This window comes from Diceros bicornis, chromosome 2, assembly GCF_020826845.1.
Source record: "Diceros bicornis minor isolate mBicDic1 chromosome 2, mDicBic1.mat.cur, whole genome shotgun sequence".
Lineage (NCBI taxonomy): Eukaryota > Metazoa > Chordata > Mammalia > Perissodactyla > Rhinocerotidae > Diceros > Diceros bicornis.
The window spans coordinates 12204230-12315757 of NC_080741.1; the positions used below are offsets into that span (position 1 = coordinate 12204230).

The window sequence follows — 111528 nt, forward strand, 5'->3', positions numbered from 1 at the left end:
GACAAAGTGAGGTGAAAACACTCTGTCAAAATAAGCTCACTTTTTAATGTGTGTGGGTCAGGGGATGAGGCATCCTTTACAGATCCCTACCCAAATCACACACTTCACGTTGCCACGTCGTCTCACTCACAGATACATGGGAAATGCTGCTGTTGGGCAAGGCCTGAGCGCAGCTCTAAGCCAGGCAGACCTTTCCATAACTGGCTGGATACACCTATAATGGGAGATTCTGGGCTAGAAAGCTGGACAGCAAAGTCCAAGCCATCAAGACAGGTCTCCAGAGTCATGCTGATGCAGAGTTACTGACTTAGCAGCTCTTGTCCCCGTGAGACCACATGGTGGGCACTTGAGGGCCTCTCTCAGCCTGCCCCACTCTCTCTAATTATTACGTTTGCCCTCAGGGTGGGGCCTCTGCAGCTATCTTCTAATAGGACTCTGCCCCTTTAACCAGAGCTAACTGACCAAGGGGAACCAATCCCTTCAACAGGGGGTGGGGGAGGGTGGCAATCAGATATCCTTTTCCAGAAACTGGCAATTAGGATGCAGGGACAACAGTCAGGCTCTGATGGACACTGTGCCTGTGAGGTCCTGCCGGGCGGGCCAGCATCTTCCACTACAGTCAGGGAGAGCAGAGAAGGCTGGTCAGCACAGAGAGAACTGAATAAAGGTGACACGAGGGGGACGCAGAGATGAGGTGATAAAGAGAGAAGGTTTCTGCTTCCTGGTTCAAATTTTCATCCATCCTCCCTTAGGTTCTGTCTTACGCTCCTGTTTCCTTCCCATGTCCCATTTTGTTTAAACAACAAAAGACCCCGAAGACAGATGCACTTCTGTTTAGTTTGCATTTAATACAGAGAAAAATAACTCTGAAAACTTTTGCTTGAGAGCTCAAAATTTGAATTATGGTGATCCAAACTATCAGGAACCCTCAGAATAGAGTGAGGCGTGTGTTAATTGGATTTTCTGGATAAATGAGAGTTAAGCAGAAATTTCCATCTTTGTTATAAAAATCTGTCTAAAATGCATGAATAAAGAAAAAATTGGAAACAACTTAAATGTCTATCAGTAGAACACTGGTTAGAGATTCATATGATGGAGTACTATGCAGGCATTAAAAGAATAAGACAGAGCCATATGCCCCACCACAGAAGGTTCTCCATGACATATTGTTAAATAAAGTATCTGAATGCTTTCATTTGTGTAAAAAAAAATAATAAGAAGGAAATAAAAATATTTAGGTTCATAGATACACACACATATATGCTTGGATATGCATAAGATATCATCTGTGGAGGGATACTCAAGATCTGGGACAGTGCAGGCCTCTAGGGAGAAACCCAGGGGCAGAATGAGAGGGAAACTTATTTCTATCTGTGTATCCTTTTGTATATTGGAAAAAAATGTTTTTTTTTTAACCATGTACAGGTATTAGCTCTTTAAATGTATACATAATACATTATCACATTCAGATGCATTAGCCTACTTTCCACTTTTATTAAGTACAGAGCACTCATTTCCCTTAACCATGAGAGATCCTGGAAATCGGAGTAGAAAGATCTTCAGAAACGTGCACATTGCTGGGGTCACCTATTCAAATGTGTTTGCTTTCGTCTGTAGAAGTCGTTGAGTGATCAGGTAAAGGCTGTGAGAAGTGAAGGCTGGGGGTTGCTTGAGCAGACAAAGCGTGGGGAGAAGGGAGATGAGAAGGGGTCTGGTCTGAGCCCCTGTGAGTCCACGCCCAGGTGGAGGCACTGCTAGCACACGGGGTTCTCATTTCCTATGTGGATTCTCACCACTCAGAGTGGTGAAGCCCTTGGACTTGGGCCTTTCTGCATCCATTAAACGGTGAAAAAAATACTTTCTTTCCAGGTTCTTCCGAGGAATAAATATTATAGCATCTGGCACAGTGCTTGGCTCAGTTAGTTTTAGCTGAGTGCTGTGTGTTTGTGGTCATTTTGGTTGACTTTTCTTCAACGTGTACTAGAAGGAGGTACATAACCTATATTAGCAGAGAATTATTATGAGTGTCAACAATGATGTTGGATGTCCTGGGTTTGAATTCAGACTCTGATGTTTAGAGGAGGTTAGTACCAGAAGTTTCTCTGCTCTCTTTGAAGACTTTTTTTGAGGGGAGGAAACTTATTTCATTCAGCATGGACATCTTTGCCATCAGTTGGAGAGAACCAGCCTGAGACTGAAGCCAGCACAGAGGACAGTAGAGCAGAGAGAAAAGGGAGAGAGAGAAGGAGAGAGAGAGAGAGAATATAATTTTGCTACAGCCGTTGGATCCAGCTTTGCTTAAAGCCAACTATTCTGTCCATGGCAATTGAGAAGATGCTGACTCAGTTCCTTGTTCTTGTGTTGAGATGTAGAAACAGAGTGTACTAGAATTAGGAATTCCCAGTCTCTTTGGTGTTCTGGGCTGGAGTGAGACCGTATGAGAAGTGTCAGGCCCAGGTCTTCCTCTCATCCCTTCCCACCCACAACCCTGCTCCGTCCCACACTGCTGGGGACCTCGTGGACACACATGAGGACCTGAAACTGCATCACAAACGCTGTCCACTTCCCCTGCAAAGAGCTGCCCCTTGCTTGTCCCTGGGACTGAGGGGAGTGACGCTGGCAGGGAAGAGGCCTAGGCAGGCCCTAGAAGTGGGCAGGGAATTCTCAGGTTCTGGATACTCAGAGTGTGGCCTGGGGGATGGCACAGACTCTGGGTTGGCACATCCCTGTTGGCCCTGTAGACTGTTTGCCCCATGGAGTGGGGGACCTTTGGACGAGGGCAGGGCGGGGCCTTTTGGCCTGGGTGTAAGAATGATACTGAGTGGGGAGGAGTTCCCAGTGGTTGGAATGTTGTCTATTCAGAATGAGCAATAGCAGAGGAGGCTAGTTCTCATCATGAGGAGAGATGACAAAAACAGTGGCCCGGAATTCTTACCTTTTGTCTTTAGGATGAGAAACATCAGAAATGATGGGGTCTGATTTGGAAAGCCTGTCGCTCTCCCCACTCACCGCATTTACACAGAAGCTGTCCAAGTCAATGAGTGGTACTTGGCCTTTCAGTCCAGCAAAACTGAGAAGCTAGATGTTAACAGAACCTAAGACACACACTATCTCGGGTTGTCAGAGTTCAGGAGAGAAACTGGCCACTTGGGAGTGAGTCAGCTTCTCTCTGGCATTACCTCATCGCTCATGTGAAGTGAGTTTACCTTTCTAAAGCAGAGATGTCATTTCCCACTCCTTCCATTAGAGGGGCCGGATGTGTATAAAGTAAGCGCTGACCCGGACTTTCTGGGCTCTGACATTATACAGCAGGGGGCGCTGAAGGAGCTCGAAGATCCTTCCTGAGGCTGCTCTACACCTCAGATTCTAACTTCCTGGTCCCAGCCACAGGCTCCCCCCATATCTGACCCTTTTGAGTAGCTGACTAAAAGTTTCAGATTTCAATTACTTATAAGAGAAACAATACACACACACACACACACTTCTATTCTTTCCTCACTAGAGACAAGCAAAAGTATGAAGTTTTCCATTTGCCTTGGGCCACACAAGACCATATTTTCACTCCAACATAAAAAAAGCCTTGTTTAGACAGTCCGTGATGTTTGACCCAATTTGTACCCTCCTCATTTCTTTTCATTCTTAGTATTTTTAGAATTTCTTCCTCTCTCCCAAATCTCTGAGAGAGAACTCCAGGAACTCTCTGCTTCCACCAAGAATAATGCTATGCTCTTAACCACCACGGCTTTGCTGTGACAAGTTGTGCCGTGCTCCGGGGCTCCAGTCCCTTCTGCCTCTCCTAGAAGGCTCGGGAACTCAGCTGCCTAGGGTTAACTTGCTCCACATACCAGCTGTGTGACCTTGGGTAAGTTATTTAACTTCTCCGTGCCTTGGTTTTCTCACTGGGAATTATCCCTTGTAGCAGCTTGTCTCTAAAGATGTCTGCCATCCATTCCTTCCCTCCCTGTACGTGCCTGCCCCTTCCCCACTGAGAAGTAGCACCCACTCCTCCACTCTCTTGACCCTGGCTGGGCTGTGACTGCTTTGATGCCCAGAGTGGTCAAGCTTTTAGACGACTCCGTCCCCACTGCTGTCTGACTGCAAATGCATGAGGGGCCTGCTCAGCTGATCCCAGTCAAACCTCAGACCCATGTGAAATCATAATAAGTGGTTGTTTTAAGCCACTAAGTTCTGTGCAGCAAAAGATGACCACACTAAACTTTGATGGAGATGATGATGATAATGTCTACTTCACAGAACTGATATGAGGATTAAATGAGTTAATATTCATTGGATGCTTAGAACAGTGCCTAGTAATACTAATTGCCATATAAAAGCATGTTGAACCAAAAAATGAGTGGCCTAGGACTCTGAGGGTATTAGAGTCTCCAGCTAACAAAAACTCATTCTGAGGAAAGCACAGTGTTTGCCACTGTCCAGTCCCCAGTCTTCCGAAAAATAACTCAGTCAATGTGGAGTCAGCTGGTGGCGGTGAAAACAGTGTCCTGAAAACCAAAAGGTGTTGGTCCCATCTCTCTGAGCCTGGGCAAGCCCCTTAACTTCCCTAGGCCTCCGTGTCCCCAGCTTTCAAGTGAAGACCATAATCACTGCCACCAAAACAGGACTGTTGTGAGGGACAAATATGAAAATAGTTGTGAAAGAGCTTTGAAGAACATAGATTCTTTAGCCTTTGCTGAGACATTTCATTTCTGACCCCTCCATGTGTGTCAGTCTGTCAGACATTGAGGTCTGTACTTCCTTACATTAAACCCTGGCTCCATGCTTCTTGGCTACAACCAGTCTCTCGCCAATACCCCCAACTCCCTTTTCTCCTCATCCTTTTTTCTGCATGGTGGAATCCTGGTCTCCAAACCTGGGTTCCACTTGTAGCTACCTTTCTCTGTCTGTCTTCTCCCCTTCACAGCTCAGCTTCTTGACACCGAGTCTTCACTCACTGTCTCCACCTCTACGCAGCTTCTGCCTTCCCCGCCACCCAGAGCTGCTCTGCCAAGATCACCAGCGGAATTGCTAGAGAAGGCTCATACCAGCTCTCACGACTAGGTGCCTCTCTTCCCAACTCCACGTTCAGTGATATCATGTTGGTAGCTTAAAATCATCCATGGTGGGAGTATTTACGCAGTATTGCCACAGAATTGGCAAACACTATAAATCAGGCTTTCTGCTTCCCCCAGGAGCTGGTTGTTAACCTTTACCAGCACACCACTGGCAGTGACCTTCTAGTTGCTGAATGCAAAAGGGCACTTTCCAGACTTTCCTTACTTGGCTTTATCTTCACTGGACACAATTCACCAGTCTGTCCTTTCTGAGATGTTCTCCGTCTCTGGCTTCCTAGCTGCCACTCCCCCAACTTTCTTCCTACTTCTCTGGCCTCCTCTCTGTCTCAGCCTCTTATATAGGATTTATTTAACTCATCTTTCAAATATTGGTGTTTTCCAGGATTCTGTCTTCCCTATACAAGCTTCATAGGGCACATCTTGCATTCCCATAGTTTTAACAATTCTAAAACTAAAAGGTTATCTTTGATCCCTCCCCAGCCCTCACTTGCCGTATCAGTTCCATAAGCCCTGCTGATTTGATCTCCTAAACAGCTCCCAAATCTTCCCCCTTCTCTCCATCTTCACTTCCCATATGTAATCCAAGCCACTATTATCTCCAGCCTGGACCACTGCAATAGTTTCCTAACTGCTCTACTTTTGGCTGCTACTGTCCTCTGAGCCATTCTCTACATTTCAGCCACAGCGATTTTTTCACAACACAAAACTGATTAAAATACCTCTTCTTGTCCCAACCAGCTTTAAACAATTCAGTGGCTTTCCATTGCTCTTAGTGACCTGGGAGGCCCTGCGTGGTATGGCTCCTGTCCTCCAGTCTGATCACAAATCCATCTTTGTTGCACTCTGGCCACCATTTGCTTCCAATGCATGATGTTCCCTCTAAAAGCAGACTTTTGTACCTGCTATTCCCTCTACCTGGAAACTCTCTCTCCTTTCAACTCCTACTCATCTTTCAGACCTCACCTCAAAAGTTCCTTCCTCGAGGGCGACTTCCCTTGACCTTCCAGAGGAGGTTAGACCCCCCATTAGACATCCTCACGGTACTCATTGCAGCTGTGATCATTCAGCTTTTTGCGGTCCCCACTGGATTCCCACTGAGCTCCAGGGACTCTCTGTTTTGCCCACTCTTGGATTCCCAGTGCCTAGCTCAAACATGTTTTGAATGAATGAAACATGATGTTCAGATTCATACCTGGAGTCAGTCCCCTCTTCTGAATTTCTGCTCCACGTATCTAGTGGTCTGCTGGTGACTCCATCCTTCCAATTGCTCAGGCCCAGACCTTGGAGTCATCCTTCACTCCTCTGTTTTCCTCATCCCATGGGACCTAAACCACCCGCAAACCCTATCAGATTGATCTTCAAAGGATGTCCAATATCTCAGCCAGATAGTATGTGCCTCCTGATGAAACAACATAACCCAACCTAGGAAGCTGTCTTGCTGCTTCCCAGATGGTGAGAAACCACCTCATTTCTTCACAAATAAATTGCAAAGAGGAAAAAAAGAGATAGAAGGGGGAACCTATAGATTAAAAAATACTTAGCTACATCAACCAATTGTAGTGTGGGACCTTATGTGGGTTCTGATTCAAATTGTAAACAAAATTATGACAACTTTAAGATAACCAAATTTTAACTGATGGATTTGATGATATTAAGGAACTATTAATTTTTAAGGTGTGATGATATGGTTATATTAAAAATGTTTATTTTTTTAGAGATGCAAGCTGAAATATTTACAGATGAAATGGTATGATGTCCGGGATCTGCTTCAAAATAACACAGTAGAGAGGGCAAGTAGGTGAGGGCATAGATAAAATTGGTGATGAATTGTTGATTGCTGAAGTTGGGTGATGAGTACACTGGGGTTCACCATACTATTCTTTTTCATGTTTGAAATTTTTCCTATTAAAAATATCTATTCAGAATGTGATCTATTCTTCCTATTTTCACTACTCCTACCCTTGTCCTAGCCACTGTCATCTCTCACCTGTTCAGCCTCCCATCTGATCTCCCCACCCCCACCCTCGCCCCGTCCTGCTATGTAGTCACTACCCTGCAGTGAGAGAGATCCTTAACACATCAGATCGGTTCCTCTCTGCTTAAGTCCTGCAACCGCTTCTCATCTTGCTTGGACCTTGTGGTACACCTCTCTGAGCTCATCTCCTACCACCCAGCCCCTCATCCGCTCCCCTACCACCCTTCTGCTGTCAGGATAGAACTTCAGACTCTCTGGCAAGGCCCACGAGGCCCTGGTGTGTGTCCTCTGCGTGCCTCTCCTGGCTCACCACCCCAAACTCCAGGCTTCGGGGATAATCCACACTCACCCCAGGCTCCTTTGCTTAGTCGCTCCTACCTGGACTTGCCCCTGCTGGGAAGCCCAGGCTCCGTCAGCAGCAACTCAGTGCTCTCTGTTTGGTTCTGAGCCCCTTGGAGCTCAGTTTCGTTTAATAATCATCGATTGCCTCGTCAGTCTCCTTCCCTGGAACTTAAGTTCGTTGAAGGCTTAGGCTACTTCTTACATCTCTGTAGCCCTGGCCTTGACAAAACGCCTAACACTCAAAATTAAGCATATTTTGAATAAATGAATTAAATTTCTACATAAGTTAGCACTGTTACATCTTTTAAATCTCTGTATGCCAAAGTTTCTTATAACAGGAATAAAATTACATAGAAGTCATAACTTTTAAAATTATTGCTAAAAGTGCTCTTGACTTCTCAGCCAAACACTGTAAATAAATAGATTTGATGCCTTAGATGTCAAGAATGAAATAATAAAAATGTAATCACATTCCCCTTATAACCAGTTCTTCCATTGGTTGTCTAAATTTGGAGTGTTTCGTTTTAAAAATTGTACACCAAGCCAACTTGCCTGCTCACTGACCGTCTTGCTTGAACAATCAGGGTCAAGGGGTGCAAACTGGGGAGGGATGGAGGGAGGGACCAAAGGGGGCTGCTCTCTCCAGAAAGGCGATTAATAGATGCCAGGACTTGGGGAGGGGAAAGGGGAAGAGTTGTCAGACTCAGAGGAAATTGAAGCGGAAGACTCATTGCCTCTGCCAAGAACTGATGGAGACAGAGGGAATGGAACCAAATCAACCAACAGGTGATGAGAAGAGAGGAAGGCGAGCAACAGGAATGACAAGACCTGAAGTAATGGAAAGAATACTGCTTTCTAAACAGGATTGCTTTGCGTGGTTTGTTTTTATCCTTTTAATCCGGTTACTATCTCAATTGTTGCAAATTATTTCCATATTAAATCTGTTTTGCTAGATAATGAAGTTGATTTTAGCAGAGAGCAGTTATTAAATTTTTGGAGAATCTGGTTTGGATTGCCCTTCAGATAAAAAATTACCACTACTCGCCAGCCATTAGGATGGAAATTTGAGTTATTTCCCTGTGTAGGTGATGGATTGTGCCACCGGAGCCCCTGGCACTTCCTTTCACATTAGCCATTGGGCCTAACTGCATGCATTTGAAGATAATTAGCAAAGGTTAGGAGTACAGTCTGCGAGGATGGAACAGATATTTTTAACGTGAAAAATTACTAGCTTATAATAGCATTAAATTATAATTTCACTCCATATTCTAAAAAAAGTATACAAACTCTTAAAAACTGATTTTATAGAATATCCAAAGATATAAGAGAAGCCAAATGCCTCAAGTACTGAGGCCTCAGTAAGATAGCAGTGAGTGCGGGGAAGCTGCGCCTCATGGGGCCTCCTAGAGGCCGTCAATACAACAATCACCACCCTAAGGCTGCATTACTTTGTCACGTCTCTTTTCTCCATTCTCTGTTCAGTTTACAGTAAGCATTTTTCTCTAAGGTGTTGAGAAGGAACAAAAACACGGGCTTTGGAGTCAGGCAGCCCTGGGTTGGAATCCTGGCTCTGTCTGGCTGTGGGATCTTCTCAAAGTCACTATAAAATGTGGATAATGAGGTCTACTTCCCAGGGTTCTTGGGGAAGGACTGAATGAAACAGCCGATGTAAAGAATGTTGCCCAACACCTGGCACTCGATAGTGTAATTTGTTTCCTGTGGATGAGCAGAGCAGAATGCTTCCAACACTCAGTGATTTTCATAAGATCAGGCCTATCCAAAGCACTAAATTACCAGCAGACTTCAATCTCTCTTATTCCGCTTTTTTTTTTTTAATGTCATATTCCATTTGAGTCCCAAGCATGTAAGTAGGTACTATGGAATGTAAACAAGTAAGGAAACAGAAATATATTGAATGAATAATATGTGAAACAATGCTCTGACTCACACAGATGAAATAGCTGCTTGGCTGCACAAAAGAATTAACATTAAAACATTTAAAAGGAGACTTAACATAGGAATAAGCTATTTTAATCAAGCAAAAACAAATTTATATTCATTATTTCTAAAAATAAAATTAGACTTTTCCAACCCTTAACATCTGCATTTAATAATATCTTCTAACCAAAATACAGATGCTAAAACAGCAAATTACAATATATCTTGTACAGCATACAGTATGCTCACTGTTTACACTTACTTTAATTCTAGTTGGTCGGTATGTACTCAATGCATACTTAAACATCACTCATAATAAAGTTTTCACAATTAACAAAAAATGTGACAAGGCTGTCTTAAAACGGCTCTGCTATAAATTGTATAGAATATACAGAATTACAAAGTCAAGTATTTTTTATCAAAATATACACCCCTCCCTGAAACTAACACAAGCTATCAACATTTTAAACGAATAATACAATTATAGAAAATATTTGCAAAATTATTTTTTCATGTATAAATATTCTGCCATATTTACTTTGGTCTAGAATTATCAGCATACAAGTCCACTTAAAAAATATCCACATGTAAGGGCTGAGAGACATCACTACATGTAATAATTTTATATTTGGAGTTACCTCAAATCAAAATGACTAAAATACACAGTAATTCTCCTCGATTCATAATCCTAATTGAGATAAAACAAATTAATGGATCATAGGATTGCTTATTCAATATTCTAATTATCAATTCAAAAATGATTTTCATAAGCCCTTTGTGACTATCTCTTTAACAAAACCCAAATGAATAGTGCAGGTGTACATATATACAATGTATAAAATAGACTTGAGTCCGCTTGCATTTTCCCATTTGTCTCTATTACATAATACTGTATGTAAGTGAAAGCAGAACAAAAGATAAATGCAGGTACAACATTGGGCTTACTTAACAGCAAAGTACTATAGTATAAAAAGGTCAGCTTTGATCATGTCCTTCTCTGGGTGTTTAAATGCTTTCTTGCCCACCCAAATCCATATTAAGTCTTCTTCATGGAGACACCACAACACTCGGAGAGAGAGAAACCGGAGTCCTTTGAGCTACTTCTTCATAATGGTAACCTTGCAACCTTGGATAAACTTGGGTTTCCATCTATCAAATCCCATGAATATGAATGGCTGCAGGTTACCCTTAAATCGGGTTCTGGATTCTGCTCACACTGGTGATCAAAGGGTAGGAATGTTTTCTCTCTCCCTCCTATTCTGGCAGTTTAAAAAGTAAGAATCACGAGTTCCAGCTTCCCAGGAACCTAGTCCACATGATGGAATAAATAGCCTAGAGGGCAATTAGACTTTGAGGGCAATGTTGATGGTGTGGGTCAGTGGAAAAGAACATTAGAAAACTTAAGTGGATTTTTAGGCAAGGGGGTTAGATGTCTGCAAACATGAAGGCAAGGCATCTGGTTTTGTGGATATATTTCTAAGTCATGTCAGTAAGTGATGGAACCTTGTCATTCCACATTCTCTCTCCCCACCCCTCAAAAACAAAGCTACTGCTTGAGGCAAGGAAGGTCATCACTTCCTCTTGCCCAATCAAATCATTAATGGGTGGGGTAGAGGGGGGTGTTTCTGTTGTCCTTTTGTTTTATACTAGTATATACTTGTGGGCTGCATAGTCTCCAAGAAGGCTAATAATTGTAGGGATTAGGCTTTCTGTCACTTTCAAGTGCTTGGAAATTCATCACTGTATGTGTGCCTTGTGCTAACCTTCCTGGACACTCCTTCAGTGGAATGGGAGGTGTCAGGTTTTACTTGACCCCTTGAGGCTGGTTAAGTCTATCTGGACTAGACCTCCACATCCACGGCCTTGTGATGGGTGGAAGACTGCAGGGAGTTTCAGAAGAATTTGACGCTTCTTCATTTTCTGAGGTGAGGCCACAGCAAAGTAATATACAGCACAGGTAATCACAGGTAAATTCTGGGAAGGCTCTTCCCCATAGATAAGGCATGACCCATGTTTTCAGTGACTCGAGTAGACCAATTCTAATAATAGCTCAGCCATACTTCAAGAGAACAGCATTCCATCTAAAAGCATACACATGCTCTTAAGTCATATCCAAAATGCTTTCTACTGATTTTTACATCAGTCCTCATTATTTGCAGATCTATTGCTCATCATTATAATTCTCTACAGGGGAGATGGACAGTTAAAAGTTATAGTGATTTATATACGTATCTTACAAGGTTTGTGTTGCAGAAAAGTAGTTCTAGATAATGTATGAATGTTCTACTTAGGTTACTTATTTCACACATATTTTCAGCTATATTATTAAGTATTTCATATGTATCCATTAATTTAAACAATTTTTAATAGTGCAGAAGCTGTGTGGGAATAATGACTGTCATAGCTCATTCACCTTTTAACGTATTTATGAAGATGACATTTTCATGATATCTGACCCTTATCTTCTCCAGTGACTAAAGACAGTTCAGCAGCCAGTTCCTATTAGCAATTACTAGAAAGTTTTATATTAGGCTAAAATTAAACTCTTTGTTTTCACTGGCAGAAATACCACAGCTAAGAACTTCATAAACTTTCACAAGATACTTGGGATAGGAGGATCAGCTGTTTTGTTTTTGTGCACTTTGTATGAAGTTAATGCTAAAACCCAAAGTAGATATTAGGATCCTTTTTCTGGAATTTTCACAAATGAGATTTTCTTTTTTACATTTCACTCCTTCATGACTGTTACGTGAACAAAACAAAACTAAACTGAAAAAAAAAAAACAAAAACAAAAAGAAAACAGCTAACTAAAAAAACTCCTCAAAACACAAACCCACCAACTTAGATTTTTGAAGATTTTTCTAAGTATCGCCATTCAAAGGACATTTTCAACAATGGTTTGTACGTTATCCTTTTGGCCATTGTCTTCTGAATCAATGAAATGTGGATTCTCCAGGGGATTTGAGTTTTCGTGGCACACGTCACCTTCCGTGTTCTCCCGCTGACTTGGGCTTTTAAATAAGTGTTTCTTCTGGTGCATCCCCAGGGCAGCAGCTGTTTTGCAAATTTTGGGGCACTGGAAGCAGGCATAGCCCTTCCCGTTGTGCTCCCGAATATGCCTCTGCTCGTGATTCCTTTTTGTGGAGAGATACAAAAAACTCTGAAAGCAGAACTGACAGTGGTAGCGCTTTTCGCCAGTGTGGATTCTTTCGTGGATTTTGAGGGTCTCGTTCAACGTGAACGCCTTGTTGCAATACTGACAGACGAACTCCTTCACGCCCAGGTGGATGCGTTCGTGTTTCTGCAAGTTTCCTTGCATGGAAAAGCGCCGGCCGCAGGTCTTGCATGGGTACGGCTTCTCTCCGGTGTGACACCGCATGTGCATCTTGAGTGTGGACGGGCTCTGGAACTGCTTGGCGCAGAGCTCGCAGGTATAGGGCCTGGCAGTGAGATGTCGGTGGGGCCGTCCTTGGTTTCCAGCCCCCGAGGCCTTGTCTCCGTCACAGAGTTCACACTGCAACTTAGGCATCTCTTTATTTTCTTCTTCCTCGAAGGCCTTCTCCGGAGGAGCCTTCCCCACAGCACAGTCCAGTTCTGCTGGGTATTTACACTTATTGCTTGGGCTCCTGTTTTCATGCTCTTTCCTCCAGGTGACTTTCCTCATTTTTCTCAACTGTCTGGATTTCTTTTTGGGTTTGTAGTTGTAGTAAGGGCGCCATGGTTTGTCCGTGGAATCCTGGTCACTTGCATCGTCGAACATTTCGCTCATCTCCACACACTCGGATTGGCAAAGCCCAAGTGGGCTGTCTCTATTGGTCTCCGGGTCACTCTCTCGTGGCAGAGTCTCCTCTTGCATTTGATACTTGGGTCTTCTTCCTCTTTTATAGAACAATTTAGATCCTAGGATATGCCTTTTCACAATGGCTTCATTCCCAATTTTCACTGTTATTTGGCAAAGGGGCGCGACGTTGCTATTTGTGGAGGTTCCAGGGAGAGCAGGCTTTGCAATGTAGGTTTCAATTTTACTGGTTTCTTTAATGATATTTGTGGTTTTGCTCAACGACCCTCCAGGATCAGCAATGTATTTTGACTCCTCTGGTAGTTCTCCTCTGTTACATGGTACAGTTTTCTTTTTCTCCTTAATGCTTTTGGGTCTGCTGGCAACTCTACTCACTTTGTCTGGCTCAGCTTTGCCGTCATCTTTCAGGGACTGACTGATGGCTGGGTCTGAAGCGGCTCTGTGGTTGCTGCTGGTCATGGCAGCAACAGCGTTGCTGTGCATTATCACCGAGGAAAACTGGCTACTGTGCACAATGACTGAGGGTGCCGAGCCACTGTAGCTGATCACTGAGGCGGAGTTCTCGCTGCCATTACTCACACACAACGCAGGAACCTCCCCTGCCGGGACGTCAGACCTGACAGCATTTTCAGTGGAAGAAACTGACACCTCAGTTGAATAAAAGTTATTGTCAAGATGCACTTTCAAGGTCTCCTCTCCCCATTTGGTGCCCTCTGCATTTTGCACACTGGCAGAAGTGGGTATGTCCTGACATGCAGGTGTTTCCAATGGGATGGCTGGACTCTTGGTCAAGGTGTTCACACCATCTTGGAAATTCAGTGAAGGTAATTCAGAGCTGTGTGGATTCTGAATAACGTAGGGACCAGGTGCAGACTCACTCATCTGACTGCTTTCTCGAGCATTTTCATAGGAAGAATTTCGGTAGCTCTTATAAGGAGCCCTCTTGCATTTCATAGGCAGGAGTCTATAAAGTTTATATGGATAGACACTAGGCTTCAAGCCTCCATTTGCCGTTTTTTTACTGATGGACAGTCTATGATCTATGGCATGGAAAGACTTCTGATGGTTTTTGAGTATATAGTAGGTCATGAAAGTTTCAAGGCAGAAAATGCACTGATATCGCCTTTCTCCTGTGTGCCAAATTTCATGTCTTGTCCTGTACTCAGCCAATGCAAAAACTTTGTTGCAGTAATGGCAAGGATATGTTCTTCTCCATGAGTGAACATTTGCATGTCTGCGGAGGCTGGACAAAGTCACGTAACTACGTTTGCATACAACACAACTGTAGAGCATCTGCCCATTAACAAATTTAACCATGTGGTCTGTTTCTGGCAAGGTATTTCCGGTACTGGAAAAGTCACCAATCCTATTATCAGATAATAAAGGTTCTGGACCCGTGAACGAACTTCCATTTTGTCCAATGGTAGGATAGTTTTCTAAAAAGCGCTGATTTCCTCCCGGAACGGGCATGTGGCTGGGCCGCATACAGATCTGCTCGTGCCGGTCCAATCTGCTCAGGGAGCTGAACTGCTTGTTGCAGTGCTTGCACACCAAAGGCTCCTGGGTTGGCTTGTGCAGCTGCATGTGGGCACTGAGCAGAGTGCTGCTGTCAAAGGATTTGGAACAACAGCTACAATTGTAAACGAGAGGCGGAACCTCTGCTGCCGGCGGCCCAGGAACGTCAGAGGATTTATTTTCATCTTCCCTGGAAAAACGGACATCTCCTTCATTGTTGGGAGACTTTGAATGAGAAAGAACTGCAGCTGGCTGTGGACTTCTTTCTTGATTAACCTCTGCGTTGGTTACTGGAGGAGGTGGTATACTTTCTGCAGCTGAATCAGAATCCTGGGGTAGGGAGAGTGTCTTTGGCTTTCGGCATGTTTTTGGCTTTGCTGTAAGAGCTTCGCCATTTTCTTTACCTGCTTTACCAGGTGAAGTGCTATCACGTTCACGTACAGGCTGACTCCTGTAAGCCTCAGCCACGGAAGAAACGGCATACGAGTGCTCGGCCAGGGTCCGGACGGGCTCCGCCTCGTGGCAGACATCAGTCCTCTCCAGGCAGAGACCAGCGGTTCTCATGGAGTCAGAGACCTTCTTGAAACTTGCCCTCAAGTCCAGCGGAGAAAACATGTTATTACTATTTTCTGTCTCAATGATGGAAAATGCATTTGTGATCCTTGGCCCATTAGTGATGGCCGGTTCTTCATGCCTTTTTTCATTTTTTTCTTCTTTAACCACTCCCTTCTCAGTAATGCAGAATACATAGGGACCCGGGGAATTGGAAAAGCTGCGATCGGTAAGATCTTCCAAGAAGGATATTCCCAGCTTTTTCCCTGCGGCTGCAAGGTCAGTGACTGTCTCCTGCCTCTTGACGACAACTGTGGAGCTGTAGATATAATTAAGGATTTCTGTAAACACTTCAGCTTTGAGATCATCCAGCTCCAGGACATGGCTGGAAATACAGATTGTATGGCTCCAAAAGATATTTTTGAAATAAAGGCTCGAAGCAGCCAGGACATTGCTGTGGGCTTTAAATTTGGTGTCTTCCACAATGATCGTGACATCACATAAAATGCCTCGAATACGCTGCTCATTTAAGATGGAGAGCACTGTGTCACTGTGAAAGTCGTCCTTGAGGTCCCTGGAAAGGGACATGACTGTCATCTGAAACAAGAGGAGAGAACTGGTCAGAGGCCCTTCCACAAGTAGCTTCTTTATTTCTAGAATATTTCAACCTCTTTGAAAAACTTTTGTTTTGTATGAAAATACAGGTTTTTATCTCATTCTGTTTTGCTTCCAAGACTTGGAGTCAACATTAGAAGCTAAATCTTTATCTCGCCTCAGCCTGTTTCTCATACCATTGCTAACAGTTGTTATGGTTGGAAATCCTCCCAGAACTCTTTCTCCTTCTTCCTTCAAAGTTGTAGCCATATACACATGTCCAAATTTGGGAGGCGGAGGTTTCTTCCCCTCCAGTGTTAAGGGTCTCATCATCACTCAAGGCTGCTGTACTGAACCCTGGAGCTGGGCAAAGCCATGGTCCTGCCACAAGCCTCTGATTTATTTTCAAAGATAGCCCTGATGATCTGACCCAAACAAATTCACGAAGCAGGAAAATGATTTTAAAACAGTTTTCCCTCAGGAAGCAGTACCTGTATGTAAAGGCATTGCCTGCTCAGAGAAGAAAGATCTGGAAGAGCCAGTCCTCATTCGTGGCTCTGGAGCAGCTCTCCAAGTCTCAGCCTGCGTGACCGAGTGTGACCACCAGGGGCACCCCGCCTCTGCTCTACCGGCCCTTGGGCGGACCCATCCCATTCCTTCTCCGATTTCTCTTTCATTACAGCCAAAGTAGACTGGGGTTTTCAAAAGAACTCTGTGAGGTACCGAAGGCAAACCAAAAGGAAACAAAACACGACACCACGAAAGTGTGTTTCTGAGTTTACAATACCAAGTCTAGTCATAGGTTCCTGAATTATCACGATTTAAAGGCACAGTGGCCCTTGTTCTGGTCCGAGGATCTTATCTCTGTTCTTCCCGGAGCCTCGTTCTTGTTATTCTCTATATATGTTCTATACCATGAGCCTGGGATGGCCCGAGCCTACCAACCAATATTCTAGTGAGTGATAGTCAAAAGCAGCAGCTTCCGCACTTCCCCAGAGTAAGAAATACATGGTACACAGTGACCCAAGACAGAAGTGAAGTTAAAACTTAACCTCACGATGTGCGTGCGATGCATTCTGTTCTGTTCCATTATCTTTCATTTAAAAAATGCTAGCAGCAACTCACTAAACTAATTTCACTATACACTAATAGATCATCCCTGCAGTTAAAATTTAAAAACCCCCTCTAGTCTGAAGGATATACTAACCAGCTATTCATCCAGTCTCTATCCCTTATCAGATGACATCCAGAGAGCCATATAGCTTGATGATCTTTAACTCGCAGAGGTAATGCCTCCTAGCACTAGAGGATAACGTGTAGCTCACAGCATTTATTCATTTGGAAAGACCAGATGCCCACAGAAAGAATCCCTTTTTACTTTTTGCAGAGCTTTTATAAGTTGTGCCCGTTATGTTATTTAGTGTCCTTTATACAAGGATCCATTTGCTAAATTCTTTTATTTCATTTGGCCATTGGAAAAAGTGCATTTCTACTGATAAATTCTTCAAATCAGATAATGAGAACAATATACTCACCATTTTTCTCTTTTAATTCTTGAGACAAGGAAGCTTAGAACTCACTTTTACCATTAACTGTTATAGCCATTGTTAGCCTGGGTTTCTGGTGTGACTATTGTCTCACTTTCTTTATTTAACATTAGTTCTTCTACTCTTGTTTACCCTGCCTTTAATTATAATCTTCCATGAATCTTTTCTGGAAGTGTGGGGGATTGATCTATAAATAAAATGGAATTAAATGAAATGGGATCTTGATGGCTTCCTCTGTGCCCCTGAAGGGAGAAAAGGTCACCCCTGAACACATTGCAGGACTCCGTCCTTCACTGGTTATAGATCAATAACATACTTTGCTCATGTTTCCTTTGCCTTTCTTGAGGTCTCTCTGTTCTGAGCCCCTGCAGAATCCACTTTCTCTCCTGACTCATTTATTCTTACCCTGTTTGGCTTCACTGAAGCCCATACAGTACTTCAACTCTTTATTTGGCCTGACTGGATAGTCTCAGATCTGGCAAAACCCATGCCATATGATTAAAAAAGTTGGCTTCCATCTTGGCTTAGTTCTATGCTGATGTCATCTATGTTGTCCTTCCATCTCAAAACTACTGCTTCTTCCAAAACACTCCAATTCACAGCACACTGAACCTCCCACTGGGCTCCACCTCCAGTTGGGGGAATACAGTACTTCACATCAAGCTAATAAATACTCTAGGGTGTCAGATTATAAACCCCACTCACTTCTGTGGGATTCTCTGATTCTTCTCTTAGATTATTCAGTTAGGATGGCTAGTAAAAGGCCAACTGTTAACATTTAATAATATCTCAGTCATACTTACAGTTAGAAAAACATATATAATAGGAACTATCATTTTATGTCATTAAAACATCCTTATAACTTTGGAAAATCCAAGTATGACATCTTTCAGGGGAATATCTACAACTGTGTGGCAGAAATCCTTTTAAAATCATAGTTACTAACTAGCACCTTGATTTGCCTTTTTGGCACACACAAAAAAACTTCATTCTTGTATCAATTTTATCCAGCAAATATGTTAATGCCTCACAGGGTCAGACAGTGCTTGGAGCTGGAGATAATGAGGAGAGTAAGCCATCACTTCCCTTGAGGAGCTCAGAGTCTAGGGGAATAAAGAGAACGGTCAACTAAAAATTGGAATCCATGATGGTAGGCCTTATATAAAGGCATGCACAAAGTGTTAGAAGATGACGTGACAACTTATTGTTCACAGGGGCCCTGGAAAGCTTGGCATCAATGAATAAAACAGGGGTGTGGGAAGGGCATTCTAAGCAGAAGGAACACCACAGGCAAAACAAACAAAAAGTGATAAGAGGGTATCATGTACTCAGGGACTGGTGGCAGGAGAGGGCGTGCACTGCCCTGTCCCGTGTCCTCAGCAGTGCTGGCACATGGCAGGCCTTGGCACCTAACTGTTGAATGAGACAGGCTAGGAAAAGAAGGGCCAGACCAGATCATAAAGGCTCTAAAGGACTCCCCACAGTAAATTTTATACTGCAGGTAAGAGGGAACCACTGAAAGGCAGAATCTGATTTGAACTGAAAAAAAAATCACTCGGGCTGCAGAGTGCTGAAAGGATCAGAGGGAGGGAAGCTGGCTGTAGGAGAGCAGCTAGTTAGGCCATCCCAGTGGTCCAGGTGGGAAGCAGCCTATCCACCCAGACAGAGTGAGAGCCTTGGGGGAGTAGATGGCCCCACCCCAGCTAAGAAAGTGGGATGGGGGGATGGTATCTGAGCTCACAATTTATTTTAATTCCCTCGACCAATATTTACTGAAGAACTGCTAAGGACAAGGCATCAGGCTAAATGTTATAGGAGGACAAGTGTCCACTCGTCCTCTGAACAGATGCTCACTGAATACCTACTATATGCTTTGGGACAGTAGTTCCCAAACCTGCCTATGCATCAAAATCACCCGGGAAGCTTTAAAACAGTACAGATTTACAGATTCCCCCTCCCCTGCTCCCACAGAGATTCTGGTTCAGAACAGCTGGGGCGAGACCCTGGAATCCATGTTTTTTTTTGGTGAGGAAGACTGCCCTGAGCTAACATCTGTTGCCAATCCTCCTCTTTTTGCTTGAGGAAGAGTGTCACTGAGGTAACATCTGTGCCAGTCTTCCTCTACTTTATATATGGGATGCCGCCACAGCATGGCTTGATGAACAGTGCGTAGGTCCGAGCCCGGGATCAGAACTTGTGAACCCCAGGTCGCCGAAGCGGAGTATGCAAACTTAACCACTACACCACCGGGCCAGCCCCTCCATATGTATTTTTGTACTTATACTTATTTAGTGAATAAGGAATATACTCATAGGATACTAAATTCAAAAGACGCAACAAGTAAATATTGAAAAGTCTCCTTCCCACCTTGTCTCAAAGGCTCTTCAGGTAGTTTTTATCAACCAGCCAGAACCAGGCCTGGCAGCTGATACTAAAACCCTGTGCCACAAGGGAAATGAAAATTCTGCTCCCAAAGGCTTGTAGTGTAGCAGGCGAAATAAGATGTGTTCATGAAATACTGTAAAACAAAGATACCCAATGACTGTGCGGGATCAGGCAGGCTGGAGAAGGTCATGGGAGTTCCGGGGAGAGTGGCTTGGGAACAGGAGTGAGGGAAGGCAGAGGGGGAGGCTCGGCAGAGCCCTGCAGGAGGAAGTGACATTCAGTGGACCTTGGTGGGTAGAATTCAGCTCTGCAGATAGGGACAGAGGGGAGAAAGGGAATTTCAGTCAGAAAGAGGCACCGAGTCAGAGTTTAATGCCCTCAGGAAGCTTATAATCTGAAGAGTCAACATAACAGTTTAAAACAAAGAATCCAAATCTGCAAATACAAATTGAAAAAGCAGTGAAAGTTGCTGAAGGTGCCCTTTAACGTCTTTAAGACTCTAGCACCCACCTTTCCAATCTTAACGGTGCCCCTTATCGAAACCACCTAGTTTTGTCAAAAATAGCCTCCAGACCATAGTTATCCGATGATCTCAGAAGGTGCCACCAGCTAGAAGCCATATTCTACACATTCAAAGTGCAACAAGGAAATGAGTTCAAAGTCTGTAGATCACAGGAGATCCACTGTAGGCCACGGGCAAATCTGGTCCCCACAGGTTTTGTTTGACCCACATGGTTTTTGGAACCATGTTTTTGAAAAACTGAGCTGATGTTGAAAAAGAGTAAGATTTAACATAAAAATCAACATACCTTTCCTTGAAAAATAGGAAGACTGGGCAACAATGGGGTGTGTTGCCTGCCTGGCAGGCACCTAGTAGCTGTGTCCTCGTCACGGGCACCTGCACGCACACACTGCCTGTCCAAGCACTTACCACCAAGTGGCTTCTCTCAGTAACATGACCAGCCTGGCCCCTTTAGCCAGTTCTATTTGTGTGACTGATAAAAACGTTAAGTGAAATAACATTTAGATCCACAGATCTTATCAGACATACTTTAGGGATATCCCCAAATTTAAATTAAGACTTATAAATGAGCTTGTGGGGGGGGGCAGCGGGGAGGGCAGTCATTCTCACCAAAAATAGTATTCTTTGACTTAAAAAAGTGAAAGTGACCTCCTCCACTATATTTCTTCATGGAGAGCAACTTACAACAGAAGTCTTAGGAGTTCCTGCCAATGGAAAGCCCACTGTAGACTTCAGAAAAAGAAATATAAAGTGGAAAGAAGATGAGATTTAATTTACATGTAACTTGCTAAAATGTTTTCTAGAAAGCAAGTTTCATGTAATAAATTTACTATTCTCAGTGGTATTACCAAGACAGAATAGATAATCATGAAAAAGGCTAACAAAAATGTTACAGACGCAAAAATTTTGGTGAGCCAATATTTTTAAAAAATAAACTAATTTGTAATTAGATAACTGTGTTCATCTGACTTATGTTACCATTTTCCTGAGTTTGTATTTTAGCCGTAATAGTCTTTAACATATATCTTCTAAATATATAAATACATTTATGTATATATCCACATGTATATACAAATAAATGTATGACTATATAAATATATGAATTATGCTATATGTTCATATATTTTATAAGCACATACAAGTAGGATGAACATATAATTCAGCATCCAAAACAGGACCCTTGAGAGAGAAAAGGGGGTACAACTAATAGCTGTGCCAGGGAGACAGGTATACATTGGGGCTGCACCCTGGGAAATGAGGTTGAATGGTCATCCCGTATTTATATGTATACATATGTAAACAAAATATAAACCTCTCTATAAATTAATTATAAAATTCTATATTATAGTTATAAGTACATACATGTATATTTAATAAAGTATACTTTATAAGTATGTAAAATGCTTTTAAGAATTTTAAAAATATATAATAAACATACTTTATAATTATACTTTTTATAAATGCCATTGGGAAATTCTAGTTAAATAGCATATTTAGAATCTTCTGCTGCTTTTGTCTCCTGCCATACTCCAACCTTATATAATAAATACATATACCTATACTGCAAAGATGGGCACGTAAATAATATACTTTTGGTGATTAAAATGACTTTTTTTCACCTGCTTTTAGAATTAACTAGCTTTAAAAAAATAAAATAAATCTATGCTCATGGTAAAACATTCCAACAGTACAGAAGTGCATTAAGGTACAAAGCAGAAGGCCCCTTCTCCATCCCAGCCTCCCCACCCCCACATCAATACACCCACAACACACACACTCCCTAGCCATGGGTGACTTTTTTCATAATTTGAAAGATTTCTATATTCCATTTGTATAAAGCTTTAGAAGAAAAATTGTATTTCCTTTCTCGAGGTTCTTCTGTCCTAGCCCCTAGCTCCTCTGCCTGGCAAGTCCTTACACCCACCCCTCTCAGGTGACATCCCATCTGGGCAGCCTCCTTCCTCTGGAATTTCTAGTTTTTAGGTCTTACCTTTATTGTAACATGTAGTAGTATGCATTTGTTCACATTTATCTTTCCCTCTTTGCTTCTTGAGCGCAGGGACAATCTCATTAATCTTTGTACCCTCTGCACCTGTATGGTACAATGCATGTTGACGATCCTGACAGTGAGCAGAGGGAAACTGGCTCTTCAGACCCTCAGCAGCAAATGGCTTAAATTATACATTGTGCTTAGAAAGTCTCCTGACTTAAAGCTTTAAAAATTAGACCTAGATGAACCCAAATTCTACTCTATGGAGATGAAAATTACTAGGAAAATAAAAATTGATTCCTGTCCATTTTTTTTTTCTAGTTTCCTTCTAATCTAGTGGTTCTCACAGTGTTTCATGGACCTCTGGGTCTCCCAAGACCCTTTCAGCAGGTTTGTGAGGTCAAAACTGTTTTTATAACAACACTAAGATGTCTTTTGCCTTTTTTTTTTTTTTTTTTAACTATGCTGACATGTGCAGTAATGGCAATGCTGGGTGAAACGGCTGGCCCCTCAGCAGGCATCAAGCCAGTAACACTCAGATGGAGGAGTAAAAATGATTAATTTTCTTAAATCTTGATCCTTGAATATATATCTTTTTACTATTCTGTGTGATAAAATGGGAGGTACACATACAACACTTCTGGTGCACATTGAAAAAACCATGACTGCCTTCAAGAAAAAGCACTTCGGTGGTTCTTCAAATTGTGAGCTGAACTAGCTGATTTTTTTCATGGAACATCATTTTTACTTGAAAGAATGACTGATAGACAAACTATGGTTATTCAGATGTGGGTATCTGGGCAAACATTTCCTTGAACTAAGTGAGCCTGTCATTTCAAGAAAATAGCCTTTTTCTTGCCAGTAATAATATTCGACTTTCAAGTGAAAATTAGAATTTTGGAAAACTTGTATCCACCACCATAGCTTGATACGTACATAATGATTTTTCTAACGAGGCTGGTGGTGATGTTAAGGAGTATGATTTTTGGATATTATGTAATGAATCTGGAAGATATGCATAGCTCAGTGAACCAATATTTTCCAAATGACCAATGCATATTATAAAAAATCATGCATGGGCTAAAAGGTGTAAGAGAGACTAGTGGATTTAAATGTAACAAGTACGGAAAGTTCGTTGATAGGGTTTCAGATTCCATGTTGCAGCTAATCTTTAAGAAACGACCACCTGTCAAGTTTTGGTGTAGCATCAAAGAACATCCACAATTAACTGAAAAAGCTATTTAAAAAATTTCTCCCTTTTCCAACTACCTATTTGTGTGAGGCTGGATTTTCTTTATCTACTTCAACTAAAACAACACATTGCAAGTGAATTCAGGAGCAGATATGAAAATCCAGCTGCCTTTCTGTTAAGCCAGACATTAAAGATATTTGCAAAAATGTAAAACAATACCACTCTTCTCACTATATTTTCTACTTAGAGAGTAGAAAATTTTTTTTAATAACATGTTATTTTTTAAATAACATGTTATTTTATCATGCAACTGGGTTTATCAGTCATTTTTCATGAGAATAGTTTTTTAAATTCTCATTTTTACTTTTGAATATGGTAAATATTGACAGATATAACTCATATAAACAAAAGCTCTTTGGGTCCTAAATGATTTACAAGAGTTTAACGGGGTCCTGGGACCAAAAAGTTTGAGAACTGCTGCTCTAACCTATAAGAAAATGTTCAAAATTGTTTTTAAAAAAATTATTTAAAAATTATTCCACTCAAAATAAATCATACATAGGCCTAAAAGAACTAAAGTTAGAGTGAATGCAAGTGTTAAGTGTGTAAAATGCAAAGCAGAAATCTCCAGGAGACAGAAGGAGAGACCAAGAGATAGAGAAACACAGACACACACACCCACAGTCACAAAGACAGGTACTCTATAGCTGTCTTGAACTTTCCAAGCTTGCAGTGATTGCCATCTCGAGTCTGAGCATGGCTGAAAAACCAGGTGGACCCACAGTCCCTCCACGCCACACTCAGGTGAAAACTGTTCCCTGATTGGCAGGGCTGCTGTCTATAGTCTGTTGCACGTCTATCATTGCTTCCATCCTTGCCTTCCAAGTCTCAAAGGTTAGCTTGGTCACGGTGTTCTGTTTGCCCATATAATTCTACCCATGCATCTATTAAATTAGCCCCCTCTCTACTGTATCCTGGAAACTGCTTTTAGGCCCTGGTTCACTCATTCTGGGACTGAACTTGAAAAAAGGGAAATAATTCTTGGCAATGATCTGATCAACTAATTCCCAGTACTTCCAGCTTATTTAAATCTTCTCTCCCCCAATTAGTCAAGGCAACTTTACTGAAATACACATAAATCCAAAAACTTAAAATGATGGCTGCCATATAAACTCTAACTCTCACAAGGCAAAAAAATAATCTTGAAAAATCTCTTTAAGTTGTTAACCCACATATTTATTATGTAGAACTTTATAGGGCTTGTTAATAAAATTTGGTGTGCTTTTATTAATAAATCTTTAAGTACAGGTGAATCTTCAAGACATGACAGATAGAGAGTGAAGTAACCGTACCAGTTTACACTCTTTGTGAGAACTAGAAGTCACTCACTCAAGCCCACTCTCCAGGGCCAGAATGAACTCCATTTTTCTACGTCTGCTCAGGAAAAGGCCAAGAGCCCTCCAGCAGCACCTCGGAGGCTCGATTCCTAACACACACAATAACAAAACTGCGTCGACAGAGCAACCTTCTCCTCCCTCTACTGCAAGTCTTCTTCTATAAAAAGAAACTTAGAACCCAACTAAAAAAAGAACGCACTGTATTAGGAGACTGACCTGGAATCCTGCAAAAGTCAAACTCACAGTCCATTTTGGGCCAGTGGGGGGCCCATATCGAGGTGGAATCTACTGCACGGGGCTGCTCTTCCCTGTGGAAAGTGTTCTGACAAAGGAGCTGCTTCAGTGACTCGGCTCCACCATCCCACACACATCCCTGCAGTACATTTTCTCCTAGTTGTGTTGGGTGACTACGTCAGACCTCCTCACGTGACGGGGTGTTAGAAACACACGCATCAGATCTCGAAAACAGATTACAAAACAGAAGCCTTTTATAGAGTTCAGCTGTGTCTAGGAAAGGGCAAATCCTCTTGATTTGCCTTCTAAATGAAGCCCAAAAGGGGAAAGAAGAGCAGCCTTTATCAGACTTTAATGCATTTAAGCTATCAGATTCAAGAAGGTGTAGTGTGGCAAGGGAAGTTTTCTTTTTTAACTGAAATTTGGGCTGTGTGCAAGGCTAACATCAGGAAGCTGCTAGTGCATTCAGCAGAGAGTGAGGGTGGCCTGAACAACCTCATCTGAATATATTATTTTGGAACGGTAAACATTCGGTCCCTACATTTGTAGTTGCATGCATATAGATCGTGAGAATGAGTATTATCAGGTTCACGAATGAAGCAACGTGCTCAGTTAACGACTTCAGGCTGCTTGTTTGGGAAGATGAAAGGAGGAAAAAGTCCTTGGTTTCTTTCTTTCTTTTTGAAACAAAATAGTATTTCAGGGTAGCCCAGGTACTTTGGGTTCATCTCAAGATCAAGCTTGCCCAGACACCTGCTTGCTTAAGAAACCTGGCAAACAGGCTTAGAGCATTTCTCTCTGAAGCCCTCGAGTGCTGTGTCCATTTCTTGTCTCAACCGAATTCTACTGGCACTCAGAGTCTCTACTGAGTGTCATTTTTAATTTGAAAAGCATTTTTAATTTGAATGCTGTGGGGACCAAGTGATGAAAATGACCAGGACAGGATTCCTGTCCCCCGGAACTTCTCATTTGAGAGGCGAACTTATCATCAAGAGCTGATGTCAAAAGCCAACTACCATTTTCTTGTGAACCTAAAGGGCCAGCTGATTTCATGGCCCTGTTCCTCTCAGCTGATGGCTACCTCTCCGGGAGGGCGGAGGGAAGAACTGTTCTACATTTTGGCTTCTGAATAAGAATGAACCTAGCTAGTTGCAAGGATGGGCTATCCTACAATGGACAGAGCACCAACGGCTGCTTTGGTGTTAAACTACCTAAATCTCCCCATTGCACCCTCACTCTCCACCCCCAGCTCCCTCTGCAGCCCGGCTTTCTGGGGATGACTGCAAGACAATGAATCACAGTTTACACTGGTTCTTTCTGGATGGACCAGAAACTGGGGCAGAGAGGAGTGGACGAGATAACACACATGAAAACCACCACGCGCAGTGCTTGGCACACAGCAGGGGTTCAATGACTGTTGGCTGGAATCAGCTTGAGAAGCGACTGTGTCCTGCTCACCTGGTGGCCATGGAGGGACCTGCTTATGCAGTCCACTCTTCACGCAGCACACAGGATGATCTTTTAAAGACACAAATGAGATCAAGTCAAGGCCTGCTTAAAACCCTTCAGTGTCTTTCTCCTGGTGTTTGGATAAAATCCAGACCCTTCACTGTGATCTGAGAGGCCATGCACCATCCACGAGTCCTGTCCACTCTCCCCAGACTCACTGGCTCCTTTCTGCCCAGCCCTCTGTATTCACCACATGGGCCTCCCTTTGCTTACTCCACCTGCCAAGACTCTTCCAGCCCTGGGCCTTTAAACGCATTGGTTTCAGCACTGCCCCGGGCTGGTTCACTTTCATGCTTCAGGCCCAGCTCAAATGTCACTCAGAGGGACCACCGATCTCTCTATTTGCTCCCGCCTCTACCTGCCTTCATGTCGCCCGGTTTATTTCCTTCATACTCCTTACCTCAACCTGCAAGTATCCCAAGTATTTGCCTGCTTGTTCACTGTCCACTCTGCCCAACAGAATGTACGCTCCAGGGGGAAAGGAGCTTATGCAGCCTGTTCATGCAACAGCTCCGGGCCCCAGCACGTGGTGGGCACTCAGGAAACATTCGTTGAATGACTAAGTGAATCGACTATGCAGATAAAACATGAACGACGCTCACCTTGATTAAAAAGCGCTCAGCCCCTCTGCCCTGCAGTCCCCACCCTCGTGCCCTGCTCTGCTTTCTTCTTTCCCACAGCACTCAGAACATCCGCTATGCTACACAATTTCCTCCTCAATCTTCATTGTCCATCTGCCTGCTGGAATTTAAGGACCCCCAGAGTAGCAATCCTTGATCTTCTTCACTGATGTATTTTAAGCACCTGGAATAGTACCTGACACCTAGCAGGCCCTCAATATTTACATTTACTAAATGAACAATCCGTAAACAGATACGTTTATAAATCAGCATTAGATATGGATAGGCACCATAAATATTGCCAATTACAATTTTCATCTGTTTGAATTTCCCCAATCAATTTTAAATAAAATTGCTTTTATCTGATTTATTTCAGATTGTGAAGCACTTCACTTAATTCATTTACTCTCCTTCACAATCCTGCAAGGTGGGCACGTAAAAGAGAGACACCACTATATCCTTGCAGCGTTAAATGAATTAACAGGGTCAGTGCTCAATGTTTGGAAGCTGATATCATCATGCCCACGGCACAGCTGTGGAAACTGAGTCCAGAGAAGCGCCCTGCTCACCACAGAGCTGTGATGTCTGACGGCGGCCGGCGCATGCTCAGTCCCTTCCCTCAGCCGCCTCCCTGCGGCACACACAGCAGGAGGGGAGTCACAGCGCCTGCCCTGCTCTATCCAGCACAAATTGGTGCCGCACCCAGTCCACACTGCAGAAGCCCACAGCACAAACAGAGCCACGCTGAGACTCAAGAGCTAGGGCCATTGGGAGCAGCCAGCCTGGGTCACATGCCAAGAAGTCACCAAGAAATGCTGCCTGTAGTGAAGCAGAATGTGCCAGAGAGGTCCCCAAGAAGGGCAGCTAAGGATCGAAGTGAAGGCAAGCAGATACCTGACCAGGGGCCGCAGTTACCAGGGCAACCTGAGCACTGTTAGATGATGGGCTTGGGCCTGGTCCCCTTCACAGCTGGCCAGGTGTACGGTAGCATGGCACAGTGGGCATTTTCACGGTGCCACCTGAACCCATGGTCAGTCGGAGTGTCTGCCCCGCAGCCCAGAATTTGCTCAACACCCAATACCAAAGCCTTGAGACTACACCCACATGTTGCCAACTTAAAACTTTTAGTGTTAAAAAAATTGATTTTTAAAATTTTCCTGCCAATTCAGTCCAAGCAATCAGGAGATGAAGGCTGAGGATTTGCACAGCCAGGATTTGCTAATCTGAAGCGAATGCATCAGGAAGATGAGTTTTCATTTGTCTCCCCTCCCCCTGCACGAGTATTTAGGTTTATCCTCTCATTACAGGCCTGGGGATGGTGCAGTCTCAGGGATCAGGAGGCTCATACTGCAACAGTGGGTATGAAGCCTCGGGGGAGCGCTAGGGGAAGAGAATCTCCAGGGTGGGGCCAACTCTGGGTACGAGCCTTCTCAACAACAGAGAGAAGAGTCTCCCACCAATGCTGAGCTGAGACATGGTCAGCAAGGCTCGTTAAAACCCTAAGTCCGAATTCCAGTATCTTTACCAAGGCTTATAAAGTCCTCTGTGATTTGTCCTCATTTCCTGCCACTCTAACCCACACCAGCCTTCTTTCTGTTTCTTGACTATGCCTAGAATCTTCCCATCTCAGGGCCTTTGCACATGCTGCTTCTGCAGCCTAAAATGCCCTTCTAGCCCAGGCAGCAGCCTACCCTGATCTCCATCCAACAATCCCCTCCCCCTCAATTAGGTTCATCTGTTATGTATCCTCAGCATACTTTTCTTTCATAGTGCTTATTATGATTATAACTAAGTATTATCTGACAAATGTGTGCCTTTACCACAGAGTATAAATTCTGTGAGGGCTTAGCCTGTTTACCACAGTCTCCCTAGCTGCCAGCACTGCACTTAGCACAACATAACAGGTGCTAAAAAACCTTTATTAAATAAATGCAAAAACAAAAGCACCCGAACACTAAGCTTTCAAGAGCCCACCACACCTGGCACTGTTACCAAGCTTTCTGGATCCAGCATTAGGTCAATGCAAACTGCCCTGCTACTTGTCACCTCTGCTAAAAGAGGGAAATACATTTATTGAACATAAAAAAGTCAAGAAGGCTGTTCTGATACAGTAAAAGGAAGAAAAAAAAAACAAAAAAAACCCCAGCAAATCAACACCACTGGCCTAAAGCTGAGCTGGATAAGACAAGCCAGGGCCGTCCACTGCCCTCAAAGTTGATATTGCTCAGACAAGTTAAAACACAGGAACACAGCTTTGAAACACTGAAAGATCACTTACTCGAAAAATCACTTGGCTCTAAGGAAGGAAAACAGCAATATTTCAAGCTCTACTGCTATGCTTTGTTGTGTTAAAGACAACAGGCCTAGAATGGAGTTGCTTATGCTAAAGCCCCGCAGCACAAAACCGAAACTTAGTTCCAGCTTTGGCGTTCCCAGAAACCGAATCTTAAACCAGTCAATCAGGAAACAACTGATCACCACTAGGCAGGTAGACCCCTGCCCTCCCCTATAAGGAAAGGCACATTGCAATACCCAACCGGCCTTTTTGCCTGATATAACCTCCTTCTTCTGCTCCCCCGCCTCTAAAATCCCCTGCCTCGTACAGCTCTTTGGAGCTCCTTTCTATCTGCTCAACAGGATGCTGCCCGATTCACACACCACTGAATAAAGCCAATAAGATCTTTAAAACGGACCCAGTTGAATCTTCTTGTTTAGCAGTTTAAATCCCAGGCATCTGGCCTTTGTCTCCTGAGTGCTTGCACTGAACTGGCCACAAACTTTTAAAAATTAACTTTTTAAAAAAAATACTAAAAATTGAAAGCTGTGAACACGTGGGTGTAGCACAGGCCCTGGTGCTGGGTGTTTGTAAAGGGCTTCGTTTCTGCATGCTGTCTCCCTCAAGCTCTCAGAGGTCTCCACTCTCTGTAATCACTTTTCATTTCCTCCCGATGTCTGCTCCCTCACTCAGTCCCCTCTCAAGAGGAGCTAATCTGGAGAAGGTTCTGGGCTGAGAGAAGCACGGCCGGGCCTGTGGCCTTCTTCTGGGTCACAGAGCTGTGGACACTTGTGCTTCCTGGTGCACGGATATGTGACCCACTTCAGGAGCACACGCAGTCCTCTTCCCCCATCAGGCAGCCAACAGTAAGATGAAAAGTGCACTGTAATGTGTGTTCATAAGGGGGGTTCTCAGCAGAGCTGCACATCGGACTCACCTGTGCAACCTCAAAAAGAACATGAACCAGGGGACACCACTGACACTGAGTCAGTCTTGGGAACTGAGTCTGGGCAGGCATGCTTTTTGCATCCTGCTGAAAATTACTGAGTTCTGTAGTGCACACGAACTGACCCGTGACTTCTGACCACACTATGAAGAGCAGGTCACTGTGTCTCCTGCTTGTGTCCGAGCCCCTCTGGGCAGCCTTCCGGAGGGTTGCTTTAGGGTGACATTAACATCCCACCACAATTGCGTCAATGTCCCCAATGTGACTTATTCATTTGGCAGGAGGATGTTCACCTAAATATGCCAGCCACGTGCTGTGTCCCTAACACCGAACAAGCACGTCCGTGTGCCCAGCACCATTCTACACACTCCATATACACCCTCCTGATTAAGCCTCACAGCAACTTCATTTTGCAAATGAGAAAACTGAGACTCAGAGAGGCTCATTGAGCTAGGCTAACTCGACCCAAGTCATTTAGCCAGAGCATGGCAGAGCTGGGATTCAGACCCAGGGAGTATGACCCAAAACCACACCCACCATTTCAGGTTCAGGAGCACCAAGAAATAAAGAACTTAGCCTTTCCACATTTCTTGGTATGAAAGGCTCATATGCTCATGACCCCAACCTACCCACCAGTGTGTGTGGGTGCTTGGCAAACAGAGCCTGGACTTGAGCAGGTGGACAGGTCACGCCCTGTGGTATGCTGTGGGGGTAAGACAGGTCATGCCATGCTCTGCTTTGCCAGGTACATACCCTGGAGAAGGCTGCATCCCCCTGCCAGAAGGGGGCCATTTCTCTCATATGCACAAAGATGCCATATGGACCATCAGGTGGCCCTGGAGTGAACATTTAAGGGAAATTCAAAATTTTCCATAACATTCTACTTGTAATTATTTTTGTAAAAAAATGTAAACTTCAAAGTAATATACGGCACTCATAAATATTATCATTTTGATTTTGATCCACTTCCATTTCAAGGTAATATTTATCTAATGCCTACCACCCACCAGTTACTGAGTGTCACACAGGGGCTACCACAAGAAGGGGGCATAGTGGGGAGATTAAGCTGCTGAGCTAGGAGAGCTGCGAGACCCCAAAGCACTGTATTCGTCCATTGACGAAACAGGGCTCTAACTAAGGGTAACTTAGGATAAGGCAGACCACGTCCAGTCTGGCCCAGTGGCTAAGAGCCTGAACTTTGGTGTCAGTGGACCTAGCTCTGTCACATTCTGGCTGTGACCTTGGGCAAGTTGCTTAAACTCTTTGCACCTCAGCTTCTTCATAAGCAAAACGGAGTTAATACTAGAATCTACCAGGGTTAACCTGAGGATTAAATGATAACACCTATAAAGTGCCTGGTATAGTTGTCTGGCACAAAACCAAGCTTAATAAACATTAGCTATTATTAGTATTACTATTACCAATTAATTATTATTAGTCACAACTGTCAGTAGGAGCAAGTATTACCAAGCCTTGGCCCCAGGCCCCAAATACAGGGAATGTGAATTCCTCTGTGGCAGAGACAAATGTTTCAAGGTTTCACCGTGTGCCCAGGGCTCACAGCGCGTACACCCCACAGGCCTCATTAACTAACCCTTCTCCCCTAAGGCAGACAGTAGCTACATCTGAGCCTCCGCTCACATGTGGGCATTTAGTTATAAGTATCATCTAAATGATTTTCTTTTCTTTCTTTAGTTGCACCTTCTTTTGTTAGCATTTCTTCTAGGCACACGGAAAAAGGCACTAAGAATTTAAATAGAAATCATTCAAGTTGGCTATTTATGCGCAATTCTGGTAAAAAGCTTCATAGGAAGGAGACCAAAATAATGTTTAAGACAAATACTTAAACAAACCACTTACACATTTCCATTATGTGTACTTGCGCCCCAAGTCAGAAGGTCACTCATATTTGGCTATATAAAACACAGTGAGGGTACTGTCCATTTACTGGGTTACGCGCCTGTTTCTGACAGTGACATTCTGTGACCTTCATAAGAAAGCCTCCCCTGTGCCCTGCTTCATAACCTCTCCGATCTGTTCACACACTCCTGGCCGCCCAGATTTGCTCCTTCCCCTCACATCAAGGGGAACTCTGGAGGAAATGCTTGGGACCTCCTCTCTCTTACTTTAAACCAGGAACCTAATAACATGTCAGTGTGGCTATGATTTATTTTAGAGAATACTTTGATGTTTTGGTTTTTTGATTTTAGAATTTTTTTTATTTTATGTCTCAGTTTAATGAATTCATTAGGTTGTGGTTTGTTCAGTAAAAAATAAATATTAAAAATTTGGGTTCAGTTTGGGGTTTAGCACGTTTATGTGTTTATTTTGGATTTTGGTTCAAGCTTCCATTGAAGTCTTCGGTTAACATTTTTGACAACTGTCAGATGTGGTCAATAGTTCCAAGCTTTCCTTGTCCTGTTCTGCTGGGCCATCCTCTCTCCTCCTGTATAGTTACCTTTATCCTCAGAGGGGATAGGCCTTCGCTTACACGCCCCGGGGTTCAAATTCCAGTGCTGCTACTCACTAGCTGTATGAACTTGGACAAGTTAGTTAACATCTCTAGATCTTTCTTTTTTAATCTATAAAATGGATATAACAGTGCAACTTAGTTCTTAATAGGATTAGATGAGACAATGCAGATAAAATGTAGTGTCTCATTCTACTGCTCTTTTTCACTCTAATTTTCCAAGAAAATTCCAGAAAACAAAATAATACCTACAACTCTTTTCTTTAGCCCATCTCATTATGATAATAGCAACCAATTTAATGCTCGTTGGTTGAAAGGGTGTTGGAAGCAGGGGTCATGTTGTGAGTGGGGATTTCCCTGAAGCTGAAGTGGGGAGATGAGTGGACTGGAGAGTCTCAGGCTTTCAGGGCTTCCAGGGAGCCTGGGCAAGATGAGCTCTGACAGCTGGACAGTTGGGAGCCAGGCTGAACCCACAGGAAGGTAAGTACACTAAAAAATACTCAGGGAAGGTAAGTGCAAAAGCAAATATTAGCAAAATAAGGGACTGTGGTAATACAGTAAGAATTCATATAGTAGGGGCTTGGAAGAATATGTTAATATAGGTATGGTAATATGATTGAAAGAACAAACATTTACTTTTAAAGAACAGGTACATGCATCAAAATGTAATATGATAAAGCCAATAACTGTGTATTAACAGACACAAAATTAGGGACTCTATTGTTTTGGGGAGCCCTGTATGCCCATTAAAGATATGGCCCCCCGCAGCCCTACTGTGAAGAATGAACGAGAAGAGGCTGGGGTTCTGAACAACCAGAGAGAGCGTCTAACCCTCGAGTGGCTTCTCTAGGTCCACAGGTTGCTCTTTCCAGGCTGGGTAAACTGAGCACTGAGCAAGACTGCCCTCTGACTGTCATCTTAGCCCCAGATTAGATTATTACCCAGTTTCTTCACACACACAAACAGAAAAAACATCGAGGTGGCCAGCCTCCCCAGTGTTAGGTGACAGGGTAGGAGAAGGCAGAGCATTTACAACCCGAGTGCTCTGTTCCCTTCACACTTCATTCCTTTTCATCCTTACCTCGCTGGGAAGGGGGCCTTTGAGCACAATAAGGCAAGTTATGCTCTGAGTGGCAATCAATACCAGCAATAAGGAGAGGAGGCAGGGCAGCGGGGTGTCCTGGACCAGGAGAGGTGGGCCTGATGCAGGATACAGGGCGAGGGCGGCCAGAGGGGAGGAGACTGGGGATCCCTCCCTAGAAGACAGAACCTGGGTGCTTCACCACCACCCCTGGGAAGGGCTGGCTCTTACTGTGTCACTGAGCTGCTCACTCCGCTCTTCTGCTCTTCCAGGTGTCACAGGCTTCATAAGAGGGCTGGAGTCACAAAGGGAAATTCCCCAAGGCAATTCCTAGCTCTGGGAGTAGGGAGCCCCTCTTAAAAACGTGACCCCTTAGACAGAGCCTTTCTCTGGCAGCAGCTTTTTCAGGGATGTGTTTTGATTTTACACTTGATGACCACAACCCATTCCCAGCCCACGGTGCCATGTCCACAAGATGGTGCTGAGTCCACACACAGAAACGCTCTTGACTAGTTGGGAATCCAGTCTCCCAAACCTTTCTCAAAACGGGCAGATGAGGAAGTGTCGCTCCACAATAAACAGACACTGGGTGTTTTACATAACAAAAAGCAAAGAGAGCATTACTCTCACTCATTGTTAATTTGCCAAAAACGGATTCAAGAGATTCTTCAAATCGGGTGGGGACCATTCCACCCAGTGCGGGAATTTCCTCTGTAGAGGCGCAGTCGAGGGCCCCCAACTGTAACCCTGCCTCATGACGGGCCTTTGAAGGTTTACTCTGCATATGCCTTTCCTGGGCTCAATCTCTCCAATTCCTCAGCTATTTCCCTGCAAAGAGAGTTTTATACACAAAAGGAACTTTATTTAGTCCAACTCTCTCATTTTAGATATGAGAAAATTGAGGCACAGAGAAGTCAAATGACTCGCCTAAGATCCCATGGTGTGACCAAAAGCGGTTGCTGGACCTCCGGTTCCACACACCTTACAATATACCATTCTCCTCAAAGGGCAGATGCTGGGACCTGCTTACTAACAGCATGACCTTAGAGAGTACTTGAGCTCCCTCAGCCTCAGTCTCCTCATCTGTTAAATGGAGCAAATAACACCCAGCCCAGGATGTGCTGGGAGGACTAAGGGAGAGCATATGAGCACTCAGCAAGTGCACAGCAAATAGTAAGTGCCTGGGAACTGATTTTGTTTATAATGCACAGACATTTTTTGGCACGGAGTTCTCCTTTCTTCCCTTGTTTTCTTCTCCCTCCCTGGCTTCCAAACTTCCAGGGCTGAATTTTTTAACCGAAACTCAAAATTTCACTTATTTATTTTGGTTAAATTTAATCGTGTCATTTGGTCCATGACCTCCAGTCTGTTGAAATATTTTAGACTGTCAATTCTACCTTAAAATATATCTACTGATTTTTTAAACATATTACACTGATTCCTGCTCCAGAACCTTTCAGGTAAGTTTAGGATGGGGTCTGTTTTTTATGTTCACCTCCAGAGAGTGGCAGAATGTGACCATTCTTCTCACCCACTTGGATCATATTTTGAGATCAGGACTGTTATACCAAGGATGACTTTGAAAATATTTTTCAATCTATTAGAATAAAAAAGACAAAGCCTTGTATCATCTCTAAAGAGGAAGGAGGCTGCATCCACACTATCAGGAAGTGCCCCTGTGAGAAGCAGCTGTGGCCGTGTGAAGACATTAACACATTTGGAATCAGAGCACTGAAACCTCAGGGTAAATGAACTCTTGCATTGAGATCCAGAAAACTTCAGCGCTGCTGGGAATGAAAGAGCCTAAGAGTAAAAGAACAAGATGTCAAGCTCCCTGGAGCTGATCTGTGGTCCCTGGGCTGGTCCTTGGTGACAGGTGACCCAACACAAAACCCTGACCAGTTATATTCTCTCAGCTCCATTGTTTCAATAAGTACAGCAAGACTCTAATTTTCTAACCATTCTTCTCATTCCCTCATCCTCCCTAACTAGCTGATGCCATTTGCTTTTCTGAGGCTCATATCCCAGCATCCTCGTACCCTGCCCTATCAGGGAATTCAGACAGCCTGCAATTGTTTCAGCGCCCATACCCCCTTACCCAGGAGAACACTACCTTCTCCTTCAGGACTCTTCCCAAAGGCCAACTTTCTGGGCCCAAACACAGAACAAAGACAAGAACACCCGGCCTATTCCTGTTTAGCCTGGTACCATTTACAAGTCATTTTCATACACGCCATCTCATTTTCTTTCTCACAACACCCCTGCGGGCTGTGAAATAATATTTCCACTTCAAAGATGGAGGCACTGAGGCTCAGAAAAATTAAGCCAAAATCCCAACACCACATAGCCTGTAATTGGTAAGGTTGGGTTTTTAACTCCGATCTTGTGACTTTGGATTTAAAACTCCTTCCAGCATACTTAAAAGGAAGACTATGTGCATGTGATTCCCAATGTTAGTAAATATAAAACACCATCTCATCTTTCAATTGATATGTTTTATGGTTGTTTGCTTTATACCAAATTCAGTATCAAATGTGTATTTGCCATTCAAAAACTACATATCATTAGCTATTTTTACCAACAAAACCAATTTTTCTTGATCAGCCTACACACCATTAACACACTGCTGACCAGGTGATCATCTAGGCATTTTACTTAGTATTCTCTGCCATCTTCTATTACCTGATCGCACAGCATTCTGTTTAATTCATTCTGTAAAATGGGAACGAGACCTGAGATGATTACTGTGACAGTTAAATGAGGCAATGACCACAGAGACCTCAGCTGGTGAGTGTTCAATTAATGTATTACATACCACTTACTACTAAAATCTCAATACATTCATTAAAACGGAGTTGAGTTTCGTTTTCTTAACAAGTGTCTGATGAGATGTAAGGCAGAATGGGTCTAATAATTCAGAGAAGCAGAAAAACTATTTCACCCCCTTGGCCTTCTTTAATCCTTTATTTCTTCCCTCATTCAGCAACCTCCTGGAGCCCACAGTCCAATGGAGGAGACAGACATGCAGACCAACAGCTCCTCCGTGATGACCGAAGGGCTCTAAGGAGTGTGCCCAGGGCTCTGGGGGAGGCAGCCTTAAACGAGTTTGGAGAAGGAGGCAGAGGAGGAGAGGTAGAGCTGAATCTGGGAAGACGGAGACCATTTCTTTGGAATCTAAGAGGGGAAAAAGGCATTCTATTCTAGGCAGAGGGCTAAGCAAAGGCAAGGAGGCGTGAAATAGAATGACACATTTGGGGATCAGCAAAGAGGTGGGGGGTGCTGCACAGGGCGTGGGCAGGGCCTGATGGGAGAGGGAGAGACTGGCAGGGACCCAGTCATGAAGAGTTTCAAATGTCACAATGAGTTTGGACTTTATCCTTTAGTCAAAACCTTAACTGCATACTGGAATCATCTATGGGAACTTGAAAAAACACCAACACTCAGGCTTCAACTCGAGATTCTGATTTATTTGGTCTTGGGTGGATGCTGGGTATTGGGAATTTTTAAAAAGCTCTCCACGTAATTCTAATGTGCAGCCTGGACAATCGTGAGTCATTTAAAAGGTTTTATGCAGAAATCATTTGACAAATTTGCAGACAGGTCAGGCTGAGAGCAGTTTAAGCAGGAATCATTTGACAGTTTGCAGACAGGTCATTCTGGGAACAGTTAGGTGAGAAGGATGTCTGGTAGGGGTCTGGAAAGAAGGTAAGGAGACACGTGGGGATGAAAGGAGTAGAAAGATTTGAAAGCTATTTGGATGCACAAATAAACTAACAGGAAATTAGAGGAGAGAGAGGGGGAAGAAAGAAGTTTGACACACCAGTTCCATTGCCCAGATATGCCATAAACAGGTGAGAACCAGATCAAAGAGCTGGTTTTGGAGGAGGACAATGAAGTCTGTGCCCCCTCTGAGGAGCATGTGGAAAATGCAGGTGGCGTTCTCAGTCAACAGGCATCCAAAATGGACTTTGCCGCTGAAAGGAAGCTGTGGTGAAGATTCAGATGTGCAGTGCGCTGATACATAGGAGGTGACTGCAAACATGAGCGTGGATATTGCCCAAGGAAAGCAAACTGGATGAAAACAAATAAGGCCAAAGAAGGAGAGTGAGGAGTACCAATACTGAGGGGGGAGGAGTCTGAGGAGTACCAATACTGAGGGGGAAGGAGCCTGAGGAGTACCAATACTGAGGGGGAAGGAGCCTGAGGAGTACCAATACTGAGAAGGGAAGGAGCCTGAAGAGTACCAATACTAAGAAGGGAAGGAGCCTGAGGAGTCCAATACGGAGGGGGGAAGGAGCCTGAGGAGTACCAATACTGAGAGGGAAGGAGCCTGAGGAGTCCAATACGGAGGGGGGAAGGAGCCTGAGGAGTACCAATACCGAGGGAGAAGGAGCCTGAGGAGTACCAATACTTAAGGGGAAGGAGCCTGAGGAGTACCAATACTGAGGGGGAAAGGAGCCTGAGGAGTACCAATACTGAGGGGGGAGGAGCCTAAGGAGTACCAATAGTGAGGGGGAAGGAGCCTGAGGAGTACCAATACTTACGCAGAAGGAGCCTAAGGAGTACCAATACTTAAGGGGAAGGAGCCTGAGGAGTACCAATACTGAGGGGGAAGAAGCCTGAGGAGTACCAATACTTAAGGGGAAGGAGCCTAAGGAGTACCAATACTGAGGGGGAAGGAGCCTGAGGAGTCCAATACTGAGGGGGCAAGGAGCCTGAGGAGTACCAATATTGAGAGGGAAGGAGCCTGAGGAGTCCAATACTGAGGGGGCAAGGAGCCTGAGGATTCCAATACTGAGGGAGGAAGGAGCCTGAGAAGTACCAATACTGAGAGGGAAGGAGCCTGAGGAGTCCAATACTGAGGGGGCAAGGAGCCTGAGGAGTCCAATACTGAGGGAGGAAGGAGCCTGAGAAGTACCAATACTGAGAGGGAAGGAGCCTGAGGAGTCCAATACTGAGGGAGGAAGGAGCCTGAGAAGTATCAATACTGAGGAGGTAATGGGATGTGTCAGAATCACCTGGAGGCCCTTCTTAAACATTTAGTTCCTTGGTGCTACCCCAGACTGACTGACTTAGAATACTAGGGGTAAGGTCCCAGGAACAGATTTTTAACAAGTTCCAGGCGATTCTGAATCAAGGCTAGGTTGGACACTGTGTCAGTTTCCTAACGCTGCAGAACACATTACAGGTTTCCCCCGCTATCTGAAAGTTCGCTTTACGCCACTTTGCTTTTACAAAAGACCTACATTAGTACTGGTTCTCACTATCCAAAAGAAATCCAAAGAGGATTTTCACTTTTACAAAAAAAGGGGAAAAGCGAAAATAGGGTTCAGCATTTGTTTTGCAGCGAGCCATTAGAGAGGCTAAGCAGTCAAGCACAGTGCTATATTTCAAGCCCGCCACATCAGCCACAGTAGACGATGACCTCGACCTCCAACATCGAGGCAGGCAGACATAGAAGGTGTAGACGTTAGTGACTTGCCTACCCTGATGGATTCAGACAACAATGAGATGTTCATAGATGACCCTCTTCCTCTCTCTCCTCCACCCCAGTCTGCTGTACCTTCCAACACCCCCAAATCCCACAACTCAGCCTGACACCCCATCATCAGCACCACCACCTCTTGGCCTTCCTGTGTGCTGTCTTCCCGATTCAGGTAAGTGATGCTACACTGTGCACACATTACTTCTACTCTATATGGGCTGTGTATTTATCATATCATTCCTGCTTTTGCTATATGATAGGGTTATTTTAGGTTTTATGTGTTATTTGGTATGATTTGGTAGGTTATTTGGGTCTGGGAATGCTCACAAATTTTTCCCATATAAATTAATGGTAATTGCTTCGTTTTATGCCATTTCTGCTTATGAAAGGTTTCACAAGCACACTCTACTTTTGGATAGTGGGGGGAACCTATACCACAAACTTGGTGACTTAAAACAACAGAAATGTATTCTCTCACAATTCTGGAGGCCAGAAGTCCAAAATCAAGGTGTTGGCAGGGCTGTGCTCACTCTGAAGGCTCTAGGGGGAGAATCCTTCCTTGCCTCTTCCAGCTTCTGGTGGTTCCAGGCGTTCCTTGGCTTGTGGCTGCATAACTCCAATCTCTGCCTTCATCTTCACATGGCCTTCCCATCTTTGTATGTTTCTCCTCTGTGTCTCCTAAAAGGACACCTGTCATTGGATTTAGGGCCCACCTGATAATCCAGGATGAACTCATCTCAAGATCCTTAAAAAACTTACATCTGCAAAGACCTTTTTTCCAAATAAGGTCACATTCACAGCTTTGGGGATGTGGACATATCTTTTGGGGGGGCCACCATTCAACCCACTACATAGCACATGGCAATAACTCATCTGGATGAATAGGAGAGGGGACTGGGAACTCCAAGCTAAGTTCCCTGACAGTGGCAGGAAGAGGAGGAAGAAAAGAGGGAGAGAGAGGGCCAGCCCCGGTGGCCTAGTGGTTAAGTTCGGTGTTCTCTGCTTTGGCGGCCCAGGTTTGGTTCCTGGGTATGGACCTACACCACTCATCTGTCAGTGGCCGTGCTGTGGTGGCAGCTCACATACAAAAAGAGGAAGATTGGCAACAGTTGTTAGCTCAGGGAAACTCTTCCCTGGCGGGGGGGCGGAGAAGAAAAGGAGGGAGAGAACAGTTTCAGTGATGACTAAGATCCACAGCTACACTTCCCAGTCTTGCGCTGCCAAGGAACCCAGGCCACCAAGTGTCCAGGGCACAAGGCCATCTGAAAGTACTATACAGAATGGAAAAAGTCACCACAACCAATTAACAAAATACTAGGCCATGGTACTCGCAAAATACAGGTGAGAGGTTCGAAGAGCTGAAAACACTTTTAATTAATTCACTCTCTACATTAAATTAATTTGATATGAAGCTAGGATTTCATCTCTAAGATATGGTGGCCATTTTCTCCTCACCACCCTAGGAGCTTCCAGCCCAGACAACAAGTCACCATGGCAGCATGGGATTGGTTATTTCTGTCTTTCGAAATGTTTCCTTAGGAGCAGGCAGTACTCTTGGTCACCAACAGTAAAGAAGGTTCAGCCACACTCCCTTCTCATCGCCCACCAGGGTCCCCAAATCTTCACTGAGAGTGGATCACTCCTCATTTTTACATTGATACATGTTCCACCATTAAAGTCCTACATTGTAATTATTTGTGCCGGTTCCCTGACACCCAAAGTTTTCTGTCCTCTAACATAGGAATTTCCCTTCTTGGCAACATGGTTTGCATGGCCAGAAGGTCAGTGGGGGGTGGGGAGGGTGGAAAGGAACGAGGCGCTGTGTTGAGGTTAAAGTCACAGCCAGGGAACAATAGCCTTCAGAATCAGATTCTTAGTGTGGTCAAAACCACTCCATTGGGGCCAGCCCGGTGGCGTAGTGGTTAAGTTCACGTGTTCCGCTTTGGCAGCCCAGGGTCCGCTGGTTTGGATCCTGGGCACAGACCTACTCACCACTCATCAAGCCATGCTGAGGTGGCGTTCCACATAGAAGACCTAGAAGGACCTACAGCTAGGATATACAACTATGTACTGGGGCTTTGGGGAGAAAAAAGAAAAAGAGGAAGATTGGCAAAAGATATTAGCTCAGGGCCCATCTTCCTCAAATAAATAAATAAATAAAAAACCACCCCTTTGTACATCCCTACAGTATAACGTAGAGGCACACCCCCCAACCCCTAAGACTGTCCCAAAGCCAATCTGCAAGGACCAGTCTCTCTGCAAATCTGTCTCTGCGCTTTGCCTCAGCATCTACAGCAGTGCTCCCTAAACACTAACGTGCAAGAGTCAGCTGGGGGGCTTCATCAGCGCGTTTTCTGACCTGTACAGTGGGTCATGTATGTGTGGTCCATCTTCATTTATGCCAAGGTGGAGAATGGCTGAGGCACACAACTGAGTTTAAGGTCTAAAGAAACCAAGTTTCCTTACCTGCTGGTGAAATGATAACAGTTGTAACGGTGATGATGATGTTGCCAATGACAACAAAAGCTAATATTTACTGAGCACCTTCTACATGCCAGGCCCTGTGTTAAGTGCTTTACAGACATTATGACTCATTTAGCACCAAAAGAGATGAGGAAAATGGGAGTGGTTAAAAGATGTCTAGAAAAAAGGGAAGGTATTATAAATTCCAGGATGTGCAGAAGGTCAATCAAGTGTCAACAGAGAGAGAGAGGACAATTCTCACATTGTCCCAGTCTAAGACTAGTTAGGAAGTTGCTAACTGCTTGGTATTTCAGAAAGCATCCTTGGGCCGAGCAGGTCAATAACACAGACCAGGTATATCAAGATATGCCTGCTGTCCTTTGCTGTCATTCCATGGTGTGATGCGATCCAGGTTAGCCAAAGGAGGCTGGCTCCATTTGGCTGCCTTGGGAGTGACATGCCCGGATAAGGAGGGGCTTCCTTTCGTAGGTTCTTCCTGTTCCATCCTGAGATGGGCACACCGAGCAGTGGGCAGCTTAATTAAGGCGGCTCTGTCTGATGCCTCTCCAGATGTCCTCACAAGTACATGCTGTGTTCTGGGACTGACTCGACTGACAAATCACTTTGCCTGAATGAGATGGACATAGCTTATATCCAAAGTGGCTCCTTTATTTTCTGTGACATGGAGAAGGTTCAATGCCATGACTTTTCCTTGGGTTGGGTCTTGAAGAGCTGCAAGCCCAATGCTCTGCAGGAAAAGACTGGGCGGGCTGCCACTGAGGAAACCTAGACTGGGGGATTGAGTCAGACGGTGTAGCTCTATAAGTGGCATGCAAAGTAGTGGTCCATAGGCTGAATTCAGCCTGCAGACCTGTTTCATTTGACCTTACAGTATTTTAAAAAATTTTAATGCCCTCCAGTGTTCCACACTCTATTTTCTTATACCCAGCCCACAATGGACGTTCACATTACCTTTCTGCCTCTGTATGTATCTGAATTTTAGACCCTAATCTATAATAGCATAAGTATAAGTCATCTAAAAGTTTTATTCTGCCTGTAACATTTCAATTTCTGTAGAATGATTCATTGTCCTCCTAAAATTTAAATGGTGAGCTATCAGTATTCAGGCTTTCAAAACTACCAAAGTATTCCATCTTCACCAAGGATAGGTGATGAGAAGCCTTAACATGGAATATATTTGGGTCACATAATATTTCTTCAGGATCCCTCCAGTTTGTTCATTCCCATGTGGAAAATTTCTTAATATATAAATCCTAGGGGGCATTTATCAAATTCTTCACTTTGCCTCAAAAATCACCTTAATAATAGGGTCTGCTCAAGTTTTAAGAAGGAGGTGATATTCAACTCCTAGTCAGCACTCCACAAAATCCAGATTCATACTCTCAGAGGCTCCCACCTCTCCCTTTTAAAAGAGAGTTCCACATTCATCATCAGCAGGTGATGTAATGAGGGAAGCCATAATTGCTGAGAATGCATAGGCCTTTACCAGTAGCTCCTGACTGGGTCAGAGTATTTTGCATTGATATCACGCTCCATCATTGCATCACACAAATAATAATTCCAAAAATTAGATCACAGAAATGGAGCCTGGACTACCTGGGAGTCAGGGCTTCAAACAACGGGGTCAACACAATAAAGCATATCCACCAAGATCACAAGTGTCCTCCAGGAATCGTCAAGAACTACTCAATGGAACAATGGTGGTCAACCCAAGACCATGCTCGAGAGAAAATTCTGCTCTAGAGACTTGAGGTGAGATGAGGGGCCAGAGCTGATCCTTTTGGTCTGGAGAGCAGTCTAAATGTCTCTTGTGCTGGTGGGGACCTCATGGAGGAAAGCTGCTGATGCTCTTGCCTTGTTCGGCCGCACCTCCTCCCCACTGTCAGCAGACAGCCCATATTCCCAGTGGTTTCCCACCTGGTTCCAGACACAAAATGCCAACATACAGAGATCATTTTTACGGACCTGGGCTCTCAGATATTTATTTGAGTCCACGTACATACTTTCCTTGCACACATATTCCCTTCTCCCCTGTTTTCCATAATTCCTCCTGCCATGTTTTCCATCATTTCTCTTCCACCTCCCATTTTTCCAGTTTGAAGCCACTGCTGGCAACGCTGCAATCTCTGGAGGGAGGCCAGGCATGGCAGCACAGATCTCTGAGCAGCACAGCATTGTGAAATGACCAGCTCTTCCTAGGGTTCAGGAGATGCAGGTGACTGGCAGAGCTGTCAAGCAAGCCCACTGGTAGGTCTGACCTAGAATTAGAGGCACAAGAGCTTTTCTACTATGGAAATGCTACAAAAACTCTTGCCAGTCACGCAAGTGAACGCACAATAGTTGAGACAAAAGAAATCGACTGGGGAAAATTGTTGGGCAGGGGGCAGGAAGAATGTTAAAGGAACTCAGTTCCTGTTAGCTTCTGCCAATTTCACCCCCCAAAAAATTTTAATTAAAACTGAATGAAGGTTTCTGGCAGTAGTCAGGTATCCAAATAGTTCCCCTGCTCACCTGTTTTCAAGTGAAATTATCTGGGGGCACGGAAAACAGGGAGCGATTACATCAATAAATAAGTTGTCTACATTAAAAAAAGTAAAATTCCCAAAACAAACCCAAACCCACTGCAAATAAAAACCCACAATAGGCTGTTTAGAAAAATTATGCTTTAAATATACTGATCTAAAAAAATCTAAAGAACAGGCTGTTCTGTAGAACAGCTCGAGTTTCTACTTGTGCTTTCATTTTAGCAAACAAACGCTCACAGACTCCACAGTGGGAGGGGTTCACACAGGGATCCAAGCTCGCAGAAAATGGCCACCGGGGTTTAGAAACCTGAACACAACAAACAAGACACTCAAGGCACCTTCTGGGAATACAGGGCACTTACCTTTCACAAGAGTAATTGTCTAGAGACAGATATAACCCTTTTTTCCGATCAGTAACATAAATCATGGCCTCCAAAGTATTTGTTTGCTGAACGCCACAATGACTAATCACCCGACTTTTATATCTTCCCTGAGCAAAGGGACCCCGGGGGGGGGAAATAGGTCATTTTTAACGTAAGGAAGCTGCTACGATTAGAGGCAAGACTCCCATTTAAACTTCATAAAAGAAGAAAAAAAGACCTCAAAAAGTTATTTCCTAAAACAGAGAAAAGCGCAAATCATCTTATCAGAAACTCATATCATTAAATAGAAAAGAAAGTCTTAAAATAGATCCTTCAAACGTGGCAAAAAGCTCCTGAGTGATATCCTGAAATGTCAAAAACAAAAAGTAAGAATATTAAATACACAACAGAACAGGGTAAGAAATTCACTTTGTAATGTATATTCATTTAGGAAAGAATGTTTTCCCAGGTAATTTACGGCGCTTCTGTGCAAAAAGTCAACTTACAGTGTACAGCGGCTAAAGAAACTCCAGAATTGCTAGACCTTGACAGGAAAAATTTTAAAGGTCAGGTTTTTTTTTTTCTTTTACCCTATTTAGCACAGTACTCGGGTAGGCCCGTTCTCTAACGTCTGAGTAAAACCCCACTCGGGGCTTCACTTCACTGCCACGTCATCGCTTTTTCTGTCTATCCTAGTGCCTTCTGCTTCCTCAAATTGGCCCTCCCACCTCCTCCCATTGTAAAGAGAAGATGGAACCCACATTAGTCCAAGGGAAGGGCGGACACACAGCAGAAGGTAGGGTTCCGCAGGGGGCACCCAGGAAACAGTACGACCCTGGCAACTGTAAGACAGTGAACTGCCTCCCCCCATGAGCATCCAAGACAGCGCCGCGACCTTGGGAAACCTTGCTCTTTGAGTTCGTGTCAGGAACTACAAGACCAGAATAAATCGGTTTAAGCAGGGACAGACCAGAATGTCGAGTGGGTTTTAAAAAAAAGGAAATCTGCACTTTAGTCTAGAAGGGAATCAATGCTCTATTAGGGCCAACCAGAAATCTCCATGCTTACACGAAAATGCAAGCAAAATGCCTAGAATGGGAAGACTGTGATTCTGAACACAGGGCTCCCTTGCCTGGTAAGATAATAAGTTCAGCTTTGTTTTTACTGAATTGGTGGTCTTATTATCAATTGTAATCAACTCTACAAATAATCAGAAGTTGTTCTAACACATGAACAGGAAAAATAACACAAACAAAACGGGGCCTAGAAACAATACCCAACTCACAGAGCAGGAAGTGACAGCTCCTATCTGCCTCACCTGGCACAAAGCCGGCCTTCATGGGTGCTGAACCAGCCCAGGATGCCCGTCTAGGATGTAAACAGCCACTGGATTTCTCGTGGAAATGCGCCCTGGGATGAACACACGTGTTGCAGTGGCCAGCAAAACGGGGTGTGCAAGCTGGGTCCTCCTCTTCATACTCCCTGAGAAAATGTTTAATTCCTCTCAAAATTATTACTGTACGTATAGCTTAGTAATTCTCATTTTAAAACGAGAGGAAAAATGCCTTAAAAAATAGGAAACAGCCCTCTGCATCTCCCAGTTTAAAAAGAAATTGTCTTGACTTCCCTAACTGACAAGAATCCAAGTGCATCAGCAGACTCCGGAAGCCTGCATCATGGTGTCCTACTGTGTGCCTGCTAGGAGCCCAGCAGACACTCTGGTCCTCTCTCCAATACAGCAGTCCCAGCCCCTCGGTAAGCTTTGCTTGCTGACTGCCATCTCCTGCTCTCCTGAAAACCCTCCTTTGGACAAGACCCACCTGTTTCTGCAGAGAGCGGACTGGACCAGGTGTAGGACATTGGGTTCTGTTCCCAGCTTGCCACTAGCTGTGTGACCTGAGCAAGTCCTATGACTTCCCTAGACTCCTGTTTCCTTATCTGGAATGTGAAGAGGTTGGGCTAGTTTATTTCTAAGGTTCTTTCTAGCAGTAAAATTTGAAAACCATAATTCCCTACCTTCCATTTTGTCACCTTGTGATTGAGTCCCAGTCAGTAAGAATCCTCACTTCCTCCAAAGCAGACACTCTCTCCTACCCTTAAATTCACACACTTTCCTCAAAAGCATATGGGGAGTGGCAGAACCCGAAGTCTGGCTAGTCCCAGGATATCTACGAGGACAGTCGGAGGGGCCCCCGGAAGACCTCGGACATGGAGTTCACCACCTGCTGGTCTCAGCACCTCTGCATTTCTGCTGGAGAGGAAGCAGCATCACCACACATTAGAGGTGGAAGGAACCTTAGCGATCACTGAGCCGGACCTTCTCTGGTCACAGGTGAAGAAACCAAGCCAGCAAAGTTAGGTGCCTTTCTTTCCCACGGCTGCACAGTGGGTCACGGGGGACAAGTCCAAGGCCTCCTGCCTGGCCTCTCACACCGTGGTCTTTTTACCTCCCCCCACCTCCCTCTGCAGGGCTCTGGGCTCTTTCCCTTGTCCCCTGGCAGACTTCCTCAGGGCCCCACACACTTACAGAGCACCTCTGGGCAATCCCCCAAGCAAGTGTTTTAAACTTTCAAACTGGCACAGCGACCCTGGGAACATTTAGCCTGGCACAGGGACAGTGACAGCTATAGCAAAACACAAAACGATCGATCTTATCAGAGCAGAAACCCATTGGTGTTTTCCCTCTGAAAGCAAAGCTTGCAGCAGCACACAGCTGGTAGATAAGGGTAGGTGAGGGAGAGAGGGAGGGGTCCTGATCTGGTACCTGGCACATAGCTGATATTTGTTGAACAAATTCAAGTTTGCACGTTACCTCTGCTCCATTTGCTTCCTGTCAAAAATTCTGAGTTTACAGTAATATCAGGGATGAGGGTCTCTAAGTCTCTAAGCCAAAATCAGAAACAATGATCTATTTCATACTCTCAATACATGGCTGGGGAAACAACGTGGGTGTGGAGAGAAGAGGCTGGACTTCAGAGTCAGATAAGACCCCAAGGTGTGAACATCTCATCTCCACAACACCGGCCACATTACTGAGCCTTTTTGCCTCAATTTCTACCACACCAGGTCATTTTGAGGTTCTAGTAAGATGGCTGAGATAATGCACAGAAGGTATAGAATTGACTCCATGAAAGTCAGCTCCGTCTTCTCCCCTCAGGGGCTATGGGTGTAGACAGAGAAACCCTTTTTCTACACAAGGCTCCAGGCCATCAGCATCTTCCTCCAAAAGAAGCAAACCATCGACAGAATGCCAACAACGTTATGAAATGACTCAGTATAGTTTTAATAAATATATTCCCATTAAAGTCATCTGATTTTTAAATTACATACAGGGAATGTAGAGTGCAATTCAAGATACACAAGTCAAATATGTTTTATAATAATTCTCCAGATATTGCTTAAACACCAAACACGTATATACGTCTCAATCCTTTCTTGTGAATAAGGAAAGAAGAGAGCTAGGACTAGGAGGAAAAAAAGGATACACTATTTTCTCATCTATAAAATGAGGCTGGGATAGAAGAACAATATGAGTTAGCCTAAACATTATATGATTCCAAGATGCAGAGAAAGAGGGAAATAAGATATAATGACACAGATATTTATCAACCAGAAGACACAGAGTCAGATAGATAAATGCATCAAAATATTTTAATGGCATGACCATGCAATGTTGCTGCCATTAAATATGTTATTGGCAATACCATTTAAAGTTACACTGGTTTTGCAAACTCTGGGCATAGGGACAGAATGTCACCACTTACTCCACAGGAAAAGAAGCTGATCTGGGGGCTGTGAGTTGCCCAGTACTGCTGTGGATATACTGCACATGATGGGGTCGGGTGCGACAATACCACCACTTCTTGACTATCTGGGGTCCAGTTGTTTTTATCTTATTACAAATACAATCTATAAACATTAATGATACAAATATAAAATTTTTGAGCATAGACATGTCTCTAATAGAAACTGACTGAAATCAGCATATCAAGTCTCACATTTACCCCTTCCTCTGCTTCCTAGAAATTGGCATTTGTTAATCTTCATCACAGCAGTCACTGCTTGTTTAAAATGAAGATTCTCAGGGGCCCCACCCCAAATTTACTAAATTAAAATCTCTGTGCCAGGGGCTTGGGAACCTACATTTTAATAAATTCCCCAGATGGATTCTTATCTATACTAAATTGCAAGTCATTTGAACTATCACATAGATCAGCAATAGTGGGAGGTATGCTCCTTCCATGATAAAATTAACACATTAGAATGAGTCATAAAGATAAGGCTTTGTGTATAGACGCACATTATGTAGAAATTTACATATCTATACAAGGTTGTAAGGCGAAGAGAATCAACATTTATCAATTGCCTACTATGGTATAGATCCTGATCAAATTATATATTACTCAATCTTCAAAATAATCCTATTTGAGTTATGGATGGAAAAAGTTGGGCTTAGAGAGAGAGCAACTTTTCTGAAGTCACAAGCCTGGAAAATCGCCCAGCTAGGTTGTGAAACTAGATTTATCTGACCCCAGTCTTCTCATTCCATTGCACTAAGCTCATATGCCCATGAAAACACACATACACATACACACACACACACACACACACACACTCACTCTCTCTCTCTCTCTCTCTCACATCATACAACAGCCGTATGGTAAAAGGCAAAGTAAAATTAAATTACTTTTAGAAAACTTTGCATCCACAGAAATGTAGTTTTTAAAGAACTTTCTATCAACGGATACACTTTGGTCGGTCTGCTGACAAGAGAATTAAGCGTATGACTATCAAAACCTCATTTAACAGTCTGAATTTTAGTAATGAGAAGTGTATTTTGGGGTTTGCTAGGGTCAAACTTAACAGTGATTCTAGATTTGTGCAAACTACAAATTTCTGCAAATAAAACCACTTAATATTCATTCTGCAAGTCATAGTACCTTACAAAGGAAAATGACGACAAAAGTGTGATCTAGCGCTTGTCAACCCAAAGGCCTTCCTGGGCCTCACCCCTCCCCCTCCAGCGTCTAACACTCCAAGCTCCCTCCACCGGGAAACCTCCTTCTGCAGGCTTCTGGAGTCATGTTCTCTTGTGGTTCTTCCTTGCTCTCTTGCCAGACTTCTCTCTGGGTCCTCTCTAAGTCCTTCTTTCTTTTCTCATAAGGCTCCATCCTCAACCTTTGCCTCCCTATATTTTCTCTCTGGAAAATCTCTTCTCCTACTTGTTGACTTTTTCTTATATCCCAATGACTCCCAAACCAGTCCTGGCCTTCCTCTGGAGTGCAAAGCCCTGACCTGTCTGGGGGACGTCATACTTCAACACCTCAAGCTCAGCACCTCTAAACGGCAGCCCCTCATACCTCCTTTCAAGTTTCCTTCATGGGTACCACCACTCTGGAAAGGCCAACGTCAGCTTTAGCTGCTCCTTCTCTCTGAGATGTCAGGTTGTGTCAGTTCTTTCCTTTGCATCTGTTCATTTCCCATTTCACTGCTATCACCCATTTCAGGCCTTCACCCCCCTTTTCCTTGGTGGACTGTGGCAGCCTTCTAACAGGTCTCCCTGTCTCTGGTTTCTGCCCTGCCTTTCCTCTCCATCCCCCCTGAGCTACCCACATGAGTATGCTCCTGATACACAGCCAGGACACTCCCCTGTTCAAATCTCTTCAGTGACTCCTATTGGTTAAAACATTCAAATTTCCCAGCTTGGCATTCACGACTATTATCATTCGGCACTGATTGTTCTCTAGTTTTATTTCCCCCGAAGCCTGTAGAGCCCAGTTCTAACTCAATTGGACTCACTACTTTTCCCCGACTATGGTCCATGCCTCCTTGTTCTCCTGCTCCTCCTCCTTCCTCAAATGTCTCCTCCTCATCTCTTTGATGCAAACTCCACATCCTTCAAGGACTTGCTTAAATGCTTTTTCTCAAGAAAGAGTCCCTCGACTCCTAGGGATAAAGGGACTTCTTCCTCCTCAAATTAGAAAATATCTTTTTTTGACATTTACCACATGGTTATTTCTGCATATTTTATTTCCTCACCTACAAAAGGGGTCTGAGAGGAAAAGGACCAGATCCTTTTGCTGCAGAATTCTCCATTCTCTCTAGCACAGTGTCATACTCCTAGAAGGTACACAACATTTGCTGTAAAACATTTACAGAACTCCTAAAAGTTTGCAAAGCACATTCACATTCAACATCTCATTTGTTCTATTTGGAGCTTAAGTTTATTACAAGTAGCTTCAAGACTTACAATCTGATTTCTGTTGTTTAAGGCAATTATTGGAGCTACCCCTAACTCTGCACCTTGTAAACTAAAGCATCTCTTTACTTGCTTTACTTTCCAACACTCCGAGTCCTGTGGGGCCCACAAAGCTAAAAGAGGAGAACATTTCGAGTCAGAGAAGGTCCCTTTGCCCAATTGCTTTTTTTCTCTGCCTATAGATGAAATGTACAAACAAAAGGCCTCTGTAAGCAGGTGACAGTCACGGCAAAATCAAAACTTAAAAGAGAAGTAAGAAATTCCTTTCTGAAGATTTCAAGATTTTAAAAAAGATTTTCCTATATATCCAGTTGGAGTCCTATGTACGGGTCAATCTCCAACATCCTTGGAGATTGATATTCTTGGAGACTGATATTCTAGCATGTGAACAACAGAAAATCTCCAACAGTTGAACAATAATTCCTTGCTAAGAGACTGAGCACGATTACCACGATTGTGAAAACAGAGGAATATGTTTGGTCTTGAATATCCAGTGCCCACAGGAGCTCAATAAACACCTGCTGAATGAACAAAGAAGTGAATGAACTCAGAGAAGGCCTTACCGGTGCTTATAAAGTGAAAAGTATAAGTTTTCATGGATGGATGCAAGTGTATGTTAAATTTGAAAAAAAAGAAAAATTGCACTGAGGGGCAAGAACTGTGATATGGCAGCTACTTAGGTCTCTTCCTGTGACAGCTCCCAGTCTGACTGCTGGAGATGCAGGGGAAGGAGGGGTGAACGGCAGGCATTGCCCCTCCAACTACGCCTCTTTGGAGTTTAGGTTGCAAGCTCCTTGAACTTTGTGGTCCCGGCATCGTGTTCAGCATACAGAATGTGCACCATAAATGTCATATGAGATGCAAAGCCCTCCATGACCTGCCCGCATTTTCACATTTGAATCCTTCACATCTATTCTTCCTAACCTCATAAAGGTGTTGTGAGGACTAAATAAAAATACAGCACTTAAAGCCCTTAGCATACTGCCTTGCATGCACACACACAAACAAGTGCTTGTTAAGGGGCAGTTGTTACGATCACCATCCGGGGCTTTGTATATGCCTCAAAGGCCAAGTTGAGTATGCTGGGCTGTCAGTACTTGTCTGCACAAACCACAAGTGACCTGGGGGCGGACTCTTCACGTCCGCATCCTCAGTGCCCAGCACGGAGCTCACCCCCAGCAGGCCCTGAAGCTGGTTGTACCACTGAGCAATTGGGGTCCAAGTGCCAGTCCTGCCTTCACCCCAGCCCACTGGTCACCCTGAAGAGCCATTTAAACGCTCTGGGCCTCAGTGGCGACTGTGGGTCCTTCCGGCCTGAAGAAGCTAGAGATCTAGAAGAGACTTAGAGACGCTCCCATGACAGTCAGCGGCAGTGCAGTAAGAAGCCAGTTGTCCTGAAGCCCGTTCACTTAGCTCCCCCTTCATCACAGGGCCTCACACACCATGTCTCCTTCATAACAGTTCCCTTAAATGTCATTGTCGCTTTGTAATCCCCAAACCTGGTAGATCACTGGCACAAATCATATGCCCCTTGGGAGTCCTTCAGCCCCTCAGAAAAACCATTTCCTATTTCATGTAGACTAAGGAGAGACACAAATCCGGTTACCTCAGTTAGAACAGACCAGCCTTAACAGAGTTAGTTTCTCGTGCTTTGGAAGAAATCACTTGGAAATCCTTGGTTCTGAGTCCTCCATCGCCTCCACATCAAGATCTAAAAAAAGGAAAAAGAAAAAGCACAGTGTCCCATGACCAGCTGCCAGGATGTGCTGTTTCAGCAACAACAGTAAGTGCAATTAGCATGTGTATTGAACACCTACTACAAGCCAAGCACTGAGCAGAGTGATTGACATATGTGACCTCACACAGTCTTCATAATACCCCCAGGATGCAGGAGACATCCCCTCACTTACAGCCACACAAAAAGAGGCTCTGAGAGGTCACGGAATCTGTTCAAGGTCATACAGCTGGTTTATGTTAGACCTGGGACTTACACGCAGGTTCAACTGATTCCAAAGCCTGGGTTATTAACCTGTAACTCAGGGTTTTAAAAACTTTTTGACAGTGACCCACCGTTTTAAAAAATTACATTATATAAACTGAAACCTCAAAGTCTCAAAACAATGCTTACTCTTACCACATGCAATGCACTCTATTTTCTATTCCATTCTTTTCTAAAATTGCATTACATAGCCTATATCTTTAAGAAAAATTCCAGTAGTAACCCACTAGACTGATTTCTCAATCTTCTAATGGGTCCCTACTCTTGTTGGGAAAAACACTACACTTAGATATAGTACCTCACTAGAAGTCTCTCTGAAACCCGGACTAAATCCTATGTTTTTTAACCATGAGAACCTGACCGAGTGGTTGAGCTTCATAATCAGGAGAAAAGTCCTTAACTTTTAAAATATGTATAAGGCACCATAACACAGGTCATCTAGAATGGATCCTTAGAAGGGATATTCAATTAGGGCCAAAGTCCAGACTGGAACCAGTCACTTACCTACAGCAGAACGGGAGCTATAAAGTGGAACCGCGGACAGACTACAGCCTCAGGTGATTTACTAGACACCCTGCAAAGAAGTGGCTAACAGCGGGCGGTCGTGCTGCACCAGCAGAGCAGACCTAACTACTGCAGGAGTAGGAGGCTGAGATTGCTAACCCCTGGGGGCAGGGCTCTGCCTTTGCGTGTCCCATTCAATTCCAGGGGCTTCGTGTGGAGCCAGGGAAATCCTTAGGCTCTTGCAGGGTCAGGACTGGGGTCCGAGTCGCAGTCGGGGGAGGGGAAGTGCGACTGTCAGCGCAGTTCCGGAGCCCGCTGGACCTGAGCCCACAGCGTCCCTGGCCCTCGGCTGCGCATTTCCCCCGGCCCCGGCCCTCCAGCACGGCCGCGCGGCGGGGCCACTGGACGCGGCGAAACTGCCCGGCGCCGCCGCCGAGCAGCCCTCCCCGGGGCCGGGCACCTGCGGGCGCGGGGCCCCCGCGGGGCTGCCTCTCCGGCGTCGGCGAGCCGACAGCCTGCGCCAGGGTTTCCTGGCCAGGTTTCGGGGCTCCCTCCCGTGGAGGGGGGGTCAGGCCGGCCGCGCTCGCCCCCCGGCCCGCGCGCAGCCCCTGCGAAGGGCACTTACAGGGCTGGGCTCCGCCGCCGCGAGCGCGCCTCCCCGGGGGTCCATGGCGCTTCCGACCCGCGAGTCCGGCCGCCGCGCCGCGCAGCACCGCCCAGAAAATGGACGCCGCGGCTCGGCTCTGCCGGCCCGCCCCCGGCGCGGGAGAGGCCGCGGCCCGCCCGGGAAGAGGTCGGCCCGACCCTCAGCCCGCGGGCCGGGGCGCCGGGCACCGCGCGCCGAGGACCAGGCCTCGGGAGGGCAGCGGCGGCCCGGGCGGGGCCCGCACGACGGCCCGCCAGGCCCGGACACCCCCCCGGGTGCGACGGGGGCCCCACGACGGCCCGCCAGGGCCGGACCCCACCAAGGGGCAGCGGCCTCCAGCTCCTCTTCGGGGAACACAATTCAAAACCTGAGGGAGGACAACCCAGTGAGGGGTCTACGGCCACGGAGCCTCATCACCATCCGCACAAGGCCGGGCTCCGCGGACCGGGCCCTGGGTTCCAGATGCAGATCCCAGACAGCAACCAAACCCTGCACAATTGAGAGGCAGGATTCGGAGAAAGTCAAGTGCAGTTTTAATTTAATCAAATTCTCAGGAATAGGGTGTCACCTGCGCTTTCCCATGGCTGTCAGGAGAGGCCTAGGTCGATTTTCCCAACATGGTACAAAAGCTAATACCCGTGAAAGACGCACTCCTCTACCTTAAATAAAGGGGCACGCCTGCCTGCTAGGATCTTTCTTCCAAGATTCAGGGACTGCTCACTGAAAAGGCATTTACTGAGGCCTGCCACAAACTCGCCTTGCGGAGCTAACACCTTAGTGCACTAACAGACAGGTTTTGTTTGCTTGTCTAAAAAACCATCCATGTTTCCTGTGTTTTGGTAGTACGAGTCTTATTTTAAATTTTCTTTAGAAAAGATTCACTTCTAGGTTAGAACTTAAAAGGACAAAAAGTCTGTTCTTTGCTTGACTTATATCCTGTTTTTAGCTTGGAATACAGTGAGTTTGCAATTCTGCATCCCAGTTCCTGACCATGTTTTAAGAATGTGGTCATTTTGATGAGTAAAGTAGATCCAATATTCAATACAAAGCCAGTAAAACATTTTAAATAATCAAGGAAAACGATATTGACTTAAAGTCAAATTAAAGAATTGTAATTTAAAAATCAAGGCAGGGTTTTGAAGGCTGGCAGGTTGGGCAACATGCACACACATGTGCACACAGCTGGCAGTTCCCAGCCTCCTCAAGGCCAAGCACCCTTTATTTTCTCTCCATAGGCCACATGTTTAAAAAGAGCTATTCCACAAAATTGCATTTATTAACTAAGGATTCATCTTCCCACTTAAAAAAACAACAACCCTGCAGTGTGTTTGTATATATAACCACCAATCAGAGCTTCTACAAAACCTGAGCTAACCTGTTGTTAATCGTGGATTCCAACCTAAAGAAACTTGCGGTCTGATTGCAAGTTGATGGGTTTTCATTGATGCTTTTGGAAACGGTGAAAATCATTTGGGGACCTCCAAGAAAACTGAGGCAGATGAATTAGGAACTACAGGCTGGGAAGTGCCAGTGTGAGGCATTGCTCTCTGGGCTTTCCCAGGATTGGAAGGTGAGAAGAGCAAGGCAATTTGGCCTTTGGAGTCTGCCTGCTTGGGTTTAAAGCCCAGCTATGTCACTTACAAGGCCACTCACTGTGTAATTTTAGGCAAGTGACTTAAGCTCCCTGAGCCTCGGCTTCCTCATCTGTAAAATTGGGCTAATTTTAATATCACGCTTACCACATAGGACTTTTTGATGATTAAATGGAATAATACTTGTGAAGCATCTACAGTACTGCTTGGCACACAGTGAGCACTCTGTAAGTGTAAGCTGTTGTGGCTGTTAGCGCTGGAAGTCAAGTATTCAGAGCTCTACATTCCTACCATCCAAGTGGTAGGAATCCGTGTTTAAAAGCAACCTTTATATCCTAGAAATTTTCCATGGGTAAGCTGCCAGGGTCACATGGTGAGTGACATAGAGGGATTTAAACACAGGTCTGACTCCACAGTCCACTTTCTGTGCTGCTAACATGTTCCAGGTGGTACCTGGATCAGACGCTGTCAACAGCTTGTTAAGGGTGAAATCGGCTCTGGCTTTCCTAAGAGGCTTAGCAAGTGAATGGCTCCTTACATCCACTTGGGAATTCACAAACAGTGGCATTTATTTCTCATTAGAGCCAAATGTTTCTCCAGAAGTGAGTAGATTTCCCCAAATTGTTATTAATAACTAAAATATCATGGCAACAGTTTTAAACTCCACAGCCTAAAACTTACATAATCAGCCCGTCCTTCAAAATTTTCCACCCTTCCTCATAACTAGTGGCAGATTCTCTCTCTTAATCATTTTTCTGAGTATGGGGAACTATCTGGAAATTTCCAGGAACGTCCCCACTTGTGATCATTTTGTTCTTTTCTATAAAGATTTATTCTTTTCAAGACAACTAACCGTAATATATTTTTTATATCTTTATAATACTTTTCACTTCAATACATTTACAAATAAGAAAAAACATCCTAAGACTTTCAAGATTCTCTCCTCTCAAATTTCTACCATTTCTTTAACATTTCTGCAGCATGGCCCTCAGCCTTTTCCAGTGGCCTTTTCTAGGAGGCTTTCCTCGTTTTCTACCTCATTTCATTTAACCCCCCGACACAACCTCTGCTATGCTACAACCGCCTGCTTTCACTTTCTGATTTAGGACTAACAGCCAATTTAACATTTACTGCTCCCCTTTTCTTTCTTTTCAATATTATCATAATTATCATAAAGGTTCAATATTATCTTCGTTGATTTATGATGGGGTTATGTCCTGATAAACTCATCATAAGTTGAAAATATTGTAAATCGAAAATGCATTTAATACACCTCATCTACCAAACACCATAGCTCAGCCTAGCCTACCCTAAACATGCTCAGAACACTTACATTAGCCTACAGTTGGGCAGAATCATCTCACACAAAGCCTATTTTATAATAAAGTGTTGAATATCTCATGTAATTTATTGAATACTGCACTGAAAGTATAAAACAGAAGGCTTGTCAGTGTATTGGTTGTGTATCCTCATGATCACATGGCTGACAGGGAGCCGTAGGGGCTGCCGCTGCCCAGCACCACGGCAGAGTATCGAACCGCATCTCACTAGCCTGGTAAAAGATCAAAATTCAAAATACGGTTTCTACTGAATGTGTTTTGCTTTTGCACCATCGTAAAGTTGAAAAATAGTAAGTTGAACCACCGTAAGTCGGGGACCATCTGCATACAAAAAGACCAAAGGGTTGTCTCTTTTAAACCCACTTTCTTCTTTGTTTCCCACCGTAGGTTAGGAATCTATAACTCATCCTGCCTCCCATATTTGCAGCGCTCTGTTAATTTAATTTATTGTTTTACTTTTCTTCTCTCTTTCCCTCATCCTGGGCATCCACCAAATTCTATCACTTGGCCTCTCCTTTTGTGGCTGCTTATCTCTTTCCCTTCAAGCATTTTAAGAAAGTCCCTGTTCAAATCATTTCCTCTAATCTCCACCACATTCCTGAAAGGGCTCTTAGTATGTTGTGTTGAGAAGTCTGCCAAAGCCCCAGAAGAGGCAGAGTTTAGAACAGGGGTGTTGACTTCCAGTGCCCCCAGGAGCCAGGCAGGAAGTAGTGTGAACTGGGGCCTATGGGATAGTTCATGTCCTACCTAAATGGGGAATGGCGGTGCCAGCCCCAGATCGATTGTTGCCAGGTGGGAATGCCAGATCGGCAGAATTTTCCAGTGAAGCCAAAATCAGGATTTTTATATAAAATCCTGAATGAAATGTTGACTACTTAAAAAAAAAAAAGGAATCTGAATCTGATCAAGCCTCTAACTGTAACTACCAATTTACAGAAAATCTCTGAGACAGAAGAACTTGTCAAACAGCACCAAGGAATGCAATCGTCAAATTTAAGATTGTGGGAAACTCTGTGGGTCAAACAAACTGTTTCTTTGACAAATTTTTTGTAGCAATAGGAGGGACAAAAGAAAGAGAGGGAGGGAAACCTATAGATTAAAGGAAATTTAAGGGAATATCAATTGCACTGTAAGGACCTTATTTGGAATTGTGCTCAAATAAATTGTTTTTTTTTTAAACATGACCTAATTGGACAAATTAGGTCAAATTAGGATAAATGCTGACTATGATGTTAGATGTTATTAAAGAATTATTGTTATTTGCTGATATGATAATGATACTGTGGTTATTTTTCTTAGTAATCCACATTTTTAAAATGTATTTTTTTTAGTAATTCACATTTTTAAAACTTCTTATTTAGAAATATTTCAAAATTATGAAAGAATTACAAGAATAGAACCCAAAAAAATCTCCTATATACGTTCCACCCATACCTATCTATTATTTTTTTCCTGAACCATTTGTAAGTCACAGACATCATTCTCTCTTACTCCTAAATACTTTAGCATTTATTTCCTTAGAAAAAGGGCTTTCTCTTAATATCCTTATCTCTAAATATTTTCATATGATTCTCTAAAAGATAAAGTGAGATGATGTCTGGGATTTGCTTCAAAATAACACAGGAGGGACTTCCATGAAACAAGATCAGCCGGCCACTGAGAATTGTTGAAGCCGGGCCATGGCTACGTGGGCGTTCATTAAACCAGTCTTTCCATATTCTACATACGTTTAAAATTTTCATAATAAAATTCTAAAAGATTATATTAATGAAGGCTTTAAAATGATATATTAACTGAACAAAAATAAGATACAAAATGACTACAAAGTATTGTCTCAACTATAAAAAAACAGACACCATGCTTAGATAAAGACTGAAAGAATACATGCCAAAATGTTAACATTCCAAATTATTTCACAGTAGGTAGATATTACGTTTATAATTAGAAGGAAAAAGATAATGCAATTAAAAAATTAGAAAACAAAAGCATTGGCCACTGATTCAATTAAAACTGTTGTTAAAAGACAAACAAAACACATCTGTGGGCTGGACTGGCCAACGGGCTCCAGTTTGCAGACTTTGAATTAGAAAATGGGTCCACAGTCTGTGGCCTGGGGGCCAAATTCCACCCGCCACCTGTTTCTGCACAGCCTGCAAGCTGAGCCTGGTTCTTACCATTTTAAATGATTGAAAAAAAATCTAAAGAAGAATAATATTTCATGATGTGAAAATTACATGAAATTCAAATTTCAGTGTCCATAAGTGAAGTCTTATTGGGATACAGCCACAGTCATTCATTTCTGTATCTATGGTAGTACCTATATTATTATTGTTATACTTAATATTATATATTATTATATTTTGAATTGCGTCAATAAAAAGTTTGTGGAAAGTTGTTTTCTCCATTGTTATATAAACACCTACATAATATCTTCAATTTTGCCTCGATCCACAAAGCCTAAAATATTTATTATTGGACCCTTTACAGAAAAAAATTTTCAAACCCTTGGTTTAGAACTAGGCTTCCCCTGTGAGCTAAAAGCAGCTTGGTGTAGTAGAAAGAGCACTGGAGTAGGAGTCAAGCAGGGCCACTTAACTCTCCAAGTGACTGGAGAAGTCACAGCTTCACTGGACCACAGTTCTTTCGAAGATAGAATAAAGTGGTTCTCCTGGAGACCTAGGAATTCAAACCATCAGAATATCCACTGGGGATGGCTTAACAGGCACTCAGACTAGGGCTGGAAATACTGGTGAAGAGCAAGGAAGGACAGGCTTTGAGGGCTCCAAAAGCAACATGCTGCTGTGGGCAACGTGACTTTGGGAAAAAGAGTTTCTAAAATCTGCAGCTTAAAACAGGTATTTTGGGTCTATCTCCAGTCTGAGCTTTGCAGAAGACCAAAAGCACCCGGTCACAGCACATGTAAAAGGTCTACTCCTTTAATTTAAAGCTTAATCCAGACCTAGTAGAGCGATAGCGGGAAGGGGGGCTCTCTGGCATCCTCAGCGTGTAGAAGAGGAACCTTGGGATGCAGACTTCATAAGACTCTGGGATAAATCACCTTTAAGGACCTCAATCTGTAGGTTCTTCATAATGGCCAAGGTGGGACAACTATGCAGCAAGGCCAACGTTAGGACTGAAGCCAGACAGAACATCAGAGCACCCAGTCCCTACACAGCAGGCCTGCAGCCTGCATTTCAGGGGCTCTCCCAAGACTTTCTAATTGCAGCCCTCCCCACTCCTTCTGCCTTGTACCCTGCACCCTCAGCTTCAGGGTGTGGCCCCAGCATCTCCCTTTGTTCGCCTGCCTGCCTCCTGACTGCGCCCTTTGTTCCCTCTTATTTTCTGCACCGCTCCCTCTGCCCCCTCTGTCCTCTCACTCTGCAGTCTTCTCCATCTCCCCATTTTGCCTCCCAGATGACAATCCCATTGTCTTCCCCAATATCCTGCATTTTCTAGAGAATTTTTCAATGATGTAGCCCATCTCGTTCTCTACTAAAGGTTCCCCTCTTCCCTTCCACAGCTCAAGAAAACAAGAGAAAAGGGAAAAAAATTACAAGGGCACTGCCCTTCTGGGATTTAACCACATTCTCAGCTGGTGGCTTTTGTTTTCTCGACTCACTGGCTTGTAAGGCCCTCGGGGCAGGGACTCCACGTCACGCTCAGGCTGGGGAAGATGGGCAGGAATGTGAGGCCTTAATTAGAGCAAGGCCTCAGACAGGGGAGAAGATTTCAGCAGGCAAAAGGAAAAGGAATTTCAAAATATCCATTTGGCAGCAATAACCACAGGGTAAGGGAAAGGTTTATTTTATTACATAAAGAAAATCATGAAAGCTGCTTTTCACGAACACAAAAAGAATATTTACATTGGCATTTCTAAAACAAAACAGAACCAGAAAATAAACCCCCTCCACATGCCAAATATAGTGAGTGTAGAAAGCAAGTGCTAGTCTGAACCCTGAACAGGAATACCTGCAGAAGCAAGGAAGCCAGTAAGGGAAAAAATGCAAAATGAGTTACAAGATCAAAAGAGCAATTTTCTGGTCAATGAGACGCTTAGGCCACGGCAGAGCCGTGCTGGGATCACCTAACAAAGACAAGTGTTTTGGCGACTGGTCTTTGATTTACCTGCTGCCCATAAAGCCTTCGACAGAACAGCCAGCAGGGAGAGCCCCATTGTCAGCCAGGAAAGGTAAACAAGCAGGAGCATCTTGCCTGCATCACAAATTCAAATTTTTGCGTTCAAGGGCTTCTCAGCTTAACATCTGCTCCTGAATGCAAAAGAGTGGCAGCCGTTATCGAGGTCACCTGGCAATACAGGCAGACCAGCTTGGAGCAGGGCAGCCAGACATACGGTGGCTTATTAGGAGCCAAGACATCTTGGGAAGGTGATGAGGGCAAGACACAGAGTCCTAGCGAAGAACCATCCTTGCCATCGGCTGAGATGCCCTGAAACCGAAGGGTGCCCTTCAGAGAACAGTATAAAAGGCCATTAAGAGAACAGCACGCCATTCATTTCTTTCTAGATCAGAGAAGATACACAATTGTGCCTGTCTACACAACATTCTAGCCTTATATAGAACACTGGACTGGAGTTTCATGTCCTGTTCCATTCTGCCTGGGTTGTAGCAGTGTCTGCCATGCAGCAGATGCTCAACAAATGCTCGAAGACGTGCACTGAACTGTTGAAGCTCCCTCTCCCACTAACGGGCGATACTATACTACAAAGGGCTAGAACATTCTTCATGCAGTGGCATTTCATGGCTAGTCGAGACCAAACGAAGTGTAAGGAGTCAGCCAGGCCTCCTTTAACTTGTGATAAGCAAACTCCACTAAATTATGAATCAATTTTAGAAGATGCTTCCGAAACATTCGAAGGTTTCTAACTTGTATATATAGCAAACCTATCCGTTTGTTCATGGACCTTCATCAGCAGACTAACCTAAAAGGCATAAAATAGTTCTGGTTCTTAAGAAGAATTTTCTTAGTATTATTTGCTCAAATAGAGAAATATCACTCCAAGCAGTAAGGTCTTTAGAAAGCCACCAACAGTCAAAGAGGTCTGCAGAACTGAAGAGTTTTAGGCATTAGAGGACAATGACAATTTATTGGCAAGATGGGACAGACCCCTCCACTATTTGCCTTTGAAAAAAATTAAAGGAAATGGCTATCTCAATGTTTTGCCATGAGTTTAAATTCTAGAGTTCTTATGAAAAATAAAGCAAGAGGCTTCCCAGAAATTTCCTTGTTCCCTGTTTCCTTGTTTCTTCCGTGGATTTCTTGGGTTAGTGCCGAATCTGTGCCAGAATTTCATTACCACCTAGGACTGCAATACCCAGAGTTTCACTACGCCTTCTCAGGCAGTTTCCGCGTGAGACTGGGTCAAAGGCAATGACTTCACTGGCACCAGGTCCTAGGAATTTGACTACAACCAGCCATGGGGGCCTGGCCCCCCTTCTCACTTCAGGGGAAGCTTACCTAAGTAAGGCTCAATGCACAAAGTCATCGGACCTGGCTCTAACGGAGCGGCAGTTACACAAGAAAGGAAAGTCTGCACTTTGAGCACGAGCACACCTCTGTCTGAGAATGCTCCCCATCAGATCTTCACCTGGCTGGATCCATCTTACCATGCAGGCTTCCACTGAAATGCCACCTCCTCAGGAATACTTTCCCTGGCCAACCATTGTAAAGTGACTCTCCTCCTTCCAACACGTCACCTTTGCTTTTTTAAATTTAAGTTTATTTTTCATCTTTGCACTTGTCTAATTGTCTACATATTTATTTCCCCTTCCCACCCCACACTTCCCCACCACACTAGAGGGAGGTCCATGAGAAGCAGGCTCTAGTCTCTCTTGATCATTGCTATATTTCCAGCCTCTGAAGTATGTCTGACACATAGTAGATGGTCAATAAGTGTGTGATCAAATGGTTAATTACCAAGAAAACTGTTAAGAACAGCATTTCCCTTGGAAGGGAGCTGTTAGAATGGACCATATGGTACTAGGAACTCAAAGGCTTAGCATGATCTAGTACTAAAGAGAAAGGTGCTAGATCTTTTTCTAGGTTCTTCTCCCCATATCAACCAGCTCTAAGACGCAGTCTGGCTACCAATCCGTCTATGGGGGATCCACGGAAATGTCTGAGGTAGATCAACACCACTATAGTAGCAAGAAATGTAATCTCTTTTAATTAGAAGATACTGACACAACAGATATCAACTTGAATGAAGATATTCTAGTTGACTGAATGTAATGCTTCCCGTTTACCCAAGTAAACAGATCATTATGGATAAATTAAAAAAAAAAAAGCAAAATAAAAAGCCTGAATTAAGGCTTGGAAAAACATTTCCTATTCTCCAAAGAAAAAAAGAGTTGAGAATTTTATATTATAAATCATTCAGGCAGAAAACCACAGATTTGCCCATTTTCTTTTGGTGAAAACAAAGCAGTTGTTTGCACATTCTTCCTGTTGCACCTGCTCTGGCCTGCCCAGTATAAACACCTTAGCCAAAAAGCATAAATGGGTTAAGCATGGTGTTAAAAGAGAAACAGGCCCAAAATGGAGTCACTTATGTTAAACCCCACGTTACCAAACCGAGACTTAGTACCTAACTTACAGTTTCAGCTTCTCCCAGGAATAGAATCTTAAACTCATCAATCTGGAATTATCTGGTCAGCACTAACGAGGTCATCTGCCTGACAGACCCTTGCCGTCCCCTAAAGGAAAGTGACCTTGCCACAGCCAATCTGCTCTCTGCTAGTATAACTTGCTTGTCCCGCTCCCTTCTGCCTATAAAAGTCTTCCATTTTGTACAGCTCCTTGAGGCTCCTTTCTCTCTGCTAGATGGGATGTTGCTGAATTCATGAATCATTGAATAAAGCTAATAAGATCTTTAAAATTTACTCAGTTAAATTTTGTTTTTTAACAATAGTCTTTTAAACAATGAGAAGGGGTATAAGTGCCATCCTCTACAATCGGCAGGAAGTGTTTTTGGCTAATCTAGGAAATCCAATAATAACTGTACATGGGTAAGTTTAGAAAAGCTTTGTGTCTTGTAAACGTTTCTGTGAAACATGAAGGCAAAGCATTAAGGCGAAACACAACAAAGTAATAAATAACAATTATTCTCCCGTTCACTGATCTATTTATTAGAATGACAATGGTGCAGTATACTTCCCAACAGTCTTATTTGGCTTTCAAGCCCCTTGAATTGTGTTTAAAATTCTTTTAGGCTAGACCAAGGGCAACATAAAAGAATAATACCACAAAACATCATTAGGTATGAAAATCTACAAGATGATGCAACCATGCTTGAGTTAAAAACAAAAGGATCGAGATTTTATAAAGAAGAAATACACTGTTGAATCTATCAGGCGTTAATTTTTGTGGTAAAACAATTCCATTGCATCCATCTAATCTTGTGATTAAGATTCAGATGGGTTCAAAATGATTAATTTGTATCAGCCTATCAAAATAGAAGCCACTGCAGGTGTAATCTTTCTGAATAGCAATAGTGTCTTAATTACAAACGCCTGGCTCATTATTTGCTCAGGAGCGAATGACAATGAGCATGATTCTACTGCAACCGCTAATGCTACTGGTACTAAAACAAATAGGCAGTACTGAATCAGGTTTCTGACATTTCCCTTCAGCTTACGGTCTTCTGGCTGATGCTATATTCAAAACGTACTTAGCCATTTTAAGTCACAGGCAAGAAGGAAAATGGCTCCCGAACAGTCAAAAAAAAAAAAAAGGTGTTGCAGGAGGGATATTTCACAGCAAGCCCGAAGAACGAAATCACTATGAGATGAATCATGAATCATGTTCTAATATAATTGAGCTAGAGAAAGACTGCAAGCAATATATTTAAGTTGGCCTCAAACAACACAACAACAACAAACCTTTAGCCCATAAGAGGTTTGATTTTACAGACAATGCTTTGGAATATTAGACAAACTGCTAGAATCAAGCAACTATTTACACAGACGGTTCTGAATCTCAGTGTTCTTCACATCGGAGCAAACCTCAGGGAGGTTTTGGGTTTGGCAGCATCTTCCTCTTAACACACCTATGAAGCCGTTTCCACAAAGGCTCATTGGGGGGCTGGGCTTGGGTTGGGTCCTTCTCTACCGAGAGCTCTGAGGTTACCAATGGAGGGCTCAGGGAAAACAAGAACATCAGCATTTTCTAGTTCTCAGAATTTCTGAGATACCTTTTGTTTCAGTGGCGCTGATGAACTCGTGATAATGAAACTACACCTTTGTACACAAACCTTGACCAGCATTCTGGAGCATATTACACAGAAAACCTTAATTTTGAAAGTACTGAGCACAAAGGAGGAAGAAAAGAGCTCTCCCTGTGCAAGCTTTCTCTGTATGTGTAGAAATATGGCTCAATTTAAGGCTTGAAGATCGCATTTAAAAACGTCCAAAACCAGTTCAGACTCCATGGGAGAGGAAACAGAACTGTAAAATTTTCATTAAACATTTGATTCTTTTTTTAAGGCAATCTTTTGCATTTCTGTTATTGCATTTTTAAACAAGATTTGGTTACCAAGGAAACAGGTTCTGGCCCAGTGTTAATTTGAAACTAAAATATATTTGAGAAGTTAAACTCAAAGGAAAGAGCCCATGAAATCATTTTGAAAAGTGCCGGAATTTGGTACTTACAGAACCACAGCTGTGTGGTCTGCAATGAACCAGGCTAGGGACTCTGTTTCTTTCAGTAAGGATCTTTTTTTTCTAACAGGGCCATCTATATTTAATATTTCCCCCTTTAAAAACTGTAACTCCTCATCTCCCCAAATAATAGATATACAAATAATGTATTTATTCTCGTATATTACCTAAAATTGATTTTGAAAGCATTACATTTTTATTTTCATCTTTCACATAACACGTTTAAAGACCGCTTCTTAAAATTTAAATATTTTAAATGTTTCTTATTAGGCTTGTTTGCACTCTTTGAAATTATCTCCAGAAACCCATTTATTTTTAGTTTCAAGATAAAGTGGAGCTGAATCAACAGACTTTTCAAAAAATTCTTTTGTTGTCTAATGGCGCCACACCTATCATATATATGATTTTTTTAAAAGAAATCATCTCACTTTTATAGCAGAATCATTTTATAAGTTTATAAAAGCTATAGATTTATATAGTACCTGAATAGGAAAGGCTATCCAATTTAATACCTCCCCCCATTACAACTGTCTTATTTAATTTTTGTTTTTAAAAAAAAAAGTCATATTTTAATTCATCTAATGTTCTTGCTGCATGGTTCAAAAGAAATCTATAAAACATGCAAATTTCAACCTACCTGTATGTATCACTTAATGCAGTGCTAGCAAGACAAGACACTCAGCCATTTTTATGTAAAGCGATGGAGACCAACTGATTTCTCCGTCTTCTTGCTCGCAAGTTTTAGATGCAATTGTCACACACACAAAATCATACGCAGAACAGCTTGAATGTACTGTGATCACAAGAACTGAATTTATCAACAGGAAAACAGGATTGAAAAAAGAAGTTTCTCATCCAAGGTTTCTCTGAGGCTGCATCCAAGGAGGTGGTGTGTTGAATTTTTTTCCCTTCCTCCTCTGAGAGTTCAAAGCCCGGAGCTGACCACTGCAAAGGCCACTGTCACATTTGCTGAAAATCAAACCACTGATACCAGCACTGAAAATACAAATTTGAGAACCAAGTTGTTTGCGCACCATGGAGTGCATAAGAGTTAAAAATAGATTCCACCTTGCCTCCTACCTGCATAATAAATATGTAAGTTTCAAGTGTTTAATTTGATATTCACATTAATTAACAATACAACATACATTATTTAAAAGACAGCAAATGCAAGAAGAAAGGGGAGACACCATCTGGTAGCAGAGTTTTGTTGTTGTTGTTTTTGTTTTTAGGGTTTTTTTTTTTTTTGGCTTTGTTAAAAGAAAATCCTATTTTGAATGTGATGAAAAGCAAACACCCAGAAGCAAATGAATCGGAACTGAAAGGTGATGTTGAAATATCTAAGGCTGTAATGAGGCAAAAACAAGTCTTCGCTACCAGATGATATGGCATACCGAGCATTTACATACTCACATCTGAAATACTAGGCAACGTGTAATGAATTCTATACACAGCATGCACACACAGCACAAGCACGGCTAATCCTGCCTGCCATCTTAGGCTCGCAGAAGCAAGATACGCACTGCATGCAGCACACGAGCACTGGGGAAGGAGGAGGCAAGGGACAGCTCACCTTAAATGCAGTATCTGATTAATGTTGTAAGTGACATTGCATATCAGCCTCAGAGTCTTGGTTCAACTGGGTAGGAGGGAACAAAGAAAAATGTCATCAACTGGTGATGCAAGATGAGCCCAATCACTAAACACTGTTTAGCAAACTCCAAATTCTGCAACCAGACAGTAGAAGGCATTTCATACACTTAAGCAGAGCTGCTGTACAGTGAATGTGTCCTTCTGCTTCTGAGAATCAAACGATCCTTTTGCTAAGGAAGAAAATAAGCTGGAATGAATACTGTCATATCTTCTTCTTGAAGAAAGCTTTCAATACAGTATGTATCTGGTTTGGGATGCATTTTATAGACTGTTAATTTTATAGAATTGCTAACAACAACAAAAGACAAAACTGTTAAGCTCTTGCAAAGTAAAGAATAATATTATAAAGGGTGTAGCTTTTCTAGATTATTTTTCAAAATCCTAAACGGTGCCGGCAGGCTTGTAGAAGAATGCATGCTCAGCTGTCTGTATCCATGCTATAACCTCTAACCACACGCCGTGTAAATGTATCCTGCTAAGGGTATCTGCAGTACAGAGCGGCAGATACCTCCTCAGTCGGAATTGTATTAAAATGTGGATGAATTTGCTTAAACTTAGAAGCAGAATAAAATCAGTACAGAAAAATAAATTAACACTGAGTTCCTTTCGACGTATAGCTGACCATCATGAACGATAAAAGCTATTCATTTAAGGATAAAAGTATCCTTGGGATACTGACCTCAATAATGTTGACTTGCAGCAGCACCGTACTTGCTCAGAATGTAGGAAACACAACATGATTTTTTTCCTCCCTCCTCCTCCTAAAGCTAAACTGTAAAGTAAAAAGCCAGTAACAGGAATACCGAAAGGCTATATATATACATATAGTACATACTGCAAGAGAAGAAATGGCGCTGTGCTGAGATGCGATGTTTCTTTGTTTTACTTTGAGGCTAATCTTAGCTACGCTTGCACGATGACATTGACATCACGGAGGTCAGGGCTGACACTGGGGTGCTATCCGTTTTACGAGTGAAATGTTTTCTGAAAATTAAATCTCATCTACTCAAACACCAAATTTCATGTCTTCTTCAATACCACCTCCCTATCCCCGCTGCTTAAGATTGATGGGATCTAGTTTGGTCGTATGTAATAAATCGGAATTACCTTCTGTACAGACTCCAATACATAATTGTAGGAATTAATTTTTTAAACAAAAAACCTTCAAGAATTCTTATGCATCCCCTTTCAATCTTTTCTATCAATACACACACACACTCACAATTGAAGCTCAAATTGCAATGAAATGTTTAACATGTGGAACAAAAAATGTGGAAAGAGCTGCTTATTCAGGATTTTGAAGAAATGCCTAATAAGCAAATACTATTTTGCTACAAAACCAGTGTCACCATGTCCCCAAAGAGAGGAAAACAGCATAGCTTGCTAGCCTCCAGATTCTGCCGGCAGGTAAAAAACAGAAAAGCATTTCATTTACCATGCTGTATAAAATAAGAAGTCTTTTATTTTTAAGGAAATAGAACAGATTCTTTTCCACTCTTTCTTCAGCTACAAAGAAAACATACCCACCCCCACCCTTAGATTCTGGACATAAGCCAACATTTTTATAAAATGCTATGAGACTGCTTATGAATATGTAATATTCAGGTTTTTCTTCTTCTTACCTCTCCAAAAGTCTTTCATTGCCTATTGCATCACTGAATATGCTAATGTTAATTAATTTTAACATGTGAAAAAACAAATTAATATTTCCTGGGGTTGCTGGTTTTCCAGCACTTCTATCTTCTATCAGAAGATAGAGGCTAAAAATAATCAGCTTAGCAAAACATTCAAGTTCCCCAGAATTTTTTTAAAGGAGAAAATGTACTCGAACATCCTAACTTAGGTACTAGGTTTCACAACTGGATCTTTTGTTTCTAGCTCTCATTCTATCTCCCTTTCCAGAACCCAAGTGATTTTTAGCTCAATGTGACGGAAGTACCCAGCCCACCTCTGTCTCATACACTTTAAAGTCTCTGAGTTGGGTTGTCCAGATCGTCAGTCATACCTGAACAACACCGAGTCCTCTTCTCTTTGGAGCACATCTCTCCCCTACAACTACTCCAGAAATAAACATGGCTCTAACGGAAACAGTAGCTCCTGGTTTCACACCAATGGTGGAACCATCTTCCCCACCCCCACATCATTGCTCTGTGAGCTCTGGTTAGCATTGACAGCGACAGAAAATTAGAATGGAGTGTCCTTAAGCTAATTCCTCCTTTACCATGGGGGTCGAGAATTGGAGAGACTACCACGCTGAGTTATAGGGTACCAATTTAATATCCGGTCATCTATAAAGCAGGGTCCTTAGCGTGGGGTTAGAGGAGGTTGAAGTGAACACCTGGGCATTTGATGCTATTAGTTCAGACATTTCTCACTAAAAACATCTGAAAGCCACACATTCATGTTAAAATACTCACAAATTATTATCATGTATGCTAAATAAACCCCATATGGAATCAACCCTGACCACATAGAAGTAAGGCGCTGCCTCCTCTGCCTGGGATAATAAACGACAGCAACAAGGACAGTAACCCATCTCAGGCTCCCACCAGAGGAGTGAATGGCGTTATGTCCTCTGTACAGGGGCAGGGTGGTGAATGCGGTCAGGTCCCATACCGGTACTCATAAACCGGATGCCAGGGCAAGCCATTTCCAAACCTCCCTGTGGGGTTCTCTGTCCACCCTCTGTCAAAACGAGCCTAAAAGCCACATATTGGTTTATTTTGTGATGTTCTGAAACACTCAATGAGCAAACGTGGCCCATTTATCAAACTGGTTTGTGTTAAACAAATTTGAACTGCAGTTGAAAGCATTCAGAGAGGAGCTCGTTTAGGCAGACATTCTCGACTAGTAAATCCTGTTTCACACTTTTAAAAAACCATGCTCATAACTGAATTACTTAAGCTTTGTCATGATTACAAGTGGCAAGGGTATGCATTCACTTATGATCTTTAAAAATTGCGTGCTCCTCATCAACTTCCTCAGGGCATATGCCAAATGTTAATTTAAAAGACAAATCTCTTTCCACAATGAAAATTTTAACCTGTTTTTGCCACTTTGATGAGTCAAGCACATGAGAAACCCAAACAATCTGGTGGAAGCAGCCTGGAGAAGGACAGAGCTGGCAGTGAGGGTCGTCTTTCACTTTGATTAATACTCTCACTTGCTTACAGTCTTGTTGTTCTGCAGTCTGAGCTCACTTTATTTTCAGTCCTGTGGGTTAAAGTTAAATTGCACGGCTTATGCAAAGTTCATAATTCAAGTATGAACAAAGCTTGACTCTCCATGTTTAAAAAAATGTAAAGTCAGGGCACTGAGTCTCAGAGGAATCTTTGGCTTATAAACATTTGGACTGATTTGCACATATCTTTACTCCATCCACTGCATTAAAAATTACAGCTGGTTTCCATTTACACTTAATATAGATATTCAACATTTGTGGGTAAATTTGTTATCAGGTTAGGCTATTCTAACCTAAATTTCTTTTCCAGGTTTTTTTTCTTTTTTTTTTTTGATGAGGAAGATTGTCCCTGAGCCAACATCTGTGCCAATCTTCCTCTATTTTGTATGTGGGACGCTGCCACAGCATGGCTTGATGAGCGGTATGTAGGTGTGCATCCGGGATCCGAACCCACGAACCCCAGGCCACTGAAGTGGAGTGTGCAAACTTAACCACTATGCCACTGGGCCAGCCCCCTAATCTAAATTTTTAGAAATAAAATGTTCACCAAACACAACATTTTTGTTTAAATTCTTAGAACTTAAAAAGTTTAAAAATTTTTACAAGGTTGTGGTTATTATATCTGTCTATAGTGTATTCAGCCCTGGAAACAACGTGGTGACTTAATTTATCAACGACTAAAAACAACTTTGGATGATATTTTAGCCTAAATTTTCGGGAAAGTCCAACGCTACTCTGAACATCTATATTACACCTAGAGATCTAGGCAGAAACTTCTGCTTTCTATCTTGATCAGAGCTAAGTCTATAACATCTACCATTTATAGAGAACCTACTACATGCTCGATATTTTAGCTATATTATATTATTTGACTCTAACCCGATAATCCTACAAGGTAGGTATTAGTTATCATCAACTTTAGGTAAAGAACTAATTGAAATTACTAGTCACCCAGTAAATAGCAGAGTTAGGATTCAAACCGAAGTCCAACTGATTCCAAAGTCTGGGTCTTTCCACCAATCCTAAGAGGATAAAACCTCTTCCATCCACTTTCCACTCTGATGTAAGAATCTTCTTACTGTGTAGACTCCTGGTAAGAGGCGCCTCCTGCTCCCTGGGTCCAGGACCACCCCTGTTTATATGAATCAGCCTCAACCCCCAGGTAGAAAAGACAGAATAAAAGAGGAGGAATCGACTAGACCATGTTGGAAAGTTAAGGGCAGAAAGCAGAGTCACAATTTTTGTTAAGAGATTTGTCATAATTTGGAAACGTTTTACGAGGCAAAACAAGTGGAAAAGCTTACATTCCATCTGAACAAACTACTTCACCTGGTGACATCCAGTCTTACCATGTCACAGATGAGGAAACTGAGGCTGGGAGAGATCTGGTCATTTGCCCAAGATCCCACTGCATAAGAGAGCTTACCCGTTTGCTATAGTATTTAAAAGTACATCTTGTCTATTTTTATACCTAATATAGTCAGCATTTGTGAGTAAATTTGTCATCAGGCTGTTAGACTGTTCTACTCTAAATTATCAATTAAAGAAAAATCAGTCTAACAATCAAGATTGACCTGGCTTCTGCTCACAAACAGTGTTTTTGTCCTGAACTGATAACCTAAATCTGTATTACGAGTTCCTTCCCCCACATATTTTATAAATGGACTTTTAAAAAGCCTAACTTTTGAGTAAGAGATTTTTCTCAACCAAGTTTAGTGTTTCAAATGCATCACTTTAATGGTTGACTCCCTACGCTAACATCAGCACATCTTGCCCCACTCTGAGATCCGTTCCAGCTCTGGAAGTTCCTGATTCAAAAAAACCCAGCCCAGCTTGCTTCCTAGGTTGGTTAGGCCAAGAGCTGGACTCCAAGTCTCCCGCCACCTGGTTATGTAGCCAGCTGACTATCTCGCTCATTGGCAGTAATTTTATACGTCAACCAGATGGCTCTCAAAGGGGGCTTTCTAATCAGCTCTATCAGCCCCATCTTGCCTGGGAATACGAGAGGACGATTATCTTGCTCAGTGCTCAGGAGGCAGTAGGATGAAGGGTTGGGTGAATGGACACGCCTGAGGAGCCTGAACTCCAGGAAGCTTCCTCCAACTCATAGACATGCGCTTTCTCACTGCCATCCATTAGCATCTGTGTCAGATGTGGGAAAGGAGTACACACTTGATGGCAAGGACCAGGCAGCAAGCCTTGGGGACCAAACTGAGGTTACCCTCCAGGAAAGAGCTGGAGGGAGAAAGGAAATGTGAACCATGTGTTTTTCAACACATGGTTCACATTTCAACACAGAGAAAAAGTGGTAAGTGACTTAGGGCTGCAAGAGAGACCTGGTGGACAACATCCCACTCCACCCTAATCCAGCTTGGACTCTCCTGTGGGAATATCCTCAACACGTCTCACCACCATTTTCGATATCACTACCTCAGCGTTAGCAGCAGAGTAGTTCCTGCTTTCATGTCTCAGTGCATTTGAAACACAGCATTAATAAAGACCTGTGTGCAGGTGGAGATCAAGAGCATCACTAATCACACATTCATTTGTGACCATGACTGCTTGCCACTCCCCAAATGCAGGGTAAGTAGAACAACAGTGTCTTCTAGATCCTGAACTGACAAAACACATATTTAGCAAGAAGGCTGAGTTTCTTCTTTCTAGAGAGATTGGTAACTAGGTTGAAGAGGAAGGATGGGGCTATAAACGAAGGTAGAGAAGGAAGAATTCTTACACATTGGTAAAATGTACCTCATGTGAGAGCATAATCCTCTCCTCGTATCTTTCTTCATCCTGGGCAACAAACATTCCAAGACTCAACCTGGGAACAAACTCATTTGCTTTCTCTTCTCTCAGATAAATGCCTTTGTAGCTCAGAAGGGCCACACCATGCACTTCTCACCAGAGCAGCTTAACAAACCTCAGTGACTCTTCACTTCCTTTGACTGAAGATAAAAGCACAATAAGTTTTGGTGGTATTAATTATCTACCTTTAGTCATGTCTCTGGCTTGCCTCCTGCAAGATCTGTGTATCTCCTACGGCACCTAGAGCATTGCCTGGTGCAATGGAAGGGCTCGTATGGGTATGCTCTTGACTGACCAACACCAAATTGGGGGTCCTTTCTCTACTCCCACTGCTACCAGTGGAATCTTCATCTTTGTCTCATGAAGCTACTTTCTAAAATTGGAGAACTTGTTCCATGAGTTAAGGAATGGACCTGGGGACTGAAAATACCTATGGAAGTCTTTCAAGTACTTAATCACTTGTTTACCAAGGGGAGCTACAAGTTGTCTGGCAAGCAGACCAGAGGCTTTGTTTAAATCTGTCCCTCCTAGAACAGAGAAAGGGGAGACAGAAATCAGAGTGGCCTGACAACACCAACGCTGCTTCCAAAAAGTGCCTCAACATTTCCTCAGGCTCTTAGTGGCAGAGCAGGTTTCACAGAATTACAGGATGGGCAAGGCACTTTAGAGGATGTCATCTAAACCCTTTCTTTGAGGGAGGAAAAAATCAGGTTCAAAGAGTGTGTTATTTCTGAAGACCTCAGCAACCAGGATAAAAGCCATATTCTTTAATTTCTAGTATTCTGCTCTTAGTAATTCAACATACTGGCTCAATTCAAAAAAAAAAAAAATTTCAAGCTTTCGGGGCTGGCCCAGTGGCATAGTAGTTAAGTTCGCGTGCTCCGCTTCCACGGCCCGGGGTTCACAGGCTCAGATCCCGGGCATGAACCTATGTACCACTTATCAAGCCATGCTGTGGCGGCATCCCACATATAAAATAGAGGACGATGGGCACGGCTGTTAGCCCAGGGCCAGTCTTCCTCAGCAAATAGAGGAGGACTGGCAACAGATGTTAGCTCAGGGCTAATCTTCCTCACCAAAAAAATAAATAAATAAATAATAATAATAATAATTTCAAGCTTTCACCTAAATAGGTACTTAATAAATGGGGCAAAATAGCAAATATTGGCCAAAGTGTCACCTGGGACCAAGTACCACTTGAGAAGTAGGCTTGATTGCTCTGTTAAGTCAATCAGATTAAGTTTAGCCAGCTGAAGTAGACTTGATCCTATTTGGTTTGCAAAGAAAAATCTCATGAGTTAGCATGAGCAGCTAAAAATAAGTTGCAGGTTTCATTTTCCATTGTTCAGTATGGTTTTGAAACCAAAAGGTGCAAAACTAGGAGATTCACCAACGCCTACTGAAGATCAACAGTTCAAGTTGTCACCTTTCTAGCACACTGTCCTGATCTACAACTCACATCCAGGCCCAAGAAATGTACACCTATGTCCCTCTCACCAAGGTCTCTTGAGATGAGTCCCCCTAATAAATAAGGCATGGCAGGAAACTGGGGGCTGAGGCCAGTTCTGGGGGACAGTGGCTTGTGTGTGTCTTGTCATATCCGGACAGGATGCCACATAGACATCAGCCCCATATGCTCAGCCCCAATCACGCTGGGCACCCCTCCATAAAGCAAGGGAGTAAAGAATGCTAGAATTTCACGGAGACAGGTCCCTGAAGGTAGCGAGCACAGCAAACACCCCTTGACCTAAATGTTCATGGCCTTGTGCAATTCCATACCATAAACCCCAGCGGCTCACGATCAGTTCAATTTCGAAACTGTCTTTCCAGGGCCAAGTCTGGCAAAAAGGTGTTTGACAGAGGTGTGAATGCTTCAAAGGGAAGGCAGCCATCTCACGCCGCAGCGTTCGCTGTGGCATAGGGCCCAGAGAGAGCGGCACCATTAAAGAGAGCCCTCTGCTGAATGAGACTGAAAGGGGGCAGAGAAGGGTTAATCTCCCTCCATTAGAAGAGGGGCCATTTGGTGAAGGTGAAGAGAACAATCTGTATGAAGAGCAGAGAAGACAAAGAGCCATTCCAGAAAAGAAATTACTGGGCAGGAGCGAGAAGGATGATTTGCCCTAGATTTTCACCATGAGACCCTTTCTTAGATCTCTGGGTCTTTACCTCACTTTGAAGTTACGGTCTCAGGGAGGGGAAAGGGCGCATATTCACACTCAGTGCTGGAATACTTAAGCTTTGATTCCATCTGAGATGGGCTGTCTCTGAGAAGCAGAGGATGAGGCCAAAGGCACCAGGACGCCGCCGTAGAAGCCTAACCATAAATTAGAAAGCGGCAAAATAAACAATAGGAATTGCTCATAAAAGAGAAGCCAGTGGCTGAATCTCCCTTTCCTGGGGTGGAGAACACTCTTTTTTTAAAATCATTAAAAAAAATTTTTTTTAAGTTGCTTTTAATAACTTTTTTGGAAATAGTTTAAGATTTACAAGGAGTTGCAAAAATAGTACGGTAATTGTATAGCTTCATCCAGCTTCTTGCAATGATAATACACTACCACAGAACATCATCTACAGCAAGAAACTGACACCGCACGCTACTGTGAACTCAGGTACAGACTTTATTTGTATTTCACCAGTTTTTACATGCACTGTGTGTGTATGTGTGCGTCTAGAGTTCTATGAAATTGTATCCTGTGTGTAGACCGGAGTAGCCATCATCACAGTCCAGACACAGAACTGTTCCATCACCACAAAGAAACTCGCTGTGCTGCCCCTCCATAGTCACACCTTCCTCCAACCCTACCCTCTGGCACTGACCTGTTCTCTGTCACTGTAATTCTGTTACTTTGAGGATGTTATATAAATGGAATCATATAGCATGTAACCCTTTGAGATTGGCTTTCTCTCACCATAATGCCCTTATGATCCATTCAAGTTGTACGCAAAGAGCGTGTGCCTTTTTATTGCTGAAGAGTATTCCATGGTATGGATGTACCACAGTTTGTTATCCATTCACCATTGAAGGACACGTGGCTGGTTTCCAGTTTTAAGCTATTACAAATAAAACTGCTTTATTTTTTTATTTGGGGTTTTGGGGGGAACATAAGTTTTCCTCTCTCTTGCGTAAATACCCAGCAGTGGCATTGCACCGTAAGTGTATGTTTAACTTTATAAGAAACTTCAAACTGTTTTCCAGAGTGGCTGCAACATTTACATCCCACTGGCAATGTAGGAGCCATCCGGTTTCTCCACATCCTCGCAGCATTTGGTGACATCGGTGTTTTCTTATTGTAGCCATTCTGATAGACGTGTAGGGGCTCCTTTTGATGGTCCCTGGTTAGGATGGCAGTAAAGTGTGGGGCCTTCAGAGCTTGGGTGGGGTGCCTTCAGATATCTCTCACTGTTCTAGCTTTCCTAAGACTTGTCTACACAGCAGTTTGGGCTGTCTGGCATTTTGATGATGGGAAACAGGGCTCTTGATATGGGGTGAGCCTTCAGGTTTGTCCGGCTGCTCCTGACTGCAGCAGCGGGATACGGCCATCGGGGGCTGCGGGGCTTCTTTGAGGCAGAAGCTCTTGGCCCAGCCAGCTGACCTGATACCAGTAACACCTGCTCCCACAGGATGACGTGAAAGCCGTGATATGACAGCCATGGGGCAGGGACAGACTTTGCCTGGGCCAGGGTCCGCTTGCAGCTTTGGCCAGAGACTGTGTGAGTGCTTTCTATTCCTAAAGTTAGTTGCTTATTAGCAGGGTGTGTGTGGCGGGGGGAGGGGGGTGGGACATGGAGTCAGCACAGACAGGTAAGGATGGGACCACCAGTGGCACTTGTCAGATCACAGGCCCCGCTGAACACTTTTTGCCCTTGGCCTTCCTACACTGTTGGCCACCCAAGACTCTCCAGCAGCCTGTGCACACCTTGTCTGGATGTCACAGAACTCCAATTTCTACCTCCTGGGGGTTAGATCTGGAGGCACTGCTGTCACTGCCACATGGACCTTCCCGGCCTAGGGATCCAGGTCCTGTCAGCAATTAGAGCTCCATCTAAGTATCAGAAGGTGCCTGAGCCCAGGAAGTAGTTCACGACTACTTCCTGGGGGAGTAGGGGAGTAGGGGAGACGGACTTTGCATAGGGCCAACATCACAGTGATGACTCAAACTGCCCCAGCCATGTCTGGAAAGTCACCCTCCATCTGCTGTACCCTTGATTCAAGGGAGGTTGTAGACCTTCCCAGAATCCATACTCATCATGATCCTGGCTCTGCAAGTTTGGACCAGGAGGCCAAGAATCAGGAGAGCAGTGATCCCACACAAGGACAGCCAAGAGCTAATGGAGACCGTGCACAGCAACAGTGAAGCTTGGTGATCAGAGGCATGTTCCTTGGTGCCTAAGTGTGTAGGATGGGCGCAGCAGAGGTGCTCCTTTGGGTTCTGGCTCTTGAGCTTCACTTGGTGCAGTCACAGGAGATGGACGTGGACTGGGGCATGGAGGAAACTAAATGATGATTTACAGAACCTGAACATGAACCGGGGACTGGGAGCTGAGCAGTCTGTGGAGGCTGACTTGAAAGTCAAATGATAGGATGGTGGCTCTCCAGAAGTTGAGGCGGTAGAATGAGAGGAAGGGCAGCCGATACTATCAGGTGACCGGTGGGTGTGGTCTGATGGATCTGAGCAGACTTACGCAGACAGGATGGAGAGTCACACTTCCTCTCAGGTGGTGAGAATTTTTAAATTTGGTTATTGTTTGCTCATTATGTTCTCCGCTGTAACAGAATTTTCCAAATTTCCATTTTCATGTGCCTCTTCTCTGACCCACTGCCCCTCCTGGTCCAGGTGCTCCTACTTCCCAGCTGTCAGAAGGCAGCCCAGCGCAGAGCACCTTTCAGCTTTAAAGAGGCAGGCACCTCCCCTGACCATGAAGTTAGGTCATGGGACTCCATCCTTGAGGCTGCATCCACCACAGCTCCCCGCCAGCCTCGGCTTTGTCTTCTTTTCAACTCATGCCTGCCTTGACCTAAATTTGCCCACCATGTGAGTCTTGCCCTTGCCCTGCCCCTGCTCTGCTCTCTGGGCTTCTGACTCTGGACTCCACCTCCTACCCTGCTCTCTTGGCATGGATCTACGCGGCTGCCCTATGTTCTCCTTGGTCTAGCTACAGTGTTACCACCTCAGGGCTTGGGGTGCACAGTGGTCTGGCCTCATTAGGCAGCCAAGGTGGGTACCTGGGCCTCTCACAGGGACTGAGCTGCCCACACGTATCCTGAGATATGGTCCCACCTATCAGAGGGCAGATAAAAGTTCCCTGGCGGAGGCAAGGCTCCTTTCAGGAGTTAGAGTTCTTGCTGGTGCCATGTCTCTGCTACCCAGAAGGTGGGTGGATCCAGGCCCTTTGTCTACTCAAGTTCTAGTTCTCCCTCTGCCACTCAATCTCACAAAGAGTAAAGGAACCATTGTGGCTCTCAGTTATCTCATATTTACAATAAGTTTTCCTGACTCCCTGGCTGACCATCTTTCAACTATACCATACCATGATTAAGGGAAAATCTAAAATTCAGAAGCCAAAAAAGAGCCTTTAAGTTAAATTATGGTTTAGATATACTAGCTTAAGTTTCCCTAACTTTTTTCTGTGTAATAAGTGTTTGCTGAAATGAATGTTTATTGAATTGAACACAGCATATCAATAGTTCTCAGGCTTTAATGTACATACGGATTGGGAGGGTATATTAAAATGCACATTCCTTGGTCCCTGACTCAGAGCTTCTGATGCCACTGGGGCCTAGAAGCATGCATTTTAACATGAGAAACTGAAGGGGACCCAGGTTTTGAAATAGACAATAGTAACTTTACAGAGGCTAATTTACAATATGCATCAGGAACTTTAAAAATAGGTCATTTGACCTACTAATTCAATTCTAGGAATTTTCCCTAAGATGTCACCAAGGATTTATCTATAAGAATGTTTACATATTTATAATAGTAGAACAGTAGAGGCAATCAAACTGTCCAGCAAAAAAAGAATGGATAAATTAAGACATATCAGTGCAATGGAAGCACAGCCATTAAAAATCAAATTTTCAAAGACCATTTAGTGATTTGGAAAAATGTTTACAACATAATGATAAGTGGGGTGATGAAAAAGCATATAAAATACCATTTCAATAATTTTTAAAAGAAGAAAAAAATATATATACATATGAAAAATTGGAAATAAATATACTAAAATGTTAATACTGAATTGTTGCTTGGTTGTTGGATTACTGGAGATTGTTGTTTTCTTCTTGATATTTTTCTGTATTTACCAGATTTTGTACAGTGACTAGTTATGGCTCCTTCTATTTGAGAAACAGTGATAAATTTTTTAAAAGAAAAGGAATTTGCCTCATGTAGAGTGAAAACAGAAAAGAGAGGCCTCTTAGGAGTCCAGCCCTGCCATAGCCTGGCGGCTACAGGAGGACTCAGACGACAGAGAGACCGAGTCGGTGCCTGGGGTGAATCTTAAGCGACATTCTCTTTTGTGAAGTACCCTGATATACTTGATGCCAAGGAATTTGGGTCAATGAGAAAGTCCTTTTCACTAGACACTACTTTCCTGCCACATTAAGGATAACAGACTAGAGGATCTGGGACACGGAGGGGAGTTCACAGTTTACATATCTTCTTTACCGCTCTTGGGTTGAACTCATGCTTGACGCCTCTGTGTATAACCGCCCCCCCTCCCCCATCACCCCAAGCAGACATGCTGCACTCACGAGCAGGGGCTTTTGGACAGACGATGGGCTCCATTCTGGCTTGGGAGACACTACCCAGAGTCAATGCTTCCATGGAGTGCTTTTAAAACCTCCTTTGGCCAATATACTGGAAGCCCCGTAGAATGCCAGGAAGCAGGTCTTTTGGCAGAAAGATGGCTCAAATCCATCCTCTCTCACAGGTTTCAGTGAATCCTGGATCAAACCTCTCTCTCAGTAAGATCAGAGCCCTCACAGTTAGGGCTCTGGCCTAGAGTCAAATCTTTCCAAATGTCCTTGAAATTTTTACACGACATGCTTTGGCTAGTTAGGGCCTTGTGCTAAGGATCTCAGACGAAAGTCAATTTAGAAAGACAAAAAAATGAAAATAATGATAATTACAATATTAATAGCAATACCAAAAGCCAAAACACCAATTTTGACCATAATTATGGTAATTGCTTCCATCAACACCTTGACTTGCCGTGCATTTTTCTAAGTTGCCCAAACCATTTCACATGTATTACCTTATACTTATTCTGACAGAATTTCAGTTTTACCTTCTTGAAAAATACCAATTCGGAGGCGGGAGGAAGCTTTAAATTTCTGATGAAAACCAGAGGCTTCTTGAGTTAAAAACAAAACCCTGAAGTCTTCAGGGTGGTGTTTTCCAAATTCGTTCTTGACAAGAAGTCAGGGGATTTCAGCATGAGAAATTACAAAGCCCTATTACCATGAATTCTTAGCTTTGCTGAATATGACGTGGCCTTATTGCAAAATCCTCTAAAGGGAGTAATAGAACATTTATAATGCTGAGCCCAGGTAAGAAGGGGGCTTGTACTTCTGTGCTTTGAAAACTAGAAAACCTCTGAGGTTAAAAATAACCAAGTGGTCCAGGCACTGCCTCTGTCAGCCTGCTATGCTCAGCCCATGTCTGCTCATCATGGATCAACAGGTCCAGGCTAAGCTCTTTAGATGACCTAAGCTCTAAAAAGCCTATGGTGCCCCAAATTTGAATTATCCCCCTCCTGTGGAATTAGAAATTTAAAAAATAATAAAATATAAAATTGAAGTTAAGGAAGCTCAAGAAAGTCTAACTTTTCCCATGATGTCTACTTTGAGGCTTTTTTGAAAATGTGGAAGATCAAAATATTCACAGCGTATATTCGTTACCCCTGCCTTGGTGGCGTGGCTGTGAGGTCACCCAGCTTGCTGTATCGACACTGTGGAGGGGTCGTGTTGACAGTAGTGAAATTCTGATTTGGCGCTTGTACACCTCCCCCTGCCATGCTGTGCAGCTAGACATTAGAAATTGTGAGGTTGACACCACCTCATCACCTCCACACACGTACTCATATGTCCATGCCTACATACTTAATGCTTTGAGGAGTCGTTATCACATGACAGTTGAAACTAATAAGCTGTGACTACCAAGTCTCCCAAGTGAATGGACCTTGACGCCTTTTCTCCTTGACTGTAGCCTTTGGCCCTGCCCTTCCTGGAGGCTCTGTTAGGCTGGGACTTCCAGCAATAGATTGTGCTCACTTAGCTCCAGCTTTTGAAAGCTGGTACTTGTTCTCACTTTACTCCTTTGGCTGCATCCTTCTAGCAGGCACTGCATTCCCCATTCAACCTGGTCTTACCTTTAGCTTACTCCACTAGCCTAGCCAGCTCTCGACTTAGAAGACACTTTCAGGACCCACCAACCCAAGAAAATGGAGTTTCAGAGGTGGAAGCATTTTTGCAACAAATCAACTTGTTATTCTATTCCACTCCTCTTTAGCCCACTCCTAGCATGAGGGGACTGGGCAGAGGCGAGGCAGCAGTAACAGGAGACTAGTCCAGGTATCAGGCTCCATGAGAGCCCGAGAGGCTGTGTCAGATCAGCTGGTAGCTGGCCTTCCCACACAATGGACAATGTGTGTTCTTCAGGACGTGGGTGTGGCTGCCAGAAATGTCAAGTCGAGGGGCAAAATTTAATCAGAAACAGGTGTCTAGCCAGATATTGACAACAAAGCTAGAGAACTAGGTACCAGGCAACTCAGGCAAAGACTGCAGTCCATTTTTAGTATACTTCCTGCTGAAGTGAGCACATGTAGTCCATTTTTATTGGAGGTCTTTATGATGCCTTAAGGGCATCATAAATGCACCCACCATATGGTTCCTGATATTTACCAGTGAGGGGAATACCGCACTAAGACCAACAATGGTGAAAAGGCTACACAAAATATAAAATTAGTTTGGAGTTCTCCAAACAGGGCTTATAACCTTACTGCTCATTGTTTCAGTAGAAGTTTTGAAACTTTTCCTGAAAAGAACAAGCTAGAATTATATATCAAATCCTTAGCGTAATATTAATCTCCCCAGCATGAGTCTTTTTAGTCTACTTTTAAATGTTTCTCTAATAACTTGGTTTGAATATCCCATCTTAATAAGGGATACTCTCCCCCTCCTCCCAAGATTAAAAAGTATGCTAAGACCTGGAGCAGATCACACAGGGTAGCTTCCCAAAGTCCCCAGGAGCAGACAGAACCATGAGATAAAGAAACCATGAGCTTTCCTATAGACCACTGGGGCTCAAAGTTGGGGGAACAGACACGGACAGATGTATCTTAAAAAAAATCTCACCATAGGGGCCGGCCCTGTGGCTTAGCGGTTAAGTGCACGCGCTCCGCTATTGGCGGCCTGGGTTCGGATCCCAGGCATGCACCGACGCACCGCTTGTCCGGTCATGCTGAGGCCGCGTCCCACATACAGCAACTAGAAGGATGTGCAACTACGACATGCAACTATCTACTGGGGCCTTGGGAAGAAAAAGTGGAAAAAAGGAGGAGGATTGGCAATAGATGTTAGCTCAGGGCCGGTCTTCCTCAGCAAAAAAAGAGAGGGGAATTGGCATGGATGTTAGCTCGGGGCTGATCTTCCTCACACACACACACAAAAATCTCACCACGTGTGTTCCTTGCTCACATGGCCAGACATTACCTAAAAGTGTCAGTTAGGGAACTCTGTATAGATGATAATTTTTTACTTCTCCCACTGCTTCATTATGCTACCTTATCCTTGAGCATCTCTAAGTTCCTTATTATGCTGTGCCAGAGAGGACTACTTCTTCTCCAGAAACTCTCCAGAGCTATCACTGGGAAGTAGCTGCCACCCCTCTAGGGTCTGTATTTCCCAGATAGCTTTGCAGTTAGATGTGGTCATATGACTGAGTTTTAGTCAACAGAATGTGAGTAGAAGTGTTGTGCAACACTTCTAGGCATGGCCCATGAAAACTTTCCATGTGTACTTTTTCACGCTCTTTTCCTCTTCTACTGGGGAGTGGAGACAATCCCAGGCAACCTTGAAAACCACGCACTGCAGAAAGTGGAGCCTCTCTCAATCTGTGTCTCTGAATGAGTGCGTGAAAGAGAGTTGCCCCATTAGCCTGTACTGTTACATGAGCAAGAAATAAACTTGTATTGTGTTTGAGCCATTATACATTTTTCCGTCTGTTACAGCAATTAGCCTATCCTATTACTTATCCTCTTTGACATAGCTGTTATCATTGCATGCAGAAGTCCCTGTGCCTTCTCCCCTTTCCTTAAATCATACTACAAACCAAAAGAATAAAATTAGTAAACTTAAATTTAAGCAGCCATTAGGGACAGATGACACTCACCAAATTAGTGGGACAGCATTTAGATCTTGCAGCCAGAAGAACGGTAGTTCAGCAGAGCCTCACTTCAAGACAACCTGATATATAAAAATCAAACAAAAAGTAAAATGTAAGACCTACAAAACAGATATTTGAGAGTGTAATGGTTAATTTCCAAAGGGTGCTGTCAGTTTACAAAGGAATTTGCCACTGTTTTCGAGTAAATATTAAGCTTCCCTATTGCCTTTAAAATGATTCATTTTTAAAAATGTACCCTCTCCCCTGCCCCAGTCATTATAAAACAATTTATAAAGAACAATTCTACTCTGCTAAGTAAGCTACACAAAAAGACTAGACGCTGACTTGGGATGACCGGAAGCCAGGAAAACTGGGTATGATTTCTGTGCCGATGTGCTCTGTAGTTCTTATGTACATGTAAAACTTTTCTCTCGGGAACTTAACTTTCTTGGGTAGGAACTCTCAGAGCTGGTAAAATTATAGGCTATGCAAAGACTTAAGATTTTTCAGGTGAAATTATAACAGACACCAAAGATACATTATAATCTGTCTTTGTGTTTAATATTATCTCAGATGCAATGGCACAAGTAGGAATGAAAATAAGCTCTCTGTACAGGGCCATGAGACAATGGAGGTGTGCGCACCAGGACAACCAGAGACAGCCAGAAACACGCTCTGCAAAGGTGGTGGGCGTTCTCTCATCAGAGCTGCCATCTTTTACCAGGCTAAGTGCGAAAATACCATTCGACGGTACAGGGCACGTATTTGTCCAGAATAGGGTTTATTTTTGTGTCTGATTACCCAGTATACGATTCAGGAAGCAAACAGTTCATAGCTCTGAACAAACATTCTGGCAGTCCAAAACAGAGCACGAGGGCGGAAGGAGGAAGAAGAGGAGACAAAACAAGAGGGTTGATGGGGGAAGGCACGGTTGGGCCATTTTCTTTTCTTTTTTTTTGGAGAGGAAATGCGTTCTTGTCTGGTCCTGCGGAGGAGAGAGAGATCCCTTCGGTGCTGTCTTTGGAGGGTCTCTCCACTGGAGTGCCCACTCCCTCCCTCTGGCCTGCCCCGCCGAAGGTGTCAGGGAACAAGATGGCGCCCCACAGTGAAGGGCACTGAGCAAGGGGGCCGGGTGGGCCTTGACTTACTCGGAGGCGCTGGCTCCTCTGAAACCCAGACGCTGCCAACTCCCTGGGCTCAGGAGTTATAACCGCTTCCTTGCTCTGAGTTCTTCACTTCTTGTCGAGAGCAGCTCCACATATTTTTCTGATGATGTCACACATTCTGACTTCCTACATTTTGAAAGTTGATCTACAAGTAAAACCTTCCATGAGGCTTAAAAAAAAAAACAACAGCAGAAAAGAAAAGAAAGGTGTGCTGGGGGAGATGAGGAGGAGAAAGGCAGTTGTCTCCTTATTTTGAGATTTGCTGCAGCTGCGAGTGCTCCTCCCCAGCCAGTTTCCTGGCTGCAAAGGGAGGCCAGTGGCCGGGCGTGGGTGACGTCAGGGCCGGGCCTGAGTCATCGCCAGCGGCCGGGCTGCCCTGCCACTCGGAAGGGGACAAAAGGAACCTTTGATGTCCAGAGGCCCTCCTCTCGGCACACTCGCCTGTACTGAGCAGCAGGCCAGGAGAACATTCCTGCCGCCTCCCCACCCCCGGCCGCCCTTCTTCCTTCCGGAACAGTCCCAGGCAGATTCAGCAAGGCCTCCCCAAGGGACGTCACCCTCCTGCATGGCAGAGGCATGGCCGCTCTCTGTCAAAGAGAGAAAGAAGCAGGGACGGTGTTTCTCTGGGGATTTCTCACCTCCCCCTCTGGCGTCTCCCTTCTTCCGTGCCGTGCCGCCTCACCCGGGGAGTCGCAGTGCTGTCCTGAGAGACGTGGAAAGGTGGAAGGCGCTCTTGTCGCCCTCACTGGGCATTACCCAGTGGTCAGTGTCTATTCTCCTCTGCCTCTATGTGGTGGCCTGGGCCTCAGTGCCAATGTGAACTCGCACCTCCTGGCTGTAAGAGGGCACCATCATTAAGACGGGTATTTATATCCCAGTGCCTGGCAGCAGGCTCAGTAAATATATGATGAATGAATAAACGGCAATTTTAAAATAAAATAGTACAGAGCATATATTGAACACGTATAGTGAATGTTCGAGCCTCTGTGCTAAGTGCTTTACAAAGATTATTTCACTTACTGTTATTATCACGACAAAACTATAAAGTAGGTACTATTATTATTCCCAGTTCTATAGATGAGGAAATGGATGCTCAGAGAGAGTAAGACACTTCTTTAAATTCTCACAGCTAGTTAGCGGCAGAGCCTGGATCATCTGATCTCAAATGCTGTGTTCTTAACCACTGTGCTGAGTGGCTGGAGTGACGAATGGATATTGAAGGGCAGCCTGCTCAGGTGAGGGGAGATAAGAGTAACGATGGGGCTTGAAACCAAATCCTCCCAGGAAACAGTGGAACAATTAGGGATGTTCTGTCTAAGGTGGTAGGCCTCAGGCCCCCTTGATGGGTTGACACCAGGTCTGAGACTTGGTGGGATAGCCAGAGCGGCCAGGAGGGTGAGTCTGTTCTCAGGTCCAAGTCGGGGTGAGAAGCTAGAACCGGAAGACAAAGCCAGGGAGGTCTGGTGGCGTGTGGCGGATGCAGAGTCTGAGAGCACAGTGGACGGAGTACCTCAGAGGAGCTGAGGCCCAGACTTGTCTTTACTGTCCCCTGGCCTCATGGGTGTAGGTGGGAGGGTCAGTGCAGCAAAAGGCACAAGTCTGGGGCAGGAAGAAGACTGCAGGGAAGAAAGACATCTCAGCCTCTCAAAGACCCCGAGACCTAGAGAAGGAGCTGGAACTGCAGTGTGGTTTCAAAGTATGAGGAGGGGCTGGAAGAGACAGGGAACAGCGCTGGACTTGACAGTGGTAGTCACCGCCCTTAGCACTGCCAGGCCAGGAATCAGCTGCCTTTCCGGGACTAAACAAGAGTCCCGCCAGTGGCTGTGTTTAAGCCAAGGTGAGGAGGAGACCATCCACTTATGGGGATGCCTGGGCCCAGGATAAGGATGACCTCGGAGGTACCTCCTCCCTCTGTGGTTTATGATTCTGTGGTTTGTACTTTTCCATGATTCCCCTAGGGTAAATGTCTCATTCTAGGAGGAAGACAAAAGCCAGGACTGTCCAGCCCCTTGCGGAAGCAGGGAGGGAGGTGTTGGTGGCCTCCTCAACAATGCCACTCCACAGCTTTCCATCCCACTGTGGGGCGGGGTGTCTGGTCACGAGACCCCTGTCCTTGGCTCAGGACATCGATGCCTCTGATAGCCGGGGACATTGTGTAGTTACCTGTTCTGGGAGCTCTGCCAGTTGCCACTCTGAGGAATTACACTTGTTCTGTGGGGTCTGACTCCCCAGGCAGGTGGAATTAGCAGAGGTGAGTTTCAGAGGAGAGAACGCCACGTGCTTTTCATCGAGGAGCAGCAGCACTGATCAGGGTCACTGTCAACGTCCACACAGAGCCTGACCTTGGGCTGAGGAAAGCGCTTTAAGTTCCAGGCATTTTTGGCAGAAGGCTTGTTTATTCTTTTCTTCTCTCCCTGCAGAAAATGCTTCTGGGCACCTCCCTGCTCTGTTTCCCCAACGGCTCAGTGGCCTTGCTTGCTTCACACACACAGGTATTTATTTCTCTAATAAGATGAACAGAGGCCAATTATTTTTTTCAATCTGCCTTGTGGAACCAGGTAGAAAAGAGAAAAAGAAAGGAAAGAAGGAGAAACGATGAGTAAGCTTAAGTGAGATGCACATCCTTCATTGTATGGTCTGGGGTTGACTCGAACAGTGAGGATAAAATCAGAGAATTGGGCAGAACGTCTACTTGGGGACACAGAGAAGTAAGTACAGTGACCCCCCCTTCCCCAACCTCTACCCCATCTGGAGAACCCTCCTCCTTTGTTACAACAAATGCAGTTATATACTGGTAATTAAAAAAAAAAAAAAGACAACCTTTATGCGTTCAAGGAATTCCTTGGAAGACTTGTCTATACTTGCTGCCTCCAATTTTCCTCCAATGTCAACTCATTCGCTTTAAAAAAAACAATTTATTAAGATATAAGTTACATACTATAAAGTTAACCCACTTAAAGTGTACAACACCATGGATTTTATTGTATTTACAGAATTGTGTGACCTGTGATCTAATTTTAAAACATTTAATCACCCCAAAAAGAAACCTTGTACCCATTGGTGGTCACTCCTCATTTGCCCCCAGCCCCCAGCCCTAGGCAAATATTAATCTTTTTTCTGTCTCTATAGATTTGCCTCTTCTGGACATTTCATATAAATGGAATCATACAATGTGCGGTCTTTTGTGTCTGGCTTCTTTCACTTAGCATAATATTTTCAAGCTTCATGCGTGTTGTAGAATATATCAGTACTTCATTCCTTTTCATGCCCAAATAATATTTCATTGTGTGGATATACCACATTTATGTTTATCCATATGTCAGCTGATACACATTTCAGTTGTTTTCATTTTTGGCTGTTATGAATAATATTGCCATGGACATTCAAGTACAAGTTTTTGTGTGGACATATGTTGTCATGTCTCTTGGGTAGATACCAAGGAGTGGAATTTCTGGGTCATAAGGTAACTCTATGTTTAACATTTTGAGGAACTGTCAAACTGTTTTCCAAAATGCTGTATCATTTTACATTCCCACCAGCGATGCCTGAGAGTTCTCCCCATCCTCAAGAACACTTATTGTCTGTGTTTTGATTCTAGCCATCCTAGTGGGTAAGCTATGATATCTCATTTTGATTTTGATTTGCATTTCCCTAATGACTAATAATGTTGAGCATCTTTTCATGAACTTATCACCCATTTGTATATCTTCTTTGGAGAATTGTGTATTCAAATCCTTTGTCCATTTTTAGATTGGATTATTTGTCTTTTTATTTTTGAGTTGTAGGGGTTCTTTATATATTCTGGATACAAATCCCTTATCATATATATGATTTACAAATATTATCTCCCTGTCTGTGGGTTGTCATTTCACTTTCTTTATAGTATTTTTTGAAGGAGAAGAGTTTTTAATTTTGATGAAGGCCCACATCAATCTTCTCTTTTATCACTTGTGCTTTTGGTGTCATATCTGAGAAACCGTTGTCTAACCTTGTCATAAAGGTTTACACTTGAGTTTTCTTCTAAGAGTTTTATAGTTTTAGTTCTTACATTTAGGTCTATGATCTGCTTTAAGTTACTTTTTATAGTGTAAGGCAGGGATCCAAATTCATTCTTTTCATGTGGATATCCAGCTGACCCAGAGAATTTGTTGAAAAGACTATTTTCACAAGAATTCTGTACATCTAGAACTGTTCCAAAATGAAAAGTTTAAAAAATAGTCTATTCTTTCCCCCATTGAATAGCCTTGGCCCCTTTGTCAAAAATCAACTGACCATAAATGTTATTTTATTTCTGGACTCTTAATTCCATTGGTCTAGATGTCTGTTCTTATGCTAGCACCACACTGGTTTGATTACTGGAGCTTCATAATAAGTTTGGAAATTGGGAAGTATGAGTCCACCAACTTATTTCTTTTTCACAATTGTTTTGGCTATTCTGGATCCCTTGCATTTCCATATGATTTTTAGGATTATCATCTCAATTTCTGCAAAAAAAAATCCAGCTGGGATTTTGATAGAGATTGTGTTCTACCTGTAGATCAATCTGTGGAGTATTCGCATCTTAACAACACTAAGTCTTCTGATCTGTGAACCCAGGAAGTCTTTCCATCTATTTAGATCTTTAATTTCTTTCAATAATGCTTTGTTATTTTTAGTGTACACGTCTTATACTCCTTTTGTTAAATCTCATCCTAAGTATTTCATTCTTAATTGATATTATTTATATTGGAAATAATCTTTGCTCATGGACTTGTTAAGAGCTTATACTTTGGAGGTTGAAAGACCTAAGTTTCAGCCCTGGTTCCACCATTTATTAGCTGTATGACTTTAAGGTTACTTAATGTGTATCCACATCCTTTTTTTAATCTGAAAAAAGGAACTAATAATACCACCTCGTGGGTTTGTTACGCAGATTAATTAAGATCGTGCTTATGTAATGCTACTGAGACCATGACCCACATGGGCCCATCTCAGGGTGGTTTTACAGTCTAAGAAACCCAGTCTAGTCACCAAAAAGTAATTTCAAATTAACACATATTCAATACTTGCATTTCTCAAACACCATACAGAGCCCCTGCAATCCTTCTTACCGTCCTTTTCTCTCCTATCCAAGCCACATATACCCCACAGCTTTGGCCTCCCCTTCTTTCTCCCAAGCTCCCTACAAAGCTTTTTCTCCAGCCCTAACCAATGTTCTTCTAGGCCTTCTACTTCTGTCCCGTTCTCCTTCTGATGGGGCAGGGCAAGAAACTGTCCAGGCAAAGACAGAACTCTCTTCAGTGGGCAGGAAGAAAAGAAGATCAGGGAGCACTAATATCTAATTTATGTCCCATCCCTCATTGAAAGTGCTTAATGAAATGTCTGACAGGTACTCAGGGCTCTGTAAACCCTGGGGTTTTATTTTTGTTGTGGTGGTGGTTACAGCATGCTCAGCTATCCTTTATGTCAGTGGCCTGGGCTTTAGATCATGACCTCTGAGAATTCAGCTTGGAGGCTACTTCCCAGAGGCCTATCCTCACTTATTCAGGTGGATTTGGGGTTGTTGCTTGTCTTTCTTCCTCCTGAATCATTTCTCAAAGAATTAGCCCCTAGAAAATTATAAAAAGTTCAGCTTGAGGCTCCCTGAGTACTGTTTGGGGGCCATATCTGCTGTCTCCCCACCCAGCACCAGGATCCTGTGTTCCCTCCTCTCCTCCCACGAAAATTTCTAGTACAGCACTTTTAAAACTGTAGGTCAGGACCTACTATTTATTGCGTCCGAACCAGCACTGGTTTCAAGTGACAGAATAAAAGAAAATAGAATAGCAAATATGGAAGTGCATTACAAGTAAGACTTTGTTTCAGTTTTCTAACGTGTGTGAGCTGGGTCTCTCTGTGAAACGTATTTCTTACTGTGGTTCAGGGTTTAAAAAAAGTTCAAGAAACAGTGTTTGAGTCGATCTTTCACTTTCGTTAAGGTGTTTGAACAACTCATAAGAGCACAACGTAACGCCCCTCCAAGTGGTCTGTCCATTGGATGGGGATCGAAACCCAAAGTCCAAGGGATGAATTTCCATCAGCAGTGAAGGATTTGGGGGCATTGAGGCCTTTTCTTTTAATTTATAACATTTGGTGGAGGCATATCTTCTGTTACCTGTGTGGACCTACCCCTGCCTAATTCTCCCTGCCCCCTGCCATGCTACCTCTTAGCCATGACCTCCTCTCATTCCCACATATCTGCAAATCCACACCCTGAACCCCCCAGACTTGCGTGGGGTTTTCTATTTATCAAAACTCTTTCACATATTCCATCTCATTTGATTCTCACAACGATCCCACGAAATCCACAGGTCAGATCCAAATCCTTGCTTAACTATTTAATTCATGTGTGACCTTAAGCAAGTGACTTAACTTCTCAGCCTGTCTCCTCAGCTCTATTATATATAAGCAGAAAGATTAAGAGACTTGGCCAACATCACACAGCCTGGAAGTGGCAGGACCAGGAAGAGAACTAAATCTTTCACCTCCCAGCCTGGTCGTCTCACGAGCTCTCCTCATGGAGACGCATGACTTCTTAGTGATATAATTCATCTGACTGCCTTATGAAGAATGTTTAAAAAGCAAAGAACATTTTGCTCTCTTCCACCATATCTAAAAACACCGAGTTTTATGGCACAAAGCACAAGACAAATAGCTCTTCCTGCCTCGCGGTTAAGGGTTATCATCCTTAACATCAAAGGCTATTTATTAAAGGCCGGGGCGTCAGAAGCAGAAACAACAAAGTCCACGAGTAGAGGAAAACGAAGTTCCCCAGCGCTCTGTTCTTCCCTCGTGTTGTAGAGTGTCCCCTCTAGTGGCTCTGGAGGAAAACAGCTTCTGGAAAACACACAGATTCAATATTGATGCACTCAGAGAACGCCTCAAGGGAGCTGAGGGCACTTGGTTCAAGGTCTCCCGTCATGGATGAAGAATTGAGGACGAGAGCAGTGGTTTGCAACCAGGGGTGATTCTGCCCCCAGCGAACATTTGGCAACGTCTGTAGACATTTTTGGCTGTCATTTGGCCGGGGGTGGGGGGGCTACTGTCATCAGTAGGTAGGGATGCTGCTAAAGATCCCACAATACACAGGACAACCCCCCACAACAAAGAATTATCCGGCCCAAAATGTCAATAGTGGTGAGATGGATTAGAGAAATGGTGTGATCTACCCAAGAACTGGCAGCTTTTTTTTTTTTTTCAGCATTATTGAAATATAATTGACCTATAACCAAAGAGTTGCAGCTTATTCACAGCTTTTGACAGCTCAGGCTAAGTGCTCTCTTTCTGTTTATTTCTTTTAAAATGTTTTTATTAGAATTGTGAAAAATTCAGAAGTAATACATGTTTACAATTAAAAGCAATATAATAAGAGACTTAGAAGACTTTCCATCACTCCTTCCCATAATCAGTGTTAATATCCTTGGTGATTTATTAGCTGGGACTATATTGTTGACTTACAAAAATGGCAATTTCCTATGGTTATTCTTAAGATGTTTACCCCCTTCTCCAAGAGCACACCGAGACGAGCATCAGTCCACACACAGAGGATTCGTTGGACTTTGCTTGTTGCTTTTTGGATTAATAACACACCTTGCTTTACAACTTGCTTTTTTTATTTAATAAATTGTGAATATCTCTTCAGATAAAAAAATAAGGATCTCCTGCAAGTTTCCAGAAGCTCAGTACTATGGGCTCCAAGGAGTTAAGATGGCCTATGATAGGGCATTAAATGACACTGAATCATGTGGTGTGTGCCTTTAATCTCTCTCTGACATTTGAGATTTCACTCTTTTTCAGAGAGCTTGGCTCAGGATTAGAAAATTCTGTAGGCCATGCTATCTAACTAGAAATGAATAACATCCTTTTGTTATCTTTGTATTTGTTATTACAGATACTTTCTAGTTATAACAAGAAATACTAGTTTTCTATTGACTATGGTGCTATCAAACTTCATTTTATAACAAATTTATGAGTACTGGTTAATTTTATGTGTCAACTTGACTGGACCACGGGGTACCCAAATATTTGGCTAACCATTATTTCTGGGTGTGTCTGTGAGAGTGTTTCTAGATGAGACTGGCATTTGTACTGGTAGACTGGGTAAGGCAGAGGGCCCTCCCGTGAGGGTGAGTAGCATACAATCTGTTGAGGGCCTGAATAGAACAAAAGAGTGGAGGCAGGGAGAATCTGGCCTTCTCTGCCTGACTGTTGAGCTGGGTCTTTGGTATTCTCCTGCTCTTGGACCGAGACATCATGGGCTCCCTGGTTTCCAGGACTACACCACTGGCTTTCCTGGGTCTACAGCAGCAGGGGGTAGAACATGGGACTTCTCAGCCTCCATAAGCATGAGAGCCAAGTCCTCATAAGAAATTCTCTCCCTCTCTCTGTATATGTATCCTATTAGTTCTGTTTCTCTGGAGAACCCTGGAGCCAACTCAAATAAAAATATTTTAATGGTATAAGATTGATTTCAGTTTGAGTAAGAATGATCTAACTCATTCTTGGTATAGCCCATCGTATGTTGTTCAGCCATTCCCTTCTGATGGACAAAGAGTTTTTTCCCAGGTATTTTTTGTTTGCTTGTTTTGCCGTTAGAGTAATGCTGCAATAAATATCCTTAAACTTTCATACTTTTATTTCTGGAATAGATTGTCCAAAGTGAGATTGTTGACTCAAATTTTTTTGTCTATTTTTAATTTTAGTAGATATTTCCATATCATTATTTAAAAAGCTGAAACAAGTCATACTCCAATCAGCAGTATATGGACTGAACATTCTCCCACATCTTTGCCATCAATGGATATTATCACTCTTTTTAAGTTTTACCAGTCTAATGGGTAAAAACTGGTATCTCACTTTTGCTTTAATTTGCATTTCCCTGACTCTAAGTGTGGTGGTTTAAGAGCATAGAGTCTGGAGTCAAAATGCTTGGATTTGAATCCAAGGCTGCCACTTAACGGCTGTATTTCCTTGGTCAAGATTCTTAAGATACTTTTCACATCTGTCAAATGGAGGTAATCAAAGTATTCTATCACAGGGTTGCAGTGAGGATTAAATGAGTTAATATATGTAAAACACAATGAAAAGTGCCTGGATTATAGTGAGCACTATATAGGTGTTAGGATTATGGGTGAGCTGGAATAACTTTTAGTAAGTTTATTGACCATCTGCATGTCTCTCTCGTAAATTGCCTTTTCATGTCTTTTGCCTATTTTTCTCTTGATTTGTTTGTCTTTTTTCTTATCAATTTGTAGGTGCTCTTTGTATATTAGGTACCTTTAGGCACATATGATACATGTGTTGCAAATACACACTTTTCTGTACTTTGTCATTGGTCTTTTGACTTTGTGTATTGTATATATTTAAATTTCCAACACATTTAAATTTGTATGTAGCCAAACACTTTTCTTTATGACGTCTGGGTTTCTTGTCTTGTCTAAGATCTCTTTTGCTTTTAATGTTAAACAAATGTACTCCCTAATTTAGAAATGTATTGTTATTATTTTACTCAAGTATTTAAATCTCCATGATTATGACCTATGGTAGTAGAACAAAAACCACAATTTAGTGTCTCAGTAAGTTATCTTGTTACCACAGGAGTCCTCCCATCTTGAAAAACACCTTTCACTTGACCCTTTTGCCCAATTTCTCTCCTGCTTTCTGTTTTAAAAGGTCCTGTACTTTTCTACCACCCATTTCTTCTCTTCATAAAGCTCTGTAATCTGCTATCTCCTTCTTCCCTGTTACTGGAAGGTAGCAATTGAAGGTTACCAGTAACAACTAAGAACCAATTCCATCACTTTTTTATTGGCCTTCATCCTTCTTTTCCTCACGGTGCCATTTCACCCTACAAGCCACTCCCATCTTCAGGAAAGACTGTCCTTTGTTGGACTAAGGATGCTGTTCTATCCTGAGTCTTCCTTGGCCCTTGTGGCAAACACTGTTGTGTGCCTACCCAAGAGCACCTCCCACTCCTTTTCTTCTTGGTGGCAGAGCCCACCACCCATCACAGAGGCTGACAATGGCAGATATGCACATTCTCAGCCCACCTTGCAGCTAAGGCATGGACACATGCTGTGGTCCTGACCAATGGCCCATGAGGGGAAGTCTGTTAGGTAGGCTACTGGGAAAAGGTTTTTCCTCTTAAAAAACAAAGATATATGTTTCTGTAAGCAATTGTATGAAGAGGTGATACCTTGAAGAGCAGCAGCATCTTGCAACAACGAGAAGAAATGTCAGAGTATAATAGCCACTACACTAAGATGGTGGAGAAAAAGCTGGAAGAACATGGTCCTTGGCAACATTGGTAGGCTATGGACCAAGTCTAGAACCACCTATCTCCAGATTTCCTCTAAGATAATATGTCCCTATTATTTAAGCCATTTATAGTTCAGTGTTTTCTTCTTTGCAGCCAAAATCTTCCTTACTGAGCACTCATATGACCCCATAACAGCAACTTACCCTTACGGTCTCCTAATGGCTCTCCTTGGCCGCCTAGCCCCCTCCCACCATCATGTATCGAGAACATTCTTTCTAAAGAACCACTTTCACTTTGATTAGATAATCCTGTTGCATAAGCCATTAGTGGTAACATTATGCCAAAAGAAAGAAGCTAATCACAAAAGACCACATATTATATGATTCCATTCATAAGAAATGTCTAGAACAGGGAAATCTATAGGGACAGAAAATAGATTAGTGGTTTCTTAGGCCTGGGATGGGGATGGAGGGTTAGGAGGTGACAGATAAAGGGTATAAGACTTATTTTGAAGTGATAAAAATGTTTTAAAATTGACTGTGGTGATGGCTGCACATATCAATGAATATACCATTGAATTGTATACTTTAAATGTGTGAATTGTATGGTATATAAATTATATCTCAATAAAGCTATTTAAAAAATAAAGCCTTCAGTGGTGATCCACTACCTAGAAAACAAAGCACAAATTCATTATCTTGGCATTCAAGGCTTTCCACCCTCCAGCCTCAAAGCACCATCTAACTTACTTCCTCACTACTTCCCTATATGGCAGACAATTGGACAGCTCATGAGTGGTTCCAAAAACACAACCTGTGCTTCTCTTCTTCTCTGCCTTTGCCTCTGTGTTCCCTTGGTCCTTCCCTCTCCCACCACCTTGGTGTCTCAAAATTTAACGTGCCTTCAAGGTCCAGTTCAAATGTTTTCCCTAATCTTCCCAGGCAGAAATGCCCCTTGCTCCTCTGAATTCATAGAATTCAAGGTACTTCATGAGGTGTTTACCTGTCCCTTTTATGGGCTTATGTATACACAACCTCATTGGCTGTATTAGCTCCACAGTTTCTAAACGAAAAGTTGGGTGGTAACTATGTGTCAGTAAGAAAAAATATTGCAAATCAAGACCATTTTTAGAAAATTTGGATTATGTGGTTGCCATAATAGTCTTCCCAATAGAGCAGATGATCTCTTTCATCCCTTGTAGTGTCCTCACCACTGCCTCTCAGATGGATGAAAGAACTTAGCTGCCCTTTTTCTCCAGGACGCATGGAAAATGCGGTTAGGTGGTTTTAACAAGTGTTTTAAAAAAAACAATTTAAGAACTATAACCCCTGTATTATATGCCAAATAAATAAAAGCTAGATTGATGATACAAACATTTTTAAAGACTACAAAGTACCAGAAAAAATGAAAGAGAATATTTTTGTAATCTTATGATGGAGGAGATCTTCCTAAATAAATCACAAAATCTCAGATGCCATGAACAAAGTCAATGATGGATTTCTCTCTATAAAAACCCAAGCCTCTGTACAGCAAAAGACACCATAAACAAAATTAAAGGACAAATGTCAGACTTTGAGGAGATATTTTCAAGAGATATAATAGTTAAAAGATGAATATCAGTACTAACTGAACAACACATTTTAAAAAGGGCAAAGAATATAAACAAGTAATTCGTAGAAAAAAAGTAGAAATGACAACTAGCATATGAAGATGTTCAGCATCCTCAGCGCTAGGGAAATGAACAACACAAAGAGGGTCTTCACATATCCGATGGGCGAACTAAGAAAAGACTGAGACTATCCATAATTGTCAAGTGTATGGGGAAAAGACCAAAGATAACTAGGAGTGTTGCATCTATATTATAATACATGTAATTTTTTAAAGAGCAATTAGGTAGGATCTAATTATTTTCTGCAATGAACAGGTATAACGTGCATAATTCCCAAGGGAACTTTTAAAAAGCCATTCTTGATGATTAATGAAGGAAATCTTAAATCCTTTCTTTCACAATTTCCCCCTTCTAAGAGGCTTATATAGAATACACTGTTAAAGATAATTTTTGGGTTGCTTAAAATACTGCATTAGGAAGCCTGGCAGTGATAATCATCTTTACAAGCCCTACTCTGTCTCTTTAAGTGAGAATTTATTTTAAAAATTCTCCGTATTTGCCTGGACTGATATCAGCCATGTTACTTGGCTACTTGCTAATATGGTCCATGACCGAATGACTGACGCTAAGGGGAGAGAAGGAGCAGGTGTTTGAGGGTGAGGAGGAGGGAGGGGAGGATGGGGGGAGCTACTGGGTCCTGATTTCCCCCTCCCTGGCTTCCCTCGACCAATGTTCAGTTGTAAAATGCTTTTCATTTCCCTGCTGTTCGGTTGAGCTTTAATATAAGGTTGGGTCTTGGGACAGAGTTTTATAGTCTTTACAGTCAACTAAGTACCCAGACTTTTCCTGAGCCTGGCATATTCCTTTATCCCACTGTCCTCCCTCAACAGGGCCGTATCAGCGCGAGAACACCCATGTATGAGTTAGAAGGAGGTGTCCCCTCAGGCGCAGCCCCACGCCAGGCTGCACGGCTCTGTGAGTGGGGCATGGGCGGTCTTGAGGCCCTTGTGGCCCCTGGGCCACTACACTAGCAATGCTGCTCCTCACCCCAGCCCTACGCCAACTGCTGTTTAGGAAATCTTTGCAAATTGCCATTTCCTCATTTCAAATGTTCACAGGACACAGTAGCACCTGGTACAGGTAATGCTGCAAACACACAGCTCAGGTTTCTTTCTATGGCTTCTCCTTCTCAGCTGCCCTTTGGGATTTCAACAGGTGTCGAATCTCCTTTGTTAATGCTTTTAGCCCCACCCCCACCTCCACCACACACTCACACACACACACACACACACACACACGAACACACATCCCACAGCTCACTGTTCACCCACAAAACAGAGTGACAGAGAAGTTGATTGGTATCCTATCCTTTTTACCACTGTGGCCTTATCAGCAAGAAAGAATGATAAGGTCATTTTCTTCTTGGCCTTGAGTTTTAAGTTCTGGGCTTCCCTTCCTCAGGGGAAAAGAATAGCCCTTTGTGCTTCAGAGTCTTAAACGAGGAGTTTCTAGGCCCCAGGATAAAGCCCCTCCACTCAGATCTTTGTTTGGAAGGCAGACTTATTGAGAAGAATTATTCAGGATGGTGGAGACAGTTGCTGGGATTAAGGGAGGGGTGTGCAGGGCGGCAGTGGTCTGTGTCCCACCGCCCCGTGGGAACTCAGGTGGGAGGCTACTTGAAAGCCTATGGAGACTGGACACCACACACTCCTGCTGTGAGGGCCTGGCAGGGGCGGGGGGTGGGCTCTGTGGGTAATCTGTGGCCAGTGGAGAGAGCAGCAGAGCACCAAGAAACTTTTCCATGGGCCTCGCAGGGCCCTCCCTGACTGGCAGAAAAGGCTAGCACATGGGGTGCAGAAGGAGCAGTGGTAACCATGACTCCCACCATGGTCTATGAATCAGGACACCCTCACTTTCCTAGGCCTAGAAAGCCTAGGGGATAGGGACAGGGAGACCCAGTAATCATGACATTGGACTCTTCATCAATATTGGAGAGGGAGGAATTTGAAGTCAAGTTTAATTTGATATTAGATAAATCTAGAGATGTGGCATTCTTTGCACCTGGGTATTGTGGAGCAACACCTACCTGTTACCCACATTTCTCTCTATAATGTAATCTATGGAATTCCCCCTTGTAACGAGAGGGGTGCCTGCATTTTGAGCAGAGCTTCCTTAACTCATTCTTCTCATCATAATCTTCACCTCTTAGAAATTCTCTCTTGTCTAAACAACATGTATACTTTAGTTTACAGTATGAACATATTAATCTAGTAGAAGCATCAGTTCTTAGGATCTTCCCAAGTGCTCTCCTCCCCATTTAAAAAAAGATAGAAACAGGATCTTCAAGAAGAATCATGAAAATAAGGCCTGGAATTGGGGCCCACCAGCCTAGACCTAGATCTAGATGATACTAGTAATTCTCCCAGTTCCCATTTGGAACCAGCTGGGGAACAACTGGGTGAATTACAAGTCCCTGGACAAATGGATTTAGTTCCCCTGACTCAGAGCTTTAAAGTAACACCCACTGTGCAAAAAGGCAAGGTGTCAGGCACTCTGGAGATACAGAGAAGTGAAAGGAAAGTACCAGCTCCCTGGAGACGGAGACTATGGGCCAGGAAGTACACAATGGGGCTGAGCTGGTAGGACATGGGGAGCCAAGAGAGCCACAGGAACTGGACAAGTCAGGGGAGTCTCCCTGGAGGAGGGGTTTGGGGAGGAAATCCTTGCCCCATCCAATTTTCTGATTTCAGTCAGCTGGAAGAGAGAGGTGGAGGGGAAGGAGAAGAAGGTTCCAGGGACCTGGAAAAGGGACAGAGGTGAGAATGTTCACTGCCTGGTTGTGAGGCAGACGATGTGTGTTTGGAGTAATGGGGAAAACATGGAGTTTGATCTGGAGGCGGGGACCAGCTTGTGGATGGCTTTCAATGCTGAGCAGAGGAGTTCAGACACAAGGCAGATGAGTTTCCAGTACGAGAATTACACAATGAGAGCAGGGTTTGAGAATTAGCAGGCAGCTCCCATGGGAGCTGCCAAGTTTTAGAGGTTCTCTGGGTTAGTAATGATTTCTTTGTAATAATGCTTATGGTATTAAAAAATACCATGCTTGAGACGTAAGCATTGTGTGTGTCATGCATAGAACTTCTAAAGAGGTTTATACCTTGATACAACTTAATCTGACCTATTAGTAAAAGAGAGTGAAGGGATTATTGACTTATGAAATCAAAAGTCCCATCAGGAGGATCTGGGTTGAAGAAGTTTGGGAGCTAGCATAAGACCAGGTGCCCAAGTGTTGACTTCATAAAGTGGTTTTAAGAAACTGCAGAAGTTGGCTGATGATGTTGTTCTGCAAGACCACACCTGCAGGAGGAACGACTGGAGTGTCCCTGGAGACGACTGCTGGAGTCCAGGATAGCTCCCAAGAAATCATCCCAGACAATGTGACACCTGGGAGCAACCTCACTGGTCTCAATGTCTGATTTTGTCATGTTAACTTGTTCATTCACTCATTCACTCATTCATTTAAGTATATCTGCTGAGGCGCTATGGAAGGTTCAGACTTCAACAATGAGTGAGAAGGTTTCTATAATCCAGTGGGAGAGACAGACATGCACACAGATGATGGCAGTTCAGAGCCATTGTTGTTTCTTTCCTTCTCCCCTCTTCTTCCCTCCCCGCCAACCTCATCCTCTGGAAAACGGAAATACTTGTATTGGTAGGTGATTGGTTCTCAATTTCCCTCCATGAGTTCCAGTGTCGACTTTTGCTTTTTGTTTGGTAACATGAGTGAAGACATTCAATGAGAAGTTTCTAGAAGTCCTTACTTTTCCTTTCTTTCTGAGGGGTGTGGGTTGGAGGAGGGTTCTTTGGCTTGTCTGAGCTGATGTATGGGATGCAAAATGGGATGCAGGCTAGAGAAGGGGCATCACCATTAGGGGGAACGGGTCAGAGCTCCCTGAAAGAAGAGAGGATCAGGGTTGGGTTAGGGGGTGGGAGATTGGCTTGGACAGAATGAAAGAGGGGGAGAAAGGAGAGAGGAAGAGAAACAGTGAAGGTGATGGAGGCACAGAGATTGGTGGGGAGAGGAAGAGAGAGAAGGTCTGAGCAGACCCAGTGAGCAGAGTGATTTGAGGGAAAGGGACTGTTGTCTATTTGAAGGAAGCTTTGCTGTATGTTATGCTGTGAAGCCCCTCACCATGGCTTGCACTAGGCTACTTTTCAAGGCTTTGGGTGGGAGTGCGGGAGGGTTTTTGGGGGGGGGGCAGAGTGCAGATGAGCTCTATACTGAAGGCAGCTTAGTCTTGGGGGTGTTCGTCTTACCTTCAATTTTGCAGTCAAGTTTCCCCAGACATCTCTATCTGTGCATGTCTGATATCTGAGCTCACTGGCCTGTGAGCCTGTAATGATTACAGATATGACGTTTATGGCTGCAGCATGGAGTGGTCATCTGGGAAAGTACAGATCTTCCTCAACTTATGATGGGGTTATGTCCTGATAAACCCATTGTAAGTCGAAAATATCATAAGTCGAAAACGCATTTTAGCCTAGCCTACCTTAAATGTGCTCAGAACACTTACATTAGCCTAAACTTGGGCAAAATCATCTCACACAAAGCCTGTTTTATAATAAAGTGTTGAATATCTTGTATGATTTATTGAATACTGCACTGAAAGTGAAAAACAGAAGGGTTGTAAGTGCATTGGTTTTGCATCCTCGTGATTGCGTGGCTGACTGGGAGCTGCGGGGGCTGCTCCAGCCCAGTATCAGGAGAGAGTATTGTGCAACATATTGCTAGCCCTAGAAAAGATCAAAATTCAAAGTACTAAAGGTTTTGGGCCAGCCCCAGTGGCCTGGTGGTTAAGTTCAGCATGCTGTGCTTCAGCCGCCCTGGTTTGGTTCCCTGGTGCAGACCTACACCGCTCGTCTGTTGGTGGCCATGCTGTGGAGGCGGCTCACATACAAAAAGAGGAAGATTGGCAGTGGATGTTAGCTCAGGGCAAATCTTCCTCAGCCAAAAACTTTAAAAAGATAATAATAATAAAAATACTAAAGATTTCTACTGAATGTGTATCATTTTGGCACCATCATAAAGTCAAAACATCATAAGTTGAGCCATCGTAAGGTGGGGACCATCTCTACAGGCTGCTCCCTCTACTCTGCTTAGAGACCTGGTTTGTGGTAAAGATTGTCCCTCTTGTCCACCCTCTGACCTACCCCATTCTTTCATGTCCCCATTGCCTCTGTATCACACCTAGAATTCATTATGGATTTAAGTTCTTCCCCAGTCCCCCGCCCCCATGTATACTGTCATTTCCGCCATTTTCTTAGCCATTCCCTCTGCCCAGTCCAAGCACCCCTCCCTTGATGAATGTTTCTTCCATCTCGCCTTCTTCCACATCTTTCTTTAAACTTGAAGCTCTTCTCTCTTCATCGATATATCTTCACTCTAAACATACTCTGAAACTTAGGATTCTATAAAATTTTCATTCTGAGAGTTCAAATTATCATCCAGTTCTTTCACAGTCTATACACTCCTCAAGGACAGAGGCATATATGTTTGTATCCCCAAAAGGAGGCAGGGTGCTGGGATATACTTCCCCAAGATAACCACACGGCTCCCTCCTGCACTGCATTCAGGTCTTGCAGGGACTAGCAACTCTCCTCCCCAGGCTTAGTTCCTTCTCCTGCTTTATTTTTCTTTACCATCTAATACATTACATATATTTATTAAACTGCTGAGTATCTGTCTTCTCTGCTCCCCTAGGATGTAAGCTCTATGAGGACAAGGACCTTGTCTATACCTCAGGCCTAGAACTGTGCCTGGCATTTACTGGGTAAATGGATTCCTGGTAGATGTCAGGTACTCAGTCAATGGGGAATTGAATTCAAGAATCAGAAGTGCACTCTAGAAATATAACCTCATAAAACAAGGCTTTCACTTTGTTCATATTGAAATCTTGAGCACCCTGAGGTTCAGATAGTATCTTCTCTTTCTCTTCCATGGGGATTTAAAAAAAAAAACTCAAAATACAAGCATAACTCAGATATAAATAATAAATTGTTAGATGAAGATTACACTTAATACTTAATATTTTAAATTTGTAATATTGAATCTGAGAAAAGCAAAAAAGAAAAATTGATGATATACATTTTTGTTTTCCTAATAAGAAGTATTTATAATTTTTTCTTTGTGAGACAATTTTTGTTTTGCTACACTGGACTTGGACTACAGATTTAAATTGGCATTTTGAATGAATGTGTGTCATATGCCTTTTTAAAAATGATTGTGAATCGAGGGGCCGGCCCCATGGCCTAATGGTTAAGTTTGGCATACTCTGCTCTGGTGGCCTGGGTTGGGTTCCCAGGCATGGACCTACACCACTCGTCAGCAGCCATGCTGTGCTGGCGACCCACAGACAAAGTAGAGGAAGACTGGCATAGATGTTGGCTCAGGGAGAATCTTCCTCAGAAAAATAAAGAAATAAAAAAAAATTTTAAATTGTGAATCATATATCAGAAGAATTCATGAAACATGTAAGTATAAGTATAAGGCAAAGATTTTGTATTTATAAAGGATAAGTATAAAGTAAACAACTGTTAAATTGCCTCCCCAGTCACATAACACTGAAGCCAGCTCTCCAGGAGCCTCCAGCGTCCCCTCCCTGAGTCCCGAGCGCAGCCACCTCCCTGACTCAGAGGTGACACAGCCCTGGCTTGTGTGATCATCTTTCCTCTGCTTTTCTTTACAGTTTTGTAACCCATGTTTTATAATTTTTAAAGCTTTGTCAAAATAATCACACACATTGTTAAGAAAAAATAAAAGCAACCGTTTCCTGTCTTCCCCAGGCCCACTCTGCAGAGGCAACTATTTCTCACCTTCCAAGACATTTCTTCTGATAGCTGTCTTCATACCTTTAAACAATATGCCTACATGGCTATTGCATGATGTATCCATTTTAAGAGGGTGGGAGTAGAGGAGAGAAATGAGCTGACCAACAGAACAAAAATTTGAATTGTGTCTGACCTGTCATTAGCAACACTGGATGCCAAAACGCATTGGAGTAATTTTTCCACATTCCAAGAAAAAATGATTTTCAATGTAAAAATCTACTCCTAGCCAAGATATCAATTAAATGTGAAAACTGAATACAAGGTTGAAGAAAATTTATCACCTACACATCCTTTCTAAAGAAGTTGCCTGAGGATCTGTTTCAGGAAACCAAGGGAGTAAGATTGTAAAGAACAAAACGTGGGATCCAGGAAGCAATCTAACCCAGTGAAGGTACTGGGTGATTCCTGTGCAGGAGCCTAGAGAGCAGGCTGTCCAAATAGGAGCTGGGGAGGTCTCAAGGGCAGAGAAGGGGATTTGATAGAATGCCTGATTAGATGAGAAGTTTAGATAGACTTGAGGATCAAATAAAGGCAAAGATTCTCAGAAAGGCAAATACCAACTCCAGGGGAAAAACCCAAAAAGCTATACAAGAAAAAAATGTAATCAGAGTGATGAGTAGCCGTACAGCAAATGATATTTTCATGGTCACGATAATGTAAACCCTGTTACTCATTTTTAACTCTTAGACTAAACCTATTGAAAGAGCACAAAAGACTTAGTTTTGGTCACAGAACAGATTACAAATGTCATAGAGGACATTTTCTATGTCTTGGATGTATAAATTTAATGATCATATATCTAGGAGACTTATGTCCTTCACCTCTGGGCAATGTCATATTCCCATCATCCATTTTTTCTTTCTGTAACTTCTATTAGTCAGATGTGGGACATCCTGGATTAGCCCTCTACAACTCCTTTCTTTGTTCTTATGATTTCTATCTCTTTGTCGTTACTCTGGGAGATTTCTTTGAATTTATATTGCAATGCTTCTGTTGAATTTTTTATTTTTTTACAAATGTGTTTGTAATTTCCGGAGGCTATTCACACTTCTCTGATTATTCCTTTTCCATTGCATTCTGTTCTTATATGATGCAATATCTTCTCAAATCTCTCTGAGAATACTAATTGGAGATTTCTTTCTTCCCTTCTATTTCTTGCTATCTTTACTCTTTCCTCTAGGTCACTCGTGTTTATTTTTATGTCTTTCATGTCATGACCTTTCTTCCAATATCTGGTCATCCTCAGTCGTCTTTACCTCAGAATGAGGCAAGAAGATGCTAACTGGTACTTTTTGGTTTTTGCACCCAGATGGGGTTTATTAGTCGGGCCTTTACCTCGTGGTGATCCAGCTCTGCCAGTTACTTGCTTTGTGATCTTAGGCGAGATATCTAATCACTCTGTGCTTCAATTGCTTCCCAGAGTTGTTGTGAGCATTAAAGGAATTAATATGTAGTGTATTCATTATAGTGCTATAGAACTATTTGCTGCTTCTCTTACTTTTACTATGATTACTTGGCAGAAACCAGCTATTTAGCTAGGGAACTCCTAAATGCCAGCATGACAGAGGTCTTATCTTTGGGGCCATCACATTTTGTAGAGAGGGGAACAGGTTGTTGGTTTTTATCGGGAGGGAGAGATGCAGGGGGAGAACCTATGGCTGCCAAGTGGGGTGAGAGGCCAGCTGCTCCTTGGTGCTCTTTTATCAGTCACCAGGGTTTCAGCCTCATCACTCACGCAGCTGACGTTTATGAATTGCCCAGTGTCCCCAGTTCTGTTTTGCAAAAGATTTCCTTCCTGATTCTATCCTCCAACCTCCCACTCATGTAATGTAAGTTTAGCTTTCACTGTTCTCTTTTTTCTGGCACCACTCCTCCATCTAATGTTTACCCTCCAGAAATTCTTTGAAATCTCTTATCTTCTGAGAGTCCCTCTGCCATTACTGGGTATTCATCACTTTTTAAATGATCATTTTAGTGGGGTCTTGGTGAGGATAAAATCACGCATGCCTGATCTGCCATCTTTAATCAGATGTTCACATACTCTCTTGACAGATACAGTGTCAGCTTCCATGTTTGAAATCCTGGCTTTTTTTAATGTGCTTTTCTTATACCTGTAGCTTCCTTTAAGCTTGGCCAAGATGACGAAGGGAAGGAAGAAAGGAAGCCGCAGCCAAAGTGACTCGCTTTAGTGGAAGGCTCTTAAAAGATAGTCTACTAGTGCATTTCCCTCCTGGAATGCTAGAGCTGAACAGAATCTGCATGCAGCAGGGGAGAGGGTTTTAGGCAAAGGTTCAGGAAAGATAAGTAACGATAAAAATAAATCATTTAAAGAGGGAGATACAAATTACTTCCAAGTTCCAAAGTTATTATGAGCATTTCTTTTACTGTAACTACTACCAGATCATTCCTCCGTGACACTATTGCTGGAAGTCAGTACAGTATGTATATTAGTTCAAGAGTGAATGTGGGCTCTTTCTGCAAAATACAGGAGTAGTTCTATTTTAAATAACGTAAGAATGGCTTATGATTCACTATTTCCATTACATTTATCTTATGAACATATTGAGTAAAATTAGGCCATTGCTTTGAAGCTCAAGATGGTGGCATTCACAAGCATTTATGAAATTTAAGCATTTTACAATTTTACTGGCAAGTAAAAATAACTTCAATAGTTAACAAACTACCCTTCAAACAAGTAATTACAGATAATAACGGATTGTTAACCACAACCTAATTAAGGAATTTGCCAATAGCTAATCTTTGTTACAGGAAAATGTGTTTTAACTATGATGTATGTTACCAGTCAGAGTCTAACCAGAACAACAGAAACCATGACACATAGTGATAACAGAAGGTATTTAAGGCAGGGAATTGGTTACACAGCTGACGAATGATCTGAGAAGTCTAGATTAGTGACAGTGGGAAATCACTCCCAATCTCGGGCAGGACGGACAATTGGAGGAGATGGTATTACCAGAGCCCAGAGGCTGGGGTCACTGATGGCAGCTGGAACCACAGCAGGCCTTTCTGACGGGGCTGGATCCTTGCTACAGTTACTATCAGAGGGATCATCCAAGGGCAAGAGGCTTAGGGAGAAACACCCCTGCCTTTCCCTGCCTCCCACTCCGGTGCTTCTCATTGGCTGAGCTCAAGTGGAACTCAGGTGACCTGGCAGCCTGGGAAACCTGTCTGCAGTGGCCAGCCCCCCTGAGACAGGGCAGAGCAGGTGAAGGACGAGGAATGGATCTGAAAGCAAATGGGCCCACGACCTGTACAATACATACATCGTATTATATACCATGTGGACGCTCCTTAGGTTAAGTAAATGACAAGTGTCTATGCATGATATAAATACATATATGTATACTTCTGCAGCTCTGTACGTATGCAGATTAAATTAGAGCCATAGTCTTGGCCAACTGAGCCAGGACTATTTTAATGGATTCAGATCGGGTTCAAATGAGCCACAAACTATTGCTAATATGGCTATCGTTTACAATTAAATGACATTTTTTTTTTTTTAAATCAGGAAACACATCAACCAGCCACCTTTGGACATGCGAACCATTTTCCTCCTCTCATTTCATCTCTAATCCCAACACTAGGGGTGTTGACTCTAAGACGCACGACTGCAATTCCCATGACGGCATAAATGCCCACCCATGCAGAACTCACGGACTGCATGGCTTTTTAAACCAACAACACCTAAGTTTAAGATTATCGGGTCAATTCCGTTAGAATATAAAAGGATAATATTCCGAAATCTAGGCCTCACAAATAATGAAGAACAGTTCCTTGATTCTTCCCTTATAAAAGCTAGCAGTGGAAGTGCTGAGCTGGCTGTTTTCCCACACTAATTTCCTCCTGGCAGATGGCAGAATAAAACATTCAGAGCAGACAGTGCCTTCTTTCAGAGACTCTGAAATCTGCAGGGTATGTGGAGAAGGCTCGAGTTTTGGTCTCCTTCAGATGTGAGCATTAAGCCATAAAGGCAACCGGAGAGTTTGAGAGACACCTTCAGCCTGTGCTTTCTAGAAAGTCTGAGGGCTGGCTATGTGGAGTGGGCCAGGCTGAGCCTGGTGGAGTGCTGACTCGTTTTCTATTTACCCCGGGTCTGAGCAGCTCACCCGACCTCCCCTTTGCTCCCTCAGCAAGACCTCTAGCCAAGGGGAAATAGAAACATTAAGAAGCTGTCGACTCTGCTGCCTGGTTCATCCTCACCTTTTGTGGCAAAAGAATAATAGGTTGGATGAACAAAAGGGAAATGTACAATTAATTCTAAGTAGTTAAAATGGGTTGAAGGGAGAAAAGGAGAAAGAGTAGAATAACTTGAAGGGGAGGAGCTAATGAAGGGACATCCCCAGCTAATGGGAAGCATTTATGTCAGTGCTGCTCCCTCACCCCCTCCCCAGCCTCAAGGTTATTCACCAAGAAAGTCTCCTAGTAACTGACAGTCAGCACTGGCTAATCACGGGGGGGCATTAAAACAGCTGGACACCCAGGACAGGCAAATCAGATTCTCTGGGGTGACAGCCAGGTGTCAGCATTTTTTAAGATCCCTTTGATTCCAATGTGCAGCCAGGATGGAGACCCTCTGATATGAGCCCCACCTTGGGCATAATCTGGCCAAAGGTGAACAGTAGGAGTTTTGGAGGTGATTGCTTTAACTGGTAAGAAATCACAGGCGCCGTTGAGAGCAGTGGCTCCCCGCCCAGAAGCCTCAGTGAGCCAGAAACTGCCACGCCAGCCCTGCTGAGGACTGACACTGCCTTCCACCCACAGCTCTGAGCAGAAGTTCTCGCTGGGGGCGATCTTGTCCCCTGGGAAGCCTTTGGGAACTCCATGGGCGTGGTTTCAGTTGCCACATGGATTAGGGGGTCAGGGCTTGGTGGGGAGCTAAGCTGTCAGGACGGGTGAGGGAGGGCTGGGGAAAGACACTCACAGTGGAAACCTACCGTGTGTCAGGCACCAGGATGGACACTTGAGAGAGGTGTGAGCTCCCACCCTCCCACTTCTCCACCCCAACATACACCCACACACACTCACCCACACACCACACCCTTCCAGCTTTTCTGAGTTTAAGAAGAAATGCGCCAATGTGGGGAAGCTAAGAGATGGAACCCAGGGAAGAGATGGGAGAATACTCTCCTTGCGTAATAATTAGTTCACATGAAACAGAGTCAAAGTTGAATTGACAGAAGCACTATGAATCTCAAATGCAGACAGATGGGGTTGGGAAAAGAAAAATCTATCCTCGCAGCATGAGGTCTGCTTGGCTTCAGATGCCATAAGACAGAATGAGCCGCAGCCTTAGCAGAACCCCTCCATTCTTTAATGCTCACATCCCTGCATCCCCCGTGGGGCAGACTTCACCTTTTCCCAGCACTGGTAGTCCAATACCAGCTGTCGAGTCCCACGCATTCATCCATAAGGGCAGCCCTGTGGTCACTCCACACCTGTGTCCCCAGGACCGGCCTGGACCAACACTGACCAATGCTCCCAGAGCCTTTTTTTTTTTTTTAATGTTTTGCCATCCTAGGAACACTGCATCTCCCTTTCCCAAGGAAACCACCATCAGAGCTTCTTCCCAGGCCAGACATCTATCCAGAGTGGGTGCCTCATCTTTTCAACCCACCCAAACACCAAGTCTTATCCAGTTTCTTTCTTTTGCAAAAGTTCTTGATAGCACGTCTAGGGGAGGTTGCTAACTCTTGGCAATATACAGCCACGTCTAGATCCCTTAATGTCAAGAAGTGTTTAGAAATACATTAGGCCTGCCTACCATCTTGGGAAGATGGGTTCATTTCTTTCGTAGAATTGACATAAACACTTCTTGCCATAGCAGCTGTGGGATAATGGTTCCCACAGATGTCCGTGTCCTAATCCCAAGAACCTGTGACTATTTTACTTTACATGGCAAAAGATGTCACAAAAAGATGTGAGGAAGGTCATGACCCTTGAGATGGGGAGATTATCCTGGATTATCTGAGTGAGCACAATGTAACCACATGAGTCCTTAAAAGCAGAGAACCTTTCCTAGCTGTAGTCAGTGAGACGGAGATGTGACTATGGAAGAAGGGACACAGGGACACGAGGTTACTGGCTTTGAAGATGGAGTAGGAGAGCCACGAGCCAAGGAATGGGGACAGATTCTAGAAGCTGGATAGGGCAGGGAAACGGGTTCTCCCCTAGAGCCTCCAGAAACAAACATAGCCCTGCAGACACCCTGACTTTAGCCCAGGGGAACCCATGCCAGACTTCTGACCTATAGAATGGTAAGATAATAAATGTGTATTTTAAGCCACCAAGTTTATGGGGATTTACTACAGCAGCAACAGAAAACTAATATGAAGTTAATGAAAACATAGCCAAAGCTGACCACAGTTTGAGGTCTTCTGTCCTACTACTACTAGAATACAAAGTACACTTGGGTTCCTAAGGTTACCGGGACATAACCTGGGAATAAATTTTGTGCTTTGTATGTGCTGTTAGAGCCATGTCCCCCAGAGTTCCCAGGATCCAAGTTTTCCCTCCTCTACTGTTCACAGGCCTTTGGATAGAAAAGTTTGAGAATCACTGACAAGAGAATGCTTGGTGGCCTCATTTGTGGAATTCACACAACGGAACATGTCACGGGGGCATAAAGACAAAGGAGACAATGTGAATCTGAGCCACGAAACCTTCTCAAGATTATACCTTGTTTGAGGCAGAGATTTTGTGGATGTTCTTGACTCAGAAGGAGGATCAGACTTCTATCCCTGCCTGGTCCTGGCTCCACTGTGATTGCACAAGATATTGGTCCACTTCTCTGTGCTGGCCCCAGCCTGCCCTGGAATCTTCAACCAACAGAGGGCTGAGGATCCCTCTCCCCACCTGTACAGACCAGAAGACAAAGACAAAGCATGAACAAGAAGCTTAAGCATGTTGTGATGGTCTTAGGTGCCGTCTTCCAGAATTTGTGGCCACCAAGGGAGAAACATACTTGGTCCCCTTTGCTCAGAGTCCTCTCCCCATCTCCTACCCTCCCTCATCTCGTACCTTCCACCCTCCTGGGAGGAGTCCAACACTGTGGCCTAACCCTCTAAAGGGGCCTCATGTTTTGGCGCCATGTCGTCATCTCATCTCCTAGGCTCTGTGTCTGCTCTTGATGCTGCCCACCGCACTGACGTTTATGACTTAACACCGAGCCCAGAACTCCCCAACTGATACTGCTGTCCCGTTCCCTTGGGTGGAACCCTCTTGGTGTTCTGAGGAAGGTCACAAGATGAAACTGGAGTTTGGCCCGACTCCTGGGGTCTGGTTGCTGTGAATTTCGCATCTTTTCCCCGAATGGGGAAGGATTACCACTTTGACCCCTGATGGTTTCCCTGTTGCCACCTGCAATCTTCCTGCCCTAAACTTCCTCCAACCCAGCAAGCTCCACAGCTGGTGTTCTCATAGACCAATCCCGACAAGACAGTGTGCTCTCCCCGAAATGTAAGAAGCCGATGTTGAAATACTTCGCAGCTTTGTTTCTGATGCTATATTCAATGTTATAAACATAAATACTCACATACATTTTGTTCTTAATGGAGATGGAAAACAGCTCCATATATCGACGTTACAGGTTGGCTCGCTTTCATTAAATTTTCTTCACACCAAATACTTCCCTCCCACCTGGCTGAAAGGAACAGTCCTCTCCCCTTCCTGAGCTGAGCACGTTGCCTGAGCTCTCACTCACATCTTTCTTCTCTTCCT

At 43.5% G+C, this 111528-nt stretch overlaps 1 protein-coding gene across 8 annotated transcripts; it reads right to left on the minus strand.

The window, feature by feature from the left end:
- Positions 1-9404: 9404 nt before the first annotated feature.
- Positions 9405-85381, minus strand: ZBTB38 (zinc finger and BTB domain containing 38). 8 transcript variants are annotated; one of them, XR_009221764.1, is made up of 6 exons: positions 85001-85381; positions 83859-83932; positions 67402-67467; positions 52679-52783; positions 46132-46295; positions 43247-44184 (listed from the first exon to the last, which is right to left on the minus strand). XR_009221764.1 is itself a non-coding variant. In XM_058551910.1 (5 exons), exon 5 carries the CDS (start codon positions 15789-15791, stop codon positions 12204-12206), a length of 3588 nt encoding a protein of 1195 aa, XP_058407893.1. In that variant the 5' UTR covers positions 52679-52783; positions 67402-67467; positions 83859-83932; positions 85001-85366; the 3' UTR covers positions 9405-12203. The 8 variants fall into 8 exon arrangements, 6 of the variants coding, with proteins under 6 accessions (XP_058407893.1, XP_058407900.1, XP_058407895.1 ...); XM_058551910.1 differs by lacking the exons at positions 43247-44184; positions 46132-46295 and adding an exon at positions 9405-15791 and having other exon boundaries at positions 85001-85366; XR_009221763.1 differs by lacking the exon at positions 46132-46295.
- Positions 85382-111528: the final 26147 nt, after the last annotated feature.

Bases quoted from the DNA above. Each gene is read 5' to 3' on its own strand.
- ZBTB38 (XM_058551910.1), bottom strand. From the start codon at position 15,791: ATGACAGTCATGTCCCTTTCCAGGGACCTCAAGGACGACTTTCACAGT.